This window comes from Paramisgurnus dabryanus, chromosome 2 (genome assembly GCF_030506205.2).
Source record: "Paramisgurnus dabryanus chromosome 2, PD_genome_1.1, whole genome shotgun sequence".
NCBI classification, from domain to species: domain Eukaryota; kingdom Metazoa; phylum Chordata; class Actinopteri; order Cypriniformes; family Cobitidae; genus Paramisgurnus; species Paramisgurnus dabryanus.
The window spans coordinates 1114519-1220208 of NC_133338.1; the positions used below are offsets into that span (position 1 = coordinate 1114519).

Consider the following 105690-nt stretch of genomic DNA (forward strand, 5'->3'; position numbering starts at 1 on the left):
CAGTGTCGAACGTTTTTAAAACCTCTTAAAGAAATTTCACCTCAGGATGGCGTTCCAGCAAACCTCCTGCAGACGGCCGTGCGCTCTACACCTGCGCAGTAGCCTACGCATGTAGTCGTCTTTTGCTTTAGCGGGAGCTGATATCTGCTGTTGTTTCATTCTGGTTTGCCATTGCATAAATTATATTTGGCTAAAATACTTGTGTTTACAGTAAATAAATTGCAAAGCACCACTTCAAATATGTCCACAAATGTAGGAGTTTCCTGGTAAATAGGGAATAAGTTGCTATTTTTATTGTGATAACCACATTAAATCAGCTGGACTTTTGTTATTAAAAGCAAGTAATATAGGCTACTAAAATAAAAGTGATGTGCTGTTATATTTATTTGCCGATGTGGCTCGTAGACATTGACTGTATACAACATTCAGTAGTCAATATGAAAAATTCACAATAAAAAAAAAAAACATAATTTCCCCATAGACTTGACTAAGTCATACATACCACGTAATATTACAATAGGTACCCTGTTGTTTTAAAATACTTAGAGAATAATTTTCCATATATTCTTACCCCCTTATTACCCCAAACTTAAAATATTGTTCCCTTATAACTACAAGTACGTACTGTAGAGGTACTCTGTTGTTACAAATAGGTACGCTGTAAGTTCGGTTTAATTACGCGGTACTTTGCGGGTCGTAAAATAAAGTGTTACCAAACAGTGTCTATGTGTGATCTAGTTGTTGTTGTTTATTCTGTCTGTCCTACATTTACATTTTACATAAGCATTTAGCATGCAAAGTGGCTTACACAAGTGAGGAGAATGAAGCAGTTTATACCACAGAGGCAATAACAGAGAAATAAAAGCGAGAAGAGGGAAAAAGAAAGAAAAGTTTGATCATTTCATCAGTGAGGAACAGTGAAGGCGCACGAAGCAAAAAGTGATTTTGTGCTCTTTTGTGAGTGAACACAAAAATATGGATGAAATATAAATGTTGTTGGAGACACGAGAGACATGAAGAGATGAAAGTTAAGAGTCAGTGGCTGTTTTGTACACAAGAAGCAATGAATTAAACTTCATGCCGAGAAATTGATTTCTTGATTCTTGTTATTGTTTCTATTGTTTATTATAACTTTTTTCAAACAACTACTTAAAATATTTAAGTGTACTGAGGTTACACAATAACGCAATAAAATGATTGTATGGCTTCAGTTCACAAGGTTTGCTACCTCTGTGTTGTGTTTTATATGATTGAGAACTGGTTGGGTTTAGGGTAAGGGTGGGATTAGATGTTCGAAAAATATCTTTAAACCCATAAATGTTTATCAAACTATTTCTACATTTACAAATGCAAAAAATGAAATGTGTCTAATCTGATATTGTAACCACGGGTTGTATAATTTGATGGCTGCTAGAGCGCACTAATCCCTTAAACATTCCTTGATGTCGTAATAAGGTGTGCGCACAAACAAACTATCTGGTGGTTGTTTTTGGAGGGCGGTCTAGACCAAAGGAATGAAGGAATCATGTTTTGCTTCACAAATGAGCATCAATAGCTCTGCTTTGCATGAAATTGTAATGGGATTGACAAGAGGAGAGAGAGATTTACCTCTGGTCACAGATGAAGAACACAGAACGGTTGTGAAAAAAGAAATAATAAAGGTATGTTTCATTAACTTCAACTTTCCAGTAGAGCTTTAAATTCAGTAAAATGTCATAATGTGATTTATTCAAATATTTTCATTCAGTTTCACATCATTAATGAGTTCTTCTGTTTTAATAGTCTGATGTTTTTTTTAAAAATAAGATTATCATTGATAACTTTAGTAACCATGGGCAGATTGGCCATTTGGCAATTCTGGCAAACAGTATTTTTTTATGTGGGCCGGTCAGATTTTTTATATATATTCCCGATCAGACAACATGACAGATCTGCTTGGCAATGTGGGCCGGTTTGCTGTTATGCACGTTTATGCTGTTTTTAAGTCATTTCTATTAAATAAAACAAAATTTCAGTTAAGTAATGAAAGAAAACACTAAATTCTGCTGTTTTTTAAATCCAATTCTGAGTGAATACTGGACAGAACATATGCTGTTGCTGTGTTATTAAATAAAACTATGCTGTGTTGTTTCAAATCATGGTTGAGTAAACCAGTGGTTCCCAAACTTTTTCAGCCTGCGGCCCCCCTTGTGTACGGTGCATTCCTTCGCGGCTCCCCAAAGAAAATGTGTGACAAAAAACTGTTCTAAAACTCAACATTTTAATAAAAGAACATTAAATTATACAAAAATAGTGCTTTTGGTTAGTAGCCTTATTTTTTAAAAGTTTAATTACACAGAATTCACGATAAATTAATGTATTTCATAAAACTGGGGCCCCCCTGGCACCATCTCGCGGCCCCCCTGGGGGCCCGGCCCCCAGTTTGAAAACCACTGGAGTAAACAACATAATAGCCCTATTGCAGGGGTCTCCAACGTGGTGCCCGCACAAAGTCTGTGAGGTTCCCACCAAAGCACATTCTATTAATAGTCTCAATTGTAATATTTATTTATTAGTGTACATATTTTTTATATTAGCTTGGCTTGGTTTACGTATGTTAATATATTAAACAATACTAAAACATATCAATAAATAAAATAAAATCAAGTAAAACAAAGTTCTGAGTAGACTATATCAAAAAGTAGCCCTCCAGATTGTTTTATCCATTGTGGTAGAACTTGCTCATAAAAAGGTTGAAGACCCCTGAATTAGTCTTATCTCAGACATTTAAGCAGACACCTTCAGATCATAAGGTTTGTGAGAAGCATTTCACTTAAGTAACTAAACTTTAAACAGAAAGTACGATAACTTTTTACGTCTTCTGGTTTTTAAAGGTTTTTTTTTTCTTTAATAGCACACCGAAAAATTTATCCTGAACTTCAGAGGATTCAGAAAAAGTGTTAAAGGAACAGTATGTAAGAAATGTATATCAATTAATCATAAAATGGCCCTGATATGTCACTAGACATTAAGAAATAATTTTCATTTCAAATACTTATATCACTGACAACAGTGGTCTGGCCAGGATATTATCATTTTAAAAGTGGAGTTGCAGCCCTCAACTGATGTTTATGTTGTCATGTTGTGTATTGGCCACCATTTGTGTGATTGCAGTACCAGTTTTAGCCACAAGTTTGTGATTGCAATACCAGTTTTGGCCACAATCCTACATACTGTTCCTTTAAAGCACTGGTCACCAATCCTGGTCCTGGAGGGCCGGTGTCTCTGCAGAGTTTAGCTCCAACCCTAATCAAACACACCTGAAGCAGCTAATTAAGGTGGTTCTGGTGTGTTTGATTAGGGTTGGAGCTAAACTCTGCAGAGACACCGGCCCTCCAGGACCAGGATTGGTGACCACTGCTTTAAAGACATTAAAGTGTCTATGTTTTGTTCATTTATATCTCACGTGTGTATTAGGACATTGTAAAGATGTGGATGTCTGGACTTCTTTTTGTACTTTTAGGTAAGTGAGTCAAAATCTGATACCTGTATCTGTAAATGACTTGATTAGCATGTGTTTATGTGTGCAACACAATGCCAACAGCATTACAACACAATCAGTTTATGACATATTTGGCTCCAGTGAGTCATTCATGAATATTCATGAGCAATATGTGCAACATATCTCAGTGTATTGAAAGCAGCTTTCTTAGGTTAAAAATAAACAGAAATGTCAGTTATTGAGCAAATACATAAAATCTGTGCTTAAAAGCATCTCTTTACCTAATGGTGACTGACAAAGACAAGCTTATATAATAATGATTTATAATGAGGGAAATGTCTATTTGACTTAATTTGACTCTGACACACATAAAGTTAAGTATATAAAGTCTTTTTATATTTCAAACAGTGATTGAGAGTATAAAGTTACAGATTGCAGAAAAGTTTCAGTGTTGAACAAACATCATAAAAAATGTGTTTTAAATGTGTTTTAGTCTGTCGGCTGCACCTTACTGATTTAATGATTTTTTTTCCTCTTCATCTGCAATGTTAGGAAATAACAGACAACAGAATTATCAGCTATTTCAGTTTTTGTCTTTTGGAAGGATCATTTTTGTTTCACTGTGTATTGTGCTAGCTGATCTACAACCCCAAATCAGAAAAAGTTGGGACACTGTAGAAATTGTGAGTAAAAAAGGAATGGTATAATTTACAAATCTCTTAAACTTACATTTTATTCACAATAGAATATAGTTAACATATAAAATGTAGAAAGTGAGATATTTTGAAATTTCATACCAAATATTGGCTCATTTTGGATTTCATTAGAGCTACACATTCCAAAAAAAGTTGGGACAGGTAGCAATAAGAGGCCAGAAAAGTTAAATGTACATATAAGGGACAGCTGGAAGAGGACCAATGTTTAGGAATAGGAATGTTGTCCAATTCTTGTCTAATACAGGCTTCTAGTTGCTCAACTGTCTTAGGTCTTCTTTGTCGCATCTTCCTCTTTATGATGTGCTGAATGTTTTCTGTGGGTGACAAATCTGGACGGCAGGCTGGACATTTGAGTACTCAGATCCTTCTTCTACGCAGGTATGATGTTGTAATTGATACTGTATGTGGTCTGGCATTGTCATGTTTGAAAATGCAAGGTCTTCCCTGAAAGAGACGACATCTGAATGGGAGTATATGTACTCTAAAACTTGGATAAACCTTTCAGCATTGATGGTGCCTTTCCAGATGTGTAAGCTGCCCATGCCACATGCACTCATGCGATCCCAAACCATCAGAGATGCAGGCTTCTGAAATGAGCACTAATAACAACTTGGGTTGTCATTGTCCTCTTTAGTCTGGATGAAATGGCGTCCCAGTTTTCCAAAAAGAACTTCAAATTTTGTTTCGTCTGACCACAGAACAGTTTTCGACTTCGCCACAGTCCATTTTAAATGATCCTTTCCCAGGGAAAAAGCCTGCGCTTCTGGGTCATGTTTAGATATGGCTTCTTGTTTGACCTACAGAGTTTTAGCTGGCAACGGCGAATGGCACAGTGGATTGTTTTCACCGACAATGTTTTCTGGAAGTATTCCAGAGCCCATGTTATTGTCACCAGGTGACGATTTGTGAGGGCGGAACCAAAAGTGTGGAAGACGGGTTCCGCCCGGACGACTAACTCCAAACACCGGAATTTCCGGGGTTTCCCCGAACACCAAATCAAGCCGAATTATGTACAGGTGAAGGCGATTAACACAGCGATTGCTGATAGGTCGATAAGAAGAGAAGGCAGAGTACAAAAAGACCTTTGAAGACATCAGACGGGGTGCTTGTTGGTGTACTTTGTGTGCGCTGTGTTGCTGCTGTGCAGACCCGCCGTATTGACCCACATCGATCCCTTGGGGAAGAAAGAGGCAGAAGGTGACTGGGCGAAGAGATTTGTAGGCGGATATACTCGTGAGTGTGCTAAATACAGAGTCAACGAGTGCAGTTAATACAGGATTGTGTGGACAAACAACGAGTGAGTAACTGCTGTTGTATGTGGATGAAGTATTGGACAAAGGGCTGCTGTTGTGTTTTCTGAGTGTGTTAAAGGTACCTGGCCCCACTGTAGAGGGAAGTGTGGGTGAGCCGTGGAACAACCGGAAGCGCGAACTGGAAAGCTCGTTTGGGGAGCCATTTGCTGTATGTCGTCTGGCCCTGCGGATACAAGAAGCGTGGGTGAGCCAAACAGGTAGCCAAGAAACATACAGGGGTTGTGCTGATTGCAATCGTGTACTATACCGTCTCTCCTGAGCGGCCTCACTGACCGGTCGAGGCCAGGCGGTCCAGTCTGTAAAAAAATTCACGTAAGAGTGTGCCGAGTGCTGTGGGTGAGTTGCAATTATCATTTGGTGTTTACACAAAGCTTGCTGTGTATGCTGTGTTTGTAGTGACCAGAACTGCCCCAGCCTCGGACGGCTCGTGAGGGAATATTAACACGTTGTGGCCCGCGCCCCGTGAGAAGAGGAGACTAAACCTTTCGGCCCCCTGTGTGTCAGTAATTACTGCATCACTTCCGAAAGCAGACAGTGGTGAAGCCCAGCGTTACGTCCAAGTGAGTAGCAAACCAAGTGCACGGTACGGATTTTGGGTCGTGGCGGTGTTAAGATCCATTCAACAGAAGCCACTGGTGTGTGCGGAGCCTCACCGAGAGTTCGCCCCAGCTCGCGACCCCGGTCGTCAAAGCAAGGAGGGGGAGCTAGGGAAGCGTTCGGCTCCGTGGCACTCGACCCATCAGTCCCCACGACACCCCTGAGGCGTAAGCGGACGGGTGGAGGTATACTGTGTATGAACGTTGTTGCGAAAACCCACTGTCTGTAGTGAACGTCTCGAAGTAAACGAGAAGCTCAAGCCTCGTGAGTAGGCTGTGGAGATAGTGTGAACTACTTACCTTTGCCCTAGTACGCCGTCTCGAAGTGAAGGAGAAGTCCAAGCCTCGTGAGTAACTTACCTTGGTGACGTGTAATCGCCCCGTGCCATCGTGAGTGTCCTGGAGTGAAAAGATATTATGCACTGTAGATGATGATAACTTCAAACTCTTTGCAATTTTTCTCTGAGAAACTCGGAAAACTATTTTTCGCTGCAGCATTGGGGGAATTGGTGATTATCTGCCCATCTTGACTTCTGACAGACACTGCCACTCTGAGAGGCTGTTTTATACCCAATCATGTTGCCAATTGACCTAATAAGTTGCAAATTAGTCCTTAAACTGTTCCTTATATGTACATTTAAATTTTATGGCCTCTTATTGCTACCTGTCCCAACTTTTTTTGGAATGTGTAGCTCTCATAAAATCCAAAATGAGCCAATATTTGGCATGACATTTCCAAATGTCTCACTTTCAACATTTGATATGTTATCTATATTCTATTGTAAATAAAATATAAGTTTATGAGATTTGTAAATTATTCCATTACTTTTTTACTCAAAATTTCTACAGTGTCCCAACTTTTTCTGATTTGGGGTTGTATAACTCTTCTCAGTTTGTGACACCACAGAAAAAAGTGTGATTTACAGTACCACCCAGCAAGATTTTAAGGATTATACAGTCGTTAGAACTATGTTTTAGCAGTATATGTCAAACATTTATAATGTCTTCAGAAACAATTCTCTAAAATGACTTACATGAACTTTAAATAATTCAATGACTACACAGCACTTGTTCAAATTTTTCACCGTATGTAAATGCACATGAAGTCTAATAATGTTTTAAAGGATTGGGGTGAAGTGTAGAGATGATGTCAGTTACTGTTTGTCTATTTTAGGAATGGACGTTTACTATTCTGAATTACACCCATCAGGTAAGAACAATGCACCCACATTCCTATATGACAATCTTTGATATTTTATGGATTTATCCTCCCTTTTCTAAAGACATAAAAACTACCCATTATGCTTTGCATGTGTATGTATGGAGGATGCTCAAGACTTATGGTTCAAATGTTGATTTCTTAAGCTTACTGAGTTCCCTGGGCAAAAACGTATTAAGGTTTTATAACCGTTACAGCATAATGTAAGTTTCATTTTTTTAATTTTTCACTCAATGAGATGCTGTGTTCGACTTCATGCGGCACTGCACAGATTGATCAACAACCGTTTAACACATGGGCGTCGGAAGCAAATGAAAAGTGGGTGGGTCCCAACATAACCCCCCCCCCAAAAAAAATACATTTACTGCAATAGATGACATTTTCATGTTTCCTTTTAATTACCCTGAACATTTGCGTTTATTAAATTAAAAACAGTATTGCGGTCGAAATTCTGGTAAAAGCCCTTTAAATATTTTGCAAATAATGACAGATGTCATGTTTCATTTATCTTTCTCTGTGTCATTTTTTTTCTCTACTCTGCTGACAGTAGGCTACAATGTTTATTTTTTATTTTGAGGAAATAAAAGGTAAGAAAAACGAATGAAGGTAAACTGATACAACTTTTGTATACATTTTTTATTTGTTATACCCAATCTCTCTTTCTCTCTCTTAGAGAAATATAAATGTGAGATTCTGGAAATGAGATTGGGTTTACTTTATTTTATGGTATCCGTCGGGAAACAATGCTGTCATAGGAGTTTGAGCATGTGTACTTCTAAAACACAATCGATTAAACAGAGGTATGACTTTATGAATTATCTGCAAATGTACCTCGCAAATAATAACAATACGTGAAGACGTTCAACTCTGTGATATCGCAAATGAAAAGTAATTGGCTTCTGTAAAAAAAAACTTGAAAATTATCCAGCGATCGTGCCATAATCAAAATAAACTATTTTACAGCAGTAATATTTTAACGAGTAGCCTACACTTTTAACGTTTGAAAGGAATCACATTTAATTATCATTAAAAGCAAAACGGGATCTCTGTGCCTCCGCGACAGACGCAATTCTTCTGGCATCTCTCCTCATCATCTCCTCTTTTTTTCTTCTGTGTCTTGAACTTGGGGCTCGAGTCCGACCTAAGGTTCGAGCTGCCTTTAAGAACAGCAAGCTAAGTTCGTTTACCGTTAATTATTAAGACTAAATGGGCAGGCAAACTCGTGAAACAATGAAAGTAAAATAATCCGCTATAATATGGTTTTACACGTCTATAGAAAATATACTATAAATAAAGCAGTTATTAATTTTCCTAATGCATGGTTGTTTGACATTTACTTCTGTTTAAAACATTATTCATTTGGCAAATGAGGTTTTTCAGCACTTTGTTCGAACAGCAACTCAGCGTCCACTCACCCCCGCGAATTATGTTTAAAAGCTGAAACGGGTCCGCGGTGTAAAAAGAGCAAAGGTTAGGGATCCCTGCTCAAGTGGAATGGATTTGGACTAACAGCGCTTTGATAAGTGAACAGACAAATGCGCTAAATTAGAGAAAAAGTGGGTGGGTCCATTATCATTGGTCTTAAAAAGTGGGTGGGTCCTGTCCCACCCACGTATAATGGTTCCGACGCCCATGGTTTAACATCAAAGTATTGTGAGGACGACTCAACAGTACTGCTTTTAAATTGATCTAGTAATACATTGATGTCATATGGAGATGAATCGGTCCAGTGCAGCATGGACACATCTCTGTTTTCTTGTGGTCGTAACGCTCATGTTGAATATGTTTTTTGAGCTTTCTGTAGCTGTTGTAAGAGAACTTAACAGCACAACATTCATGCAGAGCCTTCATTGTTCACCATCATCAGTAACACTTTCTACTTGATAACAAATACATCACAAAAGTGCAGAGAATCCTACAGAAAGTCACTTGATGCATATACGAGTGCTGTCCAAAGAGATGCGATAAAATGCAATACATTTTAAGTATACATGTGTAAGGTGTGAGGTAAACTAACACTATTGTCTATATCAAGTGCTAGTTACTATTTGACGTTTGTGTTCTTTGAATATGAACCCTGATTTCACACTAAATTCTCATTTCATGTTTTCCTTTTCTAGAGAATGTGGCATTAGAAGGACAGGCTGTCCAATCATCCACATATATGGGTGGCAGCACATCTTGGTTAGCAGCATGGGCCATTGACTCCAACCCCTTAACCTGCAGCCATACTGAAGCCACAACTGATAACCCCTGGTGGAGAGTGGATCTTCTGGATTTTTACTACATCTCTAAAGTCGTCATCACTAACAGAGGAGACTGCTGTCCAGAACGACTCGACGGAGCAGAAATTCATATTGGAAACTCTTTGGAAAACAATGGCAACAATAATCCAAGGTTAAGTGATGCTTGAAATCATTTGATGAAAGTTTCTGTTCATCCAAAAAAAAAAAATGAGAAGAAGATGTCAGAATTATAAAGTTGTTATTGTCTTAGGTGTGCTGTGCTGTATGGTGTGTCAGCGGGTCAGTCTGTGTCTGTGTCCTGTCACGATATGAAGGGACAATATGTGAACGTCATCATACCTGGAAGTTCAAAAATTCTCACTCTTGCTGAAGTGGAGGTGTACAAGGCAGGTATGTGTAAAGTCTGGTCTGCTTTGAAGCTAGTTTAAATACAAATAAAAAAAGTCATTGGGTTTTATCAACTGTGTGCATAATAGAGATGGGAAGATTCCCTGATTCGCTAAGTGCAACGGCATAAAAAGTTAACAATGCAATGCATCGGTTTAAAAGTGTGCAGCAGATACAAATTTGCATTTGCATTGCGATGCATCGTTTTGAACACATTTTGCATCGCTAAAAAACTGATTTATTTATGTATAATTATTAGTAGATGTGCTATACTTTTACTATTTAGAAACTGACCAATATTTTAAGATTACTTTCTCCTCTCTAAACTGTCGCTAAGTCCTGCTAACACATTACAACACTACGGAAACCATGGCGTGTCATGAAAGTCACATAAAAGTTGGTTCCCAACCTGCCATAAAACCCAAAGAAGTCATCAGACAGAGCATAACATTGTGTTAAAACAGCACCTGCTTTCTGCTCATTGAGTGCACATCCTATCTGCTGAAAGCACCTTTCTCTGATAGCGAGTTATTGTTTATCCCTGAGCATCCTTGAATTGTTTCACTGTTAAATGTTTGAGCTGTTGGTGGAGATCTTTAAATCTTTGCACTACCAAGGCCTGTGTTAAAAGTCTGAAGGCACTCGGGTTAATTTATAATGTGCAGTCTGAAACATACAAATAAAAGTAAACTATCTATACCATATTAAGTTGCATAGCATCATATTTTTTCACCGCATCATACTGCTTTGAATGATATTGTGTTGAACCGATTCGAAATCGGACCACAGTGCATCGTATTGCATCAGTAGCTGCTTCATATGTATCTATAATGTATTGTATCGTAGGCTATGCATCGATATGCATATCGCTTTGGCCTCAGCCATACTGCCTACTATCATTTATCAAAACATCTTCTTTTGTGTCATTTATCACATTTTGAAAATTAGTTTTCATACATTTCCCAGATGGTCCACTGTTTTAGGTGAAAATGTGTGTAAATCCATGGACACTCAAACGGTTGAGTAAACATAACATGACAAATAATAAAAAAAGAAATGCCTAAATGCAAATATGAGTTGTATTCTGATGTATTTCTTAAATCGTCACATCCATCTTGCATTAGTATGTCCCAGTGTCTGCATACTGTGTTATTCTGTACTCAACAGTATGCACTTTCCCAACACAAAAACAGTACATACTATTAGGGCATAATATAAGTAGGTCGAGCTGGTACCCAGCTTTAGTGAAGTCTCTCTATGTATGAGATCAACACCTGCATCTTCCTTTACAGATGACATCATTCTTAAAACCCTGCTATACCACAAATGACCACAAGAGGTCACTGTAGTACATAAACATAACTGGCAGAGCCACGATAGAAGTTTTTTTAAGATTGTGTGCTTGATATATGTGGATTTTTTTTTTTTTCAGATTATACAGGAAAGACTTTTGTGATGATGAAATTTCTCTCCAGTTTCAATGTAACTGATCCAGCAGTCAACGACACAGTTCTTGATCAGGTAAGAAACACATTTGTGCTAAAAAGTCAAATCAATTAAGGACACCCAATTAAATGTTAATTTCTTCATTAAGAAATGTAAAACCAATGTAATTGCATGTAAACAAAATAATCATTTTGTTTGTTTTTAGGTTTGTTTCCTTGTTGGCCAAAATAACCTCAATGAGAGGTTTTTTTTCTGGCAATCTAACTCAGTGATTCTTAATCCTGTTTCTGGTGATCCACATGTTCATTTTCTATATCCTATGATACAATGCAAGACAACCGTATATGTCTTTAAACGCTAATTTTTTGGGGCAACAGTTTATAAAAACTTATTTACAGATTAAACTTAAAAATAGAATAATACCTAAAAGCTGCTGTATGACAAGGTACAGCTAACAAGCCAAAAAACCCAGAAACAAGTTTTTTAAGCTGTCGACCTCAAGAAAAGAGCGTTTAAAGACACAAAAGTTGAAACAGGCAACTATTCATAGTACTCATATTAGTAGAACTGCGCCACTAGGGGGAAATCATAGGGGAAACATAGTCAGCGATCCACTTTTTTATCCTTAAAGGCTGGGTTTTACGGCTCGACAGCTTATAAAAACTTATGTCTGGGTTCTTTGGCTTGTTAGCTGTACATATTGTCACACAGCAGCTTTTAGGCATTATTTTGTTTTTTGTTATAAGCCAGAAATGACAAGGTGGCGGCCTCTCGCAATACAAAGTCAATGGAGACGGTTGGATTGTTTTCCCCTCGGTGGGCGTGGTTTTCAAATTTGCATAACTGCGCTCTGTCTCTATATTTTGTGACGACATATTTTTTGACGTCGACGCGTTGTCCCAGCCCTACAGTAAATCATAAATGTTAATATAGTCCATAGTCGAGGCAGGCAGAGTACAATCATCAGCGATAAACCCGATATCTGGGCAGGCAGAGAACAATCGTGAACGGTAATCCAATCCAAAGTCAGGGGTAGGGGGAAAACAACAGTAGGCTTATCCAAAAGACAGTCCGAAATAAACACCAGGAAAGCAAAGACGTGTGTGTGTGTGTGTGTGTGTGTGTACAGTATGTAACTAACATTAAATTAAACAGTTATTACATATGTGAAAATAAGTGAGCAGATATTAAAGTGACAATTAAATGAAAACACTGAGAAATACACATACGTCTTTGGAGAAATTTAGCATCTCTATATTTTAACAGTAATGTTTTTATTTTAGCTAAATTCCACTTTGACTTCTAAAGGACTCTCAAATTTCACACTGACCTGGACAAAACTCCCTCAGAAAGTAAAACAGGAGATTAAACTGGATGTTGATGATGGTAAATATGTTTACACAACACAACAATAATAAACCTTTCATTATCATCAGTACATGAAAGAAAAGCGTATTTATGATTCATACAATCTTAATGTTTTATTCACAGGTCCATGTGTGAACATTAATAATCATGAATAAACAAACACTCTTTGATGAAAAAGACTAGTTTAGTTCAAGATAAATTTGTTAGTTTATTTTAGTTATTGGTAACTGATTGGTGTGATGATTAGTTTTTCTGTAATTCTCATTTTAAATCATTTGTAGTTGATGAATGTTTGTGACTAAAGCAATGATGAATTGGATTAAACCTCTGTCCTGCAGTTACACATTGACATCTTTGGTCTTCTTCAGAATATCATAGAGCTAAAGAAGACACAATGTCAATAAAATAAAATAAAATAAATGTACAACAACGGTTTAATCTTAAACGGCTGTATTTTTGTTGACCTCTGTGTTTTCTTGTTTTTATTAATGTAAAGTTGCTTTGGAACAATGAAGCAATTGTAAAAAGCGCTATATAAATAAAATTAAATTGAAAAAGCATTCAGTTCATGAACTACTTTTGTTGTAATGTTTTATGCAAATGTAAATGCATTTTCATTTTGACACAATTCTCTAATAAATTCTTATTTATTGATGCCATATTACTATTAAATGTTTTAATGTATTTTCCATCACAGATGATTCAACCACATATTCATTTCTCTAACCATTTAGTTACAATACATCTTCTAGCAGGAAGTCCTGGCAAGACCCCAAAACAAAGAAGCTTTTCCTTCTTAAGCACAAAAAGTCAATTTTGTCATTGCACGGACACTTGCACCAATAACAAATCAGGGCCGTACTCTGACTTTATTAAAGAGCCCCTGTGACGTTGCAAAAAAAAAAATGTTATTTTGTGTATTTGTTTGGTTTAAAAAACACATTACCGTACATTATTGTTGCTCTTTTATGCCCTGCCCCCCTGAAACGTGTTTATTTTCTACAAAGCTCATCGTTCTGAAAGGCACAGTGTCCTCCGCTTCAGTTTTTCTACTACCAGACCAAATTAATCATTAAATATTTGCATTCATTTATAATGAAGATAATATATTTAAAATCATTTTAAATTAACATTCCCTTAATCTTTTAATACAACTTGATACCTGTGCTATCACAAAATATTACAGATACGTTCAGTTCTGCGCTTTCAGGGAATTATTTAAGAGAGATCAGTGTGGGCAGTGCAGTATACCAAACATACACATTTACACATTCATTTTTAATTTTGAGGATGAATATGTTCTTCTTATTGTACTTTAAACATTGCACTTTAAGAAAATGTTGTGTTTCTTAAATGAAAGATTCACTTTTGATTTTCAATCGTGAGATTTAAGCTGCTGCTTGTGTTGTTGCCTGCATGTATTCGCTTCTATATGACATCTTTAGGACTTTCCTGGAAATCAAAGTCATGACCTTTGTGCTGCTCAACTCAATGATCTATCTATTAACTGACCTACAGTAGGGAACATGTAAATTTCAGACAATTAACCATTCCAGTTTGATTTGGTTATAACAACATCATCATTAATCTCATCTATAGGAGCAAAGGAAAGAGTTTGTGAGCTGAGAGGTCATTTGTGAGGTACTGTTTTCTCTGCAAATGAGCATCATTAGTTCTGCTTTACATGAAATTATAATAAGATATTATAAGGAGAGAGATATTTACCTCTGGTCACAGATGAAGAACACAAAACAGTTGAGAAAGAAGAAGATTAAAAAAGAAAACAGGAAATAATCAAGGTATGTTTGATTTCAATTTATCAAGTAAATCTTTCAATTCAGCAAAATAACATTGTGATGTACAGTATTGAAATAATTTAATCAGTTTCACATCACTATTGAGTTCTTCTTCTGTTTTAATAGTTGACACTGGACCACAAAACCATTCATAAGGGTCATTTGTTTTTATAAAAAATAATAATAATAATAATAAACTTTCCATTAATGTATGGTTTGTTAGGATGGGACAACTTTTGGTCTGAAAATCTGAGGGTAAAAAAATCGCCTTAAAGTTGTCCAAATGAAGTCTTTAGCAACACATTTTACTAATGATAAATACATTTTTATATATTTACTGTAAGAAATTTATAAAATATCTTCATGTAACATGATCTTTACTAGCGGTGTGAATCTTCACTGGTTCCACGATTCGATTGTGATTATTATGTTAACGATTCACGATGTGTTGCATCCTGTTTTTAAATTACTGCACATTGCTTCATTTATATCAATGAATGCAAAAAGTCAGATGCAGTATATGAACTCCCTTTCCCCGCTTCAAGAAAGTATCTTCTTGGCAAATGTAAGGTTTTCCACTACAGAATAAGGTCGTAAATCCTGCGCTATGAAAGATGCCACAGATCTGTTTATTCAACATTGATAATGTTTGATATCATTTTGGCTAAGTTGGGTCTGCCTTGGCACTGGCATCATTTAGCAGCTCAGGGTGAAAATGCATCTAATGTGGTTTCTTAAATTAGTTGTATTGCCTACAAATTTTATTTGTCCGTGGCAGGCTTTACATTTAACATGTGTCTTGTCCAGTTCATGCTCACCATCATGTTGATAAAAGCCAAAATGAGCCTGGACGTCAGCTTTTAAAATACTGGGTGCATTTTTATATTACTCGCTATTGTGTCTTGCCAACCTTCGCCATTTTCCCTACCACGACATGAGTGTATAAGATGAATGACGTCAGCAAAACATCAGCAGGCTTTATCAATTATGGGCTATTACTGCATTAATGAATCATCAAAGCCCGCATCACGATGCACCACACAATAGATTCATTGTGAAACCCACAGAAATAAAAGTAATAATTATAATGCTAAAAGTCATGGTACATAATTATAGTAATGTCAATAATAATAACAGTAATATGAATTACAACAACAACTACAATATTATACTAAAAGATGGTGAAAATAATATTTTGTGATGACGGCAACAGTAATGTCAATAATAATAACGATGTAATAATAATAATAATCAGTGCATATTTTCCCCCCATTTTTCGATTCATGGTAAGATTACCAATTGTGTATATATATATATGGTGGTTAAGGTGGTGCATTAAAAGAAGGTTTGGGGTGCATGAATATCAAGTGTCATATATGTTTGGTATATAGATTTAGTCTCAGATTTAGATGAGACTAGTTCTAGTGCACTTATTTATTGCTGTTCTTGTGTTGCTCTAATTGCTTCTAGTGTTACCTCATTTGTAAGTTGCTTTGGATAAAAGCCTCTGCTAAATGACTAAATGTAAATGTAATGTAAATGTAATGATTTTTGCCATAAAAGAAAAATCAATCATTCTGACCCATTCTGTGTATTGTTGGCTATTGCCACAAATATACTGGTGTGACTTATGACTGGCTTTATGTTCCATGTTCACATAAACAACTGCAGTTTGATGTCTTTTATAAGATTATCATCAATAAGAATTACCATTACCATTACAGGTGCAGTTTTTTCTGGACAAGGTTTAAATTAATCCAGGACTAGGCCTTAGGACATTTAAGTAGTTTTAACAAACATATCGTACAAAAAACATGTTTCAAATTAAGGCAGCTCAAACATGCATTTTAGTCATGTACTAGGATAAACCTGTCCAGGAAACCACCCCATAAGGTTTAGCAATAATAATAAACTCATCAAAACTATAGAATAAGACAAATGTAACTATGATGAGAATCTGAAATATATTTTATCATCTTCAGTGTAGCATTTGTCTGGAAATCTACTTCTGTCATCTTATCAAGAAGATTCTTGAAGTCTCACACTGACATTAAACACTTGAAGGAGTTCACATCTATTCTTGTATTTGATCATTTAAAGGTGCCATAGAATGTAAAACTATATTTATAAAGGCATAGATTAATCATCTCTGTCCATGGTAAGGACATCAAACACGATTGTTTTCTCCTTCTTATGTAAACCTTGTGCATGCAAAAGACAGCTGGAAAACAGACCAATCTCAACATAATTCCAAATGTGACGTTACAGTCCCCAACCACAACATTAAATTACACATTAAATTAATTACAATGTTGTTACAATGATAAAAACAAAGTTGTGACTGCTGAGTTAGTGTTATATGCTAGTTAATGCTATATGCTAGTTATTTCTATACTGTATGCTAGTTAATGCTATATGCTAACGTTTAGGCTGAAGTTTTTGATGTTACGGTTAAGTTTTGCAGGTCCATACTGAAAAAAAAACACAAACTTACCACTCAGAAACATCCATTAACAATCTCCAAACAATTGATTATTCCTCAAAATCTGATACAGACTCAAACATAAGATCTGTTTACACACACACAGAGCTACCGAAGGAGAAACAGCCAATCAGAGCAGAGCTCAACATTATTATTCATGACCCTTTCAAATAAGCTAATAATAGAACATTTCATTATAAGGGGTTATAAATGGACATGTAAAACTGACTCTGGATCATTTTGCCACAAAACTTCTATGTAGATATCAGAGAACAATTGAACAGATCATAATTTGGCACCTTTAAAAGTAATATGAAAGACTTGAGGGAATAGGTCTTGAATGATATGAATTTATATGTTCTGGCAAGTTGGTTGCAACGTCATGATCTCACAAAGTTTCGTGGCATAGTCACAGAATTTTTTGCTCATTTTTCTGTGGCATTCTCACGGATCTCCGCATATTTCCGTGGCCCTGCCACGGACTTTCTTTTCTGTGGCATTCTCAAGGATTGGTTACTCAACTGCTTTTTCCTATTTTCAAACCATTGTCGCTTCTGTTTAGGGTTAGATTTGGTGTTTGCGTTAGTATGTCACTTTAACTATTGGTTTATACAATTTTTTTCTGATTTATTCTTTTATATTTTCTAAACTTTAATCAATTATCGCCTAGCGTTGGGGTTAGAGTTGGGTTTGGGTAGGGATGTCGGTTTAGGGTTAGATTTACATAAAATGACATCCCTACCCAAACCCAACTCTAACCCCAACGCCAGGCGACAATTGATTAAAGTTTAGAAAATATAAAAAAATCAGAAAAAAATTGTATGGTAAGAAAATAGGGCAAAACAGTTGAGTAACCAATGTGTGAGAATGCTACAGAAAATAAAGTCTGTGAAATATGCGGAGATCCGTGAGAATGCCACGGAAAAATTTGCAAAAAATTCCGTGACTATGCCACGGAAATACGTGAGATCAGGTGGCAAATATTATCATATTTATTTAAGCATAAACAGTTAAATGTTCTAAAGACTTTCTAAGTGTTAAAGTCATACAAGTGTCTATGTTTGATTCATTTATACCTTACGTGTTATAGGACATCATCTGTTCAACAGTAAAGATGTGGATGTCTGGACTTCTCTTTGTACTTTTAGGTGAGTCAAAATCTGATAGCTGTATCTGTAAATGACTTGATTTTCATGTGTTTATGTGTGCAGCATTACAGCACAATCAGTTTATGACATATTTGGCTCCAGTGAGTCATTCATGAATATTCATGAGCTTCCTGAACATACATGTGCAATGTATCTCAGCATATTGAAGGCAGTTTTTCTTAGGTTAACAAACAGTTATTGAGAAATAAAAATTAAACTGTTAAAAAGTGTCTCCTAATGCTGATTCACAAGGATAAGCTTATATAATAATGATTTATAATGAGGGAAATGTCTATTTGACTTCATTTGACTCTGACACACATCATTTGTAATTCAGTGACTTTATGTAAAAGTATGTAAAGTCTAATAATCTGTTGAAGGTTACGTGTAGAGATAATGTCAGTTATTGTTTTTCTGATTTAGGAATGGATGTTGACTATTCTCAATCAGACCCATCAGGTAAGAACTGTCTAACAATCCTATTTGACATAATCTTTGATATTTCATTTTTTTTCACCTTTTTTACAAGACATTAAAACTACCCAGCATGCTTTGCATGGGCATGTAGGGAGGATACACAAGACTTGTGTTTCACAGCTTGATTTCTTTAGTTTACTGAGTGTCCTGGGCAGCTTTGAAATGGAGGTTGTAATCTATCTATTTTGAACCGGTAAGGTTGTGTATATAGCGATGTTTCTGCAGTTGTAAAAGATGTGTATTTAAAAATACATCTACGCTGCTAGTGTCTAACATATAGAACAGATTTAAATAGTGCATTTTACTTTCAGCATTATGCAATGTAAAGATGTATTTTTACAGTATAATTGAATTATTTTACTAAAATACATTTAAATGTAAATAATTATAAACTAGCTTAGTGCCAAAAAAAAGAGTTTTAATATTTTAAAGACACCTTATGTCATTTTCACCACTATAGGTCACAAAACAACAACAAAGATGTACAGTGGTGTGAAAATGTGTTGGCTCCTTCCTGATTTTTATGTATTTGCATATTTGTCACACTTGAATGTTTCAGATCATGAAATTAAGGTTTTTATTATAAAGGGAAAACAAAATCCAAACCCACATGACATGGCCCTGTGTGATAAAGTGCTTCCACCTTAAACCTAATAACTGTTGTGTCAGGACAATGAACGAACCCAAGCACAGACGATGTAGAAAACACAAACGACTTCATTTTCAAACCAGCAAACAAAAAACCCACGATGTGGCAAAAACAACATAGAGCAGGATAAACAAACACTGACAGGACCTGACTATATTATAAAAATCAAACGTCACCACTGAAAGAATAATATAATAGTTATTTCCGTTTCATGGCGACTTTAAGTTGTATGCATTATGCTGCAGATTAAACGCATTTAATTCTCTGTAGTTGTTTAACATTTATGGTTTTAAAAATATTTTGGAGCATCTAACCCCCAACTGAGGATAACGCAGACATGACTCCATTGACAAGGGAGTTAGACTGTATACATTTGCAAATGTATATAATGCTATGCTTGTGCCTTTAATGCTGATGTACTATACAAATACTAAGTAAAAATATTTTTAAGTAAATAACAAAGTAACCGAAATGTTTTTGAAGAAGCAGAAGGCAGGTAAATTCTCTTAATTACATTTATATTCCACTCTTGTAGTTGGCTTGTGGTCATATTGCTCATGTTAAAAACAGTCACAACAGCTCAAAAAAACAAATGTTAACAGCAAAAAATTCCTGCAGAGCCTTCACTGTTCACCATCATCAATAAACCTTTCTAGTTGATAACAAATACGTCACAAAAGTGTAGAGAATGCTACAGAAAGTCACTTGATCAGGGCCGGAGTGGGACTCATTTTCAGCCCTGGAGTACAGCAGACGACTCTGGGCCGGATCCGCACCGGATCAGCGCCAAAGCTGCTGACTTTGGCACAGATCCGGAGCGGATCCGGCCCAGAGTCGTCTGCTGTCTGGCGTTTCATGCCTTAGACCAGCCCACTTTAGTTCATGACTGACTATATTAAAAAATCATTCAATCCTCAGTAGCCTACACAAGTCTGCAATGGTGCACTGTTCTCTGGATCCTTGCAATTTATTGTATTTTTTTAAATAGATAATTCCCATATCAATGCAAATACAGTAAACAATTATGATTTTTGCTATAATCTTGCAGCCCTACCATAAGGTATTTTTATATTATTCAATTAAACATATTCAAAAGCTACTAAAAGGGAACAAATGTGTTGGTGTTTTCCCCTATATTTCTTTTTTTTTTAAATGGTGGGTCTTGAGATTACCTGTTGGGTTGAAAAAGTTTAGAAACTCCTGAGATACAATACACAAGCAAGATTTATTAAGTATGCAGAGGAAACAGATGGAAAAATAAAAAATCCTTATCTTAATTTTTAGTTTTTAGATCATGTACATTGCCAAATACCTTGTGTCATAAGATAACAAATATTTAATGGACTTGTTTTAAGAATATATTCATATGAAATGTTTTAAATAAACTGATGAGTTTTGCATCAAATAGTTTTTTGTTATCAATAGATGATGTATAATAATGACTTTTCATAGACCATTTATTATTGCATCTATGACTTAGATTTTTAAAAATTACGATTTGTCTCATTTTCCTTTAAGTGGCCGCTCGTACCAGGTCGCGTATCTAGATGCGCACTCAAATATAGACGCATCTGAATCTAAACTCGTGTTTGCAGAGCACTTTGAAAAGCAGAAGAAACCCGTGCGTCCTGTGTTAACACTTTTAAAGCCGGCAAATTACACGAGTGGGGCTGGATAAGTGCTAGCAGCAGCAACTTTCAACCCGGTGGCATGACAACTCCGGCCCTCGTGGCAAAAAAAACAGACCGGCCCACCGGGAATCCTCCCGGTCCTCCCTATGGCCAATCCGGGCCTGCACTTGATGTATACTGTATATGGGTGGCGTCCATGGAGATGTAAGGAAAAAGGAGGATAATCCCCTTAAATTTTAAGTGTAAAGGTGTCTGTAACTATGTGAAATTTGTCTTCTTTGAATATGAACCCTTATTCCAAACTGCCCCCTAGAGGTCATAGTTAGGTGTTACCCTGCTTGTGCTTAAAAATTCTGCTTATAAAATCTATTTATGAACCTTTTGTAGAGAATTTGGCATTAGGAGGACAGGCTGGACAGTCATCCACACACAAAGTTTGGATAGCAGCATGGGCCATTGACTCGAATCCCTTAACCTTCACCCATACTGCAGTCACTAGTAACCCCTGGTGGAGAGTGGATCTTCTGGATTCTTACTACATCTCTATAGTCGTCATCACTAACAGACCAGACTGCTGTCCAGAACGACTTAACGGAGCAGAAATTCATATTGGAAACTCTTTGATAAACAATGGCAACAATAATCCCAGGTTAAGTGACGATGCTGTGAAATTATTCAATAGGGGTGTCACGATTCTCCAAATCCTCGATTCGATTACATTTTCGATTCTAAGGCCATGATTCGATTCGATTCTCGGTTTTTACTTTTTTTTGCAAGACAAAAAATGCTATGCCATTATTATAGTTTCACATTAACATACACATTGCATGCTTTTCCTCGCATGGGGGTTTGTGGGCTTCACTTTATGCGCGAGAGCTTGTAGAGAGAGGATACCTATGGACGCACCTGCACTTAATGTGCGCGTCTTGGACTCCTAGCATCTTAAAATAAATCAAGTGTGTCATAAGCAGCTGCGCTTCTCACTGTCTCACGTGCACGCACTCTCGCATCTGTCCGAGCCCTAAACAAACTAAAATAGTAATCTTTACCTATTTGTTCAGTTTCATGCATTTCATGCGAGCTGAGACAAACTATCTCTTTTGTTAAAAATATTACCCGCTGCATCTTGGCAGAGATGCTCACAAGTCTCTGAGCTCGAGTCCAAGTCAAGTCTCAAGTCTTGTTGTAACAAATAAAACTCTAATAACAAATAAAGAAACTATAAACATTTATAAAAAAAGAACAAAGTTGCACATTAAGTAAGGTCTAAAATTAGCATAAGGTACAGAAATGTAATTAAATGGATAATAACACTGTCTTTATTGTACAAATTAAATATTATTATTATTTTTAGAGCAATAGAAGTGATTTTCTGTTTGTCTTGGGTTGTTTGATCAACATTAATGACACAGACTTAAGTAGGTTAATTGAGGTTACTGTCTCTTTAAGAACAAATAAGCCCAGACTGGTTTCTGACTGGTTTCTTAAGACATAAACAAATGTTTTTATTAGAAAAAAAATACTGTGAGATAATTTTGTGTGTATGTGCCCTGTCAAGAACAGGAATATTTTATGTTGGCTTAACTTTTGAAACACTTCTCTCTGTATGTGCACTTCTAAGGGCACTTAAATGCGTGCTCACACACAGGCGGAGAGCGTTGTTTTTCATTGCTCTATTCAGCAAATGTATGTTAATGGACTACAGTATGACACAAAGTAGCGCAACTCTGGACCTGACTGGAGCTGGACCGCACACATTTAATCGCATGTACGTACAGAAATCTGCTCACTTGAGCGCCTTTTTGCCTTTTGCAAGCCTTAGAAACACGTTAATGATAAACTTACCCTATTTAAATTGCATATTAATCCGCGAATCGCATGCGAGCCGAACCGCGGATCCGTCACAGCACTACCCAAAGCCTCAGATGAATGGCACAGCAGCATCCGGTGCAGTCGACATGTATGTTCGCGGCCGCGCGCGGAGCAGATACGTCACGTGTTACGTCGTGGGCAGGTTGTAGGTAACGGAGGGAGGGGAATAACAGCAAGCTCATCAGGCGGTTCCTAAAAATAAACATTGTTCACGAGTCGCGCGGCTCGAGTCCGAGTCGAGTCTGAAGTCTTTGAGGTCCGAGTCTCAAGTCGAGTCTGAAGTCACTGTGTGTGCGACTTAAGTCGCACTTGAGTCCGAGTCTCAAACTGGAGTCCCCATCTCTGCATCTTGGCGCCTCTCTTACTCTCGCGCATGTGCAGAGAGCTGTGCTCTGTCCGAAGTCAGATCACTAGGTAGTAATCCTGTTTATGATATGCATTTCAAGGAGTTGTAGCATTACATCCCTTGTGTTTAAAATATAAATCTCTGAGAGTTTTTTCCTCCCGCTTGGCAAGCCGACCGGACGTGACATGGGGGGGTGGCAGCATGGACGATCCCATTTTTTTATTTGAAGTTCAAGGTTGTGACTTAATTTTGATCAATTTCGTGACATCCTTATTATTTAATGCAAGTTTCTGTTTATCCAAGAAAACATGTAAGAAGAAAATGTCAGAATTATAAAGTTGTTTTTCTCGTAGATGTACGGTGCTGAATAAAATTGGTCAAGGTCAGTCTGTGTCCGTGAACTGTCACAATATGAAGGGACGATATGTGAACGTCATCATACCTGGAAGTTCAAAAATTCTTTCTCTTGCTGAAGTGGAGGTGTATAAGGAAGGTACAGTCATTCTTAGTCTTGATGAACCATCAGGGTAAAGTCTGGTCCACTTTGAAGCTAATTTAAATACAAATAACATAATTTGACATAAACAATAAAGGGGCTCTAGAAAACCCAGATTAAAATTAAGATCATTTCAGTTGTTACAGGTAAAATTCTGATAGTATTTACTCCCACTCATGTTGTTTTAAAGCTGTATGAGTTTATTTCTTCTCTTGAACCCAAAAGGTTTTATAGTAGCACAAAGCAACATGATCTCACAAAGTTCCGTGGGATAGTCACGGAATTTTGTGCTCATTTTTCCGTGGCATTCTCACGGATCTCCGCATTTTTCCGTGGCCCTGCTACGGACTGTCTTTTTCCGTGGCATTCTCACGGATTGGTTACTCAACTGCTTTTTCCTATTTTCAAACCATTTTCGCTTCGGTTTAGGGTTAGATTTGGTGTTTGCGTTAGTATGTCACTTTAACTATTGGTTTATACTATTTTTTCTGATTTATTTTTTTATATTTTCTAAACTTTAAACAATTGGCGCCTGGCGTTGGGGTTAGAGTTGGGTCTGGGTAGGGATGTCATTTCATGTAAATCTAACCCTAAACCGAAGCGAAAATGGTAAGAAAATAGGACAAAACAGTTGAGTAACCAATCCGTGAGAATGCCACGGAAAAAGACAGTCCGTAGCAGGGCCACGGAAAAATGCGGAGATCCGTGAGAATGCCACGGAAAAATGAGCACAAAATTCCGTGACTATGCCACGGAAATTCGTGAGATCAGTGACGTAGGCCCACCTATTGACTTCCATAGTATTTGTTTTTCCTACTATAGAAATGTCAATGGGTAAAGTCAACTGTGTGCTTACTATAATTTATCAAAACAACTAATTTTGGGTTCAGTGTAACAAAGAAACAAATACTGCATCATTAGATGTCATTTTTACTGATGACATCACTCTAATATCCCTGCTATACCGCATGTGACCAGACGATATCACTTTACTACATAAACATAACTGCCAGAGACAGAATACAATAAATGTTTAAGATTGTCTGCTCATTGTTTGAAATCGTGTAAAATGTGTTTTTCAGATTATATAGGAAAAACCTTTGTGATGATGAAAATTGTCTCCAGTGTCAATGTAACTGATCCAGCAGTCAGCGACACAGTTCTTGATCAGGTATGAAAGCACTGTAAATAAACAACATGTGCTAAAAAGTCAAATAAATTGAGGACACCCAATTAAATACTCAGGGGATCCAGATCTTTATACATTATGTATGTCTCTTATCTGACACACATAGGCCCAATTCCAGTTTGGAATTTAAATTTTTTGATGACCTGCTTACATAATATTATAAAAGCGACTCATATCCGAAATCTGCATTTACACTAAACACTTAAACTGAAGCAGCTTAAACCACATGGGGAGTTACAGAATTCCAAGCAATCCCAAACATTGATCCAGACAACAGGATTTGCAGTGTAAGTGTTTTTATTTACAAGTGCAGGGTGAGATTCAAAGAAACGTAAGATTGAAAATAACACTGAAACCGAAAAACACAAAAGAAAACTGCACTGTCCTCCAGTATATTTATTTCCACTTAACTCACTGCCATTGTGAGCCATTAAATGGTTGGAGCCACTACAAGCTCCCCGTACACATCTGCTGCTCTAGTATCCATTTTATCCACATAGCTCCTCCCCTTCCTGGGTAAAAAAACCATGGAAACACATTTCTATCTTGTAACAATACATAAATGCATAAGGAATAACTGATGATGGGTTGTTGAATTATTAGGCATTTAGATGTCAGTGCAATGTAAATTGTAGACATATAAAGGATGGAAGTAATAACATAGTAATAATAATGGGATCACTTCCTGGCAGAAAAAAAAAACATCACGATATGCAATGGACACAGATTAAATGATTTTACAATATTTAAATATTAAGTATTATAGAGCTTTATTTCTGTTACACGACATAAAACATCAGCATTTCTTCACTAAGTGGAGCCATCGTCATCCATTGCCCTGTTAAGAAGAGTCATGTGATCGCAGGTGGTGTCGCTTTTTCAATGACATACGGCACACATCTTAACACGGAAATATTAGATTTGTCCACTTAAACTGTGGATGCAAATGCATGCATCTGATTCATAGCAGTCAGATTAAGGGGGTTATAAAGGCCTTCTGAGGGTAATCAATGCAATTCTGTATTAAAATATTCATATTTAAAACTAATAACTAGCTTCATATCATAGTTCATATCAATATATCATATCATATAAACAACGTACGAGTTAGATCAAATTAGTTGAGTTATCTTGTATATTTTTGTCCACTTATGGAGTTATAAGAAGCCCAAAGTGCATGTACAGAAACTAAGTGTACAGTATGTCACTAACAGTTACTACATATGTGAAAGTAAATGAGGAGTTATTAAAGTGACAATTACATGAAAACATTGAGAAATACATAGTATTATATTTGGACACATTTAGCATCTCTATATTTGAGCACTTATGTTTTTATTTTAGCTGAAGACCGCTTTGACTTCTAAAGGACTCTCAAATTTCACACTGACCTGGACAAAACTCCCTCAGAAAGTTGAAGTTAAACCGGAGATCAAACTGGTTGGTAAGTATGTTCACAAAACACAACATTAATAAAAAGAAATTTAAATCCTCAGTGCATGAAATAAAAGTGTATTTATGATTAAAGTCTTACTGTTTTATTCACAGGTCCATGTGTTAAAGAACCTGAATATCATGAATAAACAAAAGTACTCTTTGGTGAAAAAGACTTAGTTTAGTTAAAGGTATATTTGTTTGTTTATTTTAGTTATAGGTAACTGATTGGTGTGATGATTTTCTTTAATTCTCTTCTTCATCATTTTAAATGATTTGTAGTTAATCAATGGTAATGGGGTTGTCATTAAAGCAATGATGAATTGGCTTAGACCTCTGCACTACAGTTACACTGACAACTTTGGTCTTCTCCAGAATGTCAATAATGTCAATAAAATTAAATAAATTAACAACTGATAAATCTAACCAGCATTCAGTTCATTTTTGAAATATCCAAAACTTTTGAGTCATAAAAACACCTGCAAGGCCTGAAAGAGATCAAGCCTCAGCCAAGTAAGAAAAAATAACGCAAAAGTAATGCAAAAGTAACGTAAATATTACTTTCCATGAAAAGTAAGTAAGTAATGCAATTAGTAACTTAATATTGTAATGCATTACTTTTAAAAGTAACTTTCCCCAACACTGCATATTACAAGTTTTAATGTCATATTTATATATTCATAGCCTGACGTTGTCATACTCAAAATTCTAGTCAGGTGCTCTAAGCGGATTCACGCGTTTTAGACCATAAAACATTTTTTGTTACATACAGCAAACATCTCCTCACTATCTGCTTGCTACCTGACCGCTGATCAAACTGTAAACAAAACGCGATCTCTGTAGACAGCCCAGGCTCTACAAACTTCAATATACACACAGTGGCCAAACCTGCACCACCAAACAAAACAAAGTGTTACAGCCAATAAACGCCAAGAAGGATTTGGGGGTGGGGGTTGGTCGCGTTCATGAAAGCACGGAAGGGAGGGGGAGGGGATGGAGTTAGCTACGCTCCGTTTGTTTGAAAACAGTTCAAATATCAACAACAAGTGACGTCGCACAGATTCGCTTAGAGAGCCTTTAAGTCTGATACCGCTCCATTGGGCTGTGATTATGGGGCTTGTTTTAACCATCAGCACCGTCACAGCTTCATTTGATCCGGATTATACACTCATTGATGGACTGTTGAACAATCTGAGTGTTAACACACTTACCCATGTGAACACAAACTGAGGGACAAGCTGAGAGCTAACATGTGCACTACACACTCCTGGACTTTTGAATAAGCTGCTTGTATAAGAACTAGGGGTGTAACGATTCATCTATTACATCAATTTATATTCCTATGATCCAACTACATCGATCTATGCTCGGCTAGTTAGCTTTCCGGACGACATATATCTATCGAACATCGTTTTAAAAGGTAATCAATCGATTATATCGATATTAGGAAATAACGCATTGAATTTAAGCACGTCAGACTTTGTATGGATTTTTTTTCTTATCACTTTTAATGATAATGGCGTTAAACATTACTCGATTCAGTCTGCCTATCTGTGACATCATCACCACGCGCCAGCAGCTTAAAGACAACGAAACAGCATGGCGGATGGCAGAGGAGAAGCTCACGAGCGAGAAATTATCAAGCCATCATTGCGGTCCAGTGTGTGGAAACACTTTGGCTTTTGCAAAGATGGAGATGTTCTAAATTAGTCACTCGCTGTTTGTCGGATATGTAAAGGTCAAGTAAAGTACAACGGCAACACAACAAATCTCTCCAACCACCTACCTACTAAGGCGCCATGGGATTTCACACAACACCGACCATTAAAGTCAACTCTGCAGAAGCCTAAAGCCTCGCCTACATGTTTAGTCAGAGACTGGGCCAAAACTCAGCTCGGGCAAAAAACATTACGGCAACAATTGCCAAGTTTATCTGCAAAGATATGCGACCCTACAGTGTGGTTGTTTTGTGCTACTCTCTATTTGATACGGAGCCATGCTCATGTCATGTCCGGTCGTGTCATTGTTTTGCTGTTGCTATTATTATTTGCTGTTTGTTACCAAGTCTGTTCTCTGTCCAGTTAACCTGCAGAGGAAGAGTTGTGGAAGGTATCGAGGCTGCACAAGCGCACCTGTTATTCCCCTCTGTCTCTCGAGCCCGTCACTGCTGCCGCAGCTGGTCACAGCCAGCATTAGAACGCCACAGACCCAGCCGAGTCTGTCTGCCTACCTTTGTTAAACGGCCCAGCGGTCCTGCTTGCTTTTCCCCTTAAAGGACTGTGACCTCCTAAGTTAATTGACATGTGCGGTCTTGCCTGTGTTTTTGTGTGTCTCTCTCAATTACAAAGTTATTCTGCCTGTACGGCTCGGCCTGTGTTTTTCATTAAAAAGAAAAGACTCCCCAAGTATTTTGCCTTTGGTCCTTTTTGTGTTCTCCGTGACAAGCTGTCGCTTTCTCAAGCTGAACAAGTAGCGATATAACAACAGATGGCTGGACATCATGCTCAAATCAAGGGTATGTGACAATTACCTCTCATCACATTGATCCGGAGTGGAAAATGAAAACCTTTGTTCTCAAAAGAGAGTTTTAAAGCAACACTAAATAGTTTTTTTTATTTTAAAATAACGTTTCCAAAAAGTTTCAGTCGTTCAATTCGCTTTGCAGCCCTCTATTGGCCAAAACCGCACTAAAGAAGTTTCCAACCGTCGGGTCGCAATCCTGTAGTTCAAGTGAAAACTACAAAAACTTGCTTTACAGCAGACCTACAATCCAATCAGAGCCAGCTATGTTGCAGTAATTACGACAGTGGTAATGGACAATTACACTTCTAACCTGTAGGGGGAGCAAAGAGCAAAAACTCTTTAGTGTTGCTTTAAAGGTGACATAGAATGATTGAACGAAGTATTTATCCTTGTTCTGTGATGTGACATGTAGACAAAAAAAATTTTGTTTGGGTCTGTAATGCCTTAGAAGCTTCCTAAAAACCTCTCTCAGATAGCTCTATAGGGTGGATGATTTTAAACAAGTGGTTTTGCACCTATTTGGCTCCCCCTACTGGCTTAACTTGCAATCTCATTACTGATTGGCTGACTTCGCTGCCACTCAAAAAATGTAGCCAATTATTTTAAAGTGAAGGGGCAGTTAGATGCCTGTGATGTCATAAGCATCAGTTTTTCAGATTGGGCTGTTTTCTGGCTGACATTTCTAAAAGAGGAATTTCTATGAAACTGAGATGTTTAGCATGTTTAGCACTTTTTGTATGTTTGTGAATGCGGCTAGACTACCATTATTCTACAAAGACAAGGTAAAAATGTTTTTTCATTCTCTGTCCCCTTTAAGAGTAAAGCCCGTACTGGTAAAATATTGGCGCATTACTGCGTGAAGCCTGCATTGAGTGGAAAATCTCCGACAAGAATCCTGCCATCGTCACAGATAACGGCAAGAACATGATTGTGGCCAACCTGATCTCACGAATTTCCGTGGCATAGTCACAGAATTTTTTGCACATTTTTCCGTGGCATTCTCACGTATTGGTTACTCAACTGTTTTGTCCTATTTTCTTACCATTGTCACTATGGTTTAGGGTTAGATTTACATAAAATGACATCCCTACCCAAACCCAACTCTAACCCTAACACCAGGCGACAACTGATTAAAGTTTAGAAAATATAAAAGAATACATCAGAAAAAATAGTATAAACCAATACTTAAAGTGACATACTAACGCAAACACCAAATCTAACCCTAAACCGAAGCGACAATGGTTTGAAAATAGGAAAAAGCAGTTGAGTAACCAATCCATGAGAATGCCACGAAAAAGAAATATACGGAGATCCGTGAGAATGCCATGCAAAAATGAGCAAAAAATTCTGTGACTATCTGTTGTGGCCGGTGCAGAAGACCAGTTCAGTCCACACATTACCTACTTCGCACATACGCTCAACCTTGCCTTGCAGAAGGGTTTGGGGGTGGCCCGTGCTTCCAGGTTGTTGGGGAAAGTGTGAAAAATAGTTGGATTTTTCACTGCAGCCCGATTGCATGTCACGTCCTACAGGAAAAACAACCTCTGATGGATTTACCAAAACACAAACTAATCCAAGACATAATCACCAGATGGAACAGTTCATTTGAAATGCTTGAAAGTTTTTTGGAAGAACAGCCAGCTATAATGGCACCTCTGATGTCCAAGGATATGCTAAAATGGAGGACATTGTTCAGTTGATGGGTCCTGTCAAAATTGCAACAACTGTAATGTGTGAAGAAGACCAGCCAACTCTCTCTGTTATTGCTCCTCTTCAAGCAAAACTGCTGAAACACCTACAGCCATGCGAAAACGACTCAACCCTGGTTGCAGAGATTAAGATGGTGATGACCTTTCCGAAGACTACACAGGCACCCAAGATGCTCTCAACATAGGTAATTAATTTGGAGTCTTAATTAAAATCAACTTGGTTAATATCTTAGGTTATAAGACTATGTTGTTTTGTAAAATTAAAAAAGTTTGAAGTTGAGTTGAGTTTTTTTCATATGGAAAAGTAAACAATAAAATAAATAATAAAATTCTTAGTTCATGGTGGCTTTACATCATCACTGTGCCACATTTCTTTTAAACATACTATAGTTTAATCTTCTGATTTTGTGTATGAGGAGGTGGTCGTCACTTGCAATGTCAGTTCAACTTAATTTAATAATGCAATGAATGCAATATTCTTGTTCTTTAAACAGCATCAGCGTTGGACCCCCGATTTAAAGAACTGCCCTACCTGGACAAAGAGGAGTGTAATACAGCTGGTATACAATAAACTTTAAGTTTATTTATGAAGAGACACTGTAAAACCTCAGGTGGTGTTGCTAAGCCAAATTTGACTCTTAGGTGAAACTGTTTACAGATATGCAACTCTTTGATGTCATAATCTCTTCATCACAAAGGCTTTTGCACTGTTAGCCTTTGGGCTCACATCACTGAGTATCTGCTGAAATATATGATGTAATGTATACATATTATGTGGTTCTAAGATTGTAATTTTATATTCATGTTTAGTATTATTTTAAAGGTCATGGTGCGATGAGTAAAAAGGTCTCATTTCTATGTCTAGGATAAAATGGATGAAGGTTTTAGAACTTAGGATAGAAGATGCATTTCTTGTAGAGGTGGGGTTTTTCCAGGATATTTCTGGCTATTTTGACCAGGTGTCTTTTAAGGTCACTTGGAACAGGTCAAACTGGATTTCTGTGTAGTTTTAGTTTTATTCAGGGAGGCATTCTGTAACCAGAAGCTCCCACACTATGTGTTTATTAAAACATCATGAAAGAAATCTTTAACAAGAATCTTCCTACACCATTTTGGGTGTATTATATCCACGATGGAAGTACTCTGTAGCCAGAGTGTCTATTGCCAGGTATGACTTTGTAACTTTTGCAACTGTTTATCATTTTAATTAACTGGAATTGAATCATATTCTGTACTATATTCTTTAATTGATGTTTGAAGCTGGAACAACAACAACAACCTTTATTTATAAAGCACATTTAACACAATAAAAATTGATCCAATGTTCTGTACATAGTGGAAACAATTACAAATGTCCAAAAGCTAAAGAATAAAAATATGTTTTCAGAGTAGATTTAAAAATGAAGGAGCAGACCTCACATGATAAGAGAGAGCATTCCAAAGCATGGGCCCAGCCACAGAGGCCCAATCACCCTTTAATTTGAAGCGACTTCGTAGTACATTTAAAAGCAAGTGATTTGAAGATCTAAGTGCCCTACCAGGACAATAAGGTACAATTAGATCACAAATATACCTTGGTGCAGAGCCAGACAACGTAACCTGACTGGTAAAATAAATTGTTATTATTGATTTATTTTAATTCTTTCAGAAATTATTATTTCCAGTAGATTAGAAGAAGTCTGGTATTACAGCAGAATAAGTATGTCAGGATATGATCACACTGGTGTTTTGATGTTGAATGGAGCAAGGGGCACATTCACCAGGACTCTCAGATTTATGTCTATCACCTAACTTGCAAGTTGCATGATCGTGACTATAGTAACTATTTTTATGATCGGAGCAAACATGGAGCAGCCAGACATAAAGTATTAGTTTACCCGGCAACCTCTGACTAAGATCAGACTGACAATTTTGTGTCCGTGAGATAAACGAAACGGCTGACGTATACTCTGTGCGATATCGGGTCCCCAATAAACGAATAATTAAGATTATGATCATTTATAAATAATCAAATATCTAAATTATGATAGTGAACGCACAGAGAAGTGTTCTGCGGACGGATCATGTTGATCAGTTGATATTTTTGAAGAAAAATCTAAAAGGCACATTAAAGAGTAGTTGGTTACACTTGACCTTTTGTTACATATTAGTGCACTGCTGTTTGTTTATTTAAATGAGAGTAGTAGCAGGTTCAGCCACTGCTCATTCAACTTGAAGAAATGTTGGTTGCACTTTCCTTTTGATATTAATACTTCTGTATTTGTATAATTTTTTTATTTTGAAAAACAACAGCAAACGTAGCAGGTAAACCCTTCTATTAATTCAACCTGAAGAAATGTTTGTTGCACTTTATTTTTGGTATTAAATACCAAACAAACATCTCTTCTGGTGGAATAAATAGTTAATTTTATACTTTATAATTTAATACTTTTAATATTGTAATATTTTTATGTTGAAAAACAAAAGCAGAAGTAGCATTTAAAGGCTCTCTAAGCGAATCTGCGAGACGTTAGTTATTGTTGACGTTTGAACTGTTTTCAAACAGACGGAGCGTAGCTAACTCCTCCCCCCCCCTTCCATGCTTTCATGAACGCGCCCAACCCCCACCCCCAAATCCTTCTTGTCATTTATTGGCTGGAACACTTTGTTTTGTTTTGTGCTGCTAGGTTTGGCCACTATGTTGATATTGCCGTTTGTGAAGTCTGGGATGTCTACAGAGATCGCGTTTTTTTACAGTTTGATCAGCGGACAGGCAGCAAGCAGATAGTGAACCTAAATTGTTGGTTACACTTTATTCAAATAAAATGTGAATGCACATGCCATTATTTGTTTACTTGTTTGTTTATATCCATAATTAATTGATACCCGATTCCCTTACAAGAAACAACAGGAATCTAGAAAACTTCACCTGCACTATCCAGGTATTTATTTCAGTCACACTGGTTGAGTTTTTGGCTACAAAGCTACTAAATCGGTTTCAAGCCACTGAATCGTTTCGGATCGTATTGTTCTAAATGAACCAATGTCATCATTAAATCGTATACTGACAACCACGAATCGTGATAGGCTACAGATCGAATCGTTGTTAAAACGAATCGTTACACCATTAATAATAACGTTTTTTTAAATTCAACAAAACAACACATTTCAGCAATGATACAGTTATTAAACAACAGAAAGAGAAAAAAATCCAGGAATACATAGAGGACAATAATGCAAGTATACAAATTAAAAGGACATAAAGGAAGAATAGAGAGATATAGTTTTCATTGCTTTAGGATTAATAGAGCTTTGAATAGTTTCCATATACTATCCAGATCATCTTTAAATAAAAGGTTGCAGCAAACAGAGGTTTGGATCCAGTACTTTTTTGCTTATGTGTGTGAAATTTGGCTAGAAGGAAACATAGATTAATTATATAACATTTGCCTGTATTCTCTTTCAAGCAGTCAAATAATGCAAGAAAGACATCTTTAAAACAAAAAGAGAAATCACTAACAAAAGAAGATTGAATAAACAATAAAAGTTCTGTCCAGAATTTCTCAGTGACCGTACATTGCCAAAATAAATGTTTACATCTTCTTAGGAAGAGTGACAAAAACAGCAGGTAACTTCAATGTGTGGCTTATCTTCTGAGAAAGGATTTAAATGGGTAACATTTGTGAACTAATTTAAATGTTACTTCTTTTACTTTATTGGTAAGCAGATACTTGTGAGGCAAAGACCATCTCCCATGGTATACCTTCCACAACATTATTTCAAAAGGGTATTACCTAAGGAATTGTAGTTAATTCTTTCTCTGACTTTATAATTATTTTTTGCTGCTCTACTGAGAAGCATATACCTCAAATTGTTGTGTCAGTTAAATTTAAACAATAAGTACATGGCCATGGAAATGAAGATCCTTGCATTAATACAAACTGTTTAATTTGCTACATCATTACCCATCTGTTGGTTGGGATGTCGAGGACGTGTGTTGAAGGGGAGTATGTAGGAATGATAAAAATGATATAATACATTGAACGAGTTGATTTAAGTCAAAAGATCCTTTAACGGTCTATAAACAGAAGAAAGTGACCTGTAGATTAGTAATCCATTTTTTTTGTTAAATCTGTGTTTAAAATGCTGTTTATTTACTTCAATAAAAGTTTGGGGAAATGCACCTTAACTTACAATCTACAGTGTTTGACTGTTTACATAAGTTTCACTTCCTTCTGCCGTTATTTTAGATATCAGTTTGTGATCGATTGCTAATGCCTCATTCAGTCTTGCTGTTTGGGTAAAAGAGGCTAAAGAGATTAATATGATAAAAAAAACGATGTTTTAAAAATGCAGTTTTATTTACTTAGATAACATTTTGTGGAAATGCATTTTAGATTACAATATGCAGTGTTTGCTTGTTAACATAAGTTTCATTTTCTTTTGACGGAAGTTTAATGACCAGTCTGCGATCGATTGCTAATGCCTCGTTCAGCCTGCCTTGGGGAGGGTGCAGCTAACGTTCGTCCATTACTACATTGGAAGTGACTGAAGCTGCATCGTGTCCGTGTCATTTTCTGTTTCCTCTTATACGGGTAAGAACGAGGGTTGTATAATGTTTAAACAAGTTATATATGTGTGTAATACTGTACGGAACATGCGGGTAAATGCTAATGATTGTATTTATGTAAGCGCATTTAACAGACTGAAACCGAAAGTATGCCAGGAACGTCCGCCTATGCGCGCCGCTCGCATGACGTCATTTTCGTCATCCGCTTGCAGCCCAAAATTTGAGACTCCGCTCGGTGCGCGGCGCGTTCAGTCAGCCTACCATAATGTTTGATTTCTCTTCTTTGTTTGATTTCTCTGTCTTGTTGTTTGTTCTAAACTGTGTTTGCAATGGTGGATCGGTTACTTTTCTTCACATATCCTAATGTTTTTATGTACTGTTAATGTCGCCAAATTAGTGATGCCCTGAAATAGTTTGAATAAGAAATCAATTTTATTGCGTATACAGGGAGTGCAGAATTATTAGGCAAGTTGTATTTTTGAGGATTAATTTTATTATTGAACAACCATGTTCTCAATGAACCCAAAAAACACAGTATCAAAGCTGAATATTTTTGGAAGTAGTTTTTAGTTTTAGCTATTTTAGGGGGATATCTGTGTGTGCAGGTGACTATTACTGTGCGTAATTATTAGGCAACTTAACAAAAAACTAATATATACCCATTTCAATTATTTATTTTTTGCAGTGAAACCGATATAACATCTCAACATTCACAAATATACATTTCTGACATTCAAAAACCAAAAACAAAAAAAACAAATCAGTGACCAATATAGCCACCTTTCTTTGCAAGGACACTCAAAAGCCTGCCATCCATTGATTCTGTCAGTGTTTTTTCACCATCAACATTGCGTGCAGCAGCAACCACAGCCTCCCAGACACTGTTCAGAGAGGTGTACGGTTTTCCCTCCTTGTAAATCTCACATTTGATGATGGACCACAGGTTCTCAATGGGGTTCAGATCAGGTTAACAAGGAGGCCATATCATTAGATTTTCTTCTTTTATACCCTTTCTTGCCAGCCACGCTGTGGAGTACTTGGACGCGTGTGATGGAGCATTGTCCTGCATGAAAATCATGTTTTTCTTGAAGGATGCAGACTTCTTCCTGTACCACTGCTTGAAGAAGGTGTCTTCCAGAAACTGGCAGTAGGCCCCACAAGCTCATCTTTGATGATACCAGCCCAAACCAGTACTCCACCTCAACCTTGCTGGTGTCTGAGTCGGACTGGAGCTCTCTGTCCTTTACCAATCCAGCCACGGGCCCATCCATCTGGCCCATCAAGACTCACTCTCATTTCATCAGTCCATAAAACCTTAGAAAAATCAGTCTTGAGATATTTCTTGGCCCAGTCTTGACATTTCAGCTTGTGTGTCTTGTTCAGTGGTGGTCGACTTTCTGCCTTTCTTACCTTGGCCATGTCTCAGAGTATTGCACACCTTGTGCTTTTGGGCACTCCAGTGATGTTGCAGCTCTGAAATATGGCTAAACTGGTGGAAAGTGGCATCTTGGCAGCTGCACGCTTGACTTTTCTCAGTTCACGGGCAGTTATTTTGCACCTTGGTTTTTCCACACGCTTCTTGCGACCCTGTTGACTATTTTGAATGAAACGCTTGATTGTTCGATGATCACGCTTCAGAAGCTTTGCAATTTTAAGACTTCTGCATCCCTCTGCAAGATATCTCACTATTTTTGACTTTTCTGAGCCTGTCAAGTCCTTCTTTTGACCCATTTTGCCAAAGGAAAGGAAGTTGCCTAATAATTATGCACACCTGATATAGGGTGTTGATGTCATTAGACCACACCCCTTCTCATTACAGAGATGCACATCACCTAATATGCTTAATTGGTAGTAGGCTTTCCAGCCTATACAGCTTGGAGTAAGACAACATGCATAAAGAGGATGATGTGGTCAAAGTACTCATTTGCCTAATAATTCTGCACTCCCTGTAGTGTCAAACGCGGCCATCCGCGGAAAAATGTTATAGAGGGTATGCATTGGCATCATTTTCCACGTGACCACGCCGGAACTCGCCCTGAACTCACCCTGTTGAGTGGCAAACGTTCAACAAAATGGCTGGTTTTCATAGCGGGGGCTGCGAAAATGCCAGTAAAACTGACTATTATCAGCTTAAATTGAATTTAGTTGGACTTTATAGCAGAGGTGGACAATACTTAGTTACGTTAGTTGCATTTTCCAAGCATCTGTGCTTTATTAGGATGTTTGTATTGGGAAAAAAATTTACTTTACTACAAACCATAGAATCATACTGTGTATTCTTTAATATTGCATATTAAAATGTATTTAATGCCTAATTACATTAAAATTGTGTACTTTTACTTGAGTAAAAGTACGTTAATGTACTTAAATATTAAATGTAAAACAAAAACGTATTATTAAATATAATAGAGTAAAAATTTGGATAATATGCTTTGTAATGTATGTTTTCCCAAAAACACGAATAAAATACAAATACTTGAAAAATACTTTTAAGTAGAAAGTAAAACCTCTGCTTGATAGTGACCCTAGCCACTTATCAACCCACCTGTGGTTTGTGGACGTTGGCATGAACGATTAATGTACTTCTCCTTTTGGGTTTTTTTGGCAGTCTGTTAAACGATAGCTTCGAATTCTTGTTAATCTGTTAGTATAGTCTATCGCACAACAGCTTTTTCCTATTTCGATGCATTTTCCACGTGTTTTCGCCGATGTCATGCTGTACTCAAATGCTGCCGCTCTGTATTTTGCCACTCAGTGGGCGTAACCGCAGTCCCTCTCGCCCACGGTGACGTCATGTGCATACCCTCTATAGCAGGGGTGTCCAATACGTCGATCGCGATTAACCAGTCGATCGCAAGGGCAATGCAGGTAGATCGCACATAAGTTAATTGCTGCTCCACGCGCGAAATTGGCATTATAATACTTGCGTGTTTCACAATTACTCTGAGTTGCTGCGCCTTTCTTCTCAAATGTGTTTTTATAAATCTTATGCCAGGCCGCTGCAGCTCAGTCGTCTAACTTCCGAAATTCACCAGGATGCGCATTCTTCACCCAGGAGCTGATCCACGCGCACGGTGTGTGTGCGCGAGCGAGCAAACGAGAGAGAGAGAGGATGAGGCAGCGCAGCGCTAATTTATATGCTTCTAATACTGTTGTCATTTTCTAGTTAGTCTACTCTCCGCTATTTTAAGGAATACTCGACATATACTCAATGATTTTTTTTAACTCCTTAGAAAGAATAGAGTAATGGTAACAGCCCTAAATTCAATGAAGATGTATAGTCCTAACAAGCATTTAAAGTGTTATAAAAATAATTAACTGTGTTTTTTAGCAGGTAGATCTTGTCGGCTCTTTCATTTTAAAAGTAGATCGCCACACAAAAAAGTCTGGACACCCCTGCTCTATAGTATGAGAGGAACACATCTTTCACTCTCAACCAAACTAACCAACTAGCCAATCAGAAGTAGAATAGGTGGTGGGGGGGAGGTTGAGGTGTAGTTGAGATCCAGCTGCAGATGCCACGTGGCGGCTGAGAAGTCACAAGTAAACGTTGTCAGCAGGATGCAGAGTTAAGTATATGAAGACTAGGTAAGACGACCTAATTGATAAAGGACTTAAATCAGTGGCGCTGGGCATGGATAGAAGGAATAGACAGAGACGGCAGCATTTTAGTAGTAAGAAATTAAGGGAACCAGGTTGCTGCTTTGACAAAACTGTCCGTTTCAAATCACGCTCTGCCAGTAATGTTAATATCAGATTTCCTGTCGAGGTGAAATGCTGTCTCGCGATATCAATATAAAGCTGCGTTTGTGTCAAAAACGTTTGTTTGCATTAAATTATTCTGTAATCACATACATTAACGCACGCATGACAAATAAGGGTAAAACAGCATTTTTTCAGAAAAAGTTCTAAATTGCTCGAGAATTGTATGCATTTGTTAAGTTCAAATACTGTTGTTTTTGAAACTGTTAGAGGTTAGCAGATTTTTTTCTCATTATGTAATTTATTAAGCTTTTTTCACAGCGCCAGGCAAATTATGTCCTGCGGTGTGACATGACATTATTGTAAAATTAAAATATTATTCATTTCAAATACAAATCAGGTATGTTTTTAAGTTTAACAAATATTCTTAAAGAATGATCATTAAAATTCTTCATATATTTTTTCCACAACTATTTTTCGATTTTATTCTTTGCTTGTGAAATCTTTTACCACTCACTCCAGTGGAAATATTGTGTAAGATGAGAAAAAATATTTGAAAATGTTTATTATTTTTTCTATACGGTAGTTATATTATGCAATGTTTTCAAACGCATGTTATCATTTAAGCTAGTTAACATAGTAAAAGTTGTTTAATTGTGTTTGAACACAAAGGACATCCCGTCACACCACAGGACGAAATGAGACACTGTATGAACATTTATGGTGAAATGTATTGAATACTTTTGTAACAAACATATTCATTTGCATCTCTATTTGAACATTAATGAAAATGCAACATATCAGTACAATCTTATTACTTAGTGTAAGAATTGGAACTAAAAACATAGTGAACAAGACCATTCATTTCTATTTTTAACTTAAAAGACTAAACAAATATCTTGTTTCTCAGGAGAAAGTCATTATAATCATGCTGAAATAATTAAAAGCATGTTAAAATCATCAATTCAGCTTTGAACAAAGATTCCAGTGAAGAGACATTTGACATTTCTTTAGCTTTCTTTTCTTGATATCTGTTGATGGAATAGAGACAGCGATTACATGTATTCTATACAAGTGTACAGCTTAGAAAATGTTACACCAACTCAATTTCCCTATTATAAACGTATTTACTTTCTCCTTTTTTTCCCTAAGGATCTCATCATGCCTGGCTTCATCCTGTGCTAACCTTTCCCGGTACCTCTCTCACGAAAATTAACCATGATTTTACTATTGTTTAATCCAAAAAAACATGGTTAGTGTAGTAAAACCATGGTTTTGCTGATAGTAATCAATACACCAAAAAACCATGGTAACTACACTTTTACCACAATAAAACCATGGTTAATTTTCGTAAGGGCTCCTTGTCCTTTCTTTGCTCATGCCTAAAAGCTGTCAAATATTCACTTCAAAAACAATGATGATCAGTGACTGTTTACATATACACATACAACAAACAAATGAAGACCGATATATGTTTATGTTTAATAATATAGGTATGTTATAATATTAACAATATTTGTTTAATATATATAGAGAGACAGATATATATTTATGTTTAATATTGCAAACATAACAGACGAGAATCTAGCTAGACATCTGACTTGATTATTTCACACTACAGGACGGTCTGTCACACCACAGGACTTTCACACCTTGGCAGCCATTTTGAGTCATTGCTATACAAGACTGAGCTTGGACATTACAGTAACTGAATAAGTTCATTGTTTTAAACCTGAATATGATAATTTTTTTCATATTTTTCTTTTTTCTCGAACTAGATCAGTCACACCACAGCACTATCAAAAATGGACGTTCATGGTCTGACAGAAATTATGAAATTTATCAAATTAATAAGAGATTAACACTCACCTTTTAAGCTCTTTAGCACATCCAAACATCTGGGGGATTTCCTGGTAGGGGGGTTGACTAAAAGACCCCTTATTATTAATATTATTACCATATGCAACCAAAGATTTTACTAAAAGTGTATACCGCTTATATAAGGAACTAAGTATTTCTGAATCTTCCTGTGTGAGAGGCTGGTTACAGACAGAACATTTTGTCATTATATAAACTAGTATATGTGAGCTCCAGCTAGGGGTGGGAAATACAGCCTCAAAATTATATCATGATATTTTAAGAATGTTTGCGGTAATGATATTTATGATGGTATAAAAATTATGGAAAAAGAAGTGCATTTTTCATCCAATGAGCTCTCATTGATGACAGACTACCTAATAGACCCCTTCAAGGTTTGTAAACATTGAATGACTATCGGGTGCACGTGCAGCATGGGGTCAAACTGTTACCATCCAGGCTTTCTAGTTTCATCTAACACAGGGGTGTCAAACTCAATTTCATCCCAGGCCACATCAGCATTACGGTTAATCTCAAAGGGCCGGTTGTATTTGAACGACTGTATGAATGTATCAACTCTTTTATTACTGTACATTGCATAATTTCTCTGCATTTGCTTACTATTGGTTTTGTTAATAACTCAATTGATACCTAGCTTTGAAAGTAGAAGCCCAGGCAAATAATGACAAAGTGTATAGAGTCCAACTATTCTACAGATTATTTTAAAAATAATTGTGGTGACAAAAGCACATGTTGTTTGTGAGTACAGTACACTCAAAATGTTCTGTTATCCTTCATTGTGCAGGTCAGAAAATGAGAGGCATTATAAGATACTAATAAAGAGTTTTACAAACTCCACCACAATATGAATTTTTTAGACACACATACTCTCACTTGTCATTTCTTGCCCTCTTTACAAAAAAGCTGTGATTTTTTTTACCTGGCTTTGAGTGTCTGTTTGACTGATGTCTCATGGGCATTTTTGACGATAACGAATAATACTCAACTCAACCTGCTGTAATGACTTTTCTGACACCGACATGCGCAGTGGGAACCGCCTGTTACGTGAACTGTGAAGGGGTCTATTCGAAGTGTAAATCCATTGTCATAAGTAAAAGTAGTGACACGATCACACAGCATGAGTCAAATGTAAACAAAGTACGAACTAGAGATGAAATGGTATAAAAATTTTACATCACTATGACACTACCACAGATTTGTAGTAATTTTCACAGATCACAGTAACTTAAGTCATTAGCTAACAATTTAAAATTTTTATTTTAAAATGAATTTACTATTGTGCAGTTTAGTTCGCATAAACATTACATAAATAATATTAACATTAATCATGGCACATTTGGGGTCGTGAGATAAATTTTAATCCAGTTCAGATAAAACACAAGTGAATAAATAAGATTTTCATAAACACAGGAGAAGTCAACAAGTCATATGTCTGTGACTATGGTCTGTATGTTGTGAGAAATCAGGTGTACTTTAGGACCCAGTAGCGGACAATGCGCTTGTGCCTTGCTGCAGTCGCTGAAGAAACAAACAGGTATAACGGAGCTTTAAACTCATCAGATCGAATAATTGAATGGAAAATGTATAGAAAAGATGGATCTGTCTAATTAAATATTAAAGGAATAGTCTACCCTTTTGGCATATTAAACTATGTTATTACCTCAACTTAGACAACTTAATACATACCTATCTTTTTTCAATGCGTGCACTGTACAGCGTGTTATGAATGTGTTAGCATTTAGCCTAGCCCCATTCATTCATATGGTACCAAACAGGGAAGCCACCAAACACTTCCGTGTTTTCCCTATTTAAAGACTGTTACATGAGGAGTTATACCAGTAAGTATGGTGCCACAAAATAAAACTTTTTTTTGGTACCATAGGAATGAATGGGGCTAGGCTAAATGCTAACACATTCACAACGCACTTTACAGTGCACGCATTGAAAAAAGATAGGTATGTATTAATTCATCTAGGTTGAGGTAATAACATAGTTTAATATGGCAAAAGGGTAGACTATTCCTTTAAGTAAACGTGCGTCAGTACAACCGGAATGTGAACATTTGTGAATTTTTTATTTATTTAAATTTAGTCAGTAAAGTAAGTTACTGTCATCACAGTGGTACGAGTTGGCAGTGTTTTCCCTATATAATGCAACTCCTTAACACTTCAGTTTAGCAGTAACTTAGGTCTTGTCCACACGAAGCCGGTGCATTCCCTATCCGATCATTTTTTTTCCTTGCTCTAAAAAAATAATCCGTAAACACGAAACCACTGAAACCGACTGAAAGCGGTGTAGTATATATGCCGGACCAGTATGGGGTGCTGTAATTCTGTCACAGATATACACTGTACACAGAGAAGAAGAATTTGAGCATGCGCATAACCAACGTATGGTGTTGTCCATTATCGCTTGTTGGTCACCACAATTGCATAGGAGCAATAGATTTTGCTGTAATAAAGCTAGTAGGCTTTAGTAGCTTCTGTAGCACGAACACAATCACGTAGTCCGCCGTTATTGTTGTTGCTGTTACGTGTGATGCTTCCGACACGTGATGTGATGACGTTTTTGCTTCACAAAATATACGGATTGGCTGTACAGACGAAACCGCAAGGGTGATTTATCCACTTTAGGACCCGGTTTCAAAAAATAGCGGATTCAGTCTCCCAAAACGCCGGATCCGTGTGGATGAAACGCCAATACGATAACAAATTTATGCGTATACAGTGATCCGCGTCTCCGTGTGGACAGCCCCTTAAGTAATTTACACAGCGATGGTCGGTTGAGTCATTAGTTTACTTTTTGGCCGCACATCACTCGCTGCTTGTATCTACCCCTCGCTGCTCTTGCTCTCAGGTGTTGTTTTTGCTGTGCGCGTTAGGGAACGTAAATGCGACATTGCTATATCATTGATATCATGATATGACATTTTTTATTATGTAAAAAATTATACCGTATAATCGTGAACGGTATGATATGACACACCCCTAGCTCTAGCTTTGTTTCTCGCCTTAATAATAACTTTTCTAGTAAGCCGCGTATCAGATGTTCATGGAAACTTTCTAGATTCAAAGGTCAATCAACATACTGTATAATGTTACCAGTGGTTAACTATCATAAGCCTACTAAAATCAGTTGACTATATTCTGTTCCACTCTGAGATGTATAAATACTGTGCAGATTGTTTAATAAACCAGTATATGTTTTGAATCTGCACCTTGGTATTCGATCATTTCATCTGCTCTCTGACCAGATTCCGTGCTCTCACGCTGCAAACTTTGATAATGGATTGTGATAACTGACATTGATAATTGATATCTTAGACCTTAAAAAACAAACCTCTAGGCTTAAGAATAATTACATTCTAACAGTGACTTTACAGCAGTGCAGACAATATGTGTTCAAATACATCTGTGGATCATTCAGACTAAGAGTCTTTAATTCCTTTTTTTTTTACTTTAGGAATGGAAGTTCATATCCAAAAAAATTCCCAAACAAATCTGTCCTCTTCAGGTAACAACTACTACCTTTCCTATTACATAGTTTACATTAAATTAATCAAGTGTAAAGGTGCCATTTACTATTTTATTTACTAAATGTTTAACACACCTCTTATACCCCGTCTTTATTTTAACCCCCAAGCCTGCACATCCCGACATGAGATCTATTAATGGTGTTGGTCTAATTCTCATTTTATCTTTTCTAGATGATTTGGCATTAAGAGGACGGGCTGTGCAGTCATCCACAGCATATGGTTGGGTAGCATCAAATGCCATTGACAATTCACCCTTAACCTGCACCCATACTGACACATCTGATAACCCCTGGTGGAGACTGGATCTTCTGGATTCTTACAACATCTCTACAGTCGTCATCACTAACAGAAAAGATTGCTGTGCGGAGCGACTCAATGGAGCAGAAATTCGTATCGGAAACTCTTTGGAAAACAACGGCAACAATAATCCCAGGTGAAGTTAATGATGCTGTGAAAATATGTGAGAGAAAACTCTAAATTTTACAAAGGGATTATAAAGTTGTTGTTTTTATCTTAGATATGCTGTGCTGAATGGTGTTGCAGCGGGTCAGTCTGTGTCTGTGTCCTGTTACAATACGAACGGACAATATGTGAACGTCGTCATACCTGGAAGTTCAAAAATTCTTTCTCTTGCTAAAGTGGAGGTGTATCAGGCAGGTACGGTCTTTCCATTAGCATTAAGTCTGGTCAACTTTAAAGCTTATTAACTCCTAAGCCTGCACATCCCCACATGAGATCTTTTAATGGTGTTGGTCTCATTCTCATTTTATCTTTTCTAGATGATTTGGCATTAAGAGGACGGGCTGTGCAGTCATCCACAGCATATGGTTGGGTAGCATCAAATGCCATTGACAATTTACCCTTAACCTGCACCCATACTGACACGTCTGATAACCCCTGGTGGAGACTGGATCTTCTGGATTCTTACTACATCTCTACAGTCGTCATCACTAACAGAAAAGACTGCTGTGCGGAGCGACTCAACGGAGCAGAAATTCGTATCGGAAACTCTTTGGAAAACAACGGCAACAATAATCCCAGGTGAAGTTATTGATGCTGTGAAAATATGTGAGAGAAAACTCTCAATTTTACAAAGGGATTATAAAGTTGTTGTTTTTATCTTAGATATGCTGTGCTGAATGGTGTTGCAGCGGGTCAGTCTGTGTCTGTGTCCTGTCACAATACGAACGGACGATATGTGAACGTCATCATACCTGGAAGTTCAAAAATTCTTTCTCTTGCTAAAGTGGAGGTGTATCAGGCAGGTACGGTCGTTCCATTAGCATTAAGTCTGGTCAACTTTAAAGCTTATTAACTCCTAAGCCTGCACATCCCCACATGAGATCTTTTAATGGTGTTGGTCTCATTCTCATTTCATCTTTTCTAGATGATTTGGCATTAAGAGGACGGGCTGTACAGTCATCCACAGCATATGGTTGGGTAGCATCAAATGCCATTGACAATTTACCCTTCACCTGCACCCATACTGACACATCTGATAACCCCTGGTGGAGACTGGATCTTCTGGATTCTTACTACATCTCTACAGTCGTCATCACTAACAGAAAAGACTGCTGTGCGGAGCGACTCAACGGAGCAGAAATTCGTATTGGAAACTCTTTGGAAAACAATGGAAACAATAATCCCAGGTTACATTTACAATTAGTCATTTAACAGACGCTTTTGTCCAAAGTGACTTACAAATGAGGTAAACAATAGAAGCAATTATAGCGACACAAGAACAACAATACATAAGTGCACTGGAAATAATCTCATCAAGTTCAACACAGTATATATAGACGAGGGTTGGTTAGTATTTTTTTTTTTTTTTAAGAAATGTACAGATAAGGAGGAAGGAAAAATAGAGAAAGATAGTAAGTCCTATATTAGGAAGTGAGGTAATGGCGAAAGAGATGGGTTTTTAGCCGAGTCTTAAAGACGGCTATAGAGTCAGCAGATCGTGTCACGACCGGCAGATCATTTAACAGTTCTGGAACAGCTCCTGAGAAGGTACGCGCTAATGTTTTTTTCCCTTTTTGAGATGGCACCACAAGCCGTCGCTCAGTGGCAGAGCGTAGGGATCAAGAGGGGCACATAAGGCTGTATAAGTAAGTGAAGATAAGAGTGTGCTGACCCAGTGGTGGTTTTAAAGGCCAGAAGCAGAGCTTTAAATTTGATGCGAGCTGCTATAGGAACCCAGTGTAATTTGACAAAGAGAGGAGTGAGGTGCGCCCTCTTTGGCTCATTGAAGACCACTCTTGCCGCTGCGATCTGAATCATATGTAGGGGTTTGGTTGTGCAGGCTGGAAGCCCAGCCAGTAGCGCATTGCAGTAGTCCAGCCAGGACAGGAAAAGAGCTTGGACTAGGACTTGCATAGCGTGCTCATTTAGGAAAGGTCTAATTTTCCTAATATTGTAGAGGATGAATCTACAACATGCTCCGTGAAGCTAAGCTGATCATCAATGACCACTCCCAGGTTTTTGGCCGTCCTGGAAGGCGAGATGGTCGAGGAACCTAGCTGAATGGAAAGGTTGTTCTGAATCTTTGGTTCAGATGATATGACAAGCAGTTCTGATTTCGCAAGGATAAGCTGGAGATGGTGATCCTTCATCCAGAGTGAGATGTCCCCCAGGCATGCCAAGATGCGGGCAGAAACCATGGGATCATCAGGGTGGAACGACAAATGGAGTTGAGTGTCGTCCGCATAGCAGTGGTAGGAAAAGCCATGTTTTCGAATGACAGAGCCTAGGGATGTCATTTATATCGAAAAGAGCAGTGGTCCAAGCACAGAGCCTTGAGGCATCCCAATATCAAGACGTTGGGGTTCAGAGACGTCACCTCTCCAGTAGGGGTGGGCGATATGACCAAAATCTTCTATCACGATAGGATTAATTTTATATCATGATAACGATATGTATCACGGTAGAGTTTTTTATGTTTTAATAAGGTTTAAATCTTTAATACCATAGAAATGTTCATAATTCTCACAAAAAACATATACAAGCATAGAAAGAAGATAAAAACAAACAAAACTCAAGCTCTCTGAAGATACACAGTCAATAAGAATGATAATAAATAATTATGCATGTATGTATAGGCCTATATATATTTTTATTTAAGGTAGAAAAGTGATTTAATCAGGAGCAGTGAGAGATTTTTTTCTCAATGCTGTTTGATTAACACGAGTGACAGACAGGAGCAAAATTAGGTAACTTCCCCTTTAAGACCAAAGTCCGGATCCAATACACTGTTACACATGCGCTTTCTCTTTTAGCTGTTTACTTTCTCTTAAGACCTTACTGGTCGTGTTTATGATGATGCTTGCAAAGACGGGAATTTTGACGCATATGTGTATTTAAGGCCAATAAAGCGGGAAAAATGCTCACAAGCTTAATAAGCAGAGGTCGCGCGACTTGCGCGCTCCTCACAGACAGAAAGAGCAGCGGTTGCGCGACTTGTCCGCTCCTGACACACAGAAAGAACGCACGCATACAGATCTGTTGTCTGTGTTTCAATGGCTTAAAATAACTTGTTTTAAAACTGCAGTGCTTAAATACCTGTACAAACGTTACGTTTTCGCGACCACACGCACAGGAGCGTGACGTGGGCACGTAACCTCGATAGAAACGATAGTCCAAAATCTCTACCGGTTGACAAATTTCTACCGGTTAATTTTGTCTACCGGTTTATCGCCCACCCCTACTCTCCAGGATACCCGAAATGACCTGCCTGAGAGGTACGACTTAAACCATAGAAGCGCTGTGTCAGAGACACCCATAGCCATGAGGGTCGACAGGGTCTGTAGTTCTGTAGCATAGCAGGATGGAGTGTGGGTTTTTTTTGGCAGCAGGGTTATCCGAGCCTCTTTAAATGCTACAGGGAAGGTGCCAGTGGAAAGGGATGAATTGATAATGTGGGTGAGAGCAGGGATAACTGACAGAGAGATGGCCTGAAGGAGATGGGAGGGGGGACAAAGAAGAGTAGAGAAGGTCTTGAAGAGAATGAGAGAGTCAGGTGAGTTGTTAATCTTTGAATGGTAGTATAGGGTCTTAGCAGAGGAGATATCTGTGGAGAAGGAGGCAAGAAGAGACTGATAGAGGCAGAGGTCAGAAGGATCTTTCGATCTGCGCCACTTCCTCTCTGCAGCCCTGAGTTTGGAGCGATGCTCACAGAGAACCTCAGATAGCCAAGGGGCAGGTGGTGTGACCAGGGCCGGTCCAGATGCTAGAGGGCATAATGTGTCTAAGCAGGATGTAAGAGTGGAACAAAGTGTGTCGGTGGCGTTGTCAGTATCTAACAGAGAGAGCTGGTTGGGAGGAGGGACATGGAAGCGACCACAGAGTATAAGCGGGAGGGAGAGAGCGTGCACAGGTTGCGCCGGAACGTGACCAATGGGGGATCGTGTGCAGTGACTGGGGGAGTTAGGTCGAGCTCAAGAGTAATGAGGAAGTGATCAGATGTGTGTAGTGGGTGTGGTAAGTGGAACAGCAGCGTGTGTAGATAAGATCTAAAAGATTACCAGACCTGTGGGTTGGTGAAGTAGGGACTCGCTTGAGATCAAACGATGCAGTCAGGGTGTTGAAGTCAGCTGCCTGTGGTTTCTCATGGTGGATGTTGAAGTCACTAAGGACTACTAAAGGAGTGCCATCCTCTGGGAATGAAGACAGAGGTACATCCAACTCCTCCAAGAAGTGTCCAAGTTAACCTGTGGGGCGATAGATAACTAAAAAATGGATTTTAGTAGGGTCGATGATAGTAACAACATGCCACTCGAAAGAGCTGCTGTCACATGAGGGGGTTTGCTGTTGGAATTTCCAGTCCTTTGGAATGAGCAGACCGGTCCCTCCACCCCTTCCTGTTTTGTGAGGACTGTGGGAGAAAGTGTAGTTGTTGGAGAGGGCAGCTGCAGTGGCAGTGTCCTCTGGTTTAATCTATGTCTCAGTAAGTGCTAAAACAGACAGGCCAGAATGTGAAGCAAAAGCAGTAATGAATCTGCTTTGTTGACAGCAGATTGGCAGTTCCATAAACCAATGGGAAAAGTCAGTGAGGCGGTTGTGGATGGAGGGAGAGTCCCCAGGTTATAACATTGCGCCCACGGCGAAGTGATACAACAGATTTACGAGTTGTAATGACAGTAGAGATTTTAAAACGCATAGTAAAATTAAAAGAATAGGAAATGTGCAAGAGAGGAAAAAAGTGATAAATAGATAAATATAAAAAGTTAGTACAAAAAGTGCAATACTCAAGTGCCCTGTCAGTGTCCCTGTTCGGTTGAGTTGATGGTCTTTACACTCTTTGGTCTTCACGCGATGAGGGCTGCACGCGACCGCTACCATGCTTAAATTGTGGACTGAACTCAGCAGGCCACTCCCGATAATGATCAACAACTAAGTTAATGGCCGAAACTACTGTAATACACTAACACACATGAGGACGCACCGGAACAAATGTAATTGCAGCACGTGAGACAAAGGTAAATGAGAGACCGTTTCTTATCAACGACACTGCGCTAAAACTTCACAAGTCTAAAAACAAATACACTTACACGTTTCTGTAGACTCCTGTTGATGCTGTGAAAACATATGAGAGAAAACTCTCAATTTTACAGAGGATTATAAAGTTGTTGTTTTTCTCTTAGATATGCTGTGCTGAATGGTGTGGCAGCTGGTCAGTCTGTGTCTGTGTCTTGTCACAATATAAACGGACGATATGTGAACGTCATCATACCTGGATGTTCAAAAATTCTTTCTCTTGCTAAAGTGGAGGTGTATCAGGCAGGTACGGTCGTTCCATTAGCATTAAGTCTGGTCAACTTTAAAGCTTTTTAACTCCTAAGCCTGCACATCCCACATGAGATCTTTTAATGGTGTTGGTCTAATTCTCATTTTATCTTTTCTAGAGGATTTGGCATTAAGAGGACGGGCTGTACAGTCATCCACAGCATATGGTTGGGTAGCATCAAATGCCATTGACAATTTACCCTTCACCTGCACCCATACTGACACATCTGATAACCCCTGGTGGAGACTGGATCTTCTGGATTCTTACTATATCTCTACAGTTGTCATCACTAACAGAAAAGACTGCTGTGCGGAGCGACTCAATGGAGCAGAAATACGTATCGGAAACTCTTTGGAAAACAACGGCAACAATAATCCCAGGTAAAGTTATTGATGCTGTGAAAACATGTTAAAGAGAAAACTCTCAATTTTACAGAGGATTATAAAGTTGTTGTTTTTCTATTAGATATGCTGTGCTGAATGGTGTGGCAGCGGGTCAGTCTGTGTCTGTGTCCTGTCACAATTCGAACGGACGATATGTGAACGTCATCATACCTGGACATTCAAAAATTCTTTCTCTTGCTAAAGTGGAGGTGTATAAGGCAGGTACGGTCGTTCCATTAGTATTAAGTCTGGTCAACTTTAAAGCTTATTAACTCCTAAGCCTGCACATCCCCACATGAGATCTATTAATGGTGTTGGTCTTATTCTCATTTCGTCTTTTCTAGAGGATTTGGCATTAAGAGGACGGGCTGTGCAGTCATCCACAGGATATGGTTGGGAAGCATCAAATGCCATTGACAATTTACCCTTCACCTGCACCCATACAGACACATCTGATAACCCCTGGTGGAGACTGGATCTTCTGGATTCTTACTACATCTCTACAGTCGTCATCACTAACAGAAAAGACTGCTGTGCGGAGCGCCTCAACGGAGCAGAAATTCGTATCGGAAACTCTTTGGAAAACAATGGAAACAATAATCCCAGGTTACATTTACATTTACAATTAGTCATTTAACAGACGCTTTTGTCCAAAGTGACTTACAAATAAGGTAAACAATAGAAGCAATTATAGCGACACAAGAACAACAATACATAAGTGCATTGGAAATAGTCTCATCAAGTTCAACACAGTATACATAGACGAGGGTTGGTTAGTAATTTTTTTTTTAAGAAATGTACAGATAAAGAGAAAGAAAAAATAAAGAGAGATAGTAAGTCCTATATTAGGAAGTGAGGTAATGGCGAAAGAGATGGGTTTGTAGCCGAGTCTTAAAGACGGCTATAGAGTCAGCAGATCGTGTTGGGACCGGCAGATCATTCCACAGTTGTGGAACAGCTCCTGAGAAAGTACGCCCTAATGTTTTTTCCCTTTATGAGATTCCACCACAAGTCGTAGCTCGGTGGCATAGCGCAGGGATCAAGAGGGGCACATAAGGCTGTATAAGTAAGTGAAGGTAAGGGGGTGCTGACCCAGTGGTGGTTTTAAAGGCCAGGAGCAGAGCTTTAAATTTATGCGAGCTGCTATAGGAACCCAGTGTAACTTGATAAAGAGAGAAGTGACGTGCGCCCTCTTTGGCTCATTGAAGACCACTCTTGCTGGTAGCACATTGCAGTAGTCCAGCCTGGACAGGACAAGAGCTTGGACCAGGACCTGCGTAGCGTGCTCATTTAGGAAAGGTCTAATTTTCCTAATATTGTTGAGGATGAACCTACAAGAGCAAGCGGTGCTGGCAACATGCTCCGTGAAGCTAAGCTGATCATCAATGAACACTCCCAGGTTTTTGTCCGTCCTGGAAGGCGAGATGGTCGAGGAACCTAGCTGTATGGAAAGGTTGTGCTGAATCTTTGGTTCAGATTATATGACAAACAGTTCTGTATTCGCAAGGGTTAACCTGGAGATGGTGATCCCTTATCCAGAGTGAGATTTCCCCCAAGCATGCCGAGATGCGGGCAGAAACCGTGGGATCATCAGGGTGGTGATGAGTTGAGTGTCGTCCCCATAGCAGTGGTAGGAAAAGCCATGTTTTCGAATGACAGAGCCTAGGGATGTTATGTATATCGAAAAGAGCTGTTGTTCAAACACAGAGCCTTGAGGCACCCTGTTATCGAGACGTTGTGGTTCGGAGACGTCACCTTCCAGGATACCCAAAATGACCTGCCTGAGAGGTACGACTTGAACCATAGAAGAGCTGTGTCAGAGACACCCATAGCCATGAGGGTCGACAGGAGGATGTGGTGATTAACCGTGTCAAAAGCGTCAGATAGATGCAGTAAGATCAGCACAGATGATTATGAGGCTGCCCTTGCCTGCCTTAGGGCTTCAATGACTGAGAGCAGTGCAGTCTCAGTGGAGTGGCCACTTTTGAAACCAGACTGATTGCTATCGAGGAGGTTATTTTGTGTGAAGAAAGAGGAGAGCTGGTTGAACTCAACACGTTTAAGAGTCTTGGCAATGAAGGGAAAAAAAAAGAAACGGGTCTGTAGTTCTCTAGCATAGCAGGATTGAGTGTGGGTTTCTTCAGCAACGAGGTTATCCGAGCCTCTTTAAATTCAACAGGGAAGGTGCCAGTGGAATGGGATGAATTGATAATGTGGGTGAGAGCAGGGATAACTGACAGATAGATGGCCTGAAGGAGATGGGTGGGTATGGGATCTAGCGGGCAGGTAGTCGGATGGTTAGAAGCAAAGACCTTGGAAACATCCGCTTCAGATAGGAGAGAAGGAGGGGAGGGAGCATGTCTCAGAGGTTTGAGCATGCGCAAGAAGCGGCAGCTCGGAGAACTGACTGCTGATAGTTTTCGTTTTCTTCACAAAGAAGAAAGCAAAATAATCAGCCGTTAAGTTGAATAAGGGTGGGGGGGCAGGGGGACAAAGAAGAGTAGAGAAGGTCTTGAAGAGAATGTGAGAGTCAGGTGAGTTGTTAATCTTTGAATGGTAGTATAGGGTCTTAGCAGAGGAGATATCCGTGGAGAAGGAGGCAAGAAGAGACTACTAGAGACAGAGGTCAGAAGGATCTTTCGATCAGCGCCCCTTCCTCTCTGCAGCCCTAAGTGTTGAGCGATGCTCACGGAGAACCTCAGATAGCCAAGGGGCAGGTGGTGTGGCCCTGGCCGGTCCAGATGTTAGAGGGCATAATGTTTCTAAGCAGGATGTAAGAGTGGAACAAAGTGTGTCGGCGGCGTTGTCAGTATCTAACAGAGAGAGCTGGTTGGGAGGGGGGCTGCACGCGACTGCTGCCGCGGTGGACTGACTGCTTTAATAAGTGCTTCAATTGTGGACTGAACTTAGCAGGCCACGCCCGATAACAATCAACAACTAAGTTAATGGCCGAAACTACTGTAATACACTAACACACGCGAGGGCGCACCGGAACAAACGCAATTGCAGCACGTGAGACAAAGGTAAACAAGAGAGCGTTTCTTAGCAATGACACTGTGCTAAATCTTCACAAGTCTAAAAACAAATACACTTACACGTTTCTGTAGACTCATGTTGATGCTGGGAAAACATGTGAGAGAAAACTCAATTTTACAGAGGATTATAAAGTTGATGTTTTTCTCATAGATATGCTGTGCTGAATGGTGTGCCAGCTGGTCAGTCTGTGTCTGTGTCCGGTCACAATATGAACGGGCGATATGTGAATGTCATCATACCTGGAAGTTCAAAAATTCTTTCTCTTGCTAAAGTGGAGGTGTATAAGGCAGGTACGGTCGTTCCATTAGCATTAAGTCTGGTCAACTTTAAAGCTTTTTAACTCCTAAGCCTGCACATCCCACATGAGATCTTTTAATGGTGTTGGTCTAATTCTCATTTTATCTTTTCTAGAGGATTTGGCATTAAGAGGACGGGCTGTACAGTCATCCACAGGATATGGTTGGGAAGCATCAAATGCCATTGACAATTTACCATTCACCTGCACCCATACTGACACATCTGATAACCCCTGGTGGAGACTGGATCTTCTGGATTCTTACTACATCTCTACAGTCGTCATCACTAACAGAAAAGACTGCTGTGCGGAGCGACTCAATGGAGCAGAAATTCGTATCGGAAACTCTTTGGAAAACAACGGCAACAATAATCCCAGGTGAAGTTATTGATGCTGTGAAAACATGTGAGAGAAAACTCTCAATTTTACAGAGATTTATAAAGTTGTTGTTTTTCTCTTAGATATGCTGTGCTGAATGGTTTGGCAGCGGGTCAGTCTGTGTCTGTGTCCTGTCACAATATAAACGGACGTTATGTGAACGTCATCATACCTGGACGTTCAAAAATTCTTTCTATTGCTAAAGTGGAGGTGTATCAGGCAGGTACGGTCTTTCCATTAGTATTAAGTCTGGTCAACTTTAAAGCTAATTAACTCCTAAGCCTGCACATCCCCACATGAGATCTATTAATGGTGTTTGTCTAATTCTCATTTTATCTTTTCTAGAGGATTTGGCATTAAGAGGACGGGCTGTACAGTCATCCACAGCATATGGTTGGGTAGCATCAAATGCCATTGACAATTTACCCTTCACCTGCACCCATACTGACACATCTGATAACCCCTGGTGGAGACTGGATCTTCTGGATTCTTACTACATCTCTACAGTCGTCATCACAAACAGAAAAGACTGCTGTGCGGAGCGACTCAACGGAGCAGAAATTCGTATTGGAAACTCTTTGGAAAACAACTGCAACAATAATCCCAGGTGAAGTTATTGATGCTGTGAAAACGTGTGAGAAAACTCTCAACTTTACAGAGATTTATAAAGTTGTTGTTTTTCTCTTAGATATGCTGTGCTGAATGGTGTGGCAGCGGGTCAGTCTGTGTCTGTGTCCTGTCACAATATAAACGGACGTTATGTGAACGTCATCATACCTGGACGTTCAAAAATTCTTTCTCTTGCTAAAGTGGAGGTGTATCAGGCAGGTACGGTCTTTCCATTAGTATAAAAGTCTGGTCAACTTTAAAGCTTATTAACTCCTAAGCCTGCACATCCCCACATGAGATCTATTAATGGTGTTGGTCTAATTCTCATTTCATCTTTTCTAGAGGATTTGGCATTAAGAGGACGGGCTGTGCAGTCATCCACAGCATATGGTTGGGTAGCATCAAATGCCATTGACAATTTACCCTTAACCTGCACCCATACTGACACATCTGATAACCCCTGGTGGAGACTGGATCTTCTGGATTCTTACTACATCTCTACAGTCGTCATAACTAACAGAAAAGACTGCTGTGCGGAGCGACTCAACGGAGCAGAAATTCGTATCGGAAACTCTCTAAAAAACAATGGCAACAATAATCCCAGGTCAAGTTATTGATGTTTTTAAAACATGTGAGAGAAAACTTTCAATTTTACAAAGGGATTATAAAGTTGTTGTTTTTATCTTAGATGTGTTGTGCTGAATGGTGTTGCAGCGGGTCAGTCTGTGTCTGTGTCCTGTCACAATATGAACGGACGATATGTGAACGTCATCATACCTGGAAGTTCAAAAATTCTTTCTCTTGCTAAAGTGGAGGTGTATAAAGCAGGTACAATCATTCTTAGTCTTGTTGAACCATTAGTGTAAAGTCTGGTCAACTTTAAAGCTTATTAAACTAGATGAGAGGAAAAAGTTGAATTTCCAAAATAGTTTTGAAATCTCTTATCTCCTCTTCTTCCGCTCAGAGCGGAAGCCCGGTCCTGCATTTATTGTCATCCGAGGAAGTTGATATTATGTCTGTGAATGTGGTAGATGCTGAGGAGCCTTCTCATTCGTCCCCTGCATGTGATGACTTATTAAAGGTTGTTACTAACGCAGTGGCTTGCTTGCTGTCGAGGTCATGGTCATGGAAAGCTCCACATTCGGCCCGTGTTCATGCCCCTCACGCCACCATGTATTCCAACATTGTGGGAATGGGTGAGCATGGATATTTAACAATGCCCCGGGTGGAGCAGATGCTCGCGAGCTAAAATCGTCTTTATCGGCCAAAGCCTATAAATTTGCAGGGCAGGCTGGGGCTTCTCTGCATACTCTAGCTGGCCTGCAGGCGAACCAAGCAGAAATGCTTAAAGATTTAGATGGAGAGGCGGGGGGTACATAGAATATGATGTTCCTCATGTAAGGGAGTCAGGGTTTTACAGCCGCTATTTCATAGTTCCAAAGAAAGACGGGGGTTACGTCCTATTTTAGATCTGCGCCATCTAAATCCGTCTGTTGCAAAATTAAAGTTCAAGATGTTAACTATAAAGCAGATTGTCACACAAATCAGATATGAGGACCGGTTTGTGAGGATAGATGTAAAAGAAGTGTATTTTCACATATGTATCCTTTCGCAAAACAGGAGATTCTTGAGGTTCGCTTTCGGGTGTGTGGCTTACCAATATTTGGTTCTCCCTTTTGGTCCATCTCTGTCATCCATGCATTTACAAAATGCATGGATGCAGCGCTGGCTCTGTTGCGACTCCGGGGCATCCGTGTCTTAAACTACATAGATGATTGGTTAATTTTAGCCCAATCAGAGGGTATGGCAGCGCAGCATGGAGATGCTGTGTTGACCCACATGAGACAACTGGGGTTAAGGCTAAATGCCAAGAAAAGCGTGCTCTCTCCAGCACAGATGCAGGCATTCAGCAACAATGCAGGGACATCTGTCCCCTGCTTGTGTCAAATCTATTATTTCGGCTGTAGGCAGAATGAAGTTAGGCACACACTGTAAAACAGTTTCAGAGGCTATTGGGGCTGATGGCAGCAGCGTCCAATGTGATACCCCTTGGGCTGCTTCACATGAGACCGCTACAGTGGTGGCCAAAAACCAAAGGGTTTTCCCCGAGGGTCAACCCGCTACGTATGATCAAGGTCACGCGCAGATGTTTTTGTGCCTTAGATCTGTGGAAGATACCATGGTTTCTCTCCCAAGGGCTGATTCTGGGAGCTCAGTATTGTCGTGTTACGCTGACAACAGATGCCTCCCTCACAGGCTGGGGAGCAATTATGGAAGGCCATGTGGACCACAGATTATGTAAAGCCAATCAGCTCTACTGGCACAAAAATTGTCTAGAGATGATGGCGTTGCTTTATGCTCTGAGATGTTTTATCTCTCACCTGCAGGGCCATCACGTGTTAGTCCGGGAAGACAACACGTCGGTAGTCGCGTATATCAACCACCAGGGGGGTTTGCGTTCACGCCCTTTGTACAAATTGGCGTGACCTATCGGTACAGTTTTGGAGTTTCTGCAGGAAAATTTCACCGCAGGGTTATCTCCTTCTAGGCTGAAGGTGTATTTGGTGGCCATATCATCCTACCATGTCCCTTTGGGTGGGCAGCCCCTCGGGAGAGACCCGCTGGTGGTTCGCTTCCTTCGTGGCACTTGGAGGCTGAGGCCTGTGGTCCATCTCAGGGTTCCAGCCTAGAACCTGGCTGTTGTGCTGGAGGGTCTATCCATGGCTTCGTTTGAGCCTATTGAGACCGTTCCAGTCAAGTTTGTGGCACTTAAGACAGTACTTCTGCTGGCAGTCACTTCTCTGAGGAGGGTGGGTGACCTTCAGGCCCTGTCGGTTTCCCCTACATGTTTCAAATTCGCACCGGGGATGGTTAAGGCTTTCTTGTACCCAAGGCCTGGCTATGTGCCTAAGGCATCGACTAATGTGCCACAGCCTGTCATACTGCAAGCCCTCTGTCCTCCCTGGTTTAGGGATAGAAATCAGGAAAAGCTTAACTTGGTCTATTCAGTTACGAGACCTCGGACAGCCTTCGCCTGTTGCTTCAATGCAGGATGTCTGTGATATGGCAGGCTGGTCCTCTCCACTCATGTTTGTTTAGTTCTATGAGTGAGATGTTGGCGCTACACCTGGAGCCCAGGTGCTTATGTCTTAGCTGTGCATTTTTCTACACACAGACAGGCACTTGGTAGTATGGTGTTTTGGTACATCGTTCCCAAAGCATAGCTTCGACGACGCAGCTCAAGTTAGAGTTCTCAACGGGTCGGGTCGGCCCGACGGGACCCGCGGGTTCGGGCCGGGTTCGGGTCAAAAATATTAGCAAATGACTCAGGTCGGGTCGGACCGCGGGCTTAATATTTTCTGCTCAGTGAAAAAAATATTAATCATTCATCGCTGCTGTTCACCGTAAAGAAAGTCTTGCTTCTGTGTGCTGCGAGTGCGTGCATCATGGAAAGGGGCGGGGGCAGATCTGACGCCGCTGCGTGCACGCTTTTAACCTGGAGAAGAAGAGAGGATGGAGTTGGTTAAAAGCAAACTTGCCGCAGGTGAATTTACCGTCGCTTGTACAGGAGTAGGAAAATCAGAGGTCTGGAAAGTGTTTGGAGTGGTGCTGGATACTGAAGGAAATCCTACAGGTTATGTGCAATGCTCAAAATGCAAGGTGCTTATGAAATATGACAGCAAAAAAACAGGGTCGTCCAGCCTGAGCCGCCATATATTAAACTGTGGGCATTCGACGACCACCACCACGACGCAGCAGCAATCAATGACGAAGTTCATGGCCAAAAATATCCCCCTTAAAACAAAACAGGCAGTTACAGATAAATGCGTTTACATGTGCGCCAAAGACATTAGGCCATTTTATTTTGTTCAAGGAGACTGCTTAGAACTTGCACAGGAGCTCATAAATGTTGGTGCAACACATGGCAGAGTTGCCGCAAGCTCTGTCCTCCCATCTCCCATCACAGTAGCATCACACTGTCGGAATTTGGCAGAGGAAAAAAGAGAAAAGTTTGCGAAGCAGGTGAAAGAGATCCTGAACAAAGGAGGAAAAGTGGGAATGTCTACAGATATGTGGACAGACGACTTCAGAAAGATTCACTATCTGTCAATAACGTGCCACTATGTTACAGAAGATTTTGAATTGATCGAAAAGAATCTGACCACGGCAACGTTTCCTGTGGATGAGAAAAAAACGGGCGATAACATCAAGAGGGAGCTGATCAAGCTTTTGGTCACCAAGTTCGGGTTCGACCCACTGTCATTAAAAGACATTGTTTGGGTTACAGACCAGGGAGCAAATGTAGTTAATACTCTCAGGTCATACACGAGACATGACTGTATGGACCACGTCCTCAACACTGTCCTTCGCCATGGACTTGATAATGATGCACTGACGCAGGTGGCCCCTGACTTCGCTGAAACAGTGACAGCAGCAAAGGCGCTTGTCAGGTATAGGAAGAAATGTTTTACTCTTATAATATTATTAGTATCCATTTATTTCCCCATTGGTAAATTATGGTAACGCTTTATATTACCACACGCAATATACCACGTAATTAAACCGAATTTACAGCGTACAATGACAGTGCATAAAGTGTTCTTAAAAATGCTTGTATTGACGCATGTTGCAAAGTTTCGTTCTACCAATAATAAGACCTATTAAATGAACAAATAGCGTGCAGCTTTGTTGTCACTGTTGTGTGATTTCAAATAAAAAGTTTTTAACAAGAGTTTCAGATTGCAAAGCAACACTTGAAATATGCCCGCAAATGTTACAGTTACCTGGTAAATAGGGAATAAGTTGCTATTTTTATTGTACTTGCCTTAAAACACAGATAACTACATTAAATCAGCTGAACTTGCTATTAAAACCATATTAGTAATATAGGCTACTAAAATAAAAGTGATTTGCTGTTATATTAATTTGCCGACGTGGCTCGTAGATATGACGGACGGTATACAATATTTTTATCAGATAAGTAGCGAATATAAAAATTCACAATAAAATACAATTTCCCCATATTGCCTAAGGTCATACATTACAATAGGAACCCTGTAATAAAATACTTAACGTATAATTGTCCATATTTTACCCCCTTATAACCCAAAACTTAACATATGTTATTATACATACATACATACATACATACATATAAGTATGTACGTAGAGGTACTCTGTTGTTACAAATACGCAGTAAATTAGATTTAATTATGCGGTACATTGCTGGTCCTAATATAAAGTGTTACCTAAATTATTAATATAATATGCATCTTTGTGTTTGATTATCACTACTAGGTTACTCATTTGTGTAACAGCGGCACTCTCTTATTGTCTCTACAGATATGTAAAGCAGTCGGGAATGACAGCGCAGCTCTCAAAGACCATCCTGCAGATGGTAGATACACGCTTCAGCACTGTGTATTTGACCCTTAAATCCATAAGTGACATTTACGCGGAGCTGCAGGAAAAATTGGAAGCGCGTGGAGAGAGTGACAGGATTGAAAAAATATCCCCCGACACTTTGGGCATGCTGGTGTCATTTTTAAAGCCCTTTTATGATGCTCAGCGTGAACTGGAGGGGGACAAATATCCCACACTGCATCTTGCGCTGCTATGGGTAGAGCGACTCCGACACCACTGCCAGCAAAATGCCAATGATACTGCCCAGCTGGCGGCAGTGCGTTAACGCCATGCGCACTGGTTGCAGGAAAAAATGGCCAAGTCTATCACTGATCTCCACAAAGCTGCAACATTCTTGTGGCTGAAATTTAACCAGTTGCGGATGCTGCCCGCTGACCAACGGGTAAATGTGCAACAATACGTAAAGTCCCGCCTGTCAGCTGCGCAGCAACCGGTACCCGAGGGTCCAGGTGAAGCGAGCCAGGAGACGAGTGCTTCGTCGTCGTCGGCAGCAGCAAAGAAGAACACCGCGCTTTGATGAATGGGAAAATGTATTCGGGGAAACCGAATCAGAAGAGGATGAGGTGGACAATTACGTCCGCCAGAGGCCAACAATGACCGACGATCAGGACCTGCTGGGCTGGTGGAAGACCAACAGCAGCGTGTATCCCAAACTGGCTCAGTTGGCACGGCAGGTGCTCTGTGTGCCGGCTAGCAGCAGTAGCAGCGAGAGGGTATTCAGTGTCGCTGGCCGTACCATTGAAGAAAGGAGAACACGCCTCAGTCCATCCACTGTGGACGCATTACTGTTTCTTCACGATGCCTTATAAGTATATTATGTTTGTAGGCTAGACCTATTTTGTTTAAAAACTCTTCAAAAATTGTTTGGTGTGAAACGTAGCCCGCCCGCTGGCTGGGTACATGTTTAAGAATTATTTTTATTTATTATTGTGTGATTTTTATTTAAGGCATATTTAAATAGCCTATTTATAATATATTTAAAGTTTATTTTTCAGTTGTTTATATTGTTAAAAGTTCTGAACATTAAAGGTTGATTTAAATTCCCGTCTCCGTCTGCTGGTCATGATAATACGTGTATGAAAAGGAAAGGGGGGGGGGGGGGCGTCGGGCTGCGAGTCGGGTTCGGGCAGATAATTCATGTTGATGTGTCGGGTTATATCGGGTCCGGGCTTTAAAAGCCACGGGTCAGGTCGGGTCGTAATTTTCAGGCCCGTTGAGAACTCTAGCTCAAGTTCCCTCAAAGGGGAATGTCTCAGGTTACTAATGTAACCATTGTTCCCTGAGAAGGGAACGAGACGCTGCGTCTCCCTGCCGTACTCCCTGCATCCCTGTCATGCCTTGCTTCGGCACAATCTAGCTGAAGCCGGCGTTGCCAGTTGCTCCTTTTATAGCTTCCTGGTTCCCACGTCACTCGCCCATGACGTGTCAGTTGCCCATTGGTTTGATTTGACATATGTGCTTCAGATGCAGTCACGCAGAGGGCATTCCCATAGCGTAGCTTCGGCGACGCAGCGTCTCATTCCCTTCTCTGGGGAACAAAGATTACATTAGTAATCTGAGACGTTTTGTTAATAAACAAAGCTGTGTTAGACGGTGTTTTTATTTCACATAATAAAAACACAGTCTAACACAGCTTTTGTTTATACACACTCCTGTCAAACACAACACAGACACACCTCTTATACACATCTCCACATGAACATCTATTAAATCCAAAATCGAAAATTAGCTGTATTGCAGTGTGTCATGTAGCTGTCCATCAATGTAAACAATGTGCGAAGTAGTTGAACCAAAAAGTGCACGATTAATAAAGTTATTGGCTTCTAAAGTAGGGAGTCGACTCTGCATCGCTGAAACGAGTCATCATATGGATTGAATCTCCTTCCTGTCTTTATCTAGGTAATACGAACACTTTGCATAATAATCTCTGCCTACAGCCTTGCCTGTTATGTTCCGAGCCTCCGAGTTAAGGTATACAGCGTCGGTGTTGTTCCCAGACAGTTTTTTCACAACCGAAGACTCCGTTTCCATGGTTACTTATAACAGATCACCGCGTCAAAATTAAAGGCTCTCCGGAAAAATTTATTTAAAAGTCATTTTGGTTACATTTGGCAATCTTTAAAGACATGTTTACTGATTGTTGAGACACTGCATGGTTTGCTTTGCCCCTGGCCCACAAGTGTCACTCGAAGCTGTGGGCGGGGCTACAAAAGTGGTCATTGTATTTGGGTTTGGGGAGGTGTTTCAATTCTACTTTGACATCATATTTCTGCACATTCCTGAACCAACCGTTTTCTTGACTTGGTGCCAAAAACTGTTATATTTCAGTAAAGAGGACGTTTTCAGTTTTGAAACTTGCAGGATGTTCATTTAAGTATGATGACCTCTTATATAACAAATTATCAAGTTAAAATTGATTGTTCGATCCACCGCTCCTTTAAGTTACACCTGCTTAAATGAGTGTAAAAATGTTCATGTCTGTCATTGTTTTTATTGCTTGGATTAATGATGAATGATGTGCATTGATGTTGGTGTTTAAACTCTAATATACTGTCAGGGAGTTACGTTGGCAAGTGGCTAACACATGTTGCACTTTGGGTTTTGCTATGACCCGGTTAGCTTACATAAATGCTTAAATGAGTGTAAAAACTTTAGTTTCTGTCGTTGTTTTTATTGCTTAGATTAATTATGAATGATGTGTATTGATCTCGATAATGTCTTCTCAGTAAATGATATAAGCACATTTCAATACATGTTGCACTATTGTTGGTCTCTGCCACTGATCTGTGCGGAGACCGGGTCAGTTGACCAATCAGAGCAGGGTAGGCTACTGAAAGGTGGGCTTCACACAAATCGTTTGGGGATCTCTGAGAAATGGGGTAATTTTAAATTTATATTTTGAGAAAATTACAGTGTTTTTTGACCTCGCATGCATTTAAACCTGTTGTCCAGGACTTATAAACAGTAATAGGATGCTTAAAATTTGCATCTTACTGGCTCTTTAATGGTTTTGGTCTAATTCTCATTTCATCTTTTCTAGAGAATTTGGCATTAAAAGGACGGGCTGTACAGTCATCCACAGGATATGGTTGGGTAGCATCAAATGCCATTGACAATTCACCCTTAACCTGCACCCATACTGACACATCTGATAACCCCTGGTGGAGACTGGATCTTCTGGATTCTTACTACATCTCTAGAGTCGTCATCACTAACAGAAAAGACTGCTGTGCGGATCGACTCGACGGAGCAGAAATTCGTATTGGAAACTCTTTGGAAAACAACGGCAACAATAATCCCAGGTTAAATTATTGATGCTGTGAAAACATGTGAGAGAAAACTCTCAATTTTACAGACGATTATAAAGTTGTTGTTTTTCTCTTAGATGTGCTGTGCTGGATGGTGTGGCAGCGGGTCAGTCTGTGTCTGTGTCCTGTGACAATATGAACGGACGATATGTGAACGTCATCATACCTGGAAGTTCAAAAATTCTTTCTCTTGCTCAAGTGGAGGTGTATAAAGCAGGTACGGTCGTTCGTATTCTTGCTGAACCATTAGCTTAAAGTCAACTTTAAAGCTTACTACAGAACAAAATGGCAGGGAACAGTTCAGGGATCGTAGACACAATCACTCTGGACACTCTGAATAGCATCAGACTGCTATGACAGCTAGACCTAGATTAACAGCTAAGCTAAAAGCTAACCCATGCAGAACCCCGCTTCCATCCATTCTGCTTGCAAATGTCCGGTCTGTGGACTATCTAAAGCTGGACCTTTCCACTAAACAGGAGATGAGAGAATGTTGTGCAATAGTTCTGACAGAAACATGGCTAAACCCTTCTGTTTCAGGTGACGCGAGTATAGAATGGCTAACAATGTTCAGGTCAGATAGGAGCTGTGTTCTCAGTGGAAAATCATGGGGTGGCGTTGTGTGTATTTACACAAACAACAGCTGGTGTAATAGTCCCACAGTGATCTCAAGTCATTGTTCTCTGGATGTAGAGTTTCTGTCTATTAAATGCAGACCTTTCTACCTGCCTAGAGAATATACAACTATCATTATTACACCAGTGTATATCCCACCTAGTGCAAATACCAAGAAGGTCCTGAATGTGCTCCACCGTTTCATCAGTGATTTGCAAGACTCACATCCGGAGGGTGTTTTTGTTGTAGCGCAGGAGATTTTAACCAAGCTAACATGGGGACAGTTCTCCCTCATTTCCATCAGTATGTGGATTTTGCCACTAGGGGTATAAACAGACTGCAGGGCTTAAAGTATTCCAGATCTCCGGCTTGAGGCCAGGTCTGGACTCCAGTGCAGGCAAAACTAGCAAATTACACTCGGAGGCACTTTCGGCACGGACGTGCTTGGAAAAAATGAGCGCGTCACTTCCATTATGAGTGTGCATACCATGCAGCTACATTGAATTAATGAACTGGTAATAATAATAACCGGTCCCCTTTAAACTACCACCTTGATTCACGAGTCAGCGGTCACAGCCAATGGGAGCATGATATTAGGTTGTCTTAGCCAATTACCTGAGAGGAGGGCGGGTCTTGTGCAGAAAGTGAACCAGTTCGCAGTTAGTTTATAGGCTACACACGCTATGGAGAATGAAGTTTATCAACCCAGAAAGAAATACATCTGCCTTGAAGAAGAAAGTAAAAACAAGTGGCACTGGGCATGGCTTGAAGAAAGAGGACAAAGCACGGTAAGGCTCTAGGCCAGTGGTCTCAAACTCCCGGCCCGCGCCTTCCCTCCCCTTCTATGCAGCCCGTGTCTGCTTTAAAAATATAATATAATCTGCCCCGCAGAAAGATTTTCATTTACTTAGTTTTATATTTGTTTAATTATTGATGTAAACTTTTAAGGGGCCTTTCACATGTCGCGTCTAAAAACGCGTGTTAAACGCGAGTCAATGCGATTCTTTTTCATTCCTAAGCGCGTGAGAGGCTGGGCGTCCTCCGTTGCAACGCAAACATGAGCGGCTCTCACTCTGACCAGCGAGGATAACGGAATACGTGATCAGATTTTATTGCTCATCTGCACCTCACTTCAATCATATCATTGTCACCATGAGATCAGTTAATCTGGTCGGGACTTTGAAGTGTTCGTCCAGAGAAGAACTGTACTGTAATTCGGGGTTACTCAACTGTTACTCAGAGAAAAGCTGTGCGGGGTTTGTTAGTTTAAGTCACAGCTTTTATTGGCGACACCTCATTAGCAGTGCGAGCGGGAGATGTAATGCAACGCATATTAAATTACGGATGAGGAAAAAGCCAAGTGCCCAGGTTATGAAAAGAGGAAAGATTAGAAGAAACGTGCAAAAGATAAAAGTAGCCTACAGTAGTCCATGTATCCAGCTCACTCAACTCAAAATAAGTGAATAATAAAGTATATCTAATATATCATTATGTTGCTTGCTATGCAGTTACACATGGAGCAGTAATATTAATTTTTACAGAGATCGAATATTCAAGTCCAAAATAAATGTATAGGCTATAATAGTTCATAAATGTATTCAGGAATTTAATTTGTTAGTTTAGTGCAAGGTTTTAATAGAAAAAGTTTGTATTTATTATTATTATTTTTATTATTATTATTATTATATTTATTAATTTAAGATAAGGTTTAGGAAAGATTTACGTACTCTTATAAATAAAGTATAAAATAGATTGAAAGCACTGTTTATATTTGTATGTATTATTATATGTTTAATAATAAAATTTAAATGCAGTACATATACAGAAATATTGTGTTTTTATGATAAAATAGCTCTACGTCCCTCCGACTAGATGTCCATCTCAGGAATGGCCCAAAGCCAGTTTGAGACCCCTGCTTTAGGCAATTGGTGCAGTAAAGTTCCGAAACCTGGAGCTTGTTTTTGCATAGTTTTTTGGCAAAATAAGTTGTTAATTAGTTGAAAATATGACTGTGCTGTTGCTCATAGAATTGGTTAAAAAACGGGCTTGGTAAAAGTCCTGGTTGAGCCACAAAAAGTTCATGCTCAGGATTTTTTTTCACTTTAAGCCCTGAGACTGGATTTAGCCTATACGGACTTAAAGAAGGCTTTTAAGGCAGTCCTTCGCCCTCACATTGGCTCTTGACCATCTCTCTGTGATGTTACTTTTTGCATACAGGACTATGCTTAATAGGAAAAAAACATATGTAAGGCAGATAAGAGTCCGGCCTGAGGGCGCTATGTCAGGATTGCTTTGACCATACGGACTGGGATTTATTCAAGGAGGCTCCAACTATTAATCAACATATTAATGTGGAAGAATATGCTGCATCTGTGTCTGCATATATTTAGAAGTGCACGGAGGATGTAGGTGTAACCAAGAATATCATTATCCGAGCCAATCAGAAGCACTGGATGATTGGCAAGGTACGTGCAATGCTAAATACACGAAATGCTGCTTTTAATGCTGGTGATATGGTCGTGCTCAGAACAGCAAGAGCCAACTTGAATCGGGCCATTAGGGCAGGGGATAAAGATTGTGACAGACTACAAGGCTGCTCCTCTACCCTGTGTGGACAACATATATTTTCTTAATGAACTTAATACATACTTTGGACATTTTGAAGCACTGAATAACACTTCTGCAAGGAAAAGTGTTCCTCATTCAGATGAGGAGGTACTTAGTCTCAACATAACTGCCGTCCGGAGGACCCTTAAAAAGTAAATGCTCAGAAGGCAGCAGGACCTGATAATATCCCAGGACGGGTGTTGAAAGAATGTGCTGATGAGCTGGCTCCTGTCCTCACAGACATTTTTAACACTTCATTGGATCAGGCTGTCGTTCCATTATGTTTAAAGACTGCTATTATAATACCAGTGCCCAAAAAATCCACAATAACATGCCTCAACCATTATCGTCCGGTTGCACTCACATAAATAATGATGAAGTGCTTTGAGAGGCTGGTGAAGGACCACATCATTTCTAGACTACCTCCTAAGTTTGATTCCTTCAAGTTTGCTTACCTACCCAACCGCTCCACAGAGGACGCTATATCATCTGTACTCCATCTGAGCCTGGTCCATTACTTTTCACCATGATGACCCATAACTGCTGTGCCAGGTTCAGTACAGATCATGTTGTGAAGTATGCGGATGACACGACAGTGGTGGGCCTCATTTAGGATGATGACAAACAGGCCTACAGAGAGGAGGTGAGGCAGCATGTGGACTGGGGCAATACAAATAACATGCTCCTAAACATCAGCGTCTTTATTGTCTGCTTCGGATGAGAAGAGCACAGTTTCCCTCTCCTATCCTCATCACTGTCTACAGAGGCATGATAGAGAGCATATTGACTAACTGCATCTCTGTATGGTCTGGGAACTGTAAAGCCTCTGACTGGAGGGCTGTGCAGAGAGTGGTGAGGACAGAGGAAAACATTATTGGCTCTTCACTGCTTCCATTCAGGACTTTGCACACAAACGCAGTCTGACTCGTGCTCAAAACATTGCAAAAGATTCCACATGTTCACTATGGACTGTTAATGCTGCTGCCCTCTGGGAAAAGGTTTCGCAGCATTCTGTAGTAGCTTTTATCCACAAGCTATTAGACTTCTTAAATCAGCAATAACCTCCTAACCATCTTATTTAACCAAATTATTTTTAGTGAGTCTTATTTGGGCTAGATGTGGACATTAAAAACTATATAGTAAGTGCAATAATTTTGTCTTCGATGCTGCTAAATATTATGTGTATTATTTAAATATGTATATGCTGCCATCATTTTTTTAGAGTTATATTCTTTATAGTGAGCATTGCTACAATTTTTATTATATTTTTATATACATATATTATTTTATATGTATATTTGGTGTGATTTTATGGTGTGTCAAATTGATGAGAGGAAAAAAGCCACATTCCAAAACAATTTTGAAATCTTCTATGTACAGAAAGGTATGTTTCGCTAAAAACAAAGACTAGATGGGTACATTTCCTGAAGAAAAGGTGAAGTGGTGCTTGCCGTGGCAAATTTTGGTGGACAATATCATCCAAGAATGATCATACTCTGAATCACAAGCAAAATGGTCCAACCTCCGTGTCTCTACGATATTTTCATGCAGAGATACACTCACCTAAAGAATTATTTGGAAACACCTGTTCGATTTCTCATTAATGCAAGTATCTAATCAACCAATCACATGGCAGTTGCTTCAATGCATTTAGGGGTGTGGTCCTGGTCAAGACAATCTCCTGAACTCCAAACTGAATGTCAGAATGGCAAAGAAAGGTGATTTTAAGCAATTTTGAGTGTGGCATGGTTGTTGGTGCTGGACGGGCCGGTCTGAGTATTTCACAATCTGCTCAGTTCACACACAACCATTTCTAGGGTTTACAAATAATGTTGTGAAAAGGAAAAAAACATCCAGTATGCGGCAGTCCTGTGGGCGAAAATACCTTGTTGATGCTAGAGGTCAGAGGAGAATGGGCTGACTGATTCAAGCTGATAGAAGAGCAACTTTGACTGAAATAACCACTCGTTACAACCGAGGTATGCAGCAAAGCATTTGTGAAGCCACAACACGCACAACCTTGAGGCAGATGGGCTAAAACAGCAGAAGACCCCACTGGGTACCACTCATCTCCACTACAGATGTAATAGGGAAAAGAGGCTACAAGCTCACCAAAATTGGACAGTTAAATGTTGCCTGGTCTGATGAGTCTCGATTTCTGTTGAGTCATTCAGATGGTAGAGTCAGAATTTGGCGTAAACAGAATGAGAATATGGATCCATCATGCCTTGTTACCACTGTGCTGGCTGGTGGTAGTGGTGTAATGGTGTGGGGGAAGTTTTCTTGGCACCCTTTAGGCCCCTTAGTGGGCATCGTTTAAATGCCACGACCTACCTGAGAATTGTTTCTGACCAAGTCCATCCCTTTATGACCACCATGTACCCATCCTCTGATGGCTACTTCCAGCTGGATAATGCACCATGTCACAAAGCTTGAATCATTTCAAATTGGTTTCTTGAACATGACAATGAGTTCACTGTACTAAAATGGCCCCCACAGTCACCAGATCTCAACCCAATAGAGCATCTTTGGGATGTGGTGGAACGTGAGCTTCGTTCCCTGGATGTGCATCCCACAAATCTCCATCAACTGCAAGATGCTATCCTATCAATATGGGCCAACATTTATGAAGAATGCTTTCAGCACCTTGTTGAATCAATGCTACGTAGAATTAAGGCAGTTCTGAAGGCGAAAGGGGGTCAAAACAGTATTAGTATGGTGTTCCTAATAATCTTTTAGGTAAGTGTATAATACTTTGTTTATTCGATTGCTAGGGTACTGTATTTGGTTGCTAGGGACAAATTGCCATCCACAAGTGATTATACTCCTAGTCAAGAGTAAAACTGTACAAACCCTGTGTCTCTACGATATTCGGATGTGGAGATATAGGTCTTTGTTTATTAGGTTGCTAGGGTGAATGATGATGCTCCATAAGCTACTTGCCAGCATTAATGATATAAACCAACCCCCTATGTTGCCATGACATTCAGATTTGGAGATATACCTCTTTGATCTTATGTTGCTAGGGTGCTCAAAAGTGGTTGCTAGGGGCGTGCCTTAGTACCTCTGTAAGAATCCTAAGAAACTGATTGGATGCCTGAGTAAAATCCTCGCTCCGACCAATGACCCATTCAATTTTTCGCAATGTTAAGTCAATGAGATTTTTCGGGTGGTTTACCCCCCCTTCGGAAATCCTGCACCCGATCGCTAATAAAAGTCACACCTCTCATCAATAAGCCGGACGATTTGAGCCAAAAAAAGTTTCCGCATGTAAGAAGAAAAATGTCCCTGAGGAATAATAATAGTGATGCTTTACATAAATGCAATCACCACGAATAATAAAAACACAGTCTAACACAGCTTTTATTTGTTTATCAACACTACTGTCAAACACAACACAGACACACCTCTTATACCCAGTCTTTATTTTAACCCCTAAGCCTGCACATCCCCACATGAGATCTATTAATGGTGTTGGTCTAATTCTCATTTTATCTTTTCTAGATGATTTGGCATTAAGAGGACGGGCTGTGCAGTCATCCACAGCATATGGTTGGGTAGCATCAAATGCCATTGACAATTCACCCTTAACCTGCACCCATACTGACACATCTGATAACCCCTGGTGGAGACTGGATCTTCTGGATTCTTACTACATCTCTACAGTCGTCATCACTAACAGAGGAGACTGCTGTGCGGAGCGACTCGACGGAGCAGAAATTCTAATCGGAAACTCTTTGGAAAACAACGGAAACAATAATCCCAGGTGAAGTTATTGATGCTATGAAAACATGTAAGAGAAAACTCTCAATTTTACAGACGATTATAAAGTTGTTGTTTTTCTCTTAGATGTGCTGTGCTGAATGGTGTGGCAGCGGGTCAGTCTGTGTCTGTGAACTGTCACAATAGAAACGGACGATACGTGAACGTCATCATACCTGGACGTTCAAAAATTCTTTCTCTTGCTAAAGTGGAGGTGTATCAGGCAGGTACAGGCGTTCTTAGGGGCTAATCACACCAAACACGCTTTATACCACTGCTATGCGGACGACACTCAACTAGGGATGTCCTGACCTGATCACGTGATAGGAAATCGGCCCTGATCACGTGGTTTCAGACTCGATCGGAAGTGGATGTTAACTCCCCATCAGGACTCGGATACATATGCAGGGTTTAAAATCCGGCGTTAAAGTCTCGCTCTGCTCTGCGCCAGTGTACGCGCTGCGCTGGAGCGTGTAAACCTGGGTTTAGAAACATGGACTTTCCCAAACACCCCTATCATTTCATCAGAAATGGACTGTTCCAAAAGTACGCGCTGAGGTTGCCAGGTAACGGAGCGGGAGAGAGAACCGTATAGCGGAGTTGGCTGCACATTGTAAATAGTTTATAGACAGAAACAGGTGGATTAAGTGCCAAATTATTGAAGTGTTTATTGATTATGTACACGTGTGCGTGCACAAACAAACAAACACCATTTGTTTGTTTTGTATTGTGATGGATCCTACCTTAGATATTTTTGTTTATTTCTAATCATTTATTTACATAATCATTTTATAATCATTAGTTATCCATATGACTTTTGTCCATATGATGTTTCAATACTAATATTATTATTATCAATTTCATTATTATCACTTTTATCATTATATTATTGTTTATTCATTTATTAACTCATTCATTAGATTTCTATATTTTATATGTCTTATTGATTTCATTATTGTTCAATCTCATGTTTGTGACGTTTCATGACCTGTCCTGTCTTTGTAAACAGAGATAGATAAAGAGAATGTTTATGGAAACCCAAGGTTTATGGGATGTTACTGTTAAGCAGTTTTGGTAGAACAATGCATGTTGAATTTTTACTCTGCAGACGAGGTTTGAACATGTAGACTTATGCAACTGAGACTGTTCAATAAAACTCTGTTCCTATTTATCATCAAATAACTTTGTCTCCTGCTTGCCTTGTGCTTTCTCTAGCTTTAATCGATTAACCTTTTAAGACGTTAAACGCTAATTTTGGTATTAACAGCTCTGCTGAGTAGCTGATATTTTCTGACGGGATCTGGCGTCCGGGCTGGATCCTAAATATTTTGTCTGGCGTAGAGAGCTGATCTAACAGTTTTGGCGTTGTCGACAGGATGGAATAACACTGCTGTTAACTCCATCTGATGTCGGGATTATTTCTCACACGACCAGATGGAGGAATGTCCCAGACCACTTGGCTTCTGACTCCGAGCCACGAATGAGATGGGGGTAACTCCAGGAGGTGTTCTCTCCTGACTCAACCACTTAAGCAAGAGTCGAGTGTGTTCTGTTCTGTTCTGACATTTCATAAAAAATTCAGTATGTACTGTGGAAGTAGTTTGACTACTGGGTCAGACTATATTATTTCTTCAGTTATGGAGCAGGCAGAAATTAAGCTAGATGCTGTAATTAAAATACTAACAGAACAGCTGAAAGAGCACTTTAAAAATCAAAAGTATGGGTAAAATTCAGAGAATCTAAACCAAAGAATTGAGACGGATCCCTTGGATTTTTGCCACTTTGTCTGAATGTAGAAATTGGGAAATGAAAATGCAATTAGACAGAGATAACACAACAGAGATAAAGAAGTTATGAGCGGAATGCTGAAGGAGTTACAAGACAAATGTCAAAAGTTAAAAGCTCAGCTTGAGAATGAAAAAACCTAACGGCTAATGTTCAAGTTACACAAAGAGTTGTTGATCAAGAGCAAATTACCCCGGTTTTACCAGACACTGGTAGGTACATTGATTCGACCACAGATTCAGATTTTGACACAGACAATGATGATCGCATTCCCAGCGGGTTCCAATGAGTATTTGGTTTTACTACTTCTACATTGTGCTTATCAATAAAGATCTGCTTTTCGCAAATTGCCATTTATAAACATAACCGGTGAGGGACAGGATTATAAGTTTGTGGTCCCCATGAGGAAACAATTATAAATCAAACAGAATGATGTTAATTGAAAATCTTAAGGTACAAGAAAGTTCTCTGTGATGGTTGGGGTTAGGGGAAGGGAATAGAACATACAGTTTTTACAGTATAAAAACCATTACGTCTATGGAATGTCCCCACAAAACATGTAAACCAGAATGTGTGTGTGTGTGTGTGTGTGTGTGCGTGCGTGCGTGCGTGCGTAACCCCATTCACACAGACCTTTGGTCCCAGAAAATACCCGTAAAATTGCCAGACAAGCATCTGTGTGAACACAAACTCGTCCCGTATATCTTCTGGGATCGTTGCCGGAAAGAGGACCTAGTCAGATACACGGAAAACCCTCTGTGTGAACAAGAAGCCGAAACAATGCCGTAATGGGCGTGTCATACCGAGGACGCGTGCGTCATCACAACAAAAGTTATGGTTCAGCTCCTTAAAACGAGAGATAACATGCATATAAACATTCACCACGAGAAATGTTGCAAACTAGATTGAAGCAGTTATCAAGAAATGATAAATGAGACGCATAAACAATGATGCACGTGCCATAGTGAGGACGCGTGTGTCATGGCAACATGAAGTTGGTTCAACTCTTTAAAATGAGGGATTTACAACATTCACGACGAGAAATGTCAGCAAACTGGACTGAAGCAGATATCAGGTAAGTTAGCTCGTTACTTACTGCGTTGAAACGGAGATCATTCAGCAGCATAAAAGAATATCGCGTCACATGCTCATTTGAGCTATAATAAACGAAAATCCCCGCGCATCATCCCAACAATATTTATTGTTCAGCTCCTCAAAACGGGGTTTTAAATGCATATAAACAATCACGATGAGAAATGTCTGAAAACTGTATTAAAGCAGAGATCAGGGAGCTCGTCAAATATCCATTCTGAACCTGAGATCATTCACCAGCATAGAGATCAGGGTGCTCGTCAAATATCCATTCTGAACCTGCGATCATTCACTAGCATAGAACTGTGCGTTCACGCATCCATGATGCATTTTCCGTGTATTTTCCGGAATGTCTGTGTGAAAAGGGCTTGTGTGTGTGTGTGTGTGTGTGTGTGTGTAAAGATAGGATGCTATTTTTGTCAGAACTGAGGGCATGAAGTGAGTGTATGAGTGCTTACTCACAAAACAAAATAATCTCTAAGAGATAGCAAGGGAGTTATTTTTGCTGGAGAGTATCTTTCTAAAGAAGATGTGCATATATTGCATAGCTCATGTATCTGTATCTGACCACTGTCGCGAGTCGCGCTCCTCCCTCTGTTTCCACCCCGAGGAGGTCCCAAAACACCCCAATGACCAGACAGACGAGAGATAAAAACAAAAAGAGGGGGATTTAAACATTTAAAAGAGTTCCTAGCGGGCGTCTCCTCGCCTCGCACGTGGCCCGGCAGGCATGTCCTCTGGCCTTCGTCTCTTAAGCTTGCACAGGGGGCATTCAGATAGGTATACAGGTGAGTACACTGGGCTTTTAACTTTGGGCGTACAGGGAGTCTTCGGGTGAGTACACTGGGCTTCTAGCTCTGGGCGTACAGGTGAGTATACTGGGCTCTTAGCTTTGTGCATACAGGTGAGTACACTGGGCTTTTCGCTTTGAGCGTACAGGGAGTATTCAGGTGAGTATACTGGGCTCTTAGCTTTGTGCATACAGGTGAGTACACTGGGCTTTGAGCGTACAGGGAGTATTCAGGTGAGTATACTGGGCTCTTAGCTTTGTGCATACAGGTGAGTACACTGGGCTTTGAGCGTACAGGGAGTATTCAGGTGAGTATACTGGGCTCTTAGCTTTGGGAGTACAGGTGAGTACACTGGCTTTTAGCTCTTGGGGAGTACAGGAAGAGTATACACATGCACACAGGCCTTTGGCTTTTCAACGTGCAGGTAGTTATACCATTGAACCCCCAGGCGTTGACTTCCCAACACACAGTGGAACAGTCCAACGACGATCCGGAGCCCTTAGCTCAGGACCTGCAGGCTAGTAGCAGAGAACACACAATTTCATTCACCATTATTACTCCAATGTACATATGGCGAGAGATACGACACCTCTTTACACAGGCAGGAAGGACAGAAGGGAACTGGGCATAGGCTGACATCCTCCACAGCGCCACCACCAAACGGTGAAGAAGGTTGGACGGGTCCTTCGGTCATGTACGTGTAGGGAACGGCTGTACACCACTCGACTCTTCTCATACAGGGCTCTTTCCTCGGCCTAGAATATGACCACTGACATACATTGACAAGAGCACAGCACTAGTGCACACACTTCAAAGGAGTCAAACACCGCACTCCACACACTCACAGTGGAATAGGGTTAGGGTCACAGCTTCGGCCCGGGCTCGGAGTCCTGGATAGTCGAACGACTGAGGCAGAGGACAAGCACGTGAAAGCGTCGAGGCCACAATCCTAGGGCTCTTCCTTCCTCTCTTCGGCCAGCTCCAGCACATCAACAGGGCCTCAAAACAACTGGGTGGTCAACAACACTTAATCTGGTAGACAGAGATACACTGGGACGATAGTATAAACAGCAATACAGATTGCAGTACAATAACAGGGGGGTTCCAAATGTGACGCACTGTTCTTTTAACTGCTCAATACCTCACTCTTCATTACAGATGTCCCATATATCCAAAGCAGTGTTCAAACAGAATACTCCATTCTCTTCCGTCACTGATTTCTCCCCTTAGACCTGTTTCCTGTGTCCTCCCAACATACAAGGTTCCTTCAAGACACACAGTCGAATCAATAACAACACTGCATGAATGAATGGTTTACTTAGCTCCATCTCCGTTTTCAACCCAAGTCTCCGTCTTGATTTCGCCCAGCCTGTAAATCCACACAGACACGTCTCCTCTAGCACACCGTAGTTTTCCGCTTCGCTCCCCGCCAACGTCGGAACAAACGTTGCTTTCCAAACTCCTTCCTTGAAGGCTACTTCTTCTCCACCATTGGCCTCTTCATCCAGACACTCGTCTTCACTCTCGGTTTTGAGCTTTCCCGTACCCGCCCCCTTTCAAATATCAATCCCAGCAAGGCTCTCAGAGCGAACTCCTTCCTGCTTCTCAAACGCCCTTTTTGTAAGCCTCCTCTCTTCTCCAAGGCCCAATCATTGCACGCCACATTCGCTTTGCACACCTGATACAGATTTGTTTAGATTTTCTGCCCGGAGTGGACCGGAACCGGCCAGGTGTTTCATTGAAGTCGGTCCGGGCAGAACTATCTCTGCCATTTTTGTTCCGCCTGCGTAAAGTCACTCCGTGACATTAGGGTCCATGTCTTGAATACACTGGATCTTCTCAGAAGCAGAGATAACAGTCTTTCCATCTGATTTTCTTACAGAAGTTTCATTAACATCAGAAACTATTTTTGTTACAGGAGCAACAGGGGAAAGGGACATTTCTCACAAAAACACAGCCTCTCACTCTTCAGTTTGGCCCACATGTAGTCACTGTTGCCGTGTGGGTAGGTGACATTACTGAGTTTGGATGCATTGATGAATTTGACTTCAGATTTGCAATTCAGAGATGGAAAAGTTACATGTTTGTTAAGAACATATGTTAGCACTGATCACACCCAAATAACAAAACTTGTTGTGGGATACTTGACAAATTTATACTGTCAAATTTACAGGCACTCTTCCTCCTTGTACAAAACAATGGTTGCAAATTGGCAGATGACAATATTTGGAGATTTCGACACCGATTCGTAGCTCCAAAAGCCCTAATTCCTTATTGGCCACACAGATACACAGCGTCAGACACTTAGGCATTTTTCAAATGTGTTCATGTTTTAATGCAATTTGGTGGGCGAGGGGTTTTAGGAAACATGCAGAAGAAATGGTTTGTGGATGCGTAACTTGTCAAAGACACAATCCGGCACCCCCAATTCCATGATTTGTAAGCAGAACACCCGCACCATTAGGGCCGTTTTGTGAATTGCAGTGTTACTTCATAAGATGTTTTTGTTATAACTGATACATTTTCTCATTGGGTGGAAGCTTTCCCCACAAAGAAAGGCACTGCTGCCTTTACGGCCTGGGTGCTGGTTCGACACATCATTCCCAGATGGGGAATGCCACACACTATTGATTCTGATCTGGGCACCCACTTTACTGGTCAGGTCTGTCAGGAAGTCTGTAGGCTTCTGGGTATTCAATGGCATTTTCATTGTCAGGGACATCCTCAGATGTCAGGCTTGGTCGAAAGAACTAATCAAACGTTAAAATTCAGACTGGCAAAGAATGGAACGACAGCGCTAACGTGGGTGGAGGCATTAGTTCTTTGTAGTATCAGTTCATCAGCTAACAAAGAAACTGGGCTAAGTACTTTTGAAATGATCAAAGGTTGACCAATGTCACTGCCAGACTCCAGACCCTGCAGAAACAGATGTACATTTAATGTCAGATTCCTTTTTGGAATATTGTATTGGTTTGACTAAAGAAGTACGAAGAGCGCAAAATCAGGTTCAGGATGCATAGAAAATGCCTCCAGAGAGTGCACATAAATTGCCTAGATGGACACATATTAGACACTACAAATTAGCTTATACTCCCAAATCTTACTCCCTCATAGTCACAAAAAATAAAAAACAAGTATACATTAATAAATACATTGTGGATATTTTGAAAACGTCTCAAAAATATAAAATGCCTAAATTTCCAATAGTTAACAAAATAAAGAATGTTCAGGTTTTTTTATCTGAGGAGGAGAGACCAGCATTTCCAACTCTGCTTTTAGGAGACGGATCAGAAGTTTTGCTTTGGTTTGCTTCAGTTTGGTCAGCTTGATTTGTTCCTCTGCTGGGAGTATCTGTGCTTCTGCTCTTTCAGTCTCTCGTTTTAGAAGTAATTCATTACCCCAAAAGACGGATGTCGGCTCTGTGAACGTCAAACTCTCGCGAGACTAGTGTGTGAATGAACACGGCAGCGCACTGCTGCAAGAAATCAACAAACTTTTCTTGGACTTTATTTTAACTGGATCCAGATAACAACTGGCCCCTGATCCAGATTTGGAAATCCCATGTTTTTCTATCCAGGATCAGGTAAACCATCTCACTTTTGTCTTGTTTTTTTAAAGCAAAATTGGATCGGATCACCCTGATCCAGATACACACTTTATCAGATTAGCAAATCTGGATTAAATGGGATCACGTCAATGTTGACTAGGTTTGTAAAAAACTGCAGGTAGTTTGGTCAGTCACATTCCCTAAATATTTAAATATAACTTTAGTACCTCTGTTATCTCACAGTTAGATATTTGTTTATATTTCAATACATACTGGAGATTTGTATAAAGTGTCATTCTTGTTAACACAGTTATGGATACTTTAAGTTTTGCTATTTCTCTGAGAGATGTATTTTATGCTGAGATATTAGTATGCTGTAGCACATTACTAAACTACATGTTGTTACATCTGCCAGCTGGAGTGCCCTGCTATTCCACCAGAGGACACTCCTGGAGCATTGGCTGTTTACATGGACTACAAATCCCACAATCCATTGCTGGAGTCATTAGCTCAGATTACATTCACCTGTTTCTTGTTAAGCCTTATCAGTCAGCCTATTTATACCTTTTTGCAAAGTCTTGTTGTTGATAATGCTGCCATTCTCAGCGAGTGTTTGATGGTCTTTTTATGATCCATGTACCTATGTTTGGAGTGTTCTTTGCCTTTGTTTTCAGACAGATTTACTGTGGATGACCACCTGCCTTTTCTATTGGTTTTATGATTGCAGATTACCCTTTAAATTAAACTGCCTTTGGATCTTTAACCCACCGTGTCTCTAGGCAGTGTATCACACATGGGAAGCAAAGATTTAGCCCTTTATTTTTAATGAAGGTTCTACTAATGCTTTTGGATGTACAGTATGTTTATCTTATTTGTATCATACTTCACTTTTTACCTTGCCATTTACACCATTAATAGAGATATGCTTGGTTTATAAGTGAAATAATGTAATATTGAAATTGTGTTTGGTGAAAGATACATTTTTCATTTAATTTAATTGCCATTCTTAGTCAATCATGAGATTTAAAATAGTAGTGAAGCTGCTGCTTGTGTTGTGTCTTTGCATGAGCCTCTCTGTGACATGTTATTGAACTATAAAACTGACTGGAAATCAAACCCATGACCTTTCTGCTGCTCAATGATCTATCTATTAACTGAGCTCCAGTACAGGAAAAAGGAATTTAAATTTCAGACAGTGCACCATTCTGTTTGATTTGGTTATAACAACACCATCATTACTCTTGACTATAGAAGCAAAGGAAAGAGGTTGTGAGCTGGTAATCACTGGCAGGTTTTGCTTTACAAATGAGCATCATTAGTTCTGTTTTACATTAAATTAAAATGGGATAGATAAAAGGAGAGAGATATTTACCTCTGGTCACAGATGAAGAACACAACAAGAAGAGTGAAGAAGAAAACAGAAAATATACAATTAATCAAGGTATGTTCGATTTTGATTCAGCTAATAGAGCTTTAAATTCAGAAAAATCTATTCACTAAATCACTATTGAGGTATTAATAGTTGACATATAAACACCTGCAGTCTGATGCCTTTTATAAGATTATCATCAATAACTCCAGGGGCCTCATTAATAAAGCGTGAAGATTTGATCGTAAAGTGTGCGTACCCAAAAATTTACGGCAAAGTCCATATTTATAAAAACTGTGTTTGACGTGGAAAAGTGCTTTGCACCACATAAAGGTCTGAGCAGACGTACAAACTTTGGCTTGTCTGATTGCGGCAGGTTTTTGGAAATATAAGCCATTCTTGCTACTCAAATTGGGTTTAAACATTGACAGGCGCTCTTTTATAGGTCTATGACATTAATTAGTAGGGATGCACCGATACTGGTATCGGGTATCGGCCTCGATACCACATTTTCTAAATGAACTCATACTCGTTAAAAGTCCCCGATACCAAGGATCAATACCACGTTCTGAGAAATGTCTATGTTTGAGCGGCGTGTAAGGGGTTAATGCCTCTTGTATTGTCCAAAGAGACAGAGTTTACAACAAATTGGAAAACTAGTCCCTTGTTTTTTTTTGTTAAATTATATGACTAAAGCTGTTACCTGTAAATTTAAATCATGTTTTTTATTAAGTACTCTGTATCGGTATCGGCAAGTACTGAAATGCAAGTACTCTTACTCGTATTCCAAAAATGTGGTATCAGTGCATCCCTATTAATTAGGCATTGTTTTAAGGACGCAGATCTGAAACTGCTCGGCTGCGCACAAGTTCAAGTTAATTTGCGATTTATAGATTTGATAGGGGTACGCGCGTTTTCTGCACGTACGTTGGGTTTATGAATCATACATACGCATTTTTGATAAATGATCGTAAGATCAAATGTAGGATGGTTTTTACGCAGCATTTTATAAATGAGGCCCCAGCAACCCAATGATTAACATTACCATTATAAAGTTTAGGGTCATACTTACAAATATTTTTTCCTGATTTGAGAATAATAAAAACACTTTCAGGTAAAAGATCTTTTCTGCTAGGGTGGGACCCTCAAAGGTTCATTTTGTACCTTTATGTGTATACAACGCATTACAAATGTTGTACATTTTGGGGTACAATATTATACCCTAAGGACCTATTGTGTACCTTAAGGAACTATTTTATAACAGTTAAATTTTAGAGATACATAACAACTTAAAGGAACAGAAAGTAGTGGTGAAAATGTATTTTGCATTCAAACGAATAGTGCTCTCTAGCGCCTCGCTTTTCCAAAAGCGTGTTGTGATTCCGGTAGCCGTTATGTAATCACTGATCTCCTTGTACGTTTCAATAATATAATCTAATAAAAAAAATAAAACCTATTTTATGACCTTTAGTGTAGGCAACATTTGTCTAGAATTTAAATCTTTTCTTTATCATTTGATCAAGAAGCTTCTCTCACGCTGAGATTAAACACTATTGAAGGAGTTCACATCCATTTTGACATTCATTTCACATACAAACAAAATGTATATTTTTAAATGAACTGTATTTTGCTTTGGATATAAGCTTCTGCCATATGCATAATTGTAAATGTGATATATGATAAGGATAAACCATCAGAATAAAGCATTCAACAGCCCTGTGGTATAACCTTTTATATCTCAAATGTGTATTAGGACATTATCGGTTAATCTCTTCAACTGTAAAATGTGGACATCTGGACTTCTCTTTGTACTTTTAGGTGAGTAAAAATCTGGTACATGTACATTATTTACATGTGTTTAAGCCTGCAGCACAATGCCAGCAGCATTAATCACGGGCACGTTTAAGTTCAAACCAGTGCACAACGTTTTGCTACGGTTTCTGGGTAGAACTACATGTTTCCTGGAAACAGTGTGCACCGGTGTGAAACAGGGTTTGAGATACATTTTCCTTTGTTTGGTGGTTGTGTCAGAAATGCAGTACAATCAGCTGCAACGTGTAAATAAACCACATAGTAAAATACCTTGTGCAATGTTTTGTCGAGGCTGAACGCAGCCCAGATATATTTTGCTCCAGTGAGTCATACATGAATATTTATGAGCTTTCTGAACATACATGTTTAACTGGACATTTTTAGTCCACAAATCTCTGCATTTGTTTGAGAGGCACGAGTTATGTATATGGATGTCTCTGCTCGCTCACTTTAATGGAGCGGGGCATAGCAATCTCATCTCATTACAGTTAAACAGGTAACAGGAGAAAGACGGTACCTCTCCTCCTTCTCATACAGTTTACATTGAATAACAATATCTGTTTTTGATCTCAAGCAGACATTCCAAGCATTATGTAGACATTTATCGTTTGCTTCTATGACAAGTATTCATTAACTTACACTTAATTTTTCTGACGCGTTTCTAAAAGGACTTCACTGAGGGAGAAAGAACAAAACACGCATCATGTTTATTTTCTTAATTTTGCAAAAAGCACAACATTGTGTTTTTATTGGGAGTGGACAGAAAAAAACTAGACACTTTAACCTTTTAAATGATGTATAAATTATATCTGTATGTCAAAAATCAGCAGACTAATCTACGTCTCTTTTTGGAGTGATTGAAAAGTAAAGAGTTTGCGGCGATGCAACTCAGTCGACCCCAGAGTGTTAAAGACAGCTACAGAGTCAGCAGTTTGTGTCGCGACCAGCAGATCATTCCACAGCTGTGGAACAGCTCCTGAGAAGGTACACGCTAATGTTTTTTCCCCTTTTTGAGATGGCACCACAAGCTGTTGCTTGGTGACAGAGCGCAGGAATCGAGAGGGTACATAAGGCTGTATAAGCAAGTGAAGGTAAGGGGGTGCTGACCCAGTGGTGGTTTTAAAGGCCAGGAGCAGAGCTTTAAATTTGATGCAAGTTTCTACAGGAAGCCAGTGTAACTTGACAAAGAGAAGAGTGACGTGCGCCCTCTTTGGCTCATTGAAGACCACTCTTGCCACTGCATTCTGGATCATCTGTAGGGGTTTGGTTGTGCAGGCTGGGAGTCTGGACATGACAAGAGGCTGCACTAGGACTTGTGTAGCATGCTCAGATAGGAAAAGTCTAATTTTCCTAATGTTGTAGAGGATGATTCTACAAGACTGGGCGGTGCTGGTAACATGCTCCGTGAAGCTAAGCTGATCATCAATGACCACTCCTAGGTTTCTGGTTGTCCTGCAAGGCGTAATGGTTGAAGATCCTAGCTGAATCAAAAGATTGTGATGAATGTTAAGGTCAGATGATATGACAAGAAGTTCCATCTTTGCAAAGTATAGCTGGAGATGATGATCCTTCATCCAAAGTGAGATTTCACTCAGGCATGTTGAGAAGCAGCCAGAAACGACAGGCTGGAATGACCATATTTCCGAATTACAGAACCCAGGGATGTCATATATAGGAAAAACAGTGGTCCAAGCACTGAGCCTTGAGGTACCCTGGTATTGGGACGATGGGGTTTAAAGACATCACTTCTCCAGAATACTCTAAATAACCTGCCTGAGAAGTAAGACTTGAACCATAGAAGCACTGTACCAGAGACACCTATAGCTTTGAGGGTCGACAGGAGGATGTGGTGATTGACCGTGTCAAAAACGGCAGATAGATCAGCACAGAAGATTTGGAGGCTACTAGGGGTGACCCCGAATAGTCGAAGATTCGATGCATCGATAGGAGAAGCCTGATTCGACTACCAATCTCATAGTCGAATCGTCGCAGATGTGTTATGAAATGAAGATCATTCAATTTTGGCCGTATGGGTGCACACATTATCTGATTTCACATATAACAGCTTTCTCACAATATATTAATATACTGCATATTATGATAATGCTGCAAATAATATGTGAAGTAGCAGCTTTCAATAAATATTTTTTAAATGCGTTAATAAATCCAACAACCCCTGTGACCGGGCTACACGTCCATAAGAGGTTTATATGTTAATAAACCATTGCTTCTTTGTTTCTACATTTAAAAGACAAAGCTGGCAAATTAAACTATGACTTTCCTTCTTTTAATAATTTCTATATTTTATTTTATTTAGAAATCACTTTGGGTTATCTGATTTAACTATTTGGCTTGTGTTTTGTTTCCGTGCACTTGAGGCATTTTGCATATTTGTTCTTGTTACTTTTGACCTTATTTTATTAAAAAAAATTATTTGTTATAAACGTAAATTCTGATCTATTTTAAGTATGTAAATTTTGGATAGCTTTTCGTTGTATCGATGTTGCGCTATTGCGTGCTGGCCATGCTTGCGCATGTTATTTAGCCAAAGAGGCTAGGTGCTCTGCGTCTCATATTTAGGAGTTCATCAAACTAAACATTAAAAAACGGATGTTTTTCTACGAGTATAAGTTTTTAAAATGTATTTAAAACAGAGTGGTTATATTGTCTATCTTAAAGTTAAACTACAAAACAGGTAAGCCGTTTTTTTTATTTCGGTGATGAAACGGAAACTAGTATCTGCACCGAACCTATTTCTGCCTGACACGAATGTCTTTCTTGTGATTTAATATTATGGTCAGTTGGTGTTCACTTTCAAATTATAGCAAAGAGATTCCTGAAATAAATAATATCATCCGGTCTTTCTGTATCTAAAGTTAATACAGAGATGATCAAAGTCAAAGCAAGCAAGCAGGTATTTCTGTGCTAAATAATAACGCGTAGTGTCTATAAAATCATTAATTTCAGTGTTTTTCTTGTTATAAATTAAAGTTTAATGAATTGTATATAAAGATTAGTTTTAATCATTTACACACTCTTAAAACGAATGTGTTAAATTAACACATCTTGTGTCTAGTTAAGGACAACACATCTAGTGTGTTGTCCTTAATTTAACACATCTCTGTGTTATTTTTAGAACAACACACTTTGTGTTGTTTTAACACATCTTGTGTTGTCCCTTTTATTTATATCAACTCTAAATTAACAGAAAATGACACATAATGTGTTAAAATTAACACATAATGTGTTAAATAGTTTAACACAAAGCAATGTGTTAAAATTAACACACCCTGGGATGTGTTAATTTTAACACATTGCTTTGTGTTAAACTATTTAACACATTATGTGTTGTTTTTAACACATTATGTGTCATTTAAGTTCCAAAAAAATAAAAGGAACAACACAAGATGTGTTAAAACAACACAAAGTGTGTTGTTCTAAAAATAACACAGAGATGTGTTAAATTAAGGACAACACACTAGATGTGTTGTCCTTAACTAGACACAAGATGTGTTAATTTAACACATTCGTTTTAAGAGTGCAGTCACAATCACAAATTATTTGTCATTTCTCATTTGTCGGGTTTTTTTGGTCATGACTGCTTTGACGTGCTATCTCCAAATTAAATAAAAACACTAAATTGTAGCCGGAGTTTCCAAGGCAGGATCACCTTTGTTATTTTTTTAGGTTTAGTTATCAAATGTATTTTTGTGTGATGTTCTGTAGTTCGTGGCTTTAAAATGTTATGAGGAATAATTAAACAAATGTTGCCTTACATTTATATATATAAATGCATCGTCAGTTTTGTCTTCGTTTATTACTTGAAAGACAGTTTAGGTCACTTTATCAGACAGTTGTTTATGTGTGCTGCTTGTGAAAGAAAATAAAAGTTACCAATTTGTACCTGGTCTGGCCCCCTCCCAACCCATGCACACAAACATAGATGATTCGACTATCGGTCGACTATGGAAAGATTCGAAAATTCTGATTCAAATATGTAAATCCTTAGTCGAGGACACCCCTAGAGGCTACAGTACCATTGCCTGCTTTGTTACTAAAAGCAGTGCAGTTTTGGTATAGTGACTGCTCTTGAAGCCAGTCTGATTGCTGTCCAGGAGGTTATTCTGTTTAAAGGAGGAGAAGAGCTGGTCAAAAACCACACGCTGGAGAGCTTTGGTAGTAAAGGAACGAGAGAGACCGGTCTGTAGTTCTCTATTGCAGGATTAAGTCAGGGTTTCTTTAGCAATGGGGTAATACGGGCCTCTTTAAAAGCTGTGGGAAATACCAGTGGAAAGACATGAGTTAATATATATTCAACATATATTTGTATGGTACTTTTTCTAAGTTATGTCATCTAATCACAAGTCAAGACTTAACAAAAGTAGGTGGAATTGACTTGTGAAACCAAGTTGTTTTAACTAGACCCCGAAGCCGCCGCCAGGCGCCGCCATTTGCGCCATTTAGAAGTTCAGCCGCCATCAGCCAATAATTTCCTAAGCCAAATTGAGCCGCCAGCTGATAAAGTTTGGCTGAGCCGTCTAGAATTATTTGCAATCAAATAATAATTCTATCACATAGAGACATACACACACGAAATATATAAACAATACACGAGATCCATTTTCCGATTGGTTTCATAACAGCACAGTCTTGTGCTCGCTCGTTGCTACAATACACAGAGGGGTTGCAACAACCTGTGGAGGTCGCATATGCAGGCTGCATACGTCATCAAGCCTGGTTTATTTAAGTTAACTGAGCATTACATTCGCAAGCCATACGCATATTAAAACAATTTACGATTAACTTATAATAAGAATAAACTTTATAATTGTTGATATTTTGAAATAAGACAGTGTTGATGACGTAGGCAGCGTAAAAATGCGACCTCCGGAGGCTGCAGTCTTCAGATTGGGAAATTAAAATTGCCCGTTTTCCGTACAGAAGAAGCGAAGCATTAGTAACGTGCGCGTCACAACAATGCATTTCAAAAATAGACCGTGTTATTTTTATTTTTGACCAATGCGCGCGACCAGCATCCACACAGGAAAAAGCTGCGGGTAAAATAACGTTTGTATGTCTGTTTCCGGGTGCTGTATGCAGTATGTTCATTTTTACTTTAATTTTGTATTGGAACTGCGATTTGGAATCGGTGAAGTCAAATATAGACGCGTTTCTTATAAGAGCCGCTTCTGGGAAGTCCGCGCGCGGCATAACATTGACTAAAGTGGTCGCAATCAGGTCCGGTAGCGCAGCACACGCATAATTCTGCGAATGAGAGCACTAAGTAAAACCAACAGAAAGTTTCTATCGGTCTCCTGTGCTGCTTGAACCCCAGAAGTAAAGAGACTTTTAAAAAGCTTGCCAGTAAAATCCATATCACACCAGCAATGACAAGGTAAGCTAACGTTGCTATGGTTACAGTCCAGATACATAGATTGCTAGGCTATTGCTATGCTATCTACATTTTTATTACAAACAGCAACCAAAACTACAACGTAAAATTAGTGTAGACTTTAAACATCAATGTTAAAAGTTTTTACCAGCCTTTGTATGGGAACCTATATTCATTCATTCATTCATTCAACCCAGTGCATGCCAGGTTTGTGCTGTGGCTCTGAATTAAAAGTGAATTAAAGAATAGAAATTAAAAGAGGTTGCATGTTTTGCCATGTTATTAGTCTATAGGTAGCATTATAGTGGGCTCTAGCTCTATTGTGTTTGGTTATGTGTACCATAATTTACCATACTTTTACCAGATCATTTGTCTACGTTTATAATTCTGACAGTTATTGTATTTTGCCATAAGTCTTCACTGTGCCTATTCAAAGCTCGAGGGCAAACACATAACTTCTAGATTTATAAGCATCGATAAACTACATTTTAACATTTTTTAATGCCTAGTCATACTTCTGTTATTTTGATGAAAGTAACTCAAAAGTAATGTTACTCATTACAGTTCAGAGACAGTAATATTGTAATGTGACTAATTACTTTGAAATTACAGTAATTTGTAATATGTAATGTATTACACTTTGTAAGTAATTTTCCCAACACTGTTAATCAGTATAACGTAGACATCTGTAGACATGTGGCAGCTTCAGCCATTTGCAGCTATGAAAAGTTTGGCGGCTGCAGCAGCCATTTAGGTTTCGGCTGAGCCGGCTAGCCAGCCAATAACTTCATCAGCCAGCCATTATTCTCAAAACAAACGGCTTCGGGGTCTAGTTTTAACTCCATGCTTTTTAAAGTATGTTGGATGAGTTGATGTAGAAAACACAACGTAAAGAACATTCTACAGTCTGTCACTGTGAATGTGTTTTAAATGTGTTTAAATATATTGGCCATATACCTTACTGACAGGATGATTATATTCACTTAATCTGAAATGTTAGGATACAAGAGAGCAGAATTATCGGCTTCTATTTCATTTTTTTTACTGGGTACTTATGTTAAATTTTTTTGCATTTCTCTGTTGTTGTATGCTGCACCTTGGATGAATGTTGTTTCATTTCATTGTGTACTTTTCTAGCTGTAAATGGTTGAAATGACTTGTATAATTCTTCATTTAGTAACTATAGGCAGCACTGCCAACACTAAGTGATGGATACTGCGTGCTGTGTTTTGATCAAACTTAACTTTCACATATTTCATTTAACATCAACAGAGATGTGATGTATGTAAAAGCTCAATTACTGTTTGTCTACTTTAGGAATGGACGTTTATTCCCAAACAAGTCCGTCCTCTTCAGGTAACAACAACTACCTTTTCCATTACATAGTTAACTTCCAATTAAATCAAGTGTGTATAAAGGTGACATTTACTATTTTACATTTTGTTTTTAGATATATCAGCCCTCATTCCACTAAATGTTTAACACATCCCTTAAACCCCATCTTTATTTAAACTTTTCCATATAACAACTAACCCTGCACATCTCCTCATGTAATTTATCAGCGGTGTCAGTTAAGTGTTAGCCTTCATCTGTGTGCTCATAAATTCTCATTTCACTTTTTTAAGAGCATTTGGCATTAGGAGGACGGGCTGTACAGTCATCCACAGGATACGGTTGGGTAGCAGCAAATGCCATTGACACTTCACTCCAAACCTGCACCCATTCGGGCAAATGCAATAACCCCTGGTGGAGACTGGATCTTCTGGATTCTTACAACATCTCTCGAGTCGTCATCACTAACAGAGCAGACTGCTGTGTGGGTCGACTCAAAGGAGCAGAAATTCATGTCGGAAACTCTCTGGAAAACAATGGCAACAATAATTCCAGGTTAAGTTATTGATGCTGTAAAATAATTTTCTGTTGCAAGAAAACACGCAAGCGAAAACTCTCAATTTTACAGATGATTATAAAGTTGTTTTTCTCTTAGATGTGCTGTGCTGAATGATATTCCACTGGGACAGTCTCTGTCCGTGTCCTGTCACAATATGGAGGGACGATATGTGAATCTCATTATACCTGGAAATTCAAAAGTCCTATCTGTCTGTAAAGTGGAGGTGTATATTAACGGTACGGTCATGAAGTCTTTCTGAACCATAAGAATAAAGCCTGGTCCACTTTAAAGTTTTAAAAATAAACACAAAGATACCCAAAATAGAGAATCAGAGTTTTAAAATCTCTTATGGACAGAAATGGTTTAACTTAAACTAATAAACAATTTTAAAAACAGAGTCAAACACACAGCTTTTATTTGTTCATCAATACAACTGTCAAACACAATACTGACATTTGTTGCTTTTGTTGGAAAGTTCCTAAAGAACATACATTGATTCGGTTTTCATTTGTTGATTTTTATTTGTTTTTTTATGTATTTTTAATGAGTCTGCTTGTTTGAATTGATGTGTGTGTAAACTTGTGTTTTCAGTCTTGAAAAAAACCTTTGTGAAGATGACATTTCTGTCCAGTGTCAATATGACTGATCCATCTGTCAATAACACAATTCTTGATCAGGTAAGAAACAAAGTGTAACAATCTCCTCCGAGGTTTAAGATCCATATGAGTTTATTTGAGGGAAAATTCACAAACATAAATCCAATAGACAGGCAAAAGATCATACACAGGAGAGCAGTCCAAACATAGGCAAAACAGGTACAGAATAATCCAGAAAACAGGCAGAGATAAAAAAACAAAACAGAAAATAACAGGTATCAATGCTCAGACTTGTGGTGTTAAAACTAAACAAGACTTCACAATGACAGATATTATTGTAAGTGCAAGGTTTAAAGAGTGAAGATAATGAGTGGCAGATGTGTCTGTTATCAGTGCGGTGCAGGGGATGTGTAGGCAAAGCCTTTGATATGATCGCCACTGTGGCTTCCTCTGCTGGCTTTCAACTACACTTTTAGATATTAAAAGAAACCTAATGTATAATTCTAATACCTTTGATATAAACTGGTTAATATCTGTAGTCTTTGTCATAGCGCAGCAATTTTCATCATGTAAAGCTAAAAGTTATGAGTTATTAAATGTACAGTTACATGAAAACATTGAGAAACACATAAAAGTATCTTTGGACACATTTAGCATCTCTATATATTTGAACTGTAATGTTTTTATTTTAGCTAAATACCGCTTTGACTTCTAAAGGAATCTCAAATTTCACACTGAGCTGGACAAAACTCCCTCAGAAAGTCGAACAGGAGATTAAACTGGATAACGATGATGATGATGAGTATGTTTACACAACAATAATAAACCTCAGTACATGAAAGAAAAGTGTATTTATGATTTATTTTTGTCTTATTGTTTTATTCACAGGTCCATGTGTGAACATGATTATCCTGAATAAACAAATACTCTGATAAAAAAGTTAGTTTAGTTAAAGTTATATTTGTTTGTTAGTTTGTTATTTCGGCTTAGGTAAAGTTACAGTTATTTGTTTGTAAGTTTCTTACTTTAGATTAAGGTAAAGTTATATTTGTCTGTTTATTTTAGTTATTGGTAACTGGTGTGATGATTTATTTAATTCTCTTCCTCATCATATTAAATTATTTGTAGTTGATCACTGGTGGTGAGATTAAAGCAATAATTAACTGAATTAACCTAGTTATGTCTTTGGTCTTCTCCAGAATGTAAAAGAATAAAATAAAAAATAAAAAATGTATTTTTGTTTGAAAAATCCTGGTTAAATAACACGGTTCAAAACACGGTTTGGAATTCACCCAGGGAGTTTTAATGAGTGATGATCCTACTTTCTGTCCAAAACACGCTGTGAGCTTTTAGTTCAAATTTTGTTTCTTTTTATTTGTGAATTACATTTTTATTAGAAAGATATTTTAACATGCATTGTAATTATTTACAGAATGTAGAAAAAAAATATAAAGAGCTCAGATGCTAAACCTTCTCTACAGCTTTTGCATCATCATATAAAGAAAAAGAGTGTTTTGGAGTTCAAAGTTTGACTGTTGGGGCGTGTGGCTTTCTGTGCTTTCACACCAGATGCAAAAGAGTCTGCAATAACGGGCTATTCGCGAGTAGATTGACGCTTGAACATTTTGAGCTTCTCGCAGGCATGAAATTCTAGTCATTCGAGACCCATGACGCGGAAATTTCGCGTCATGGGCAGGGCTTATATAGCTCAAATTGAGTAAACTTACCAGATTGTTCGACCTCCTCACTCTTCCAAACAAGATCCTTTTAATTCCTATAAAAGTATGAAGATGTCTAGTGTAGTAATACCATACCATACCAACTTTATTTGTTAAGCACTTTACAACAACCAAAGTTGACCAAAGTGCTGTACAGAAGACATATACATATATACAATTAAGACCACACACTAAAAACATTCACATAAACAAGTTAAAACAATAAAATCACTTACTGGTTGTCAAAAGCCAAGGAGAAAAGATGAGTTTTAAGAAGGGTTTTAAAAACAGATAAAGAAGAGGCCTGCTTAACATGTAACGGCAGATCATTCCATAGCTTAGGGGCAGACACAGCAAAGGCACGATCCCCTCTGAGCTTACGCTTAGTTTTAGGCACAGTCAGGAGCAGCTGATCATCTGACCTGAGAGAGCGGGCGGATTTATAAGAATGTAAGAGCTCAGAGAGGTATGGTGGTGCAAGACCATTTAGTGATTTAAAAACAAATAACAGAATTTTAAAATGGATCCAAAATTGCAGCCAATGCAAAGAAGCTAAAATTGGGGAAATGTGCTCATGTTTACGTGTGCCCGTTAAAAGACATGCTGCTGCATTTTGTACCATCTGAAGACGGGTGATGGAGGACCCACTAACCCCCACATATAATGAATTACAATAGTCCAGCCGTGTAGTTACAAAGGCATGGATTACAGTTTCCAAATGCTGTCTTGACAAAATTGGCTTTATTTTGGCCAGCTGTCTCAAATGAAAAAAGCTTGATTTGACAACAGCTGTAATCTGACTGTCAAATTTAAGCTCAGGGTCCACCTTAACTCCAAGATTTGTGATACTAGATTTAATATAGGGTGTCAAGGAACCCAGATCTACAGACGGGGTCCCAGTGGTACCTCCAAAAACCATGAGTTCAGTTTTTTTGGCATTAAAATTTTAAAAGTTCAAAGCCATCCAGGCCTTTATGTCGTTGAGACAATTGAGTAATTGTCCAACAGAATTATCACTTTTCCTTTTAAGAGGTACATAAATCTGACTGTCATCTGCATAGCAGTGGAATAAAATGCCGTACTTCCTAAGTATGGAACCCAGTGGAAGCAAATACAGAGAAAAAAGAAGAGGGCCGTGAACTGAGCCCTGTGGGACCCCACACAAGAGAGGAGCAGAAGAGGATAACTACCTACAGTAAAATACAGTTCATATTACAGTAAAATACTGTGTAATTTACTGAAATCGTTAAGAGTGTACTAAAAATAGCATTATCCCATTCACTTTGCCATTTTCCCTTAGACTTTGATTTGACTGGTTTTAATTTCAGATTTACTATGATTTATGTTCATTGTAATTTCAAGAGATTCACATACCTCCTTTGCGTTCTTATCAGCCAATTCATTTCCCCAGATTTCTAAATGTGCTGGAACCCATAGAAAACTGACACTTATATCAGAATTTAATAATCTACTAATCATCTGTACAATTTCTAAAACAATGTCTTTTCTGGATTGAGACATGGCACATTGGATGCTCAATGCAGATACTGAATCTGAAGCAACTACCCAATTCCTAGGTTTATTACTCTCAACCCAGGACAGAGCAATAAAAATAGCTAGTAGTTCAGCTGTGTAAACTGAAAGATCATTACTCAGTCTGTAACAATAAGCCATATCGAGTCACAAATAGATAAAAGGGGTCAGATTTAACTGTGTGAGATTAAAAGTGTTAAAATGAGACAAACAAATGTAATCAACTTAAGTGTATTTACAAACACAAGTAACTTAAAACAACACACCAAGACTCAAGATTGTTAAAAGAAGGGAATATAAAAACCAAACCTAAAACAATCTAAAAGTCCAAGTGTTCTCCGATGTATGTACAATTAAAGTGTAATCCACAAACATTCTGGAAGGGTAAGTCCACAAAGAAAGAATTCCACAATCCAGCAGTTGTTTAGCTTAAGCATATAAAGCTAAACCTCTGCTGGATTGTGGAGTTTCTAATTGCAAGCAAGATGGATCCTGAAGGTTCTTGAAGATGTGGCAACATGGGCCCGGGTGAAGTTCAAACCAAGGAAATCAAGAAGCATGGTGATCAGAAGTGGGAAAGTGACCAGCAAGTTCCAGTTGCAAGTATAGGGGGAGACAATACCATAAATTGAGGAAAATCCAAATGGTACAATGCATCCCTGACCGACAGACGCAACATTTCCAGGACAGAAATAGGCACACTACCAGGAAAGTTCAAGGCCTGGCTTTTCCAGCACGGTCTGCTTCCACAACTCACGTGGCTACTGACAAATTATGAAGTACCTATGACAGCAGTGGAAGGAATCGAGAAGCAAGTGAACAAACACCTTCGCAAGTGGCTCGGAACCCAGGGGCGTCGCACCCGTGGGGGATTTTTTTTTTAACACCCACACTTTTCCCGGTGAGAGGGTTCAACACCCACACTTTTTATGCAGTTTTGCAAGAACGCCTTATTAAAGTCGCTCCCCCGTTTCTCTGGCCGCTCTCTGTCTGCTGCGCTGCGCTGCATTCTCTCCCCCTCCCCTCTCAAACATGACGCCGGCTTTGAGTGTTACCGGCTGATGATTGGCTGTTCTGCCTTAAGTCTGCCTTAAGTAAACTTATGTTTATTTACATCTCCCTTTTTCAGGTAGGCTACTTTGAATGAGTGTTTAAAAAAAATATTAAACACTTTAATCAACTCTATGCTTTTGATCTCTGGAGACGAATGTCTTTTTCGTCCTTCCCATCACGAATTTCTATCAATGGCTGTTCGTGTCTGTGGCACGACTTTCTTTATTGTGTCATTTTATATGTAAGGGATAATCCACGGCCAGCCATGCTACGCGTCGGGTGGTTCTTCGCCTCTACGTCGTGCATTAAAACCCTTTAATGCATGGCTAGCCGTGGATTATCCCGCTTATACCTTGGTTATTTGCCAAGTTAAAGCTGTAATTAATGTTTACAGTGTAATTTTAACCGACAGGTAAAAAAATGACGGTCATCTTCTTAAGTTAAGGCTCGCACTCCGTCCGCTTTAAATAAAGTAGTGCCATTGTATTGCATTTATTTAAATGAATTATCATATTTATTTAAATTCATTAAATAATTTATGAATGACAGCCAACACTGACAGTGACAAGGCAATCTTTATTTGAACTAATCATTTATTTAAATGAATTATGTAAAGTGTGAAATAAAACGGACGTCTCTAACCACGATTACTATATAAGGACACATTACATTTATTGAAATGGATTAAATTAAATGAAAACAAAAATCAAACAGTTGGAAATCTCTCTCTCGCTCTCTCTGCAAGTGTAACTGTGTTACTATGGTTACCAATGTTTATAGTAGTGGATTAATTTCTAACTTTAATCAAACTGACTGGAACTACCTGTGCGTTAAACGGTTTTAATGCACACCTTCCAGCCAATCAGAATTGAGTATTTAAACAGACCATGGTATAATTTGTTTTCTCATCGTTGTTTCCTATTTTTAAATCATTATCGCTTGGGGTTAGGGTTAGATCCGGGGTTTGCGTTAGGATGTTCTCTTTTGCATTGGTTTCTAAATGTTTTTCGTCCGCTTTTAAAACTATTCTCGCCTGGAGTTGGGGTTAGAGCTGGGGTTTGGGTTAGGAAGTCGCAGAAAGTGATTCTAACCCAAACCCCAAGCGACAATGGTCAAAAAATAGAAAACAACGATGAGAAAACAAAATATAAAATGACACGATAAAGAAAGTCGTGCCACAGACACGAACAGCCATTGATAGAAATTCGTGCTGGGAAGGACGAAAAAGACATTCGTCTCCAGAGACACGAAAAACAGCGGAAATTCGTGTCATCAAACACGAATAAATTAATCAAAAATTTCGTTACTATAACACGACTTGCCGTGAGACTGGGTTGGATGTTAAGTTCTTGAACGAAGCGTTCTTTTGAGCCGGTTCTCAGGAAGTAACCGGTCGAGCCGGTTCACAAATCGAACTGAATCGAACATTAGTTTTGGGCATAGGTTCCGGGTTGATGACACAGGACGCAGAGCCGAAATAGCACGTCAATCTCAAAAAGAACCAAACGAAGTTTGTCAATTATTGCCGAGGCGAGGATGATCTGATGGATGAGTTGCTGACACTGCTGAGTCTGACACTCACCGAGGATTTGAACGAGCCTGATGCGCGAAGTTTCTTGTTTTATAAAAAGCTTTAGAATGATTTATTGTGCATGCAAATCATATTGTAGTTGTTTAACCCGTTTAATCCCAATTTTTTTCTTGGAATTTGAATACTTGCAATTTACTCCTTAGACCTCCCTAACACACAAACTTTATGCCTTCTTTGATTTTATGTTGGTTAAGTTAGTGAAATATTAGGTTTTATACTCGTTCACAATAGTGACCGGTGGGAAACAGCATAGCCGGACTTCATTCAAATTCAATGAGACATATTTACATTAGAAACAGTGTGTTATACTACCGGTCACAATTGTGACCATTAAAAAATCCTCAAAATATATCTGTAGTAGACCACACCTACAAAATTTGATAGTTCTATTTGTTAATTAAGATGTTTTACTTCTTTTTGTAGTAGTCTGAGGTAGACATCTTCTAGATGTGCAAGCAGGAAGTAAACTGATCTGGTCATGTGGTCATTTTGAACCGGTTCAATGAGCCGAACTGTCCGAAAAGAGCCGGTTTGCAGAAATGAATCGGAGTATGCATCACTAAATCCCACGAGGGGGCAAAACAAGGTGAACACAACACTAAACTGACAATAAACAGACTAGACTAATGAAACAAAGAACTTGACAAAACTTCACTCATACATATACATCATTCTTTGACAACACTAGACAAGAGGCATGTAACACAACAAACCTGCACAAGACAGCAAACACACAGGCAATAAATAAGAGGACAAATTAAGAGGGCAACAGGTGAGGAGAATTAACCAATACAAGACAATTAACAAGGAGACAAGGGGGCAGGGTCTGGTAACAAGACAAGGAAACACAATGCACACTGAAAGTTAACACTAGCCGTTTCTCAATGTCAAGGATACTTCCTTGGCAGGACTAGTCCTTACAAGTCACTTCCTACAGAGGCTAGGCGAGGCTCCTCTTAAGCATTCGGATAAGACGTTAAATGGAACAGGCTAGCAAGTGCACGTCATTGCGTCATTGCGTGATTGAAAGGTGTGCTTTCGGTGCTGCGCGCATAGGATTGTGGGTGATTTCAGCGCGTGAAGATGCATATGCATCTTTCCTGTATATGGGATATTTCTCGAACAAAGGACTCAGTCCTTGGCTGAAATTTCGAGGATCCTCGACATTGGAACAGTCCTTTGACGGACGTCAATGACGTAGCATCCTCGAAATTCTGGCTTCCGAGGATCCTTCCTTGACATTGAGAAACGGCTAATGTCTGTATGTTTCCACACAAAACATGTGGGACTGTCACGATCCTGACACCAGGTCAGAAAAATCATGTACAAGGAATCCAGGATCGTGACAAAATGAATCTTTTTTTCAGTGTAATTGTAGTGTGAGGGATCTCATCCTTTTATGGGTTTCATGAAACATTGAAACATTGTTTTAGGTGAAAGATCCTTTTTTGATTTGCTAAAAATCTCAATTTGTGAGATTTAATCTTGTAGTGAAGCTGGTGATTGTGTGTTGTAGGACTTACAGTACAGGACTTTCCTGGAACTCAAGTCATGACCTTTGTTTGCTAATACAATGCAGAGAGAGAGAGAGAAAGAGAGAGAGAGAGGGGTAATCACTGGCACATTTGTTTGACAAATGAGCATCATTAGTTCTGCTTTACATGAAACTATAATAGGATAGACAAGAGATATTTACCTCTGGTCACAGATGAAGAACACAAAACAGTTGAGAAAAAAGAAGAGTGAAGAAGAAAACAGCAAATATACAAATAATCAAGGTATGTTTGATTTCGATTCAGCTTGTAGATCTTTAAATTCAGTAAAATGTCATAATGTGATTTATTCAAATAATTTAATTCAGTTCACATCACTATTGAGTTCTTCTGTTTTAATAGTTGATATATAAACACCTGCAGTCTGATGTCTTTTATAAGATTATCTTTATTAACTTCAGCAACCAAAGAATTATCTTTAACATTATAAACTTTAAGATTATAATACTTAATAATATTTTCACATACAGACAAAATCTATAGTTTAAATTAAGTCTGTAAATCGCTTTGGATAAAGATGTCTGCTAAAGACATAAATGTAAATAAAAATATTGTTGAAATGTATTTATTTGTTCTGGCTAATATTAGCATAATAGCTAGATTTTTGTTTAATGAAGTAATAAAATCAAACAGTTGAACGTTCTGAAGTGTTAAAGACATCATCTGTTAATCTGTTCAACAGTAAGATGTGGATGTCTGGACTTTTCTTTGTACTGTTAGGTAAGTGAGTCAAAGTCTGTGTGGAATGTGATCGGTTTTTGACTAATAATTTGTCTTTGAATTTTCAATACTAACACCTTTTACATGGCTTGTTTATTACTACAGTAATAAAATTATTACACATCATCGACTTGTGTGACAATGGCGGCCTCCACCGCACACTGTACATACTGAGGATAACATGTTGGGATTTTTTACAGTAATGAAAATGTTTATTGTGTTTCTATCAGTGGGGGGGGAGGCAAACAAACTCAAAGTAGTAATGCAGGACTGTACATAGATGTTTATTAGGTGATGAATATCATTACTGCTTAGTTAAAATGCTGAAAATGTTTCTTTTGAAGTCAACTTTTATAGCATGAAATAAATGTAATCTGAATCTATTAAGTCTGAGTATAATCTGATTTTATTATCAGTATAATCAAGGTAATCATTCACACACACGCACACCCGCACACACATGCCAGAGGTTGCAATAGACTTTTTCAATCTCTGTCATTTTTTTGAGAATCAACTTACCAGTTTTGGATATATTGTTTTGATTTTATTGCATCAGTGTGTAATACTATGTTGTAGTGTGTGTGTTTTTGAAAGCTGTGACGTCTAAGGGAAAAGTTTGGTTTTTCAGTAAGAGTGAATGGTTTTAAGTGCAGAGCTTCATTTTAACCTGAAAATATGATGTTTGGAGAATTGTGTGAGACGTTATGGATTTGTGTTGGATTTGTACTGTTTTGAGAATATGAGGCAAAGTTTAAAGAAATGAATTTAAGCATCCGAGAAAAACTGTAATAAGAGAATTAATAATTCATAACTTAGTGACTATACAGCAGTGCAGACAATACTTTAAGTGATACTTGTTCAAATACAAGGTCTTCAGTTACTGTTTGTCTACTTTAGGAATGGACACTTCTTTTCAAACAAAACCGTCCTCTTCAGGTAACAACTACCACATTTCCTATTTCTACTTTACATTCCATTAATCAAGTATAAAGGTGTTATTTACTATTTCACATTTGTCTTTAGATATCCCATACAGCAAATCATCTCTGGTCAAAAATATGTTTTCAATATATGCTAAATACATTTTGTAGAAAGTAAAGCCTAATTAAATATATTTTTTGAATTTCTTTTTTCTTTAGAAAATGTTAAATATATGCTAAATATAAGTAAATTTTATAAAGTATATTTTTTTTAAGTTGAAAATATTTTTATGCTTTCAGATGTATTTATTTTTAAAATATATTTCAAAATATATAAAAAACCACCAAAAATATATCGGTGAGAAATATATCTTGGTAAACATATTCCAAAATATATTCCAGCAAATATTTTATTTTGCCGTATGGGATGAGCCCTCATTCCACACAAATGGTTTACTAGGCAAGGCAAGGCAAAGCCTGCACATTTCCTCATGAAATCTATCATTGGTGTCATTTAGGTGTTGCCCTGATTCTCATTTGATCTTTTTTAGATAATGTGGCATTACGAGGACAGGCTGTACAGTCATCCTCATATTCTTATTGGGTAGCAGGAAGGGCCATTGACACTTCACCCTCAACCTGCTCCTCCACAACCGCATCTAGCAACCCGTGGTGGAGACTGGATCTTCTGGATTCTTACTACATCTCTCGAGTCGTCATCACTAACATAAAAATCTGCTGTGCAGAACGACTCGACGGAGCAGAAGTTTATATTGGAAACTCTTTGGGAAACAATGGCAACAATAATTCCAGGTTAAGTTTTTGATGGTGTGAAATCATTTGATGAAGTTTATGTATGTTCAAGAAAACATGGGAAGAAAATGTCAGAATTATAAAGTTGTTTTTGTCTTAGGTGTGCTGTGCTGTATGGTGTGTCAGCGGGTCAGTCTGTGTCTGTGTCCTGTGACAATATGAAGGGACGATATGTGAACATCATCATACCTGGACGTTACAAAGTTCTCTCTCTCTGTGAAGTGGAGGTGTATCTGCCAAGTACGGCCATTCTTAGTCTTGATGAACCATCAGTTTAAAGTCTGCTCAAATTAAAGCTTATTCAATTAGATGAGAGAAAAAAGTTTTCCAAATCTCTTATGTACAGAAAGGGCTTAAGTTTTGCTAATAAACAAAGATGATAAAACACAATCTAACACATAGCTTTTATTTGTTTATCAATACATCTGTCCAACACAACACAGAGTCTCTTGCTTTTTGTAACAAACAGTGGGAAAGCTCCTTTAGAAATGACATTCTGATTCTGTTTTTATTTATTGATTTTTTTTATGAGTCTGTGCTCGTTTGACTTGATGTTTGTGTAATTTTTTCAGACTGGAAAAAAACCTTTGTGAAGATGACATTTCTGTCCAGTGTCAATATGTCTGATCCAGCTGTCAATAACACAATTCTTGATCAGGTTAGAAACAAAAACTTTTAGATATTAAAAGGCACCTAATATATAATTATACTTGATAATATATTTAATATGAACCATTGTTAATATCTATAGTCTTTGGCTTAGCACAGCAATCCCCCTCCACCCCACCCGGTTCAAACTGTTCAGTAAAATTAACAGTTATGAGTTATTCAATTTACAATTAAAACATTGAGAAATACATAATAGTATCTTTGGACACATTTACCATCTCTATATTTGAACAGCAATGTTTTGATTTTAGATGAATACGGCTCTGACTTCTAAAGGACTCTCAAATTTCACACTGACCTGGACAAAACTCCCGCAGAAAGTCAAACAGGAGATTAAACTGGATGATGATGATGATGATGATAAGTATGTTTACACAACACAACAATAATAAACCTTTCATTATCATCAGTACATGAAAGAAAAGTGTATTTATGACTTATTTTTGTCTTATTGTTTTATTCACAGGTCCATGTGTTAAAGAAGCTGAATAGTCCTGAATAAACAAACACTCTTTAATGAAAAAGACTTAGTTTAGTTAGTGTAGTTATATTTGTTTGTTAGATTGTTATTTTAGTTTAGGTAAAGTAATATTTGTTTGTTACTTGTTATTTTAGTTTAGATAGTTATATTTGTTTGTAAGTTTGTTATTTTAGTTTAAAGTTATATTTGTCTGTTTGTTAGTTTGTTATTTTAGTTTAGGTAAAGTTATATTTGTTAGTTTGTTTGTTGTTTTAGTTTAGGTAAAGTTAAATTTGTTTGTTAGTTTGTTATTTTAGATTAAGGTAAAGTTACATTTGTTTGTTAGTTTGTTATTTTAGTTTAGGTAAAGTTATATTTGTTTGTTAGTTTGTTATTTTAGATTAAGGTAAAGTTATATTTGTTAGTTTGTTTGTTGTTTTAGTTTAGGTAAAGTTAAATTTGTTTGTTAGTTTGTTATTTTAGATTAAGGTAAAGTTACATTTGTTTGTTAGTTTGTTATTTTAGTTTAGATAAAGTTATATTTGTTTGTTAGTTTGTTATTTTAGATTAAGGTAAAGTTATATTTGTTAGTTTGTTTGTTGTTTTAGTTTAGGTAAAGTTAAATTTGTTTGTTAGTTTGTTATTTTAGATTAAGGTAAAGTTACATTTGTTTGTTAGTTTGTTATTTTAGTTTAGGTAAAGTTATATTTGTTTGTTAGTTTGTTATTTTAGATTAAGGTAAAGTTACATTTGTTTGTTAGTTTGTTGTTTTAGTTTAGGTAAAGTTATATTTGTTTGTTAGTTTGTTATTTTAGATTAAGGTAAAGTTATATTTGTTAGTTTGTTTGTTGTTTTAGTTTAGGTAAAGTTAAATTTGTTTGTTAGTTTGTTATTTTAGATTAAGGTAAAGTTACATTTGTTTGTTAGTTTGTTATTTTAGTTTAGGTAAAGTTATATTTGTTTGTTAGTTTGTTATTTTAGATTAAGGTAAAGTTACATTTGTTTGTTAGTTTGTTATTTTAGTTTAGGTAAAGTTATATTTGTTTGTTAGTTTGTTATTTTAGATTAAGGTAAAGTTATATTTGTTTGTTAGTTTGTTATTTTAGTTTAGGTAAAGTTATATTTGTTTGTTAGTTTGTTATTTTAGTTTAGGTAAAGTTATATTTGTTTGTTAGTTCGTTATTTTAGTTTAAAGTTTTATTTGTCTGTTTGTCTGTTATTTTAGTTTCTGTAAAGTTATATTTGTTTGTTAGTTTGTTATTTTAGATTAAGGTAAAGTTATATTTGTTTGTTTATTTTAGTTATTGGTAACTGATTCGTGTGATGATTTATTTAATTCACTTCCTCATCATATTAAATGATTTGTAGTTGATCACTGGTGGTTTGAAATTAAAGCAATGATGAATTGAATTAGACTTCTGCATTTACGCTAGAAATAATAATAATTATTTTTTATTTTTGTTAGAAAAATCATGGTTAAATAACTTTCTTTTTATCTGAAGTGACTGTTTATGCAGCATCCCCTTCCCAAACTGCCCTTCAAGGGTGTCCAGGGAGTTTTAATGAGCGATGATCCTACTTTCTGGCCAAAACACGCTGTGAGCTTTTAGTTTACATAGTTTTTTTAATTATTTTTAAATTCAATTGTATTAGATTTTACATTGAGAAAGATATTTTTAACATGCATCGTCATTATTTACACATGTAGAAAAAAATATGAAACGCTCTGAACTCATCATATAAAGAAAAAGAGTGTTTCAAGTTTAAGGTTTGACTGTTGGGGCCATGGGCGCAGTGTGGCTTAGCCTTCCCCTTAGTGAGTAAGATTCGAAATTGCTGTTAATTTTCCACGCATATCTTTATCTGGAAGGCAGCTATTACAGCTTTAACATGAAAATACTGCTCACAACTGTTGGTCAAAGCAGTTTTCTCCATCCCAAAATCCAAACAACAAGAAATCCTGGCCGGCTCTAAATCAGCAACAGAGCATCTGTGGGAAACATAATTGAATGCTGTGCACAAGCGCAAAAAAATTAAGTTGTCATTATTTGTAATATTTTTTCATATAGACAAAGGCTATAAAATTAATAAATTACAACTTTTTAAACTCCAATTATGATTAGGTTAATAAAACATTTATTTATATTAAAACTTGTTAAATTTATATAGTATGACATATCTGGGAGGTGCTTAAAAAAAACTTGGGGTAATGACTGTTGGTTACAATAATAGACATACGCACATATTTCAAGACCAAGACTTGATGTTTTATGGATCAGAACAACAACACGTCAAATTCAAGTTTGCAGTCGGCATAACAGCATTAAACATCAAAGACATAATTAACACATATGATACTAGGTACAAACACAGGATTTTTTTTCTTAAAACAGGAACAGACTTGCGTTCTCGTGGAGACTGGTCTTGCCAGGCGACCTTGGAAGAACGAACTCAGAAGGTCGCGAGAACACAGAACGCACTTGTGAGAATTGAGATGTGTGTGATCTTCCTGCTGGTCACGTGACCTCCCCAGATTTCAACGCGCAAGTCTGCACTCGATGCATCCTCGATATCAAGAACTCATCCGGGTATTTTCACGCATCCTCTGTACTTCCTTTCTTGAGAATTGGAATTGAACTTCGACTGTTAAAGGAATAGTCTACTCATTTTCAATATTAAAATATGTTATTACCTTAACTAAGAAGAGTTGATACATCCCTCTATCATCTGTGTGCGTGCACGTAAGCGCTGGAGTGCGCTGCGACACTTCGATAGCATTTAGCTTAGCCCCATTCATTCAATGGTACCATTTAGAGATAAAGTTAGAAGTGACCAAACACATCAACGTTTTTCCTATTTAAGACGAGTAGTTATACAAGCAAGTTTGGTGGTACAAAATAAAACGTAGCGCTTTTCTAAGCGGATTTAAAAGAGGAACTATATTGTATGGCGGAACAGCACTTTTGGGAGTACTTTGACTCTGCGCAGTAACACCCTCCCTCTCCCATTATGAGAGGGAGAAGGGGAGCGGATTTTTCAGGCGAGTTGAAGTACTCCCAAAAGTGCTGTTCCGCCATACAATCTGACATTATCAAGCTTGACACCACGTTTTAAAGCGTGGCGCTGCAAAAGACAAGCGGCAATCATGCAAATCTAGCTCGTGCACTCAAAAAATTATTCAAGCCCTTCTTAGAATGACACATTCATTCAGACTACACTACTGTGAGTTATTCAAACTACTCTAAATCGAGTTATTCAGACTACACTAAATTGAGTTGAGGCAATTAATTGAGTATTGCCATTTACTTTAAATTGAGTTGGACTAACTCAATATATTTTTATTGTGTAAAGCAGTTTTTTATGAGTTTGGGGTACACATTCATATTGGATGGAAATCCTGCCCACAATTTTATTGAGTTAATCCAATGAATAATTTTTTTGAGTGTGTTTATGATTGATTTTAAAGTGTTATTAATGGTATTTAAATCACTCAATGGACTAGGACCTCAATACATTGCTGATATGCTCATTGAATATAAACCCAACAGATCACTCAGATCATTAGGATCACATCAGTTAGAAATACCAAGGGTTCACTCAAAGCAAGGAGAGTCAGCTTTTAGCTATTATGCCAGTCGCAGCTGGAACCAGCTTCCAAAAGAGATCAGATGTGCTCCAACAGTAGCCACATTCAAATCCAGACTCAAAACACATCTGTTTAGCTATGCATTTACTGAATGAGCACTATGCTGCGTCCGAACTGATTGCACTATATTTTATATGCACTATTTTAATTCTTTTTATTTCTCTTGATTTTATTCTTATTTTTAACGGTTTTATACTTTTATTTCTGTTTTATTCTTTTTCACACATTTACCTTTTTTTTATTGAAATCACATAAATTTTCTTTTAATTGATATTTTAGGATTATAGCGTGTTCTGTCTTTTCCAGCGCTTTGCAGATGACGTTTTGGCGTTATGTAATTTAGGTATATTTATCTCTAATCTGACTCCAAAGACAAAGATTTAGTTTATATTATATTACAAATCGGATTGATTATTACTTTTAAAACTTTCAGAATTTAGATGGATGTTTGTTTATTTATTCAGATAAAGCTCTGGTATTACACTCGTTCATTCGGTTCTCACAGTCGCACATGATCCTAGTACGGGCCTCATAATTAATATACTGGTCAACGGTCGTAAGCGAATCAGTGTTGGTCGCTGCCAGAGGTTGGACTATACGCTTAAGCGGCCGCTCTCTGCGTGCTCAACTTTAAACATACTTTATTTAGTCCCCTTAGAGGTGACACTTAATTATTACAATAATTATTTCTAGTCAAAGTTAATGAATAGAATAATATTGAAATAAACAGAGGTTGAGGCTGACCCTATTTAGAGTAATCAGAAATGTTACTCTAAACGGAAACACAGCCTCCACGCTTCTAAGTACACTTAAACTAACGCCAATTGCTATTCGTATCTCACAAATCCTCAGCTGATGTATTATTCACTATCTAACTGGGATTGGATCGATCCTAGCCTGATTTCAGTCCTTACGGTAACTACGGATACAACGATCTTACTTGCAGTGTCAACATTTACCGAGCAACACAGAATAAAATCAAACATAACAATTTATTAACCAGGTAGGTAAAACATAATTCAGAAGCCAATTTACATTCCAATTCAAATACGAGGAAACAAATATAATCAAATGAGAATAATGCATACCTGGCAAATGATGAATATCTGGTTACAGATTTCTCAAAGTAAAATAAAATACATGATGCTGTATCAAAGATGATGGGGGTGAATTTCCATGTACAGAACCATTTTACATCATTCCCTTAAATATCCAGAGATACAAAGCATATAGGAGTTTGCTACTGATTGGTTGTTGTAAAATTCAGGGGTGTTGCCTAATATACATACAGTGGGTGATTGGTCAACATCTCTAAGGTAGGAGTTGTCTCCCAACATTAGGTTAAGTTTACTTATTTATTGTCACAGATTAACATTGAATCCTGTTGTCATATTAATAAACCCAAATGTACCACTTGCATTAAAACACTTCATATAACACCAAACAAGACCAGTTTCAGATTCTTTGTACATGTAGAATGTAGCATTTCACATACAGTTTGCTTTTAGAACATGAGGAGAGGGGGACGAGAAAGTGTGGTAGTCTTCTGTCTCACTCCATGGGGTAACTGTCTTGGGGGGTAGATATGAATTCTTTGAGAAAGGTTTCAGATGATAATTCAACAGGAATTAGGAAGCGGTTCCCTGTGGATTCAGCCATTTGCTGCTGGCTTTTAGAAATACCTTTTGTCAGGGTTTACAGGTCTTACAAATTCAATTATTAAAATAAAGTGATTAAATACAATTTTGTATTTTTGAAGAAACTTACCCATATTTTAAGAGGTTATAAAAAGAGAACAAATGAAGATAGGGTGAAATGTTTTTTTCCTGTTTTGTTTGTGTTTGTTTGAAAGCAGAGGGTCTGTTTTTTCATTTGATATATTTGTATGCTTATATATTTATAGAAGAATATTTACCTGAAAGGCATCGATGTGAAACTTTTGTGCAAATCACAAAAAATGCTGGTGGGCAACTTTTTAAAAAAAGGCTGCCGGTGAATTAGTTAATATTTTGGGGTATGAAATTATATGACATGTATTGGGATATGATTTTTAATTTAAACTTCCAGGATTATTTGTATTTTATTACAAATGACACTATTCAGGCATTTTGAGCAGATAACGTACCCATTTATTTATTATAAAACACAGTATAAAACTGTCACCATTTTTTTTTCAAATAGTACAAATTTTCCCAGTGTTCTGAGGTCAAACGATTGATCATGAGGAAAGGATGCAAATACCATCAATATCTCACTACAACGATTCGTTCCACTGGCCTTCATCAGGCTAACATGTTTTTAAATACAATTACAAATTAGCCAATCACAACATATTACATCATCAAAAGCATG

General features: G+C 38.4%; 2 protein-coding genes across 6 annotated transcripts; both read left to right on the forward strand.

Annotated features, from left to right (window-relative positions):
• Positions 1 to 9441: 9441 nt before the first annotated feature.
• Positions 9442 to 26441, forward strand: LOC135731549 (uncharacterized). The gene is made up of 13 exons (XM_073813678.1): positions 9442 to 9722; positions 9822 to 9961; positions 11391 to 11479; positions 12688 to 12790; positions 12896 to 12913; positions 18141 to 18198; positions 18262 to 18299; positions 18622 to 18657; positions 21343 to 21604; positions 23527 to 23666; positions 24752 to 24840; positions 26203 to 26302; positions 26407 to 26441. Exons 1-13 carry the CDS (start codon positions 9490 to 9492, stop codon positions 26439 to 26441), a joined length of 1341 nt encoding a protein of 446 aa, XP_073669779.1. The 5' UTR covers positions 9442 to 9489.
• Positions 26442 to 35047: 8606 nt separating this feature from the next.
• Positions 35048 to 71576, forward strand: LOC135783420 (uncharacterized). Of its 5 annotated transcripts, XM_065294128.2 has the most exons (22): positions 35048 to 35098; positions 44116 to 44166; positions 44360 to 44621; positions 44706 to 44845; positions 44968 to 45229; positions 45314 to 45453; positions 45576 to 45837; positions 49828 to 49967; positions 50089 to 50350; positions 50436 to 50575; positions 50698 to 50959; positions 53540 to 53679; positions 53801 to 54062; positions 54146 to 54285; positions 54408 to 54669; positions 54751 to 54890; positions 55014 to 55275; positions 55360 to 55499; positions 63136 to 63397; positions 63481 to 63620; positions 70130 to 70391; positions 70475 to 71576. In XM_065294128.2, exons 2-22 carry the CDS (start codon positions 44118 to 44120, stop codon positions 70635 to 70637), a joined length of 4092 nt encoding a protein of 1363 aa, XP_065150200.1. In that variant the 5' UTR covers positions 35048 to 35098; positions 44116 to 44117; the 3' UTR covers positions 70638 to 71576. The 5 variants fall into 5 exon arrangements, with proteins under 5 accessions (XP_065150200.1, XP_065150201.1, XP_065150202.1 ...); XM_065294129.2 differs by lacking the exons at positions 54146 to 54285; positions 54408 to 54669; XM_065294130.2 differs by lacking the exons at positions 50089 to 50350; positions 50436 to 50575.
• Positions 71577 to 105690: the final 34114 nt, after the last annotated feature.

Coding starts and splice junctions, on each gene's coding strand:
- LOC135783420 (XM_065294128.2), top strand. CDS start 44,118: ATGGAAGTTCATATCCAAAAAAATTCCCAAACAAATCTGTCCTCTTCA. Junction 45,454..45,575: donor AGTGGAGGTGTATCAGGCAG/GTACGGTCGTTC, acceptor CATCTTTTCTAG/ATGATTTGGCATTAAGAGGA. Junction 54,670..54,750: donor AACTGCAACAATAATCCCAG/GTGAAGTTATTG, acceptor TTTTTCTCTTAG/ATATGCTGTGCTGAATGGTG.
- LOC135731549 (XM_073813678.1), top strand. CDS start 9,490: ATGGGTGGCAGCACATCTTGGTTAGCAGCATGGGCCATTGACTCCAAC. Junction 11,480..12,687: donor ACGACACAGTTCTTGATCAG/GTAAGAAACACA, acceptor TTTTTATTTTAG/CTAAATTCCACTTTGACTTC. Junction 18,300..18,621: donor TTATGACATATTTGGCTCCA/GTGAGTCATTCA, acceptor TTTCTGATTTAG/GAATGGATGTTGACTATTCT.